At 48.2% G+C, this 144,179-nt stretch overlaps 5 protein-coding genes across 9 annotated transcripts; 3 read left to right on the top strand and 2 right to left on the bottom strand.

Annotated features, from left to right (window-relative positions):
* Window positions 1-21,085: 21,085 nt before the first annotated feature.
* On the top strand, window positions 21,086-28,935 carry CAV2 (caveolin 2). The gene is made up of 3 exons (XM_078609603.1): window positions 21,086-21,535; window positions 26,424-26,611; window positions 28,719-28,935. The coding sequence occupies exons 1-3, from the start codon at window positions 21,380-21,382 to the stop codon at window positions 28,867-28,869; spliced, it is 495 nt and encodes a 164-aa protein (XP_078465729.1). The 5' UTR covers window positions 21,086-21,379; the 3' UTR covers window positions 28,870-28,935.
* Window positions 28,936-39,907: 10,972 nt separating this feature from the next.
* LOC144729375 (caveolin-3-like) lies at window positions 39,908-64,129 on the top strand. Its single transcript, XM_078609602.1, has 3 exons — window positions 39,908-40,055; window positions 43,376-43,582; window positions 62,331-64,129. The coding sequence occupies exons 1-3, from the start codon at window positions 40,011-40,013 to the stop codon at window positions 62,670-62,672; spliced, it is 594 nt and encodes a 197-aa protein (XP_078465728.1). The 5' UTR covers window positions 39,908-40,010; the 3' UTR covers window positions 62,673-64,129.
* Window positions 64,130-69,708: 5,579 nt separating this feature from the next.
* On the bottom strand, window positions 69,709-76,416 carry LOC144729500 (protein FAM72A-like). The gene is made up of 4 exons (XM_078609836.1): window positions 76,318-76,416; window positions 72,160-72,237; window positions 70,625-70,749; window positions 69,709-69,815 (listed from the first exon to the last, which is right to left on the bottom strand). The coding sequence occupies exons 1-4, from the start codon at window positions 76,380-76,382 to the stop codon at window positions 69,709-69,711; spliced, it is 375 nt and encodes a 124-aa protein (XP_078465962.1). The 5' UTR covers window positions 76,383-76,416.
* A 7,517-nt stretch (window positions 76,417-83,933) lies between these two features.
* On the top strand, window positions 83,934-121,176 carry HCFC1 (host cell factor C1). Of its 5 annotated transcripts, none has more exons than XM_078609596.1 (27): window positions 83,934-84,164; window positions 88,790-88,938; window positions 89,523-89,683; window positions 90,501-90,757; window positions 91,183-91,267; window positions 91,863-91,969; window positions 92,385-92,564; window positions 93,007-93,378; window positions 96,979-97,094; window positions 99,705-99,875; window positions 100,777-100,998; window positions 103,167-103,265; window positions 106,548-106,782; window positions 107,331-107,467; window positions 108,637-108,793; window positions 109,348-109,565; window positions 109,929-110,112; window positions 110,760-110,923; window positions 112,012-112,245; window positions 113,071-113,389; window positions 113,813-113,923; window positions 114,317-114,570; window positions 115,896-116,033; window positions 116,431-116,622; window positions 117,458-117,782; window positions 118,485-118,548; window positions 119,209-121,176. In XM_078609596.1, exons 1-27 carry the CDS (start codon window positions 84,005-84,007, stop codon window positions 119,252-119,254), a joined length of 4,857 nt encoding a protein of 1,618 aa, XP_078465722.1. In that variant the 5' UTR covers window positions 83,934-84,004; the 3' UTR covers window positions 119,255-121,176. The 5 variants fall into 5 exon arrangements, with proteins under 5 accessions (XP_078465722.1, XP_078465723.1, XP_078465721.1 ...); XM_078609597.1 differs by having other exon boundaries at window positions 100,762-100,998; window positions 112,036-112,245; XM_078609595.1 differs by having other exon boundaries at window positions 100,762-100,998.
* A 651-nt stretch (window positions 121,177-121,827) lies between these two features.
* On the bottom strand, window positions 121,828-139,022 carry LOC144729374 (WD repeat domain phosphoinositide-interacting protein 4-like). The gene is made up of 11 exons (XM_078609601.1): window positions 138,831-139,022; window positions 136,441-136,515; window positions 135,155-135,259; window positions 134,537-134,642; window positions 133,274-133,368; window positions 132,390-132,469; window positions 131,281-131,424; window positions 130,045-130,130; window positions 128,832-128,933; window positions 128,412-128,545; window positions 121,828-125,821 (listed from the first exon to the last, which is right to left on the bottom strand). Exons 1-11 carry the CDS (start codon window positions 138,907-138,909, stop codon window positions 125,715-125,717), a joined length of 1,113 nt encoding a protein of 370 aa, XP_078465727.1. The 5' UTR covers window positions 138,910-139,022; the 3' UTR covers window positions 121,828-125,714.
* Window positions 139,023-144,179: the final 5,157 nt, after the last annotated feature.

Here is a 144,179-nt window from a genome sequence, read left to right as displayed (position 1 = left end):
TCTAAATATAGATCCGTCACGCATTTTTGAACAAACAGATTGCCGGCGTCTATTTCTGGACCAAGAAGCATTGAAGGGGAGGATTTTTTTGTTTAAAAAGTGAATTGATTCTTAAATTAATAAATAATAACGCGTTTGTCTTTTTCTTTCCTCTCTCCAGTTTTTTTGTTCCGATGTCTCACAGCTCTGCCCTGAAGCCCTCTTATTACCCCGAATGACATTTCCACTCGTAAAATGCGTTCCGCTGCGCTCGTTCCAACCGTGAGAATTCGTCCCTATGCCTCCTGATCAATGTCCGCGCCTCTTGCTTGAGTTGGCACGCTCGGCGCAAGCCAGCGTCACGCTTTTCACGGAAAGAAATCAGCCAAAATGAGCAAAAGTCGTTCACTAAAGTGAAGTGGCGTTAACTTGTTCACGTCTCAAAGCGAGCGTTCGCGTGATATCATGTTTCACGATGCGATGTCCGTTTCGACGGCGCGACGAATTATATAATCCTGATATAATTTGCCCACAACTTAATCATTGCATTGCGTGCCTTTTGTTGCCCGCTGCAAGCCCGAATAAAGATTCGCTCGAATGTTCTCAAACGGCTGCTCACGCAGCGCGAGGTGGCATATGGTTGAAGTGTGGTCAAACAACCCCCATGATCTACTCGATGTAGGGCGGAGGCCTTCATCCAGCAGTGACAGACCATGGCTGACGACGATTTAGAGGAACGCATCTGTTGTAACGCGTCGCAGACAACCGGGCAAAACCACCGGAGCCAAACTCGGCATTCCCAGATTTGCCGTATTGTCGGGCCGCACTGAGACAATTTAATCCAATTAATTAGGAGCGCCGTGCTAATGTGGAGAAATAGGATTAAGGGCTCCACAGCTCACCGTCGCCAGCGCCGATTTTAGTCGCTCCATACCCGGGCACCGCACCCGATGGATGGATGCGATCGGCCATCGCGACGTCAGACAATTCCAGAGCTGCGCACCTTCATCAGAACAGGAGCTCGTGTCGCCCTCGCTGCGAACAGTGCACCACCTTGCGCTGGAGAAAGTTGATGTCGCAGAACTACTTCTGAGGTTCCTCAGTTGCCTATTATTCACACGAGAATGGCACCGCGCCGTATTGCATGCCCGGCTATAGAAACGTTTGCTGCCTGGATATCGGAAATCTTTTTTTTAACAGTCCACCCAGAAAAATATATGAGTTTGCCACCAGTTAGCCGATCGGCAGTTCGGGTGCGGTGGGATAAAGTTAGGCCAGCGTGGAAGAGTAGGCCAAATACCCTCCAGGGTGGCTCTCTATGAAGAGTGCGGACAGCTCTGCGTCAAGTGAACATGTCACGTCGCAACAAGTAGGTCACGTGTGTGTGTGGGGGTATCATGAATCAGAATTTGCCAAACGCGGGAAATGATTCGCAAATACCGTCCGTTCTCCTGTGGTGCGGCAGTCGCGTTCCTGAAGAACACTGTGGTCTGGGAAAATTGCGTTATAAATAATGTATAATTTAGGGTAAAAACACAGTCCGCGATAACACACGTTATGCGTCCGCAGGCTGAACAAAGACCGAAGTGCGTGGGTAGCATCGAGAAGCATCCAGCAGCATCCCGCACTTGCGTAATGCTACCCCGAGGCACCCGTACAACAACCGCGTATTACTACGCGCGCGACGTGTTCTGTTCCCTCGATCGCATTGTATCCAATCCGCGTCATTAGAAAAATGTGTTCCCGAATACATTCATCGCGTTCTATCCAATTCGCGCAATGAAAACACGCGCTATAGCAGAACAGACAAACATTATTGGAAGAACGATTGTCAACATCGCCCACCCTTACAGAGAAACGCTCACTTGCAGACCGGCGCTGTGTTTCACCGGGGCAATTTGCCAATAGAAGGGTCCCCTAGGTGAATAGAAAACAAAACTGCGCTGAGGCGTTTTGTGATGGCGCAACATCAAGCACGAGTGTTGCTGTCCGTCACGAGCAATCTGGGATGTCAAGTCAGAATGGAGCGTCGTCATCACCATGCCTCTCGCCACAAATTTCCCGTCGCTTCCGCCCGTACTCCAGCTTGCCGAAACATTGGAAGCGGAGGAAAAGAATTAACAAAAAAATCACGTACGTGAAGCCCCTCTCAAAATACCCTGCCCAAAACGGACCCCAAACAGAAAGGAGTTTGCTGCAATTGTTCCAACGTTTGGCCGGGATGTGCGGGCGACGCGGGGCTGGTGAACGGCCGCTGCCGCTGCTGCTGCATGATGAGCCAGTTGTCGATGCCCTTATTGGGGGGAGTGGGGAGGTCGTGCTTTGTTTTTTGGTCGATTTAAAACAAAACTTGAGTGCGTTCCAAACGCTAGACATTGCGGATTGTTTTTTTTTTGCCCGGCGGTTTGGTTGCCTCTACGACTACGCCTTCCATTTTCACGCTCGCGGCTCAGATGTAAATAATCCGCCAGCAGTACCCCCCTCCCCACTCCAAACACAACACGAAACAAGTTTTAAAAGGCTAACTGCGGTGTCACAATGCTGGTTGGAGGTGTTGGCAGCAGTAGTGGCGACAGTGGTTGTTCTGCTTTGATCAATGCATCGCTCCGTACTGGTCAACCTTACGTTATATATGCTGTATGTTGTTGAACTTATTTTGCACTATATGTAGCCAACCATGCTAATCGGAGGTACGGGAGAAGGACAACAAGCTAAGCAGAAAGAGCTGTTCGAAAATAAATTAGTTTCAATCTAGATTTAAAATTGCATAGCTCATCATCATGATCATTCTGATGATTTGGTAATTGCTGCTCACTCCTAGCAGGAGTTGGCAGAGTGCACCTAGCCTGGCACAAGTACCGTGGTCACGTCACTGCCACTTAGTGGCGAATGGCGGGTGTTGTTATCATTATTGTTGTTGGTGGTTGTGGTGGTGGCAGTGGTGGTGTTGGTCTAGTGGTGGCGGTGGTGGCTTTGTATGTGCCGCTTTGGGTTCACGCACATTGGAAAAGAAAGTTCAAATCTTAAAAAGACACAAAGAAGCTAACCAATTAGGCCATGCATACTAAAAAGTACACCGCGGATTATGGACGCATTTAACAGGAGTTTAAACCATCCTTTGAATTCGTGCAGAAGGCAGTCTTAAGCTGCAACAGAGAATGAGCATGGATGTGAAAGGGGACAAACGTGCGGTGTGCGGTGGTTATGGGAGCCAACGCAACTACTTACTGCTATGCGAAGGCAATATTATTCCCGTTCCTTCATCTGCAGGTCCATCCATTGTCGATATGTCTGTAAGTGCCGGGACATTGCAAGTTTTCACCGAAATTTAATAAACCCCAGGGCCAATTGGTACGAAACTCACAACACAGCTTTTCAACCAAGGTGCCCAGGTCTGTCGTTGCTTTTTCTAAGAGAGGTTTGCTGCGTCCCAGGTCACAGTTTTGTAGTTGGGACGAGGGTTCTCTTGTCACACCTCGGTCATTGCCAGATACTGGTGAGTTGACGATTTCCTGACATCTTTAGGTATCAGCAAACTCAGACAAGGTATTGTCCAAGGTGCTTGATGATGTGGCACCTGAGGCCAGAATCCGAATATTTATTTATACTGGGGGAATCCGATGAGCTACAAAGCTCTATTTCACAGATGTCCAGGAGGTACTTGGTGCGGTAGCAACCAACATACTTGAGCTGAGGCATCTGCGATGTTTAATGAGATAGCGCCAAAGGCACTTGACAAGATAGCGCCCGAGGTGCAAACAAGGTCACACTCCGAAGTGACTTTCACCATCGCGGCTCGCCAGGCAGTAGTTCCAGTCAAGAGCAAGGGCTGAACAACACAAGTCGCAGGCCTCAAAGGCGTCACGGGTCAAAGTTGACAGCAGAGTTTGCCAAGCTGTCCGCAGGTGGCCAGAATCAGTCAGGGTGTCTCCAGGTGGGTGACCTCTGGCGGTCTCCGGGTACATTTCGCCAAAGCCGAGTGTGGTGCAGCTCCAGGCTCGTTCAAGTTTCGTGCCCCACTCTCTGTCAAAATGGCGTCTCCACAAGATGGACGCCAACCTCCGCGGGGTTGAAAGTTGCGAATCCTCTGTTGTTCTTTCGGTAAAGTAACGTAGAAAGAAAATAAATTAAATAATAGAATACGACATTTCGATTGCAACGCAAGCAAATGATGACGGTTGCTTGTGTTGCAATCGAAACGTCGCAATCGAAACGTCGTATTTTATTATTTAATTTATTTTCTTTCTACGTGACTTTACCGAAAGAACCAAAGAGTAATTTCTGCAGTCACGAAAACTTCAAATAAAGTTTGCGAATCCTCGTTTAAATTTGCTTGGAAGACTGTACCGTTTGCCTGAAAGATTTCTCATGAAAATTATTCCTACGTCTGATAACTTTACACCCCCCCCCCCCCCCCCCTTCATTAAGTCCAAACTTTATATTTTCGAAAATTACACCGCAAATTACTCGAGGATTATGCACAGCCGCAATCATTGCCCCCTTACTGGCAGACTAATGCCCCAGGTCACTCTTGCAAATTTGACTATTTCCTGTTCTCTTGAGTTGTTACTAATGGGCAAACTTAAGACTTTGAACGTGTCCATGGAAGATGTCTTCCAGAAGCTAGGGGGATCGTTTAAATAAATTAAACTTTTACCAGAAGCATCTTTCCCGGTAAACATGGAACCTTGGGCCAACGATTACCCAATATTGGCATGTTTACTAGGTTATGCCGTGGTGGCGAGATGTTAAGTGTCTCGCTTGGTATACAGAAGGTTGTGGGATCGATCCCAACCTTGAAGCTTGTATATGTGTAGTTTGTATGTTCTCCCTGTGGTCGTGTGGATTTTACTCCAGGTCCTCTGGTTTTCCCCTCCCCATTTAGAAACATGCGTTTAGAGTATTTGGCTGTGATACACATTTCCACATAATAAGCCACTTCGTTAGGCTATCATTTGTTGCTTCCTTATAAAGATTTGCGCAGCTCAGTGGGCCGTAGTTTCTTAGGATTCCGCCTGAACTATGGGGAGGAGGAGAGTTTAGGTTGATAGACCTTCACAAACGATCACGCGATCAGAATTACGCTGACACAGATATTTGCAGGGAGAAAGCCGCACAATCCAATGCAGAATAAAGGCCTCCCCACACCGTGTTGATCATGGGGATTGTTCAGCAATACTTCACCATGATGGTCAGCGAGGAGTATATATTCTTAGGTTTTTTTCGGTAAAGTCACGTAGTTAAAAATTTAAAATAAAATTAATAAAAGTAAAATAAAAAATAAAATAAAAATCACGACGTTTCGGAGACAACCGTCACAGCACGCTTGCTGTATCAAGTAAATGGGAAATTCCAAGAGATCCGACCTTGTATATATACTGGTTGAGGGGGGAGGAGCCAGGGTAGGCCCCTGGATAGGAGTTTTTTATTATTATGATAAGGTTGGTGCGGCTGACCAGTAGCTCAGGATCAGATTCAGATGATATTCCCTGCTGGAGTGAGCCGTGAGTGAGAATCTAACGGAGGTCGCCGAGTTTGTAACGCGACGTGTGAAAACAACACACAAATCTTCCGGCTGTCTCCTTGACTCAGGCTGCCTCTAACACCCCCCCCCCACCCCGCTACGTCCACGCTTAAAAAAATTAAAATTGAAAAGATTCTTTCACACAAAAAAAACTTATCTGATGTGAAAAACTAAACCTGGGATTCACAGACACAAGCTTCTTAAATCCGTACCAGACACTAATCTCGTTAATTAGCACAGCCAGGCAGATCCCTCCCCACCCACGCCCCTATGACCCCCCCCCCACCCCAATTTTTACCCATTCCCACCCCCCCCTCCTCTAACCCTTAAAAACACTGCCCTTCGTCACATGTTTAGATGAAAAAAAATCCCATGGGGAGAGATGGCCGGGTGGCTCAGGAATCAGAGACTGAGCGGACACCACTGAGATTCTGGGTGAAAATGATGGGTGTCAGCCATTGCCGTGGTTAAACCTCGCCTGGTATGCAGGAGTGCATGGGTTTGACCCCGACGCCTGCTGTATATTTGGAGTTTACATGTTCTCCCCGTGGTTGCGTGGATTTTTTTTCTCCGGGTCTTCCAGATTTTCCCTCCACATCTAGAAACATTTGGCTGCTATAAATTTTCAAGTGATCAGTCACTTCGTTGAGCTATCGTTTGTGGCCAGGCTGCTTCTGAAAAAGAGCTATATAGCTCAGTGGGCCTTACCTGGTAAAATAGATATGTTTGTTTAGTTTTAGTAGAGGGCTTCTCGAATGTCAGTTGCGTGGGGGCAATTGGAGTAATTCTCCCATCACCACCACCCCCTTGAGATCCAAAAAATTGGTATCGGATTGATATTAACCAGAGATAATACAGTACATTGTTTGTTTTATTAATCTAGGGCCCAATTCTTATCAATGTAGGGCATTGTTGGTTTATTAATGCAGGGCCCTGTTTTGAAACCTTAAATTTCAGAGTTGTCCGCCCCCCTCCACCACAGCCCCTCCCCCCCAACCCGCGCCCCAACCCCCCTATCTTGGGAAGTTTCAATATCTGCCGAATTGATGGCCGAAGCTCAGATTACCAATGACTTCACACCAACAAAGAACCCCGCCGTATTACACGTTATTCCTTTTTGTTTCAGTTTATTCCAGCTCTGAGAATTAAACATTGTGGTTTGACTAACAAGTAACGAAAATATATTAATTATACACTTTAGCAGCCTGCCCCTGGTCTACGAAACGATGCAATTGAAGCTCCTTTAGAATAAAAAAAAAATCCACAAGTTCGTTAAAAACACTGCGGCCTGAAAAAGAAAAAATAAATAATAGCGGACGTTCCAGGCAATGACCCTTCTTCATAGCATAAGGGTTAGACTAAAAGTTAACCATAATTGGCATGTGCTATATAAAGGGTTATTGCCTGAAACGTCGCCTGTTAGATTTTTCTTTTTAAGGCCATGGTGTTATTGGCGAATGTGTTGAGTTATTACGTTTATTTTCCGTGTGCTTGTGCACCACTGCCAATGCAGCATCACCAAATGGTTTGTTTAACGTGGGAAAGAGGTCAGATGAAGAGATTCATAATAAAAGTTTTTGGGTTAGATCGCGTAAGTATAAATATGTCGTAACCCTCCACCACCCGACACAGCCAATTAGTAAGGGATTTGTCACGTACACAAAACGACAAATAGTTACCACTTCACCCCACCGGTGTGTTGGAGAGTAAATCCACAACAATTTACAATTTCAGTGGATTAAGCTAGTGCGGGGCCTGTAGCATGTGTTATAAAGGGGCCCTAAATAAAAAAACACACACAAATGTTAAACACAATTGTATTACTTGCATAGTAAAGTAATTGTATTTTTTCATTTGCTATACAGCCAGATAATACGACAAATCGCCAACCTTAAACACCCAGTCGTTCATAGAAGTTGAAGGCAGTATAGTACTATAGTAATAGAGCAAGTGCAGAATCACTGAATCGGAATTGATAGCTTGAAAGCATTTAGCGCGGGGCCCTTGAAAGTGCGGCACCCGTAGCATTTGCTACTTTTGCTACTAGGATAATCCGGCACTGTATAGCCACGGTGGTCAAACACCCATTGCCATCACGGGCACGGGAAGGAGGCCTTACCTAAGTCACGTGTGAGTGTTTTTTTGTTATTCATAAATCTGAGCTTATTAGAAGCTAACCTACATCTATGCTACCCAGAACAAGAGTCCTGTACTCAGAAGTGGTGGGGGGGGAGGGCACGTTCAGTGTGAGGGTCGCCGCACCGCCTGCAAGGCGTCTTTTCACATTCGGTTACTTTCGGGGGCCGCATTCAAGGCCACCCAGGGGCCGCCTTGCGAAGAAGAACACTGCACTAGAACTAGCAATGGAGCACACAGCACAAGCAGCAGCAGCAGCAACAATGACGAAACCGCTCGCTCCCTGCTCGACCACAAACTCACATCGAGCCTTCTCCACTGTTGACATTCGCCGAGCGGGAGGGACGGGGGAGGGGCATGACACGTTTTTTTTATATATCGTTCACTCGCAGGCATCAATAACGATTGTAGCAAAACTCATGTCATCTCATCTCTTGCCCTGTTGATTGTTCACTCGTGCTACTGCTTGTAAGCTCTAGCCCCTCCCCCCGCGCCTCCCGCTACGCTCTGACCGCCCCCCCCAACCCCCACCTCTCTTTGCCCCCCCCCCCCACACTTTTTATTTCATTCCAACTAAACGTCACGGCTTCGTAGGAATGTTGAAAGAAGAAAAAGAATCGAGAGAACTACTGCGTCTGACGATATTTTTTTGAGTTATTTAGTTGGGGAGGGAGTGCGGGGAGGAGGAGGGGGCGGGGGGGGGACTTCTGTTCCCCCGCGTTATTCCCTAATCCTCTTTAAGACGAAAGTACATTCTTAGCTTAGGCACTGTCAGCATTCTCCAGGGGGATATTAGGCACACTGGCTTGGATATATGTATTCCCATTTCATAACAGTAGTAACTTAACACTGTGTGTTTTATTACGATTAAATTTCTGTTCGTACGGCGTAAGCGAAGTTTCTCAGTTGTGCTCGCTGTGCGATTTTTTTTAAGCACGCCCCTGTCCACCCTTCTTTGCGCACTTCTCACCTCCAGCTTCCGTTGCTACCTCACCAGCAGAGGTGTGGACTCGAGTCATGTGACTTGGACTCGAGTCAGACTCGAGTCATGAATTTGATGACTTGCGACTCGACTTGGACTTGCATAACAATGACTTTGTCCCACCTATGAGATGTGGACTCGAGTCATGTGACTTGGACTCGAGTCAGACTCGAGTCATGAATTTGATGACTTGCGACTCGACTTGGACTTGCATAACAATGACTTTGTCCCACCTATGATATGTGGACTCGAGTCATGTGACTTGGACTCGAGTCAGACTCGAGTCATGAATTTGATGACTTGCGACTCGACTTGGACTTGCATAACAATGACTTTGTCCCACCTATGAGATGTGGACTCGAGTCATGTGACTTGGACTCGAGTCAGACTCGAGTCATGAATTTGATGACTTGCGACTCGACTTGGACTTGCATAACAATGACTTTGTCCCACCTATGAGATGTGGACTCGAGTCATGTGACTTGGACTCGAGTCAGACTCGAGTCATGAATTTGATGACTTGCGACTCGACTTGGACTTGCATAACAATGACTTTGTCCCACCTATAGAGATGTGGACTCGAGTCATGTGACTTGGACTCGAGTCAGACTCGAGTCATGAATTTGATGACTTGCGACTCGACTTGGACTTGCATAACAATGACTTTGTCCCACCTATGAGATGTGGACTCGAGTCATGTGACTTGGACTCGAGTCAGACTCGAGTCATGAATTTGATGACTTGCGACTCGACTTGGACTTGCATAACAATGACTTTGTCCCACCTATGAGATGTGGACTCGAGTCATGTGACTTGGACTCGAGTCAGACTCGAGTCATGAATTTGATGACTTGCGACTCGACTTGGACTTGCATAACAATGACTTTGTCCCACCTATGAGATGTGGACTCGAGTCATGTGACTTGGACTCGAGTCAGACTCGAGTCATGAATTTGATGACTTGCGACTCGACTTGGACTTGCATAACAATGACTTTGTCCCACCTATGAGATGTGGACTCGAGTCATGTGACTTGGACTCGAGTCAGACTCGAGTCATGAATTTGATGACTTGCGACTCGACTTGGACTTGCATAACAATGACTTTGTCCCACCTATGAGATGTGGACTCGAGTCATGTGACTTGGACTCGAGTCAGACTCGAGTCATGAATTTGATGACTTGCGACTCGACTTGGACTTGCATAACAATGACTTTGTCCCACCTATAGAGATGTAGACTCGAGTCATGTGACTTGGACTCGAGTCAGACTCGAGTCATGAATTTGATGACTTGCGACTCGACTTGGACTTGCATAACAATGACTTTGTCCCACCTATGAGATGTGGACTCGAGTCATGTGACTTGGACTCGAGTCAGACTCGAGTCATGAATTTGATGACTTGCGACTCGACTTGGACTTGCATAACAATGACTTTGTCCCACCTATGAGATGTGGACTCGAGTCATGTGACTTGGACTCGAGTCAGACTCGAGTCATGAATTTGATGACTTGCGACTCGACTTGGACTTGCATAACAATGACTTTGTCCCACCTCTGCTCACCAGTACCCCGTGGTTTTTTCCTGACCCGTGGAATAGATAAGCACGACATTACCCCCTCACAGCCGTGTTTGTCTCTCCTCGTCAAAAAGTTAAAACATTTTTTTTTGCGCACATCCCATCAAAACCGCACGCACGGCCTTCTGGGTCGTGATTCATCTTCAGCTGCATTTGTTTAATCATAATAATTATTATAACGTAAGCAAACCCTGAAGCGGGGTTTTGACATGCAGTGTCTCATCAGCCGGTCAGGCTTGCTCAATCCAATTGCCGGTGAATTGGCAAACTTTTCTTTTATCAGGAGGGTCCTGCCAAGTTTTCAGAGAGAGAGGAGGGGGGGGCGATGTGGAATCCCAATTCAGTAATTTGCCGGTAAATTTTTCATCATTTTCGGATGTTTGGCCAATTCCAGTTACAATGTGTTGGTCGGTTTTTTGCGATGGAAGGAAACTGGAAAAATCCATTGTAAACCCATACAGAACAAGGAGAGAACATCTAAACGTCACGCACTCACACAATCACACTCTGCAGAACAGGGGGAGAACATACAAACTCCACTCACTCACTCTTTATAGAATAGGGTGAACACATAAAAAAAAAACTCCACTCACTCACTGTAGAACAGGGGGAGAACATACAAACGCCATACATGACTTGGCACTACACAACAGGGGAACCACATACGAATTCCACAAACTTACACACACTCTGCAGAACAGGGTGAACATATTTCAACGCCACTCACTCACTGACACTGCAGAACAAGGTGAGAACATACACAACCTTAAAACAAAATAAAAGACAAAGATCCCCCGTATAGCCTAAACAGACTGTTGGGGCAAGTGCTGTTAGCGAGCACCTATGAAGGCCGGCACGGCACACGATAGGGTGGGTGGCCACCAACCACGCCCGACCGCCTTTGTCTCCCGAGTGGTAATATTTACATACCGCACCAGGTACTAATTTGAGGCTGAGTCGACCTAGGGGAGGCCCAAGACGGGTACAGATAATTGTCACTGGTTTTAGCCGTGAGCGGGAATCGAACTCGGGTCGTAGCGTAGCGCGCTAACCACTACACTACCGCTCCCCACTACACAACCCCATACACTCATTGACCCTGCACAACAGGGGGAGAGAGAGAGCGGGGTGGGGGTGGGGACATGCAAACTCCACGCGGAAAGGCGCCCGAGTCTGGAGTCGAACCCAGACGGCCGCCAATCAACGCGCCACGTCCAGACGCCGCGTCTGGACGTTCGCCGGGCGTCGAGAAGGAGGAAGAACACACGACACGCAGAAGGGACCTCTCGCGGCGAGTTGTGTGTCTCGGCCGTCCGGGAGCCATGATCGCCACGCTGCTGTTGTTGTTGTTGATGGTGATGATGACGATAACGACGGTGGTGGTGTTGATGATGATGGATATGATGATGATGGACATGATATACAGTATGTTTTTTTCGAGTGGATTTGAGGTCGGCTTAGCTCTCTCATTAGCCGTGACTGAGCCACTTTGCACGCAGGGGTCGAGAGTTCATTGCCTACGGCTGCCCGGTTCGCCCGTGTGGGTTTTTGTTGTTGCTTTTTTTTCGCTGGGAATTACAAGAACACAGCGGACCCTGTGCGGCATACGCGTTAAATAATAATAATAATGAATGAATAATTCATTATCATAATGCCAATTACGTAACCACAGAGATGCTGCTGTGGATAATGAAAATACTGGCAATCGAGTGGTTGCCGGTTCTATCTCCCGACGTGGCATATTTCCCTTGGAGAAGCCCCGCCGCACGCGCGTGTTGTATGTGTGGAGACATTGAATGAGTCACTGGAGCACGTGGAATTAGAGGTAGCGGCCCGTTCTACCAGTTGGACCCGTGGGCCAAGCCCGGAGCCTTCTGGGGGATCCAGAAGGGGGCGTGGTCGAGGGCGGAGCCTGGCCACGCTGGGGAGAATAAAAGGCAACTCCGACTCCCAGTCGGGGCTGCTGTAATCGGGTGTGGAACTCGTCGTCCTGCTGTCGTCGTGGTCTTCGCCTCTTCGCCTCTTCAAGCTGTGGGTCTGAAAGCATGTTGGCTGTGCCGACCCGGGATGGAGTTATCCCCTACGGCTGTGAGAGCCGGAATGAACAAGAGGGATAACGCCTCCTACTCGTGTCTCTGAATTAGTACACTTCACATGGAATAGGTTCACGGAGATCTTGCAGCCACTAGGGACAGCAGCTTTCACCACAATGTATACACAAAACGAACCTTGTCACTCTACTCCCCCTCCACGCACTCCCCTCCACGCACTCTCCTACCTCTCCCCTCTCGTCTCACTCTACTCCCCTCCACGCACTCTCCTGCCTCTCCCCTCTCATCTCACTCCACTCCCCTCCACGCACTCTCCTACCTCTCCCCTCTCATCTCCACTCCCCTCCACGCACTCTCCTACCTCTCCCCTCTCGTCTCACTCTACTCCCCTCCACGCACTCTCCTACCTCTCCCCTCTCGTCTCACTCTACTCCCCTCCACGCACTCTCCTACCTCTCCCCTCTCATCTCCACTCCCCTCCACGCACTCTCCTACCTCTCCCCTCTCATCTCCACTCCCCTCCACGCACTCTCCTACCTCTCCCCTCTCGTCTCACTCTACTCCCCTCCACGCACTCTCCTGCCTCTCCCCTCTCATCTCCACTCCCCTCCACGCTCTCTCCTACCTCTCCCCTCTCATCTCACTCTACTCCCCTCCACGCACTCTCCTACCTCTCCCCTCTCATCTCCCCTCCACGCACTCTCCTACCTCTCCCCTCTCATCTCCACTCCCCTCCACGCACTCTCCTACCTCTCCCCTCTCGTCTCACTCTACTCCCCTCCACGCACTCTCCTGCCTCTCCCCTCTCATCTCCACTCCCCTCCACGCTCTCTCCTACCTCTCCCCTCTCATCTCACTCTACTCCCCTCCACGCACTCTCCTACCTCTCCCCTCTCATCTCCACTCCCCTCCACGCTCTCTCCTACCTCTCCCCTCTCGTCTCACTCTACTCCCCTCCACGCTCTCTCCTACCTCTCCCCTCTCGTCTCACTCTACTCCCCTCCACGCACTCTCCTACCTCTCCCCTCTCATCTCCACTCCCCTCCACGCACTCTCCTACCTCTCCCCTCTCGTCTCACTCTACTCCCCTCCACGCACTCTCCTACCTCTCCCCTCTCGTCTCACTCTACTCCCCTCCACGCACTCTCCTACCTCTCCCCTCTCATCTCCACTCCCCTCCACGCACTCTCCTACCTCTCCCCTCTCATCTCCACTCCCCTCCACGCACTCTCCTACCTCTCCCCTCTCGTCTCACTCTACTCCCCTCCACGCACTCTCCTGCCTCTCCCCTCTCATCTCCACTCCCCTCCACGCACTCTCCTACCTCTCCCCTCTCGTCTCACTCTACTCCCCTCCACGCACTCTCCTACCTCTCCCCTCTCATCTCCACTCCCCTCCACGCACTCTCCTACCTCTCCCCTCTCGTCTCACTCTACTCCCCCTCCACACACTCTCCACTCTCGCAACCAGGGCTTTCTGTCGAAGCCTCCAGTCAATTTGGGACCAGTGGGAATTCGCTCATTGTCCCTCCGCTGCCCCCACTGCCCTCTAAATCCACGTTGTGTTGCACTGCAGGGCAGAATCTGAATATTTGAGAATCAGAATCTGTATTTATCTGGCAGAAATCCGGTGAGCTGTGAGTCTCTTTTTCAAAGGCGCATCACTGGAGAGGAGGGAGGGTATCGTTCTAATCGTCACGTCTCACGTGGCAAGTTCCGTTTGCGAGCGCCTATGAAGGCTGGCGCGGAACATTTGGGGGTTGTTGTCCGGCGCAACGCCCGCCCACCTTTGTCTCCCTAGTGACGATGTTTGCACACGGCACCAGGCACTCGTTTGAGGCCGAGTCGACCTAGGAGAGGCCCAGCACCGGTTTACATTAATCGTCGCTGGTGGTGGTCGTGAGCGGGAATCGGGTTCGAAGTGCAGCGCGCCACTCGCCACTGCACCAGCCTGTGTAGGTGCGCTTTTTAAAATGTCTGGCACCATTTAGAGAACATTCCTTTAAACTATGAATCAGGCTTAAAAGCATATCCCAGCCTCGTAAGTCCAATATGAATGTAATAAATCTGAGCGCATGCCACATTCCTAACCGATCGAGAGTGGGCGGATTCTGATTTTCCAATTTCTGAATGCAGAGGGAGACATCGCCATCTACTGGAGAGTGTCTTTGAAGGAAAACTATTTTTTTTTTACTATTTCACCAGTGAATGCACCGATTATGATTAAGGCTATGCCATTGGCATGCGATGTTTACAGTTTAGTTGTATACTGTATGTCGCGTTGTCGTCGTTCGTAAAACATTGTATCTCTCCCATTAACACATTCCTGCGGAGAGAGCTGGTGGGAACGTTGGGTTGCTCGGTCAATGGCCAGGGTCAACGGCGGCGTGGTGTATTCCGCAAATATGTCCGACTGTGAGGGCGGGCACAAGCCGGCGTGAGTAGGTTAAACGTTGAGTTTTATAAGGGCACCACGGGGTGACCAGCCCCTCCCCACCCAGCCCCACCCCTCACACCCCCCACCCAGCCCCACCCTCCCCACCCAGCCCCTCCCCACCCTCCCCTCTCCACCCAGCCCCACCCCTCCCATTTTTGGATGCACGACGGACGGACACAATCATCTCCTGTGGGCTGGTGGAACCAGGAGGTTCCTACCAGTATAATATCTTGCATCTCTCAGGATCGCATTGCGTCTCTCACAATCGCATTGCATCTCTCACGATCGCATTGCGTCTCTCACAATCGCATTGCGTCTCTCACAATCGCATTGCATCTCTCACAATCACTGAGGAATCACAGACGAGCTGTAATGCAGCAGCAGTCAGGCGTTGAGCCGGTGCTACCAACAATTTTCCACGCTCTGCGGTCCTATACATATCAAGATGCATTCAGCCAATTAATGAGGTTTTTTTTAAATTACAACACACGTGGGAGCAAACCACAGTACCCGGAGGAAACCCACGCGTGCGAAGGGACAAGCAACACCGTATCCTCCCTTCTCAAATAAAAAAAATTGTGTAAGTTTCGTATCCCATACAGACGCGGCAGGATGATATTCGTCTGCACTTTGCTGTGCCGCCTTCTCCCAGCGAACCATGCACGGGTTCGAGGCTCATCCTCAACGTCCACGGGAACGCAGCGAGTCTCGCAACATTGTGCGCGGCGATCCGCCAACCATCGCCGCTGCCTCCACGCAGCCCCTGGATTACTGACCACGTGCATTGTAGGTCACAGTTGCCATGGGAATTGTGAATTTGAATAATGTTTAACTCAACATCATGGAGATGGCTGTGGAAAACACATCGGATTACGCGCTTCCTCGATTTCTTTCCGTAAAAACCCCCATGCATATGGGCGCCGCGGGGCTTTTTTAAGAGAAATGTGCCGTGCCAAAATTGTAGCGTAAGTGATTATGATGATTGGCAGGGCAATTAGCAAATACACAGGGACATCAACAGCAGGCCGATGCACGGAGCACATCTCCCTCGTGAATGGAAATTTGAAGACGAGCCACAGGAGTGCGATTGTGCCCATGCAACCCAAACTTTGGAACCATATAGTCAACTGATAGAGACACATATTAGACACGTAGAGACTCGTAGAGACGCATAAAGACGCATAGAGACGCATAGAGACCCACAGAGATTCGTTAAAGACAATCCACGGTAGTGTGATTGCAGCTATGCAATCCAAACTATGGACCTATATAGGAGACACATATTAGACTCGTAGAGACTCGTAGAGATGCATAGAGACCCACAGAGATTCGTTAAAGACAATCCACGGTAGTGTGATTGCGGCTATGCAATCCAAACTATGGACCCATCTAGTAAACCCCATAGAGACACATATTAGACACGTAGAGATTCATCGAGATGCATAGAGACCCACAGAGATTTGTTAAAGACAATCCACAGTAGTGTGATTGCGGCTATGCAATCCAAACTTTGGACCCATCTAGTAAAGTCACGTAGGTAAAAATTTAAAATTAATAAAAGTAAAATAAAAAAATAAAATAAAAATCACGACGTTTCGGAGGCAACACAAGCTTAGAAAAAACCTAAGAATATGAATCCTTGCAGTCACGAAAGCTTCAAATCTAGAACCATCTAGTAAATCCATAGGAACACACATATACAGATACTCATACCGATACATTGAGACCCATAGACGACAAGCCACAGTGCAAATTGTGACCTTGCCACAAAAAACTATGGATCCATATAGTTAAATCACTGGAGCCTGCACTCCTTCAACGGAGGAGGAATTGCAAAATTAAGTAAAATTCTCATTTCCCGAAGGCCCTCTCATCGTGGCCAGCAGCAAACGTCGACGGTGGCATTGAGCGCCTGGACCAGATTGCTGCCATACGCAAGCATAGGACAGCAAACACACGATGTGCAAACATTTATTATTCGGGTGAACGGATTCAAACTCGGAGTCTGTGCTGGTTGCGGTTGGTTTTGACATGACTCCAGGAGCTTCCTCGGCCATCCGTACATCTTGTGCCTGGATATATATTTTTTTCTCTCAAACGCAAGGTGGCACTGTGGCCTAACACTGCACTGTAGTCGCTTTGTACAGGGTGGTCCAGATACCATGTGACCCCCCACCCAATGATTTGACCCGCAACATTGTTTTCCTTTACATATTAACTTCTGTTTTTAATTAACCCTTTCTTTGACAAAGAAAAATAACTTTTCCAGAATTAAATTCGGGTCACAAGACATCCGGACCATCCTGTACAAAAATGTCAAACTCAGTGTAGCCCATAACAACAGAGACCGAACCCTGAGTTCAAACTCTGCTCCTCCGAAGCAAGTTACGCCACTCAAAATACCCTGTGGATAAAGAAACGTTTGCGAGTGTATGTGCGTATGTCTACGAGTGTATGTATGACTCGTAGCGGTGAGCGCGCTGCGCTACTAACTCGGCGGCCCGAATTCGATTCCGGGCCACGGCCAACACAAGTGAAGATCATCTGAACCGGTCGTGGGTCTCCACTAGCTTGACTCAGCCTTAAACGAGGGACCTGGTGCGGCGTATTAACATCACCACTGGGGAGACAAAGGCGGCCGGGTGTGGTGTTGGCCACTAACCCGTGCCGACCCTTCACAGGTACTGCTCGCGAACAGCACTTGCCCCATCATGTGTTAAAGGCTATACGGGAGATATGTGTCTGTGAGTATGTGTATCATTTGCAAATTGAACTCCGATACCATCTGTAGTAAACTAAAAATATATTATAGAATAATTGCTCCAACAGCCCATATCGGCTACAACAGGGAGAGGGGGAGGGGGTGAATATTTGTCCGCAAGCAGTGAATTGCTTGGGAGGTGTTTAAGGACCATCGGGCGCGTTTGTAAACGCGGACTTCTCTTCCTCCTCTTTAATTTAAGTTTTCATTTATCAGGTATATAACCATGTGAGCCATGCGGCTCTTGACTCTGGTGCGACCGCAACAAACAAAAACATGAACAAGAAACATCTTAAAGTGACTACACGCAACAGAAAAATCCAGGAAAAAACAGCAAGTCTTCCAGAAAAAGCACCGTATATCAACGCTGTGTGCAAACATCCCAGTGGGATGCAAGTCAAACAATAACAACCATAAGACAATTTAGATTAAAGCCATCAGTCTAACTCTGTACTACAACAAACAAACATGGCTAAACCAAAACTTTTCAAAATCACCAAAATGAAGCTATAAAAACAATGTAACAGTGATCGACCTCGGCGAGGCCATAACCGATTCAGACAATCTTCGCTCCCTGTGGAGGATAAGGCCGCAACAAGCCCACGCCATGCCGCACAGCCTTTAGCAGCTTTCTCTGCTTCACCCCGAGACAGGGCCCAAGGATCTTTAGTTGGCCTTGAAGCGCGGACTGGAGTTTGGGAAACCCTGCAGGGTTTAAGGGAAGCCACCTCGCGCTCTACCCAATACAGCTACAGGGCCCTGGAGTGCCAAAATAGTGAGTTTGTTGGAACCCAAAGCAATCATTCGATGTCATTGTGGAGCGCGTAGATTATTGCTTCAACACCCAGACAACGTCTCCGTCCCATGTCCGCCTCTCCACGTGTAAAATAAAAATATTTCTCAGCACGTGAAGTGTGATATGAAGAAGGACTATTTCCCGAAACGTCGCCTATTATTTATGTTCACAACTGTTATTGTTTTTTGTTTTCATCTTCAGCCCTGAGTGTTCTTGACGAATGTGTTGAGGGTAGTCATCCTTCAGTGGCGTCTCTATTAGACTTGCCCCGCCCCCCCCGTGACATCGCTATTAAAGTGTGTAGGCGGTGCAACTGCGCCCGGACTCAGTGAACTCGGAGGGGCCAGGCTCGGTGCTCCGAAGCGTGTGGTGGGGGTGGCGGGGGGGGAGTGCGGTAGGAAACATCGATTGTGACAGGAGGGTTCCACCATAGCATTCATCTCACGAGAGGTCATCATGCCAACACCAACAAAACGCCCAGTCCGCTGCTGGGTGAGGGCAGCGTCTCCTCTGCAATTGTGTGGCTAAGCCTTGCCCCCGCCCCCCGTCACCCCCCCCCCCCCCCGCTTTGTGGAATGCGTTTGTCAGCAGCGGGACACGAGAAGGACCGTGTGGGTGGGTGGCTCCATACAGCAAGTCGGGCCACTCAGCATTGGCAACACGTGTGTGATGTGCGAGACAACTGCATACATGGGCAGGGACACCCATTTGACAAGTCATCATCATCATGGATTTTCAGCGGTAGTGGCAGCTTTGGTTAGACCACTGCTGGATGAAGGGTCTCACCGTGTCGCCTGCATCTGCCAATGCACCCCCACGTCTGTGCACACGAACCCATTGGGCGATTGGTGGTGATGGGGGGGGGGGGTGTAAATGACATCACGCTGATCACGGCTAGGGTTTGCCCCGGTGTCATTTGTCACGATACGATGTCAGTTTTCACAATGTGACGATTATCGCGATATCAAGGTTGGCGGTGGGCACGCGCCCGCCTAAAGCTGCGTGGCCGGGAGTCACAGCCATTTCGCCCCCCCCCCCCTGTTCACGTTGGGAGTGCGACAGGGATGTCCTACGCCACCTGCATTCATTCAATATCCGCTTTGACCACGTAGTTCGAGAAACTTTCCGCCTTTGTCTCCCCAGTGGCGATGTTTTTACGCACCGCACCGGGTGCTCAGTGAGGCTCCCCCAGATACCCACACGCGCGGACACTTTAATACCCAGGCCCACACGCGCGGACACTTTAATACCCAGGCCCACACGCGCGGACACTTTAATACCCAGGCCCACGCGCGCGGACACTTTAATACCCAGGCCCACACGCGCGGACACTTTAATACCCAGGCCCACGCGCGCGGACACTTTTAATACCCAGGCCCACACGCGCGGACACTTTAATACCCAGGCCCACACGCGCGGACACTTTAATACCCAGGCCCACACGCGCGGACACTTTAATACCCAGGCCCACACGCGCGGACACTTTAATACCCAGGCCCACGCGCGTGGACACTTTAATACCCAGGCCCACGCGCGCGGACACTTTAATACCCAGGCCCACACGCGCGGACACTTTAATACCCAGGCCCACGCGCGCGGACACTTTAATACCCAGGCCCACGCGCGCGGACACTTTAATACCCAGGCCCACGCGCGCGGACACTTTAATACCCAGGCCCACGCGCGCGGACACTTTAATACCCAGGCCCACGCGCGCGGACACTTTAATACCCAGGCCCACGCGCGCGGACACTTTAATACCCAGGCCCACGCGCGCGGACACTTTAATACCCAGGCCCACACGCGCGGACACTTTAATACCCAGGCCCACGCGCGCGGACACTTTAATACCCAGGCCCACACGCGCGGACACTTTAATACCCAGGCCCACACGCGCGGACACTTTAATACCCAGGCCCACGCGCGCGGACACTTTAATACCCAGGCCCACACGCGCGGACACTTTAATACCCAGGCCCACACGCGCGGACACTTTAATACCCAGGCCCACACGCGCGGACACTTTAATACCCAGGCCCACGCGCGCGGACACTTTAATACCCAGGCCCACACGCGCGGACACTTTAATACCCAGGCCCACGCGCGCGGACACTTTAATACCCAGGCCCACACGCCCGGACACTTTAATACCCAGGCCCACACGCCCGGACACTTTAATACCCAGGCCCACGCGCGCGGACACTTTAATACCCAGGCCCACACGCGCGGACACTTTAATACCCAGGCCCACACGCGCGGACACTTTAATACCCAGGCCCACACGCGCGGACACTTTAATACCCAGGCCCACACGCGCGGACACTTTAATACCCAGGCCCACACGCGCGGACACTTTAATACCCAGGCCCACACGCGCGGACACTTTAATACCCAGGCCCACACGCGCAGACACTTTAATACCCAGGCCCACGCGCGCGGACACTTTAATACCCAGGCCCACACGCCCGGACACTTTAATACCCAGGCCCACACGCCCGGACACTTTAATACCCAGGCCCACACGCGCGGACACTTTAATACCCAGGCCCACACGCGCGGACACTTTAATACCCAGGCCCACACGCCCGGACACTTTAATACCCAGGCCCACGCGCGCACGCACGCGGGAGGGATGTAAATTTAGCCTCCCTCGGTGGGAATTCATCTCGGCTCCTGGAGAAGCCGGCATGCGGCTGATGCTGGCTCCCAAAAATACCAGCAGCATCGCAGAAGGCAGGGTGCCCGTTTGGGGGGGGGGGGGCACTAGGGGTGGGCGGTGGGGGGGGGGGCATGGGGGGGGGGGTGGTAAGTAGGAGGGAAGAAGGGGGAGGGAAAGGAGATGGGGGGCGACCGAGGCAGTCAGGAGCTGTGATCCCACAGCCCAGACACACACAGACACAGCCCGTGTCATTCTCTCTTGCCTAACACAACGGGGAGCAGCCGCAGCAGTCAAGGGCCAACATCTCTCGATAATCTCTCACACAGTCGCTCGAGGGCGCAGACACGGCGTTGGAGAGCGCACGTTCGCGTCCTATTCTGCGTTGTCTGTGGCTTTGTTGCTGTTGTTGTTTTGTGAACACCCGAGAAGCGCTCGCTTGCACGCCCTGCGAGTGAGCGTTGCGCGCGAGACTCACATGCCGTTTGCGCTCGCCGCGATGATGGACGAGGCGGGAGCCAAGGAGACTGAGATTGGAGTCGAGTCGAGCGAAGACCTCCAGTCCAGCGGCGACGGGTCCCTCGAGGAAACCGTCAAGACGAGGGACCCCAAGAACGTCAACGAACACCTGAAGGTGCGTCTACGTCGTACAAGAAAAATCACCCTCACCCCCTCGTATGGCCTTAACAGACTGTTGGGGAAAGTGCTGTTAGCGAGCACATGCGAAGGCCCGCACGGTATGCTCAGGGGTGGACAGCACCGCGCATGACCAGCAGCGATGTTTACACACCGCACCAGGTACTCATCAGAGGCTGTCGACCTAAGGGGTGCCGTAGAGACGCATGCATGCGCACATATAAAATACATGCAAATGCACACATACCAATGCATACGTACAGATACATATATACACAAGTGGCCTGTGAAAAGTGTCACGTGCACACGTATACGTATAGTCTTTTCAACACATTGTTTTGGGGCAAATGCTGCTAGTAGGCCGGCACGGCACACACGAGGGGGTGGGTGGACAACAGTGGTGATGTTTTTAAAACTGCACCAGGTACTCCAACGGGAGGCCCAGGACTGATTCAGATAATCGCCACTGGTGATGACAGTGAGCGGTAAAGTGAACTTGGGTCGTCAGGTTGGCAGCACAGCGCGCTGTCCGCTCCGCTACCGCTCCAGATACACACGTGACTTCACACGCATATCGATACATACAGACGCATAACACACGCACATACTGGAATTCGTCACGTAGAGCTTTGGGTGTCGTCACCTCCAATGCGTGGGTTTTTCTTTTTGGTTCTCCAGTTTTTAAAAAACATGCCAAAAACATGTTAGTGACTGCAAGGATTCATCTTCTTGGTTCTTTCGGTAAAGTCACGTAGAAGGAAAATAATAAAAATAAAACATAATAAAATAATTATCACGACGTTTCGGCCACAACGCAAGCAGCCGTCTTCAGGTGGAGGCTTGGAGCCTGGGACGTGCCATTCAGACTCTGCCTTCTCGACAGACCTGTTCTCCACCTGAAGACGGCTGCTTGCGTTGTGGCCGAAACGTCGTGAGAATTATTTTATTATGTTTTATTTTTATTATTTTCCTTCTACGTGACTTTACCGAAAGAACCAAGAAGATGCCAAAAACGCTCATGAGTTAAATTGGTCAACCAGCGGTAAAGACACGTGCCTCACAGCAAGAAAGGCCCAGGTTCGATTCCAAGCGACACGGGCGACTACGTGTGGAGTTGGTATGTTTTCCCCGTGCTCTGCATGGGTTTCCTCGGGGTTTGCCAGTTTCCTCCCATCGCAAAAAAAACTTAAACCCCACCACATACATCCACAATGCTGAAAACGTACCTGCAAACTACTCAATTGGGATTAAACAGAGCAACATCGGCCCCTACTGCGCATACTTGGTAGGACCCTCCTAAACAAAGAGTCCTGAGACCCAGTGAGGCTTTAATAATGAATATAATTATTATCTAGAATCATTATTATTATATGGAGGTGACCTGTAATTGACGAGAAAAAAAAAGTGCAGGCCGGAAAACGAATATATTTAACAACACTCAAGGATGTGCATTGGATCTAAAAAAAAACTCAGTCATCATTACTTATTCCGCAACACCACTAGTGCAGAGGAACTGCATTGTGGTCGTTTTATCTGAGCCAACCAATCAATAGGTCGAGAAAAATGTCGACAACCGAGAGAGGGTACTTTGATTGAAACCACTCTACAGACATCAGATGTTTTCAGGTGTTTGCAGTGACCACTAAAAAAAGAAATAAACGAACAAAAATTATGCGGCCTTTGAGCGGGACGCGTCTCCGCAAGGGGTGATTGCAGGCGGTCGAGACCGACGATGGAGAGGCAGTCAAAGGAGAGAGCACACTCGAGGGAAGGGTACGACCACCCAGGGAAATGGAGCCGTGAGACCAGTTTCCACGTGCACGTGCATCTTTGTGGGCCGCACGCAAATGTTGCGAAACTCCTTTGTACATGTGTACTGCGTTGAACTTCTTTCGCACCGTATGTAGCCAACCACGCTCATCGGAGGTGCTGGGTGGGGGGGGGTAACAAACTAAACGCAAAAAGCAATTCTAAAGATTTGTTTTTCAATCTAGATTTAAAAGTGCATTGCTCCAGTGGTTTCGATAAGGTGCCGTACCCTGGCTCGCCAGGGTGCGGCAGTACAGCAAATGTGGACTCCACCCGTTAAGCTTGTATGGGATAGGGTGTTGCCCCTTCGCACGCGCGTGTTTATTTTTTTTTATGGGTGCTCCAGTTTCCTCCCACATGTAAGCACTCGTTAATTAACACCTTAATATATAGAGGACCAACAGAGCTTGGCCAATTGTTGAGGCCGATTCGCGGCGTCGCTGCTGCTTTGGCAGTGGTGCACAAGCACAATTAACAACAATAACAACGACACATTCGTTAATAACACTGTGGCCTAAAAAGAAGATTGATTATAATAATTGATTATAATCAATCTTCGTGTAATTATACGCAACGTTTCTGGAAATGCCACTTCTTCATACCACATATATAGAGATGGCCAGGAGAGAGAGAGTCGATGATAACAGCTGGCGACTGCATTTTTGTTACACCATGGGGCCTGATGAAAATTCAGTTTCGGAAATGGGTTTAATGGAATTGGCCAAACATTGCGGTACAGGACGCTCCCGAGTACAGACTCTTCAGACTTAGTGAGGCTTTCCTGGAAAATCTCACTTCGAGATATTTAACGCAAGGGACCATCGAAGCAACTCAATTCCGATGCATCACGCGAAGTGCAGAGCCGTTCACCGAACTCTGTCCTGCAGCAGTAATTTAAACAGCCGCCGTTCTCCTCGGTGGGGTTGGAGGGACGGCAGGAGATGGAGGATTCGATATAGGAGGCCGGGAGAGGGTTGGAGCGTTGCCCACAGAACGGGTGACGGCTCAGGGACAGGCAGCGCAGGGCGAGAACCTGACACCCGGGATGAATACATCTCGCACACAAGCACGTGTATTTTTAGGGTTTACAGTCTCCCGCCACCGATCAGACAGATGCGCTTTCCTCTTAGTCTTTTATCTTTCCTATGACGCGTGATCACGGGCTGCCCCCCATTAAGGAGCTTCCATAGCATCAATGCATCATCCGCATCAACAACAGCGGCAGCAGCAGCAACAGCAGCAGCAGCAGCATCGGCAGCCGTGGACTTTCCCCTCGCTGGGTGAAAGCTTCCCCAAGCCGTCGACGTCGCTCGCACGGTCTGGCAAACGACGCGCTCGAAGATAATTCGGCAGAGTGGAGGTCAAGGGATGATTTCATCTACTCCGTCTCCGCTGTGTACGTCCTTCTGCCGGGGGGAGGCTGGGGACGGGGGGAGGTTGTTCCTTACTTTCATTGCCACTCCCTCCACCACTGGGCCACGATCCCTTCTCGCGACGTGTTCCTGTCCAAGTAAACATTTGATTCATCTTGAACATAAAAAAACATATCTCTTAACATGCCTGCGTTCTGTATTCTACGCGGCCCTCCCTCCCTGCCTCCAAGTTTAATGACACGCGTGCTCCCCACCGATCACTGAGGTGGATGATGAGCCGGATTATTGAGTCAAGAGGAGCAGGCGTGGTGCATAATCGCTGTAACGATGCCTCCTCCTTCGTATTTGTGAATCGGGGCACATTGAGTCTGCATTACGAGGTCCATGGTGCTGTTCTGGGTTGTATAGTGTGTGTATCTATGTGTGTTGAACTTCTATCGCACCCTACGTAGCCAACCGTGCTAATCGGAGGTGCGAGGGGAGATCAACAAACTAAACACAAAAAGTAATTATAAAAAACTGGGGACCGCCTGCATTTCACACACTGCCTAAATATGTTTAACTTTCCATTTGTGGATTATCATCATCATCAAGATCTGCATCTTCCGAGGCCATGGTTCGTACTCTTAGGTTTTTTCGGTAAAGTCACGTAGGTAAAAATATATAATAAAAATAACAGAAATAATAATATAAATAAAATCATGAATCACGACGTTTCGGAGGCAACAGTCTCCGTCATCAGGTGTGACCGTCACAGCTAAATTTACGGTCCCACCTGATGACGGAGACTTGTGCTGCCTCCGAAAAGTCGTGATTTATTATTTTATTTATATTATTAATATTATTTGTATTATTTATTTTTACCTATGTGACTTTACCGAAAAAACCTAAGAGTATGAATCCTTGGAGTCACGAAAGCTTCAAATCTAGAAGCCATGGTTCGCGTGCGGGTGATGTGGTTCAGGGGCTGTGGTCCATGAGCATTCACGGAAAATCTCGGCCGGGGGATCTCCTGCCTCCAGTCGTTTCACGAGGAGTTCGTTCGTGGCTCTCCAAGCTTCACCATCAGGGTTGTTGCTTGGAAAGTAGCGGCATTAATTGCCAATTAATGGTCGACGTTTCGGGCAATGGCCCTTCTTCTGCACGTGCTATGAAAAAATGCCCATAGCTGCCCGTAACGTCGCCTGATTTTATGTACGAGGGTCGCCAAGGTAATGCCCCACTGGCAAGGAATACATGTTGTGGTTTCTCGATGGCATAAAGACATTTGGGGGTGAAAGGGCACATGTGACCAATACATCTGTCTGATTCTATGGGCACGTTTCACTTTTTTCCCATACCTTTTGGCCGAGAAAAATAAAGTGTGGGACATTACTTTCTGGGCGACCCTCGTGTGTACATATATATATACTGTGTGTATACATATACTGTACATACATGCGGCCTCTGATATACAGCGATACGATTTACGACGGGCCATCCAGGAACGCATTGCGTCGTAAAAGTGGGGACCGCCTGTATTTCGTTTGCAGGCCACAAGCAGCGTCGTTGACGTGTGCATACGTGTGCGTGTTCGTTGAACTTCTTTCGCGCCCTACGTAGCCAACCGTGCCAATCGGAGCTGTTGAGTGGTTGTTTGTTGTTGTTTTGTTGTTGTTGTTGTTGTTGGCATCGCACGATCCGGTCACGTGCGGGCGTTGTTAGATCAGCTTCGAGGACGTCATCGCCGAGCCCCGGGACCTGCACAGCTTCGACAAGGTGTGGGTGTGGAGCGACGCACTCTTCGAGGTGGCGCGCATCTGGTCGTACCGTGTCGTCTCGCTCGTCTTCGCCGTGCCCCTCGCCGTCATCTCGGCCCTCGTGTTCGCCGTGCTCAGCTGCGTGCACATCTGGTGAGCGAGGGCGCGCGCGTTCTACTTCATTAAATCGACTTTTTCATCAATGTTTTCTCCTGCAACGGCAGAGTGCAGCGCCACGTTAAATACGCACTACAATGACAATAGTTTAAAGCAGAGCTTTGTGACTTTTTGTGACGCCGTGTGACGAAGCGGGGAGGGGGGGGGGGTAAAAAATCGTACAAAATCGCGTGACGTCATATATGGACGGCCCTTACGTTGAAATGCTTTAGCACCATACGTAACCAACCGTTGCGGGGAAGGACAACAAACTAAACACAAAAGGAAGCTCTAAAGAAATGCGTTTACCAATCTACATTTAAACGTGCATAGCTCCCAGAGGCTTCCCAATATCGAAAGGAGGAGAGCGTTCCAGACGGCCGCGGAAGCGCATTTGAAAGCAGCACCTTGCGGCGACCGTCTTTGTTCGATGGCGAGCCAAAAGGGGTATGGATCGGAGGGCGTGGGACGGATTGGAGTCCCTGTGACTCGCACCCACAACGAAGGTGAATCTCGCGAGCGATCGCTGGGCATTCCCTCCCGTGGCGCCCACACTGCCGGGACTCTCTGCTTACTCGGGGAGACCGGTTCGGTTCGCAACTTCGAGTCCTTCCGCCGAAAATTATTTTTGTTTCTGAAAGACGTTTTCTGTTATAACTCAGCCACTTCTTACCATCCCCTCCCCCCCCAGACCCCGCAATATCATTGATATACCTGCAGACCTTGACTTACGAACACAATTCGTTCCTGGGCCCGTTCGTAAGTCGTGCGGTTCGAAAGTCGGTACGATCACTGCTATGCAATGTTACAGCTTAACAAAAAGCATTGTTAAACTCACAAATAAGAATAAATATTGCAATTTGCATGTAACACTTTAGGAAAATACTGTATTGTAAATAAAACTAAATAAAGTAACATACATAGAACATTTTCCGTGTTATCTTCCACTTATCTTGAGTCCTGATGCTGGCTTGTTGTTTGTAAGGGGCGCAATGAGTCTTCACAAATGCACAGCCACACGGGGCACACGCGTACAAAGACAAAAATCCCCCGTATAGCCTTAACAGACTGTAGGGGCAAGTGCTGTTAGCGAGCACCTATGAAGGCCGGAACGGTACACGAGGGGGTGGATGGCCAACGCCACGCCCGACCGCCTTTGTCTCCCCAGTGGCGTTGTTTACACACCGCACCAGGTACTCATTTGAGGCTGAGTCGACCAAGGAAAGGCCCATGACAAAGACAGACAAACACACACACACAGACACACACACACATAGGACACGGCTCGCATTGTATCAACGCGTAGCTTGCGTTTTCCCTCGGGCAATTCACCTGAGTTGCCTCGTCGCTATGCACGCAGCTGCCTGCACTCCAGCACTGTGGGGGCAGCAGCGAGGGGTTGGTGGACCACCACCACACTCGTCGCGTGAAACTCCCCTTCCCGTGGCCGTCGAGGAGTTGCCGCATTCCCTGCTCCGTGCTTATGGGATTGTGTTTCGGCCCCTATTCACACGTGCGGGGTTTTTCTCCCGGTGTCCCGGTGTCCTCCGACACATATACACACTCACGAATCGGCTGAAAACATCGTAATATGTAGAGGACCCCGGAGCTTGGGGGAATTGTTGGTGGCGCCGGCCGCTTGGCTGCTGCCTATGCCGCTCGCCTGTGGTTCCTACTCGCGCACCTGAGTCGTTCCCTCTCTCTCTCTCACGTCGAGAGAGCGAGTGCCACATTGTGCAAGCTGAACTTGTTATATTATTATTATTCACTACAAACCAGTGTTCTTCATTTGAAAGGCCCGCGGGCCACTGGAGGTCCCTGGTGGCCTTTAGTGCGGCCCCTGACGTGTGCCCCCCTTCCCCCCGACATTACACAAAGAGTGAAAACACCCCCCTCCCATCATCATCATTGTGCTGTCAAAAAAAAACCTCCAATGGTTTCAAATGTGTAGCAGCTCTCACACACCCATGATGTCTTCTCGGCGAAAGTGCTCCCCCCCCCTCCTCCCCCCCCGTGAAAACACGTGAAGCGCGCTGCTCTAAGCCGTGTTGGCCCCACGTGGCTGTGTGACGCGTGCGTTGTTACCTGGCGTGTCCCCCCGCAGGTGCGTGATGCCGTGCGTGCGGACCTGTCTCATCTGCATGCCCAACGTGAGAACCCTTTGGGCGTCGGTGGTGAACACGCTGGTGATGCCGCTGTGCGACAGCGCGGGCCGCTGCTTCAGCTCCGTCTACGTGCACGTGGCTCGTGAATGACACCACCACGACAACAACAACAACAACGACAGCAACCACCACAGCGAGCAACAACCAACGACGAAATTTCTACGTTGTGTCCCGACTTGTAGTGTAATAGTGTTGCTGAACAGTCAGACCCCCCCAACCCACCTCGCCCCTCCCCCCCCCCCCTCTTATACAACAAAGGTTATTATTATGATTATTATTATTTCCAAACTTCTTATAGAGTCAAGTCAAGAAAATGTTGGTGACGATTTGTCACATTTCTATCTCAATCAGTTGAAGCATCCCGTACATCACGTGACTTATGCGTGGCCACCCCCACCCTGCATCCCTCCCCTCCCCATCTATAGGTATCTCTGCCTCTATATCCAAATCAGCTCAAGCCTCCCGTACACCACGTGACTTCTGTGTGGCCACCTCCATTCTGAATCCCTTTTTACTCTCATCTATATACAGTTTCTCTACCTCTATATGTCTAAATAAATCAGCTCAAGCCTCACGAAAATTACGTGGCCTCTGTGTGACCACCCCCACTCTGAAACCTTCCCCTCGCCACCCATAGGCATATCTACCTCTGGATCTGTATCTAAATCAGCTCAAGCCTTCCGTACATCACGTGGCTTCCGCGTGGCCACGCCCACTTTGAACCCCTCCGCACTCCCAGTCGCCAGCTGTGAAAACAGACGCCGCTCCTCCTCCTCCTCCTCCATGCAGCAGCAGCAGCAGCGTCGAGGCCCTGATGCAGCCTCCCCCTCCTGCCTCTCCTCATCTCTCCTCACTCTCTGCTCCCCTTTCTCCGTTCCTTTCCCATCCTCTTTCTCTCGCGTCCCATTCCTTCTTCTCTCCTCTCTCTCTTCCGTTCCTTTCTCCTTTTTCCCCACGCATTGCATCCCCGACTCTGCTCCCCTTCCCGCGGTGTGGCCACGGGCTACAAATGCCGCTTTTTCGTAGCAATCACGCGACAGGCGTGTTCCCTCGCATGCACAGGTGGCGAGAGGTACAGCTGAACGCATCGTGAGTGACACGTTGTCGGTATGCAGACAACATGCATCTCACCATGTATCTGTCTCTCTCCACGACATTTTTTTTTCCGCAACCGAACTTTCCCACGGCTTTCTAAGGAGAGCATCACTTCAGCAGCATTGATTCAACTCAAGCAAAACCTCATGCACCGCTTTAGACCCGCAGGGTCTCAACGGCAGAATGAGGCTTTGCTCGAATCAAGTCCTTCCCCCCGGCACCTCCAATTAGCACGGTTGGCTACGTACGGTGCGAAAAAAGTTATTCAACATACACACGGACAATTCTCTTCCATAACGACTCTAGTGGTTATTGTGTAGCATGCATGACAGGCTGTTTATCGTTTATCAGTTTTTGAAAGTTGGTTTAACATTGACCGTGTCGTAACCCTCCCCCCCCGCCGCCCTCTAAGTTTAATATCGCCTCTGCCCCCCACCCCTCGCACCCCCACCTTGAACCAAGGCCACGCTGCACTGCGGTGTTCTTCATTGCAAGCCCCGCGGGCGACTGGCGGCCCCTGATGGCCTTTAGTGCGGCCCCTGTCGCAACCCCATCTCGCGGTCAAACCCCAATGGCTTCAAATGTGTGGCGGCCCTCACACTGATGATGTCTTATCGGCCAAAGACTCCCCCCCCCGCTCCACACCATCTGTGAAAATTATTGTAGAACACCGGTGTATCTAACACACGTGACGTATCACGGGAGGGAGACGGAGGATATCTCGCAGTGGCAGAAAATATGGAGAATTTCAGTGCTGTACTGTGCATGTAAACGCATCGTCGTCTCGAGTTTGTATGTTCGTTGAACTTATTTCGCACCGTACGTAGCCAATCGTGTTCATCGGAGCTACGGTGGAAGGACAGCAACACTAAGCACAAACATCAGTTCTGAACAAATGCGTTTGCAATCGAGATGTACTATTTACGCAGCTGACACATCAGGTAGGGCTTTATTGGAGACCCGGGGACGACTTAACAGATTTCCCAGGACGGCAGCTATCTCTACACCTCCCTTGTGGGTAGTGAATTAATGAATAATGATGAAAGAACAAGGGGATGTTCTGGGGGAAAAAACGGGGCAGGTGGCAGCCAGAAGCGTGTCATGTAGGTGTCCCTTGAAACAATAAATGAAGACAGGCGACTACTACTACTTGTACTTAAACACTCGGGGTTGGAATAAAAGATGCATCGTTGTAGCGATTCAGATACATTTTTAAGTATCACGTTATATGCACAGAGTGGCCCAACAGTCAGGACACATAGGGTTATTAGATTCATTTTAACAAACCACGTGGGGTTATTTAACTTTTATTAACAAATGTACAAACTGACTGCCATTCACATTAATGCAAACATGAAATTATCTTTTTCAATTAATTTAGGACTTTTTAAAAGAGTAAAGCTGCCTTCTTTAGCATACATAAAAAAAAATAATTTAAACTCGTTCGTCTCTCGTCAATTTACTTTCCACTTTTAAAAGTGCCATCTGAAAAACATCATGAGAAATAGATATTAATAATTATCATCATATATAAAAGGTGAACTTAAAAAATAAACATTTTTTTTAAATGTATGCCAGTGCTTTGAATAAATGAAATAACCCTATGTGTCCTGACTGTTTGGCAACCCTGTACATATCCATCGAGTATTGTGTGTGCGTGTGAGATGAGCATTGCCGGTTCATACAAGCTATGCGCGAAGGGCAAGCTCACGTTATCATGTGTGGGCTATTGGAGGGAATGGAAAGTGTACAAATGAGACAGAGAAGAAGGATGACAGTTCCGGACTATGGAAAGATGCACGGGGGAATTGGCGAACTCCGCCACGTGGTAGGGTCATAGGTCAGTTGTCTACAGGTAAGAGTGCAGGCTGTGTGTGTACGGGTGAACGAAGAGCGTCGTTGTGAAGGGTGCAGGTACGTTGCACGTGAATCTAAAGTTGAGTTGATGGCCTCATGCCGCTAACCCGAACAACTCGTGGCGTGAATGTAGTTTGCGTCGCTTCAATTTAACACGCCCAGGCTTTCGCGACCGATATTGTAATTGTATGACTGGCCTTTGTGTCAGGTCGCGGCGTAGGTAAAATGTGTGTCATACACCCTCCTCCACCCGACACGGCTAATCAATGAAGTTGGATTGCTCTCCCAACACACACACACCCAGTGGTGGTGGTGCTGCTGAAGCAGTAACAATACTGGCACGTTTGTTCATCACGTGACAACGTTGTTAAACTTGCTGCGGTCGGGTGGAGGAGAGTGTACGACATATTTTAATTACGCGGTGACCTGTCCCAAAAAAACACAAATCAACGGTGAATTTTTTTTTAACACTTACTTTGGCGAACTTCCAGGTCTGATAATTTAGAAAATAGCGGTTTTACTGCCGCGTGATTGAACACTTCTTCTTCTCTATTGCAGGGAATGTGTGCAGAAAGTGGCAGAGCCAGAAGGAAAAAAAAGTCACGCCAATCTATCTCAGACGTAGTTCTGCGATGCCTCATTCCACGAGGCAGTTCTCTAACACACGGGGTAATGCACTGCTCTCTCTCTCTCTGACGATTCCGAACGGACATTTTTTCGTCTCACACAGACAACGGCCTCTAGGACACGCGGAATAAAAAATATGGGAAGATAAAATAAAAAATATTCAATCTGATTTAAAACGAAGTAACGAATTACAGTTCACAAATGTCATTTCAACTGCATCATGGGGATGCCGACTTTGTCACTGAGTGGCCACGCTGCGCCCAATGTGATTAAACGTGTTTGGCGACCGGGGCAATGGCACAATTATAATTCCCACTGTTAGCGTCGCATAATTAAAAAAAACGTCTAAATTGTATTTACCCCCTGGTGTGACAACTCGATTTGATTTGCTCTGTCGGGTGGCGGAGGGCACAGCTGACAATTGGCATTGTACTCATCATCATTAAGTACGACGACGCCTGTCCCAGCTTAAGTGTCGTCGCGCCTACAACGCCACCCCCCACCCACCACAGAAACAAATATTCGCACGAAACCACTGGGCCACCCATGCCCATATGACACAAGTTTACGAGTAATCGCGTCTGTATGTATAATGTAAGGCCAGACGGTGGGAGTCTGTGAGAGGTAACCTTGGCGAGGGATAGGGTGGGATTCTGGATTCTGTGAGAGCGTACCTTTTTGGGGAGGCGGGGGAAGGGATGTGGGGGGTGGATCTGGTGTCATCTTTACAAAATGCAACGGGATCTGGCAGAAGAAAGGAAGCGATGAAAGAGGGTGTGGTGGCACCGACAACATTGGCCACGATGACCCCTTGGTCCTCTTCCACCAGCAGAATGAATATTCGTTTGTCCCCATTGAACATTGGATGCCACTTATTTTATATATGACCCCCCAAGTTGGGAGCTCGAGGTTAAGGGTTAGGTGGTATCGAGTGTGCAGGCAGTGCAACTGCAACAGGGCCCACGGGACGGAGGTGTCCAGGTGCCAGGCCAAGTGGATATGAAGAGGGTTGGGGACATTAGAGAAAGTGGCCACACTTCATTTATTGCACGTGGCATATGTCACACTTATACCACTGGGAGAGGATTATGACCCGACATTTGGTAAAGACAAAATAGGACCAAACAGATCATACGAAGAGGTCAAAAGATGAAGGCTTTAGTTGAAATACACTGATAAAGACTGGCTTATATTCTAGATTTGAAGCTTTCGTGACTGCAAGGATTCATATTCTTAGGTTTTTTCGGTAAATTCACGTAGGTAAAAAATTAAAATTAATAAAAGTAAAATAAAAATAAAATAAAAATCACGACGTTTCGTTGCCTCCGAAAAAAATCACGACGTGTCGTTGCCTCCGAAACGTGATTTTTATTTTATTTTTATTTTACTTTCATTAATTTTAATTTTTTACCTACGTGACTTTACCGAAAAAAACTAAGAACTGGCTTATATGTTGATTTAAAAAATAGACTGTCTAAATTTCCATAATGGGTTCCTAGGAGGAGCGAATATTCGTTGCTGGTGGAACATTTACGGTAAGTCCTCACTTAACGCGCGGTGTTCATGCAGCGCATCTTCGCTACGACGTGGTTCTTCCATTGGGGAACACTTTTCGCACAACACGGAATGCGCCCGTTATAACGCAGAACGCGCACCATTACAACACGGAACGCGCCCGTTATAATGCAGAACGCGCACCATTATAACGCGGAACGCGCCCGTTATAATGCAGAACGCGCACCATTACAACACGGAACGCGCCCGTTATAATGCAGAACGCGCACCATTATAACGCGGAACGCGCCCGTTATAACGCAGAACGTGCACCGTTATAACGCGGAACGTGCCCGTTATAACGCGGTTTACAAGCGATCAACAACGAACTACTTTATTGAGCTGCGTGGCTCAGCGGTACAGTGATACAGTACGCGGAGTGATACAGTCGTTTGTCCGGCCATCTCACTGTGCGTGCGTAGTAATAGTACATCGTATCTCGCCAAAATGTATCTTTACATTATTTATGGGAGAAGTTATTTTCGCTCAACGCATTTTTTGCTCAACGTCACACATTTCAGGAACGCATCTACCACGTTAAACGAGGACTGACTGTGTACATGGTGGGGGTGGACATGTACTCTCTGCTGCCACCAGCAGCATTGTTGCGTTCACGCGTAGAATTGCCGAGGCGCGTCGCGTGAATGTGACCTCGTTTCTTAATTAACAGCAATAAACGTTTTGTGACGACGATTGGTGTGTGGTCCGTGATACTTTAGGCGCAGTTCCCTTAGGAATCCATTCTGGGTTTGACATCTTCACCTCCGTTAAAGTATCGTCGTCATCATCATCATTGTCCGAGTGTGGTGGCGCACGCGTGTGATGCAGCCAGCACTTTGGAGGAGGGGGGGGTTGGTGGACCACGGTGAGATTCAACACCTTCCGATCTCCACTCGGCTGTGACTCGGTCAGGAGAAGGCCGGACAGAAATTTACTCTTTGAATTCCATACGGAGCTATTCAGTGCAACCACCCCTCGAATGCAAGCCAAATAGTTATTAATAGAATTGTCCACAGATCTCATTGCCACATCTTCTCAAAAGACGCCCTAAAGACAAAGATCCCCCGTATAGTCTTAACGGACTGTTGTGGCAAGAGTTATTAGCGAGCACCTGCTCAGGTGAGCATGGCACACACAAGGTGGGTGGTGTGGCCAGCCCCTCGCCCGGCTGCCAGTGCTCACGTTCTATCTACACCGCGCCAGGTACTCAATAAAGGATGGGTCGACAAAGGGAGGCCCGGAACTGCTTCAGATATTCGTCACCTTTGTTGAGCCGTGAAGGGGCATCGAACTGGGGAGGCTGGGGTCGCAAACATCGCCAGGTGTGTCTTTCAACTACGATGCAAAGTGCCCCAAGCCACCCAGGTGTATAGAGTGGTATATTAAAAAAAATAAACACATCAGTAATAATAATGATTCATTATTGATAATTATTCATGTAAGTAATACTAATAATGACTATTCTTATTATTGAATATAACCAGTCATTAGGAGGCTAACTAGCTTAACTCGAACAAGCCAGCTAAGCAGCTGCTTAACCCCAACGCCTACGCCCGCACTGCACCAGGATTAAACATCGTCTTTGGCTATGCTTCTGCTGCTACTGCTGCTGCGTTGGCAGTGGTGCACAAATACAGCCAGCAAGAGCAACGGAACGCACGATAAGGCGACGTTTCGTGCAGCGGCCCTTCTCCATTGCGCGCGCACATGCGCACACGCACACACAAACAAAAACGTCACCACGAGGAGGTCTTTTCACGTTTTGTCCGCTTTTCAATGTTGGTGTTGCCAACGGCAGTGAGCTAATTAAAGCGAACCACCGCACACCACACACGCACGCGTTACACGCGCACACACACACACACGCGCGCGCGCGCGCACCAACAAATGCACACGGACAAATATAGCCGGCTCTGGTCAGAGCCTTGTCTGTGGGGCCCGGCCACAAGAATGTGCCGAGCTCAGCGAGCATCCATCACAGCGCCACACGTGGGGGCCGAGTGATCGGTCCGCTCGTCCACCGAGCCGGCCCCTGAGTGAAAGGGGCCCAACGGTTCGACTCAAAGGCGAGTCCAGGAGTCGGCAACTTTAATAACAACAAGATTTTTTTAAAAAAATCGAATTCGGTATGGAAAAACACAAATCTAGATCTTCTTGGTTCTTTCGGTAAAGTCACGTAGAAGGGAGATAATAAAATAATAAAAATAAAACATAATAAAATAATACAATTCTCACGACGTTTCGGCCACAACGCAAGCAGCCGTCCTCAGGTGAAGACAGACCTGAGCACCTGCTAATGGTATTATTATTTTATTATTTATTATATCCCTTCTACGTGACTTTACCGAAAGAACCAAGAAGATGAATCCCTGCAGTCACGAAAGCTTTAAATCGAAATTTAACAAATCTATACTTCAAGAGGCGCAATGCACTTTGGTGAATACGGGACGGTGGGTCCTGAATGTTTCACGTCACGAAGCGGTCCTTAAAGAGCCGCACGCGGCTCCGGTGCTGCAGGTTGCCGACCCCTGGACTCGAGTCGTTTACCTTAGAGATGAGTTTCTGAATTTCCAAGTTCCCACATTGGTTTTTCCGAATTTTTTTATGGACTATTTTGCGTCTCTTTTTTTTGCCAGATTTTTTTTTATGCTTTCGACTTCCTACTTCTGTGCACTCGTTTTAGCAGGAGTGACGTCACTAGATGTAACTTTAACGCCACTTTTGATGAGAGAAGTACGAACGTGACGTCATGTTTGTGATATCACCAGCAATGCAACTTTAACATTGGTGCAACTTCAACAATGCCACTTCAACCCTGGTGCAATTTCAACAATGCAACATCAACCCCTTATCGACCGTCACCGATGCAACTTAAACCCTGATGCAACTTCAACAACAATTCAGCGCCAACGCTCACGAAGCTTGGCAAGCCGAATGGAGTTGACAAGGAGTCACAACCAAACACCTCGTGAGAGACCCGACGCAGAAAATCCCATGGCTCCGATCTTCCGCCCTGAAATCTCCTGGGACCACAACCCCAAACGCAAACCGCTTCCGCACACAAAACGTGGCAGCAGCGAGATGCGGCTACCTGATGCACAGAATGATGAATTTTAAAAACCAAACTAACTCTCCGGCAGTCTGTGCTGACCGTAGTCACGCGGAACAACACCATGCAACTCGTAGCGTCGACTCGACGCCACATTCACACAGACGAAGGTGGAAGGTGGCGTCGTCACCGTCACGGCGATGCTTGCACCGCTCCGCTACTTCTGATCCGATCACCCGGCTCAACAACTACCTCGATATAAAAATCACAACTGCTGCTCGACAACAACATCAGTGATTGGAAGAAGCGATACAAACGGTTGGGATTTCGGAAACAAACACGAAATCAGGCTCGTCCGAAAATATTAAACATCGAGGATTGATTTTCAGATTTTAATTTTTTTGGGGATCATTCAGAAAATGGGGGAAGCCATTCCCCAGTCTACGTTACGCAACAAAGAATTGGGATGCTGCCACTGTGGGATGATCATCCCGCTGATCTTGCAATCCAGAGGGCGCCGGTTCGATGCGATCTTCCGGCGCGGCAGTCAAAGCGACGGTGCACATTTCATGAAGTCCCCCTCGCCACCCCGCCCTCGCATCTCTCCACCCAGCAATCTGAACGGGTAGACCACAGCCAATCGGCTGTGTGGTGGGGTAAAGCGTGGGTACTCTCCCCTGACGTAGCAAAACCATCGTTTTTTCTCTCCCCCTGCCGCTCTCATTGACATTCTAATTTATCTGCCCCCCCCCCCCTTCTCTCTATGTAATACCTCGTCACAGAGGCGTTGTTTATCTGTGTGTCTCTGTGTGTCTCTCTCTGCTTGTATGTCTCTCTATGTCTCTCCTCTATGTGTCTCTCTCTGTGTGTGTCTCTCTCTGTGTTTGTCTCTCTCTCTCTCTCTGTTTGTCTCTCCGTGTCTCTCCGTGTCTGTGTTTGTCTCTCTCTCTCTGTTTGTCTCTCCGTGTCTCTCCGTGTCTGTGTTTGTCTCTGTCTCTCTGTGTATGTGCCTCTCTCCGAGCTTGCATTCACACCTGATGACGACTGCTTGTATTGCAACCGAAACGTCGTATTCTATCATTTATTTTATTTCCACGTGACTTTACCGAAAGAACCAAAGAGTAATTCCTGCAGTCACGAAAGCTTCAAATCAAGTTCAAAACCGTCGTCCACAGAGGCTCCCCGGAGCTCCCTCTATTTGGAGGACGTCGCGCCCGGAGAAAGAAGAGTCGTTTACAGACCCTTTGTCAATGTATTTATGGATGAAGGTCTCCCCACGAATGCCTCCAACTCCTCAGTGTTCACGTGCCTCCTCCACAGAGGCCGATCTTGACATGGGTGGTATCAATCATCCGCAAAACCAATAATATTCATATATTTCTGTACTGCGTCAGTCCATCTCTTCTCTAGCACGTGCCGCGCCCGTTTAGCTCCCTCTGTACCAGCGTGGACGGCACCCTCGTGTTCACCTTCTGAAGCGCTCGCTCGTCACCGTGGCGTGCGCGATGACCACCACAACCACGTGACTTTTCTTTCGTGTTGTGCGCGGTGCTTTTAGCGCCACAGCGCGTGGATTTGTAGCGTTAATTTTCATTTGTTTGCTGGTAACTTTGTGTATTTCATATCGAAATCGCCTCCAGTGCTGTTGCTGCTGACGGCAATAAAAATTGTTTAAAAGTCAAAGTCTATCCAGCCAATAAGAAGCTGCTTGGGCGTGTGGTGGCTGGGCATGCGGGCTACGTGACCCTCAGCCAACGCAGCCTCACCTGCCGGAGTAGCTTCGCTGATGGAACTGGGTCTAAATCAGTCAACTCCTCACAGAGCCTCGATCGTAGGCAGGCCAGTTTCAACGTTGAAAGTCAGTCCAGGCGTCAGTCCAGGCGTGGAAACGAGAGGGCAAAACTGTGTATGAGAAGATCCAGAGTTTCATGTGGGTCGATACGCAGTTTCCACACAGGAGTTACGCAACTGATTAAAATATATCGCCGCTCGACTAATTCTGAGTGACGCCTCTGCATCACATTTCTGCATGATTTTCCAGGTATGGGAACTACTCCACTCTCTGCACAGCTGCCCGCCCCAATGGCTCAATGAGAGTTGAGGAGGTGAAGTGTTTGATGACATGAAATACCCAGGCAGGTGCTTCGTTTTGTAGGGGTAAAAGGCAAGTCCCCACCATCTTAGTATCATCCTGCAGGTTCAGCAACAGAGTATCCAACTCCTTTTCAGAGGGAGGAGAAATGTCCAGGTCATCACCATATTACATAACATCGGTGAAAGCAAATGTAAGCAGAGCTGCATTCTCTCTACATAGAGATGACAAAAAAATAAAAATAAACTTTTATTTTATTTTACCAGGTAAGGCCCACTGAGCTGTATAAGGATTTTTTTTCAAATTCGACCAAGCCCCAAATGATGGCTCGACGAAGTGGTTTATGGTGTGGACATTCATCGCAGCCAAATACTCTAAAGGCATATTCCTAAATGCGGAGGGGAAAAACGGGAGGACCCGGAGAAAAATCCACGCGACCATGATGAGAACAAGCATACTCCAGACGTACAGGCAAAATGAGTCAATCAGCCTCGACAATATTGGCCTTCCAGACCAATACGAATATTAATCGGTATTCGTTTCTGCAAGCAAACGCTGGACAGGTTTCGAACATCTTTGGTCTCATCAGCAGAATCGACCTTGTTCCACAACCACTGCTGGATTGCCAGATACATAATAATGCCAACATGGTTGACCGGTATAAAAAGCCATCCCATTTGTATCCGCATCAGACGGAACTTCCTCCGGTGCATCCGTGGAAAGTTGGCACCCACGCGCACAGCTTCAATCCACGCTCAGCCACCGCTCCCTTACTCCTCCTTGTGGCCTCTGACCCTTTTGGGCAAGAGAACGGGGAGGATGAGGGGTGGGGGGTGAAACGTGCGGTTCGCTGGAAGCCCGGCACAATTTTTAGACCTCGTCGCAGAGGGCGCTTCCCCTTGGCTCATTCATCCTGCGGTCAGCTCACCCTCTGCTCATCGTCGGCCAACTATCGTCATGTCCAAGGAGCGGGTATCGGAAGACGACGTGTTCGACACAGAGGTGTGACCGCGTTGGTGTTCATCGCCGCAACGATTGTGTTGAACGTAGCGGCAGGTTGTGTGTGAGAACGCGCGTGCACAGTGGAGGAACAAAAGTGTGTCCGACCATTCTTGGATGGGGGCCTTCTTCGTGGCACGCGGGCCATCGTGAGTTTGGATCGGTGATGGTTAGCACGGTAGTGGCATTCTTGATCTGTGTTTGTCTGTGTTACATGTACTCCAAGAAAGCATGCTTGCCACCTAACGTGGCAGCGTTGCTGAGCTGCGCATTTTTATTTCGAGCAGCGGAACATTTCACATTCCTACGGCGGAGCAACGTGTTTAAAGGATAGCCACAACTTAATTCTACAAAAGTGATGACAGAATAAATAAGAATCATTAAAGTTTAAAAGTACATTTTTGCACTGTTCATTTATATTCATGTAGATGCTTGGAGTTTCATGGAAGGGCAGGGTAAGCAACTTGGAGGTTGGGGAATAGCACGTGGAAAGAAAGTGCTGCTGATGTAATCAGGAAAGGTTGTGATGGGTGGGACGCGTGTGCAGGATGGTGGAGGAGGGCAGGTCAGTGAGACAGCCATGGGGAGTGGCACCCAGAGGTGAGCAGCCCAAGGGGAGGAGAATACCAAGACACTGATGGTGGGAGACTGTCTGGGAAGACGTTGAAGGTTATTCATCTGTACAACGACGACTGGATCTAGCGCATTTAAAGCAGCGTTGAAGTCCGGTGGCAATAGCGGCATTGGCCATCATTGCGTCTTGCCGACTGTGATATCGCATGTTGATGAAATCGAACAGCCTGTGGCCAAATCCACTCGGAATGCGTCCGACCTCGTCAGATGTCGGAAGCTAAGCATGTCGTAGCCTGGGTAGCGCTTGCATGCGTGACCCCCCCACACACACACACAAAGCATAACAGGTGCTATAGGCTGCTAATGCGCTACTACGTTGCCAGCAGAGGGCAGCGCCTTCATCAACCAGCACTGACCAGAGTGGTGAAGTATGGTTAAATAACACCCCCCCCCCACGAACCTGCACGGCGTGGGAAGAAAGTCATCATGCAGCAGTGAATAGATACAATGAGCTTGTACGTGTGCATGGACAAAAAAGGATGGAGCACACTTATTCGAGCACAGAGTTGCACGTTCGACTCCACGTGAACGATCGGAGTTGTGAACGCTTACAACAAAATAAGTATCGTTACATCAGCCGCAAATATTTCACAGCGTGTGGGGCGGTTGGTCGGTCAAGACGCACATGTGACGGTCAGATATGCGACGTTATACTCTACATACAGATACGCGTTCATACGTAAGCATGTGTGTTTGTGGACATGTCTTTGACAGAGACGCATACACGCACGCGGAAGACAACACCGCGCACACACACAGACAAAGATCCCCCGTGTAGCCTTAACAGACTGTTGGGGCAAGTGCTGTTAGCGAGCACACATGAAGGCCGACACGGCGCACGAGGGGTTGGGTGGCCAACACCACACAACACAGACACGTGTACACGCGCGCACACACACACACGTGCACACACAGAGCCGGAGCCTCAGGGACGCGCACAGTGGCGTGCCGGATGACATGAGACTAAGTTTGGCCCGAGAAGCAAAGCCAAGGGGAGGGTGGGGGGTGTGGTCGAGGCGAAGCGGCGTGCGAGCGCGCGTCTGTTTGGGGAGCGGTGGCGCAGTAGTTAGCGCACTCTCCTTCGTCAATGCGCACCACAGAGGCACGGACGACACACCGGCCCGACGAGCAAGTGAAGCTCATTTATTCCGCTCAATCGACCGTGCCGCTGGATGCTTGAAGACACAGAGAGAGAGAGAGGGGGGGTGTTCGAAGGATCCCTCTGCAGAAGTGGGTTGCTTGTGTTGTGTAGGAAAGAGACACGGGGAGAGCGAAACTCGCTCTCTCTCTCTCCTGTTTTTCTCTCGCTCACTCGATCTTCGACTATGCGTACGGTGCGACACAAGTTTAACATACATACTCTTAGGTTTGTTTCGGTAGAGTCACGTAAGTAAAAAATAAAATTAAAATTAATAAAAGTAAAATAAAAAATCACGACGTTTCGGAGGCAACACAAGCTTCCGTCTTCAGGTGGAACCGTCACAGCACGATTGCTGTATCAAGTAAAGAGGTATCTTTACTGAAGACGGAAGCATGTGTTGCCTCCGAAACGTCGAGATTTTTTATTTTACTTTTATTAATTTTAATTTTATTTTTTACCTACGTGACTTTACCGAAAAAACCTAAGAGTATGAATCCTGGCAGTCACGAAAGCTTCAAATCTAGAATTTACTATACATACATCTCTCCCGCTCTCGTCGCTCCTTACGCGACGCTCCCATGACCTCCGTGCATTTATCTCTGCAGTGCTCGTCTGCGCTCGCAAATTCTCTCGCTCTCGTTCACTCGCTCCCCCATTGCTTTTACCATCTCACTCTCTCTCTCTCTCTTTTGTTTTTTACGATCAGAGGAAACAAGAAGATGCTTGGTGTAGTCGGCACTTTGCTTCGTTCATCATTTCGGTTTTTTTAATGCTTTGCTTCATGTGCCCCCCCCCCCCTTTTTTAAATGAAAGATTTCACGCTCTCTCACTCCCTCCGCCCTGCCTCTCCCTCCCTCCTTCGCACAATCTCTCTCACTCTCACCGTCTCGTTCACTCGCACCGCCGATTAGCATGGTTGGGTACGCACGGTGCGAAATGAGTTCAATAACCATACATACACCCCCATCGATTTACCAATCCCTCTCTCCCTCTCCGCATCTCGCTCACTCGCTCCTGCTCCCTCCCTCTCTATCAACGCCGTTCAATCCCTCCACATTGCTCGTCCTCTCTCTCTCATGTTCACCTTCTGAAGCGCTCGCTCGTCGCCGTGGGGTGCGCGATGACCACCACAACCACCACCACGTGACTTTTCTTTCGTGTTGTGCGCGGTGCTTTTAGCGCCACAGCGCGTGGATTTGTAGCGTTTATTTTCATTAGGTTTGCTGGTGACTATGTATATCATATCGAAATCGCCTCCCGTGCTTTTGCTGCTGGCGGCAATAAAAGTTGTTTAAAAGTCAAAAGTCTCTCTCTCACTCTCTCCCCTGCTTTCCCTCCCTCCCTCCGACTCTCTCACCCTCCCTCCCTCCCACTCTCTCTTATCGTTCACTCACTCCCCATTGCCCCCCCACCCCTCCCCACATACGCACACCTCTCCCTCTCTCCCCCTCCCCCTCTCTCTCCCTCTAAGCGTCCCGCTTCAACCCTCTAAACCCCTCTCACTCGCACGCTACGTTTTGCTCGCCCCGTCAACTCCCGGCGTGCGCAGATCCTTCTCGACTCGGCGGCGAGGATCAACGATCGAAGGCGGAGCGCCGACGACGACTTCTACGGCAGCAAGCTCCGAGCCGACTCGCCCATGGAGCCCCTGACCCGGGAGGACGAGATGATGAAGAAGGGACCGCCGGACTTTCGTACCAAGGAGATCGACCTGGTCGACCGAGACCCCAAGCACATCAACGACGACGTGGTCAAGGTGAGGGCTCGAGGATGAGAGAGGTGGGGATGGGGGGGCCGGGTCTATATGGCGGGTGGAGGTGTGGGCAGGATGTGAACTTGAACTTTACAGGGGGTGCAGCGCTGGATTAACAGCACGGGTTTTTTTTTTCGGGAGGGGGGAGGGACCGTCAGATGTTTACCCCCCCCCCTCCCCCAGCAAAAAAAATATACTCAATAGTTAAATCGTGAAATTACTTAAAATAAATATATAGTTGGCACACAGCACCCATCTCGTCTTGATTGGTCCTGACGAGCAACTCGTGGCCGCACCGCGGAAAGGGGAGCAGAGTCATGGATGCAATGCGTGGGGGGGGGGAGAGAGAAGAGAAGGAATGGGACATATAGGAAGAGGATGGGAAAGGAGCGGAGATAGGGGAGCAGGGGGGTTGGAGAGATGAGGAGAGGGAGGAGAGGGAGGCTGCATCAGGCCCTCGACGCTGCTGCTGCTGCTGCCGCATGGAGGAGGAGGAGGAGGAGCGGCGTCTGTTTTCACAGCGGGCGGCGAGGAGAGCGGAGGGGTTCAGAGTGGGCGTGGCCACGCGGAAGCCACGTGGTGTACGGGAGGCTTGAGCTGATTTAGATGTATAGGTAGGATTATAGCAATGCAGGATACAATAATACAGTGTGTAATCGCTATGGATATGCGTACGCTAGTGGTAGTGCCTTGTGCCGATAATCCCTCCTACTCTAAGCCAGCCTAGCGAGCAGCGTTCCAAAAAATTTCGAGTGACAATTTAAGCCCTCTGTGTATACAGCATGGTAATGTTATGGCGCACAGTGCTGTAGCAGAGCTGCGAGATATCCCGTGGGTTAATTTGGCAATTAAAGCTGTAGCTTCGCTGTCTATTACCATCAGTTGTGTGTCGTAATTAAACTAGTTTTTCTGTCCGTTTAAATGTTTTCAATCGTATTCGGCTTCTTTATAATTCGTGCATCACGATTTAAACACTGGGAGTGAAATAACCCACGGTAAATAAGAACAATGTAAAAGTATAAATGACTAAGCTGTAAGAACACGTAGCATTCTCCCCCCCACCCCACCCCCCGGCACCTCTCCCCCCTTCTGCAAAAAAAAAATCTTGGCAGGACCCTCCTGAACGAAAGAGTCATGAGACTCAGTGAGGCTTACCTGGGCAAAGGAGCGCAATCGTCGCAATAGCAGTGGAGTGTTGAGCATCATCGGGCATGGGTGGTGGTCAAAACAATCAAGGGATGGAACTTAATATAATATAATCTATATATATGAAATGGAAATTTGTGAAGGTGTCTGGTCGAAATGTTTAGCATACTTCCCGACATGCAACAAACTTGAAATTTGGCATGTGGGTAGCTTCCAGACTGTACACAATGCAAAAAGTATAAAAATATACTTTTGTATTTTGGGGAGCGGGGGGGGGCGCAATAATGGATATATTTTGCACGGCAAGTCAGCGTTGACGTCGCATCTGTGATGTCACCCGCATGCGGCAGCGTGACGCAGTGTGCCTACTGACGTCACGCATACCCCCCCCCCCACCCTCCGCGTAGACCGTGTATTAATCCAAGACAAGAATCCAAGTCCCGGGCGAAGCCGGGTAGTAAAGCTAGTACCGTATATAGATGGTCCAGGGCAGGAAGAAGTGGTGGGAACTCGTGTCCCATGAGCAATTAAGAGGATTAACGAACTAACCGAATAGATAGAGGGACCCCCTCAAACTAAAACAGGCATCGACCTCCCCACCAGCACCAGCACCCCCTCCCCCACCACCAACCTTAACGACTGCTGCCCTGCCGCTGTGTACTGCAGAATGCTGCTGGTGCCCACCAAGAGTTGGGGCGTTCGCCGCGTCTCGCACGGCAGAACGTTCCAACCTGCGGTGTGCACCGATTTTGAAAAGTGCCCGCATCCGGTGCACAGCTCCCTTCGCTCTGCTCGTGGCCAGGCTCTGCTTTGTTCACCTTTGCTTTGACACCCGTCCCAAACGACCGGCCCTTAGACACATTATAATTGCCCCCAGGCGATGTAAACCCATGGATGTACTCGCAAGTTGCATCGATTGGTGCCGTACGGCGAACCCCGCCGACCCGAGTTGGATTCCCGCTCTCACGGCCACCAAGGCCAGTGGCAATTGTCTCTAACGAGTCCTGGGCCTCCCCTAGATTGACTCGGCCTCAAATGAGTCGCTGTTACGCACGGTGTGCACACATCAGCTGGTGAGAATAACTAATGGATTTTAGTTGCGTTATATTTTTGGAGAAAAAAATTATGACTGGCGGCAGAATGCACTTATTTTTTTAAATGTGCATTGACGAAAGTTGCGTTATATTTTTTGAGAAAAATATTATGACTGTCAGAATGCACTCATTTTTGAAAATGTGCATTGACAAAAGGCCATGTTCCGAAACGTCGCCTATTTGATATTGCTTTTCCCTTGAAGGGCCAGCGTGTTATTGACGGATATGCTGAGCTTGTTTGTTATTTGACTGATTATGTGCTACATTGTGCGTGGTAATTTTGATTTGATCTCCATATTTTCGGGTTAAATCAAAGGGATTTTCGGTTTATTGTCTTTCTTTAAATAAAAAAAGTACTGCAATCGAGCAGTGACAGTGTGAACCCGTCAAACCTGAGTTCAATTACAAGCGATGGCTAATATTAGTGGTGAGTGATCTGTGAACCAGTCCTGTATCCACACCTCACTAACCCGCACTGGCCAGGGTGATGAAGTATGGTCAACCAATGACCGACACAGTGTGGGGGAGGCCTTCATCCAGCAGTGGAGTTGATTGACAAAGGCCTGTTAAAAAGTATGAATATTCTTCTCAACGTCTTTATGCCGTCCCTACGTATTTCCAAACATTATTGATTGCCTTTTAATTCACATTATTAATAGGGACACAGTATTGGCCTACTTTAATTTTCACATGAGTTGTGTAATTAGTTAAGAGACTAGATATTCTGCTTTACATTTATTTACCTATGTTAGGGGCTACTCAACCAATCATCACTGCTTTAGGGTAGATAAAATCAACACCGGCCAGTGAGACCTCAACCACTTTATGCTAGCATTTTCAACACTGGCCATGTTGATGATAGACTGGGCACTACCATAGGAATGTGGAATTTCCACAACGGGCCTTAGGGCTAACGCTAGGAATGAGAGCCACCCAATTCAGAATCTTGATTTACACCGGAGGAATCCGATGAGCTATAAAGCTCTTTCTCACAGATGTCCAGTCGGGGTCGGGTCGTAAAGTTACAACAACAAACAGTACGAAAACACCATCGGTGTGCAAAGTATAGGAAAGGTATGCAAATCACTAAGAACAACTAAAAAAATGATCGATATATGCCTTAGATTCCATGAAGCTAGGCGGGGTTGGTGGCTCATATGAAAATGGAGCCCGTGGTAAACACCCCGAGACAAGCAGTGCACTGAAGTAGACACAGAAGATGGCACCGCAAGGAGGTTGCTGACAGGCTGTCTGTGCAGAAGATTTCAAAATGTCATCTCCTGGTCCACGTGGCTCTTCTCCGGGCACTCCAGTTTCCTCCGATGGGCAAGAGGAAAAACATGCATGGACATGTCTTTTTTAAACATACATGTACATCTTTTTTAAATGCCTAAATGCTTGGCATTAACTACTTCGGAAGTCAGTGAAATTGTCATCATCTATGGGCCACGATGTGACTTGAGAATCTATTATTTGTGCCTCATTGTGACGATTTTCTATCGTTCCTCGTTATTTTCTGCCTCGTTTGTACAGTTGTGTTCGCTCAATTTGACTAAATGTAACAATCGCACAACATCATCATCATGATCACCATCAGCCATGATCTATCCACTGCTGGACGAAGGGCTCACCAAGCTCCCGCTATCTACCTAGCAGCTCCTACAAACACGAGATGCAACAATCCACCTGCCAGCTCCTGGACACACGAGATTATTTCATTGCTCCATCTCCACGGTGGAAGTGCTCTCAGGTGCATTCCGTCCTTTGACTTCCGATCTGTCAATCGTCTCAACCTCCGGCCCCAACCTCCCTTTGGCACAATATCTACAAACCTTGAATAAAAGTTTACACAATCACCATCAACAACATCATCATCGTCATCACGAGGCGCGAACCGCTCGGGGCGTAGCTGTCTCCACGAGAGACCACCAGGAGGTCCCTACCATGCACTCGTTGCCACGCTGGGTGCAGGCCATAAGCCACAGTGGTGGTGATCAGCCAAGATCGCCCGTGGTTCATGCCAAACGTGGCCTACCCCGGAGTCGTCTCCAATCCCGTGGTGGGCCGTTGATAACCGCACAATTTGAATGCTTGCACAGCGACAGCCCCGAGTCGAGTTCAATCGACGAACCGATGCATCGTCAGGTACCTCTGCTAAACATCTCACAGCAGCAGCGGCAGCAGTAGCGGAGTCCTCGGTGCTTAATTTGTTTCGGGACGTCGCTGAAAAAAAACCAAATCATTTGCGCGTTTCACGTCGGCGCCATCCTTGTACGGCGCAAAAGCGCTCGCAAAACACCGCCACGTTCCACAGACGCCTCGAGTCGGCGGTAGTTTCGCAGCAGTGGCGGGAGGGGGCGATTTGCAGGTTAAATGTGTTTGTACAGTACAGTATTTTTGTTCGTGACGCCGCGGTGCACGCGTGGGCCGACTCTTTGCCGAATCCACGCCACGGCACAACTTCGACGTCGGGCCGCGCGCCCGTGCATTTTACGGGCGGTCGATCCTCCCCGCAGTATTAACCGGGGCGGCCGCCAGGCACCAACCTCGAGCGGCGAAGCTTCCGCGTCGAGCGGGGGCCTCACGCGCTCACTGCCGAACCCCCCCCCACCCCGTCTCGTACCCCCCCTCCCACCCCACGCACGGCGCGTGTGTATCCAGCCATCATCGGCTCCAAAAGCGGAGTCTAAAATAGGAAAATATGTGGGGGACGTGGGTGGTGGGGGGGGGGGGCGCGCGCGGGGGGGGGGGTGCGAGGGGGGTGTGGACGGGGGGGTCGGGGGGGTGTGGGCGGGGGGGAGGGGCAGGGGGGGGTGTGGGGGAGGGGGGGGGGCGCGGGGGGTGTGGGCGGGCGGGGTGAGTTATACAGGCACTCGTACATGCGGCCGGATCGGGTTACCGGGTCCGGCCGCGTGCACGCGTGGGGTGCCTGGCTGTGTCCCATGGTGGCCTTCACTGTCGAGGCAGCCTCGCCGAGATTGGCCCCCTCGCCTGCCCAGGGCGCCTGCGGCCCGTTGCCTGCGTGGCTGGATCGGTGGATTTGAAAAGGATAGATATATTATATATAATATATGATATATGCATTTGAGGTGTGTTCCCAATTCCCAGGTTAATTCACGATATCCTTAAAATTTGGCATGGATATACCTATATAAAATAAATTTCATTTAGAGTATTAAAAATGTAATTTATTACATTTGTATATATACGTGCTCAGTATCAATTGAATCTCTGCCCAGAAGCACATGTGTTTTTTTATTATGAGATATACTGTATATATATCCAATATGTATGCATATAGGGATGTGTCCTCAATTCCCAGGTTAATTCACGATATCCTGAAAATCTGGCCTGGATAATATCCGGAATTTAGGATGATCACTAATTTTTGTTTGGCTCATCTGAAATCGCGACATCAGAGGAAATTATGTTGTTGACATTGCGTCGCTGCTGCACTTTTCCCGCCAAAAGTATTGACACATTGCATCGGGTAATGTCACTTTTATTAAATTGTTACATAATATAAATTATCCGAAATAATATTAAAAAAATTCATCCGAAGCACATCTTTCGTATGGATGAAATAGAGTTGTGTTTCTTAAACTCAGCTGCTGAGCACAGGGTCCAAAAGGCCGACAACGTCAAACAGTCAGCAACAAACAGCACTATCGAAGCTGTGATAGATACGAGTGCACCGCGTTTCTTTAATCGAGCAACGTTTGACGAATAGAGCTATTGAAAATTTAAGAACATTAACCGTTTAATTGTGTGGGTGGCTCTGCTGCTTCATAATGGCCATGTTGCAGAGGTCGCAACCGGGTACCCGATACCCGTACCCTACCCGATACCCGGCTACCCGTACCCGGCCGGGTACGGGTATGGGTAGCCGTTTGCGACCCTGGTGCGGCCAGGTACGGGTAGGCCGTGAGTCACTGGTGAGTAACCGTTTGTCACTCATTTCGGGTAGGGTACGGGTACGGGTAGGATACGGCTACCTGTACCCGGCCGGGTACGGGTACGGGTACCCATTTGCGACCCTGGTGCGGCCGGGTACAGGTACGGGTAAGGAATCAAAACCCGTTTGCGACCTCTGCCATGTTGGAGACCTGAACCGGCAACTGCTGAGAGCCTAGGTTTGACTCCAGGGATAAGCAGGAGGTGATTACACGGGTTTCCCAATGACTGCGCAAACAACAACAACAACAACAACAACAAATCATCATATTAAATGTAGCTGTCACTTAAAACAGCATAATTACTGCAAACCCTGAAAGGCCCGAAACAAATAGGTCCGTGAGACAATTCTCCACGTGCACACTTGACAAGAAAGCGATCGCTTTGCAGCGTTGCTTTGGCGCGGCTTAATCGAAGTGGCCTTTAAGATGTGCACGTCATCGTCGGGAGCGCGTCAGCCGTATGCTATAGGCTCGGGACTGCTGGCGACGGCGCCGCGTGTTTTGTTATGTATAGGCAGTAACCACGGATCGGTTTCCACACGGACCACGACTTATTTTTTCTTTAGCGGTCCTCGTCCTCCGCGCCCTGTATAAGTATGGGCAGCATCGGGAGAGCTTCCTGCCAGCCACGCAAAACCCTAAAATACAACTGCGCAAAACGGGGTGGTGGGAGGTAGGCACAGACGTGCCCCCCCCACCGCCCCTCCCCGGCCCCCCCGCCCCCACCACCAGCCCCCCCCCAAGCCCCTCCCCCCGGCGCCCCCATGCCCCCCCCGATTCTTAAGATCCGGCCGCGTGGCTCGGCAACAGAGCGAGCGGCTCGCCATCGGAAGGGTGGAGGTTCGATTCCCTCCGCTGGCTCGGAGCTGTGAAGATGAGACGAGGTGATGTGAGCACCTCCTTCGATGCTCGGTTTGACCTTTGACCTGACGGTGTTGCCGTCTGTTGAGGTCCGCGGGTCGGCTCCGCTACGAAACGAAAGCCTCGAAGCCACCGGTGCAGCATCAGTTACACCACTAACAATCGTGCATACAGCGCCTTGTCCATCCAGTGCTAGGTGAATTGAGTGGGTAGGTGAGCAGATGTTTAGGTGAGTCCGTGAATGAGTGGGTAGGTGAGTGGTTATAGAGGAGTCGGTGAGTGAGTAGGTGAATTGAGTGGGTATGTGAGTAGGTGAGTGAGAAGATGAACGAGTGGGTAGATGAGTAGGTGATTGAGTAGATAGGTGAGTGACTGGGGAGGTGAGTGGGTCGGTGATTTACTGGGTAGGTCAGCAGGTAGGTGAGTGAAGTGGGTGAGTAGGTAAACTAAAGCCACGGCCAGTTTACAGAGAATCCCTCAATATTTACCGCTTGCTCAACGGAGTTGAACAACGTGTGACAGTCACTCCTTTTCCTTCACCCGCACCTCCGATCTCCTTCCCCGGCACCGTCGATTAGCACGGCTGGCTACGTACGGTGCGAAAAAAAAATCAACATTCATACACAGAGACATAGCGTAGAGGCATAGATAAACAGAGTTGAGTGAGTTTCTCAGCTGGTGGCTTTAACACTTCGAGTAACAAATTGGGAGGAGGGAGTGGTCCCGAAAAACTGAAATTTCGCCAAACCAGTTGCATACTGAGTGGCCCTCCTAATCACCACCACGCTGGCCACTAAGCTGTCCAGGGCAAAGCTCCGTCGAAATCCGCTGGGCTGGGAGGTGGTCAGTAGATGGCAGTACAGCAAGTGGGTTTGTGATCCTATCCGCGCTCATCCTCACGTGTTATCTCCCTCTTATCTGTGAGTTTTTCTCTGGGTAAGCCGCAGTCCTCCAATGAAGCGATACCCCTCTATGTAGCTTCACCCTCTTGGGAAAATAGAAAATATTGAGACTCGGTGAGGCTTTTAGGGATAAATGCGAATTCAAGCCCGACGGAGCCTGGAGAGCTGGATGGAGCTCAACATAACTCGCAAACAAACACCTTGAGAAAGTTCTAGATTTGAACCTTGAGAAAGGCCAAACGCAGAAGACCCCTGGGTTTGATCTTCCACGAAGATCATGGTCCACCCTAAAGCGCATCCACTGCACAAACCATGACAGATGCAGATACCTGATGCACAAATAGAAAACTAAAAACTCTCCAGGGTGCGACTGTGGGTCGTCCAGAAGAGACCGTACCGCATATAATGACGCAATTCCCGATCCACAAACTCGAAGGAGACATCGCAGCGATATACTCTGCTGCTCCTGACGCGGTTATCTGGCTTGACCACCTGAATGTGAAATTGTAGTCGTTACTCTGCATCTACATGAGCCATACGAAATAAGAGTTGGGCGAAGTAAGTTACGTCATTATCATTACCACCATAACACTTCTCATCAGCAGCGGCATTATCATTACCGTCATCATTAGGTCACCCTTGACATCAATATAATTCTCATTATTACATCTTTTCACTGTAATCATCATCACAACTCATATAAACTTTCCCAATTCATGAAAGGCATTTACGTTTTTCCACTGTGCTGCTTGTTGCTGGACGCTTGGAATGTTGGGCCTTCTGGGTTTGTGCTGAGCCACTGTGATTGAATAACATCATCATCAATCCATGTGTCTCTTGGTCCTGCAAGAATAGGGTGCCGCAGTGGCGAGATGTTAACTACCTCACTTGGTATGCAGGAGGTCGTGGGTTCGATCCCGACCCTATAGCCTGTATACTTGGAGTTCGCATGTTCTCCCCGTGGTCGCGTGGATTGTTCTCCGGGTCCTCCGGTGTATTCCTCCACATTTTAGAAACATGCGTTTAGAGCATCTGCCAGCTGTAAATGGCCACGCGATAAGCCACTTAGTTGAGCTATCATTTGGTGGTCCAGATGGCTTCTGAAAAAGAGATAAACATCTCATTGGGCCTTACCTGGGAAAAATATAATAAAAATATAATAGAATGCGTCGTGAGATTTGTACGTACGGTCAGATTCTCCCGTCAGCTAAACGGCCGAAATCCAATCCGTGGCTGCACGTTGAAAGCATCTCTCTGTCATAGGCCAGCGTTCAAGCGATCATTGCCAGCCCCAAAATATGTAACAGCCAGTGTCACGGCAAAGCAGTCCCTGGGGCCACGGCGTGAAGCCGTGAATAGAGCGAGTAGAATAGATTCCGGGCCACCTGTCAGCGTGGCCTCCTGTGTTGAGATGGAACGCACCACGGTTCATCATCGTCGTTATCATCATCGTCATCGTCGTTATCATCATCATCGTCATCATGATCGTCATCATCATGATCGTCATTATCGTCATCCTCATCATCATTGTCATCATAATCATGATCGTCATCATCATCATCCTCATCATCATTGTCATCATCGTCATGATCGTCATCATCATGATCGTCATGATCATCGTCATCTTCATCATCATCGTCATCATCATCGTCATCATCATCATCATCGCCATCATCATTGTCAGCCTCATCATCATCGCCATCTTCATCATCATCGTCATCATCATCATCGTCGTTGTCCTCGTCCACTCATCCATGCTGTGTTCCACCACCACCATCACATTGCAGGTCACAATGCTGCTCTGGCTGCTTCTTCTTTCGCACTGCTTCCACTTTTGAATTCCCTCCTCGCGTCCTCGTCTCTATTTCCCAAGTTCTCACCATTTTATAACAATTATCTCGCTCAAATTAAGTACGCGTTAACTCTCGTCTATTACAAGTGTAACAGTGCTGTTCTTGGCTGGCTATTGACGTTTTGGGACTCATGACCCTGTGCTCAATAACTATCATACTTCATACTGTAAATATATAAAACTCATTATTGTTAGCTGTCATCACGATCATCACCTTAATGATTGTGAACATCATCGTCATCATTAGTTTCATGATCATGGAGGTTTTTTTTTAAAATCATAGTTATTGTCAACAACATCATCACGACCATTGTCAATCATCATCAAGAGCCATGATGTATCCACTGCTGGATGAAGGCCTCTCCAAGCCGTCACCAACTCTCACGGCCATGCGATGCAATGATCCACATGGCTCCTGCACACGAGCCGATTTCATCGCTCCATCTCCACGGTGGAAGTACAATGGGGTCATCCCTCCTTTGCTGCCACTCAGTCACTAGTCTTAACCACTGGCCATCATCAGCGTAACAATGAAGCCGGTGTACGTAGAATTTAATTAAAGCTGTCTCTTTGTTCCTTTGAGGATTGGACAGGAATTCAGTCCGTCGTTATTTTGTCCCGAAGCCAGCAGTGGAAATTCCACATTGCTATGGCGAGACACAATTCATCCTGGTCATACCCCCCCCCCCCCAACTACCCTGCCCCCCTACCGCGTCACAAGCTACAGCTGTGTGCCCGAAGCGCTTTATTTAGCCCTGGCAAAGTTTACATAATGTTTAAATAATGGAAGAGGTGACAGGGTGGCTCAGGGGTCAGAGAGCCTGGGTTCGTATCCGGGTTTCAGCTTCTGCCTGTGTGAAGTTAATCATAGCTCAGAGCTGGCTCGAGGAAAGCACGTCTCGGAGCCAGCTCGAGATAGACATGGCTTGGATCCAGCTCGAGTTAGACATGGCTTGGAGCCAGCTCCAGTTAGACATGGCTTGGAGCCAGCTCCAGTTAGACATGGCTTGGAGCCAGCTCGAGTTAGACATGGCTTGGAGCCAGCTCCAGTTAGACATGGCTTGGAGCCAGCTCCAGTTAGACATGGCTTGGAGCCAGCTCGAGGTAGACATGGCTCGGAGCCAGCTCGAGTTAGTCATGGCTTGGAGCCAGCTCGAGTTAGACATGGCTTGGAGCCAGCTCGAGGTAGACATGGCTCGGAGCCAGCTCGAGTTAGTCATGGCTTGGAGCCAGCTCCAGTTAGACATGGCTTGGAGCCAGCTCCAGTTAGACATGGCTTGGAGCCAGCTCCAGTTAGACATGGCTTGGAGCCAGCTCGAGGTAGACATGGCTCGGAGCCAGCTCGAGTTAGTCATGGCTTGGAGCCAGCTCGAGTTAGACATGGCTTGGAGCCAGCTCGAGGTAGACATGGCTCGGAGCCAGCTCGAGTTAGTCATGGCTTGGAGCCAGCTCCAGTTAGACATGGCTTGGAGCCAGCTCGAGGTAGACATGGCTCGGAGCCAGCTCGAGTTAGACATGGCTCGGAGCCAGCTCGAGTTAGACATGGCTTGGAGCCAGCTCGAGGTAGACATGGCTCGGAGCCAGCTCGAGTTAGTCATGGCTTGGAGCCAGCTCGAGTTAGACATGGCTTGGAGCCAGCTCGAGTTAGACATGGCTTGGAGCCAGCTCGAGGTAGACATGGCTTGGAGCCAGCTCGAGGTAGACATGGCTCGGAGCCAGCTCGAGTTAGACATGGCTTGGAGCCAGCTCGAGTTAGACATGGCTTGGAGCCAGCTCGAGTTAGTCATGGCTTGGAGCCAGCTCGAGTTAGACATGGCTTGGAGCCAGCTCCAGTTAGACATGGCTTGGAGCCAGCTCCAGTTAGACATGGCTTGGAGCCAGCTCGAGGTAGACATGGCTCGGAGCCAGCTCCAGTTAGACATGGCTTGGATCCAGCTCGAGTTAGACATGGCTTGGAGCCAGCTCGAGTTAGACATGGCTTGGAGCCAGCTCGAGTTAGACATGGCATGGAGCCAGCTCCAGTTAGACATGGCTTGGATCCAGCTCGAGTTAGACATGGCTTGGAGCCAGCTCGAGCTAGTCATGGCTTGGAGCCAGCTCGAGTTAGACATGGCTCGGAGCCAGCTCGAGTTAGACATGGCTTGGAGCCAGCTCGAGGTAGACATGGCTCGGAGCCAGCTCGAGTTAGACATGGCTCAGAGCCAGCTCAAGTTAGACATGGCTCGGAGCCAGCTCGAGTTAGACATGGCTTGGAGCCAGCTCGAGTTAGACATGGCTCGGAGCCAGCTCGAGTTAGACATGGCTTGGAGCCAGCTCGAGTTAGACATGGCTCAGAGCCAGCTCGAGTTAGACATGGCTTGGAGCCAGCTCGAGTTAGTCATGGCTTGGAGCCAGCTCGAGTTAGACATGGCTCGGAGCCAGCTCAAGTTAGACATGGCTCGGAGCCAGCTCGAGTTAGACATGGCTTGGAGCCAGCTCGAGTTAGACATGGCTCAGAGCCAGCTCGAGTTAGACATGGCTTGGAGCCAGCTCGAGTTAGACATGGCTTGGAGCCAGCTCGAGTTAGACATGGCTTGGAGCCAGCTCGAGTTAGACATGGCTCGGAGCCAGCTCGAGTTAGACATGGCTTGGGGCCAGCTCGAGTTAGACATGGCTCGGAGCCAGCTCGAGTTAGACATGGCTTGGAGCCAGCTCGAGTTAGACATGGCTCGGAGCCAGCTCGAGTTAGACATGGCTTGGAGCCAGCTCGAGTTAGACATGGCTCGGAGCCAGCTCGAGTTAGACATGGCTTGGAGCCAGCTCGAGTTAGTCATGGCTTGGAGCCAGCTCGAGTTAGACATGGCTTGGAGCCAGCTCGAGTTAGACATGGCTTGGAGCCAGCTCGAGGTAGACATGGCTTGGAGCCAGCTCGAGGTAGACATGGCTTGGAGCCAGCTCGAGTTAGACATGGCTTGGAGCCAGCTCGAGTTAGACATGGCTCGGAGCCAGCTCGAGTTAGACATGGCTTGGAGCCAGCTCGAGGTAGACATGGCTCGGAGCCAGCTCGAGTTAGACATGGCTTGGAGCCAGCTCGAGTTAGACATGGCTCGGAGCCAGCTCGAGTTAGACATGGCTCGGAGCCAGCTCGAGGTAGACATGGCTCGGAGCCAGCTCGAGTTAGTCATGGCTTGGAGCCAGCTCGAGTTAGACATGGCTTGGAGCCAGCTCGAGTTAGACATGGCTTGGAGCCAGCTCGAGTTAGACATGGCTTGGAGCCAGCTCGAGGTAGACATGGCTCGGAGCCAGCTCGAGTTAGACATGGCTTGGAGCCAGCTCGAGGTAGACATGGCTTGGAGCCAGCTCGAGTTAGTCATGGCTTGGAGCCAGCTCGAGGTAGACATGGCTTGGAGCCAGCTCGAGTTAGACATGGCTTGGAGCCAGCTCGAGTTAGACATGGCTTGGAGCCAGCTCGAGTTAGACATGGCTTGGAGCCAGCTCGAGGTAGACATGGCTCGGAGCCAGCTCGAGTTAGACATGGCTTGGAGCCAGCTCGAGGTAAACATGGCTTGGAGCCAGCTCGAGTTAAACATGGCTTGGAGCCAGCTCGAGTTAGACATGGCTCGGAGCCAGCTCGAGTTAGACATGGCTTGGAGCCAGCTCGAGGTAGACATGGCTTGGAGCCAGCTCGAGTTAGACATGGCTCAGAGCCAGCTCGAGTTAGACATGGCTCGGAGCCAGCTCGAGTTAGACATGGCTCGGAGCCAGCTCGAGTTAGACATGGCTCAGAGCCAGCTCGAGTTAGACATGGCTCAGAGCCAGCTCGAGTTAGACATGGCTCAGAGCCAGCTCCAGTTAGACATGGCTCGGAGCCAGCTCCAGTTAGACATGGCTTGGAGCCAGCTCGAGTTAGACATGGCTCAGAGCCAGCTCCAGTTAGACATGGCTTGGAGCCAGCTCGAGTTAGACATGGCTCGGAGCCAGCTCCAGTTAGACATGGCTCGGAGCCAGCTCCAGTTAGACATGGCTTGGAGCCAGCTCGAGTTAGACATGGCTCAGAGCCAGCTCCAGTTAGACATGGCTTGGAGCCAGCTCGAGTTAGACATGGCTCGGAGCCAGCTCCAGTTAGACATGGCTCAGAGCCAGCTCCAGTTAGACATGGCTCGGAGCCAGCTCCAGTTAGACATGGCTTGGAGCCAGCTCGAGTTAGACATGGCTCAGAGCCAACTAACTTGAGCCAGGACCAAGCCTGAGCCGAGCTGTAACTGAGGATAACGGTGGGGGGGGGGGGCGGCGGCGTGGGGGGCTTCACGTTGTAACAATGAGAGATGAGGGTGGTGAGGTGGGGGCGTGGGGGTGCAGCGGGGCGGGTGGATTAAGTTTTACAACCGCGGGGTCGGGGCAGGGCGAGGCTGCGGTCCGCGCGTGCGTGAGCGCCGAGCCCATGGCCCGCTGGGGGTCGTGGCACTGTGCATGATCATCATCGTCCACAGTCACAGGAACATGCGTTACCCTTTCTGGCAATAAAACAGGCGCTGAGAATGCTCGAACGCCAAATGGGCACACACTTGCGAGGCATTCACCGCACGTGCCCGTGGCAAAAACGTGCGAACAAACATGCGCCGATAATATCTGCGTTGTATTTTAAAACTGATGCCTTGCAAGTAGTTATCTATTTTGTGCTTGATCATCTTAAACGCCTGTTATGGTGACGCCGATTCTTATCCTATCATCGTTTTGATGCTGGCAAAAAGGCCCCGTAGATACAGTATAACTCTTCAATCCGAGCTATTCATACTTTGATACTTGCATTGCGTTTGCAGTGTTCGCCTTTGGCATTTTCTGTTGTAACACTGGTCAGGCAATGCCATAAAGAAGGCTGTCTCTGGTGTAGGCAAATCAGTTTCAAAGACAATGCCCATATATTATATCAGAGCATGTTTTGTTTACATGTTTTGTCACAAGCATGTATGATTAATGCAGGCGTGATGCCTTGCGATCAGTGTCTGTTTGATGTTTGAACATCTTAACATCTCCTGCTTAATTGCCAGAGAGGGTGAAGCCTATTCTTATTGTTTCCTCGTTTTGATACTGGGAAAAACGTCCCCTAGATATCCAGGCATCCATGTACTACAGCACCCATCATGTATAAATATTTGTAGCTGTGGACATATATATATACAACTATATGTGTAACAATAGCAACAACAAAAACTCAACACGTTCATTAATAACACATTGTAGCCTTAAAAGAAGAAAATATATTTGGCGACGTTTCAGACAATGTACCTTCTTCAAAGTTCATTTTTTTATATAAATCACGTGCGATGGACAGTGTTGTTTGTGCTCTGAAGAAGGGCCATTGCCCGAAACGTCGATGATTATATATGTTCCCTTTGAAGGAAACGCGCTGTGTTGTTATTGACGAATGTGTTGGGTTGTTCATTGTGCTTGTGCACCACTGCCAATGCAGCAGCATCATCACATTATTCATATCAAGTGTGTGGTGGTGCTGAATATCATCATCATCCCTCCAGGATTGATAAAATATCGTACCGCTTTGACGATAATAAAATCAGCCTCTAAACTGCGCCAGATCTCCTCGGGTTCCAGAAGCTCAGCAGCGTTGAGCCTGGTTAGTGTTTGCATGGGAGACTGCCAAGGAACGCAAGATGTTTCATAGACTTGGGCTGAGAGGTGGCCAGGTAATAGCAGCACAGCAATGGATTATTGAATCTATCTGTGCAGAGCTCAAAGAGCTGTCCGTGAGCGTTGGCCACACCACCTCCATCGTTCGTCGTTCCGGCCTTCATAAGTTCTCGCCAACAGCACTTGCCCCAAAAGTCTGTGAAGGCTGGACGGGGGTTGGCAGCGGTAATGCGCTACAAACCCGGTGATCCGTGCTCGATTCCCGCTCAGAGGCACCAACACCAGTGACGATTATCTGAACCGGTTCTGGGCCTCATCTAGGTGAACTCAGCCTCAAATGCGTACCTAGTGCGGTGTGTAAACATTGCCACTGGGTAGGCAAAGTCGGTGGGGGCGTGGTGTTGGCCGTGCCGCCCTCTCGTTTGCCGTGCTGGATTTTATACGGTAAACCCCTCTCTGTCCGCGAGGGTTACATTCTTGGAAACACTCACGAATGCCGAATTCGCGAATGCGGAAACCTTGCTCCAATGGGGCAACAAATTGGCGTGGCGCTGGCCACCCACCCCCTCGTGTAATGTGTCCCCGACCTTCATAGGTTGCTACTCGCTAACAGCACTTGCCCCAAAACTCTGCCGAGCCTATAGTGGGGGGATCTTTGTCTTTGTGGGCGGCAGCACGGGTGCAGAAATAGGCGCAGGGTGTGTGGGAGGCAGTCTGCATTCTGGCACACGCGCATGTGCGCGCGCGTGCGTGCGCGTGTGTGCGAATCGGGTGTGGGTAGTTCCTCCTCTGCTCGCTTGCTATCATTAGACAAGCGACTTTTTTTAAGAATGCTGTCCGTTCATACCTCACAGCCCTTAAACGGGCCCTCTTCGATTAATTACATCGACCCAGCCACCTCCTCGCGTGATTTACCGCGGCAACGGTCAAGCGGTTCTCAGCCGGGCGCCTGGATGGTGCGGTGGTCAAAAAAAAAAAACGACTCGTGCCTCACAGTGAGAAAGTCCCGGGTTCGGTTCCCGACTCGGGTGCCTCCTTTCCGCGTACGTTTTTGTATGTTCCTGGAAGGGGTGGGGGTGGGGGTGGGGGGGTCCTCCGTGTTCTCTGGTTCATATAAATGGTATCGGCCAAAAACATATCCCGATGCTGAAACAAACGGCATGCCAATTACTCAATTGGGATCACGCACAGCAACGTTGCTCCCTGCTGTGTACATTTGGCAGGTCCCTCCTGACAAAGAGACATGAGATCATCCAGCGACGCTTTCCTGAGTAAACAAGCATAGTAGTTTACACTATGAAATCTCTTTTACCAGTGGCAAAATATAATAGTAGGTTTTTACCCTTTTAACTGGTACAAAACTGACACCTACTTTGACTACTTGTGTTGTGGTCATTGCAAACATGATGCCTTGAATAAAGGTGTCAGTTTTGTACCAGTTAAAAGGGTAAAAACCTACTATTATTACTATTAAGCATAGTAGTATCTTCTTGGTTCTTTCGGTAAAGTCACGTAGAATGGAAATAATAAAATAATACAAATTAAACATAATAAAATAATTCTCACGACGTTTCGGCCACAACGCAAGCAGCCGTCCTCAGGTCTGTCGAGAAGACAGAGAGTCATTCAGACTCTGTCTTCTCGACAGACCTGTTCTTCACCTGAGGACGGCTGCTTGCGTTGTGGCCGAAACGTCGTGAGAATTATTTTATGTTTTATTTTTATTATTTTATTATTTCCATTCTACGTGACTTTACCGAAAGAACCAAGAAGATGAATCCCTGCAGTCACGAAAGCTTTAAATCGAAGCATAGTAGTAGTAGTAATAATTAATACAAACCACGCTTGCACCAGTGGCGTAGCGTGCTTGGCATCGGCACTGGTACAGCTGCACTGCCTGTACGCTCGACAGCTGCACCACCAGCTCCTCTGTTAGCCTACGGGCCCTATGTTAGCCTACCGGCTCTATTGGGCTTTAATGCGAGTTCATGGGTTCATGAAATGATATGCGTCTATACGTTACGTGAGTCTATGGCCCTCCGATTAAATCTGTCTATATGTGAGTCTATGGGCCTCCGTGTGAATCTGTGGGTCTATGCATGAGTCTATGGGCCTCCGTGTAATTTTGAAGGTCTATATGTAAGTCTATGGGCCTCCGTGTAAATATGTGGGTCTATGGGCCTCCGTGTAAATCTGTGGGTTTATATGTAAGTCTATGGGCCTCCGTGTAAATCTGTGGGTCTATATCTGAGTCTATGGGCCTGCGTTGATGTGGGTCTATATGCGTGTCTATGGGCCCCCGTGTAAATATGTGGGTCTATATGTAAGTCTATGGGCCTGCGCTGATGTGGGTCTATATGCGAGTCTATGGGCCCCCGTGTAAATCTGTGGGTCTATATGTAAGTCTATGGGCCTCCGTGTAAATCTGTGGGTCTATGGGCCTCCGTGTAAATCTGGGGGTCTATATGTGAGTCTATGGGCCTGCGTTGATGTGGGTCTATATGCGAGTCTATGGGCTTCTGTGTAAGAATGTGGGTTTATACGTGAGTCTATGGGCCTCTATGGAAGTACGCAAGTCTTTGGGTCACAGTGGCGTAGCGTGGTTGGCATCGGCCCTGTTGCAAGAGTTTCAATGCCCCCCCCCACCCCTGTTCAACTTCTTCGTAGCACGGTCCCAGTGCACGTCTCCAGTGCAGTTACACCGGTAGCTATGACATTGGCTTGCAGCGTCAATCCTTGCCTCATTGGTCGTGTTTTATCAGCACAAGTGTTGCAATGTTTCTCCTTGCACCACATGTATTTTTTCCCACCCCAAGTTAATTTTATTTGTGCTATTAGCGCCTCGTCAATGTGTCCGTACATGCATCTACTCTACACCCATTAATTCGTCTTCCTGTCAATCTGATGGTCCATCTTTCTATTCACCTCTCTGTTCATTTGTCAACCCGTACGTTAATTGTCCTCTTTGTACATGTGTTTCATTCATCTATTAAACGAGCTCTCTGTCCATCAATTCATTCATTTGTCCGACTGTTCACATATCTATGAATCTGTCCGTTTGTCCATTCATCGTTCTATCTGCTCCTTCCTCTGTCTATCCCTCTATACACCCATCCGTTCAGCTCTTCATCTGCTTCTCCATCCATCCATATGCATAATTTAACCCACCCAGTCGTCCACACCTCCAGTCATCTGCCTGCCTGCACGTTTGTCCATCTGTCCATACGTGACGCACACCGACCTACCCACCCACCCGCGTATCCATTCACACCGACCCGGGCTCCTCCCGTCGTGTCTGCCCCGTCCACCCCACAGGTGGAGTTCGAGGACGTGATCGCCGAGCCCGAGGGCGCCTACAGCTTCGACGGCGTGTGGAAGACCAGCTTCACCACCTTCACCGTCACCAAGTACTGGTGCTACCGCCTGCTGTCGGGGCTGTGCGGCGTCCCACTGGCACTCATCTGGGGCTTCTACTTCGCGTGCCTCACCTTCTGCCACATCTGGGCCGTGGTGCCGTGCGTCAAGAGCTACCTGATCGAGATCCAGTGCGCGTCGCGCATCTACGCGCTCTGCGTGCACACCTTCTGCGACCCGCTCTTCGAGGCCATGGGAAAGGCGTTCGCCACCGTCAAGGTGGCGCTGCGCAAAGAAGTGTGACGGGCCCGTGGCGGCGTCGGCAGTGGTGGCGGCGGTGGTGGCACGATGGGGGCCTCGGCCGCCGGTTTTCACGAAACGCCGAGAGGCTTCATTTCGTGTGGGGTTGCCACCCGTGAGTAAATTAGTATCTTCCTCCTCACTTCAATCTCCCCGTGGTCCGTGCGACCGTCCGTGTACATCCTCTGTTCGTGCTCTTCCTTCATCCGATTCCACGATTCATATCATCATCATCAGCCATGCTCTATCCCCTTCTGGATGAAGCACGCCCCCCCCCCGCCCCGCCCTTTCCCCCACCCGAGACCTCACCATCTTTCGCTATTCATAAAAACACGCGTGGCTCCCGCACACGAGCTCCTTTAATCGCTCCGTCTCTCTCTCTGCGGTGGATGTCCTGTGAGATGCGTTCCGTTCCTCAACCGCCACCCCCGTCACTATTCTCGACCGTCGGCCACCGTCACCTTCTAGCGACGTGCGCTGCCAAAGCCATGCTCGCTTTTTATGAGCGGTTGCAGAGGCCCACGCCGCAGCGTAACCGTTAGGGCCCTGTACGTATTATGAAGCCGACGACCCGGGTTTGTTTGCCAGCCACTGGTAACATTGGTGGCGAGCGATGTATCTGACCCTGGTTCTCGCCACCTGCCAACTTCAGGAACCCACACTGACCCAGCGTGCTGAAGTATGGTCAACCAATCCTAATGACTGACACACCGTGGTTAGGCCTCTATGCAGCAGTCGATTAACAAAGGGCTGTAAATTATGACTCAATTATTAATAAATTTTTGCGAACATTTAGACGAAAATGTATACTTGCAAACATTAAGTCTGGCTCCACGTATATTTTTTTGAAGAAATTAAAATTTACGCGTGATTACAAACTATGGGCCATCTCTGTTCATAAAATTCAAAACGATGGCCGAATTACAGCATATTTATACAGAACATATACATATATGCGCTTGTAGGCAGAAGATCACGGAGTAAAAAATGGACCGCGATGATTTACTCATTAACTTATTGCATTGTCGTGTTCTTTTACTCTCTCAAACATTATCGCATCGATCGTGTAACCCTTTTACGGTCTCTCACGAAATGTTTTAATTGACGTAAAGTCCTCCGAGGTTGTTTCTCTCTCTCTCTCTCTTCGTGTTGCAGCAGAGTTTATGAACCAAGTTCTCTTCTTTGTTGATGACAGTTCCCATTGGTGCTCTTGCCGGGGTCTGTAAACGTGCCGACTGCTCGTCAGCTGATAGCGCTCCCCAGCAAACATGGAACCACATGCGAACGTTGGCACAACGTTGGTTCCAACCAGGTGCCAACGTAAGCGCAACTGGCATGTAGTTTGAACCATTGGACCAACATTGACCCACGTTGGCCCGACGTTGCTATGTTTTCTGGGTCCTCGCTGCAGACAGCATTCAGCGGTGCTTTTACGAAATAAACTATCCGATTAAAAGTTTTACGAAACTCCGCGTGACTTTGTGGTCAGTGCTGACCGGTGGATAGCCGTAGAAGTTCGACGTGCATACAAACTGTAGGGAAAAGTAAGTCGGCTTGGGCCAAATGCGCCGCTGATAAAGAGAAGACGGCCGATGGTCAAGAATAAAAAAAAACGGAGTTGCAGCCAAAGGAACGGAACGCGTTCGATACGACATCGTTCGAGGAGATGGAGCAATGAAATCAGTTCGCGCGTCGGTGCTGGGTGGATGATTACATCGCAGGATTGTGAGAGGTTACGGCGGCCTTGGAGAGGCCAGAATTTATTCACCGGAATCAATCGTTCAAAAGCTGGTGGCGGTAGATAATGTATTCTCATATCACGTGATTTATACATTTATTCATAATATAGGTTTTTGGGTCAGATCGCGTTATTTATAAATGTGTCGTAACCCTCCACCACCCGACACGGCCAAACAGTAAAAAATGTGTCACGTTTTTCAAAGGACAAAATAATTCACTTCTTTAGCCCACCGGTGTGTTGAAGAGAGAATCAACAGCATTATAAAATTGTTGTGCAACGTTTCGCTGGTAATTACAATCAGCTTCATCGGGCAAGAATGGTGATGAAGCTGATTGTAATTACCAGTGAAACGTCGTACTCAAATTTTAAAATGCTGTTGATTCTCTCTTCAACACACCGGTGGGCTAAAGAAGTGAATTATTTTGTCCTTTGAAAAACGTGACACATTTTTTACTGTTTGGCCGTGTCGGGTGGTGGATGGTTACGACACATTTATAAATAACGCGATCTGACCCAAAAACCTATATTATGAATAATATTGGTCGCGAAAGCCTACGTGTTAAACTGTATACATTTATATTGGAACCTTTGCAGCCAGCTGTGCGATCGTCACCACCAATGCTGGCGGCAACATGTTGTTCTATCTGTGAAAAAGTTCGATGCCCAGATCTCGACCAATCTGACCACCGCCCCTACCTCGTTCGCGACTTTGTACAGCAACTTCAGATGAGCTTGCAGACAAGACGTCACGTGACCACCCCAATGTTGCGTGTGCTCTGGAGATCGATCGTTCACCGTCGAGCACACGTTGCAACGAACTCAGTGTCCCAACTCCGTTGCTCTATAGAACTCGACTGCTCCAGTAAACATGGGGACGTTGGGCACATCGACGGGCCAACGGTTACAACCACACGTCAATGTTGCATGTTTACTCGGGCTGCACCGAATTGCCAGAGTTGCTCATTGTAAACACGTTGCAGGTAGCACTTGTAGGCAACAACTGCCCTAAAGTACATATAACGTAAAATGGATTTCAGGTTTTCGACACAGGATGGGTTGGCATCGACTCTTGCAAGACACATTCCTGGCAGCACCTTCTCTCGGATGGGGGGTGTGGGGGTGTGGCAGAAGAGCTGTCACGTAGGGAGGGACACCGTAAGAGCGATTCACCGCGAACGAGAATTGACCTTGGGATGGGAGAGGGCGAAGGGACATCTGGTGGTGTCGTCAGGGCCAACCCCAGCGCCCCCTGGCGCCGGAACTGGTTGCATGCGTAAGCTATCAACAAATATATATTTTTTGACTTTACCAGGTAAGGCCCACTGAGCTATTCAGCTCTTTTTCAGAAGCGATCTGGCCGCAAATGGTAGCTCAGCGAAGTGGCTTACCATCACGCGGACATTTATAGCAAACAAATAGTCTAAACGCGTGACGTTGATTCTAAATTGCGGAGGAAAAAAGCGGAGGACCCGGAGAAAAAACAATGCGACCAAGGGTGAGAGAAACATGCAAACTCCAAATGAGCCTCCCTAATGGTGCCATGGCAGCATACAGTGTAGTTTCCAATTAAAACAAAAATCTAAATATTCGTCGAAACATTGTGGCCTTAAAACGAAAACAAATATTATATAATAGGCAACTTTTCAGGTGGCGTTCCTTCTTCGTAGCACGTAAATAGAAAGTTCAGAGAGTGGATAATAAGAGTTATTGGGTCCTATATTGTAAAAAGTCCAGTCCAAACTACAGCCTCCAAAACACATTTTGCAGATAAATACGTTACGAACGAGTGACGTGATTCAGAGCGAGGAAATTTAGTTTAAAATCGCTAAAAAGTGCAATCTCCAAACCCTTGTGTGCTATAAAGAAGGCCCAATGCCCGAAACTTCGCCATTTATTTTTACTTTTAAGGCAACAGTGCTTTGAGAAACACGCTAAGTTTGTTTATGTTATTTGTGCACCGCTGCCAATGCAGCAGCAGCATCACCTAAATGTTTGTACCTATATCATTGTGCACATTAGGCATATCAGTCTGAGCACCTGGAATTCACAACACAAGATCCAAACGACAGCCTCCAATACACATTTTGCACATGAACACGTTACGAACCAGTGATGCGATTCAGAGAGAGGAAATTGATTGAGTTTAAAATCGCAAAAAGTCCCGTATTGTTCACGGAACATTGTACGAAAAAATGCAAATTATACGGATAATTTAACGCAAAATGTATCAAGTATAGTTCAATCTAAAATACACGCTATAAACAATATTTATAAACCCACCAAGCATAGACGGAGATAACGCCACTCAAAATGTCCAACTTGCTGTACTGCCATCTCCTGGCCACATTGTAAGCCCGCAAGTTAAATCATAGTAATAGGTTTTTACCCATTCAACTGGTACAAAAACTGACACCTTTATACAAGGCATCATGTTTGCAATAACCACAACACAAGCAGTCAAAATGCAAACGAAAAGAAACAACTCTGATGATGATAATGATATGCACTGTCCTTAAAGTTGATGTGACCACGCGTGGCAATCTATCGCAGCAGCAGCAGCCGAATCATCGAAACCAAGGCCGTAATTAAAAACATATTGGGGGGGGGGGACACTTCCCCCCCAATATATATTCAAATATGCTCAAAATGTCCCCCCCAATATATTGCTATAAAATAGATTTGTTTATATGAGTGTGGTTATGGTTGTACTTTATGAATCCCTAATCTTTGTCATTACATACAATGAAACAAGAAAAGGTAAAAAAAAGTAAAAACAGAGCAATGAAATACAATACACTCTTAGACATTATTGTAAAAAATAAAAAATAAAGTCCATCATATGTGTATGTGAATTTTTTTTTTATTTTAGGCAGGAAATTCGTTTTCAAATTTAGATATATTTTTTCTGGGGGGGGACCCCCACACCCCCTGGAAGATTTGGTCCCCCACAATATTGACTCCATGGCTACGGCTTTGATCTAAACGCACGTTCATTCAAAGTCTGGAGTGAGAGGGGGGTGAAGGCACAACCGGAGGACACCCCACAGAAAAGACAAATCCACGCGACCACTACGAGGAGAGAGAGAGAGAGAACACGCTGACTACAAATATACAACAACAACAACAGGCATCGTCAGGGTACCGGGATCGAACAGGCGAGAGAGATTCCATCGAACAGGCGAGGGAGATTCCATCGACCGCACGCGACCGCGGCTCGCGCGCTTCGTGAGCCCCGGACCGCAGAGGCGTGCCCGGCCGTCGCTCCTGATGCGCCACGTGGTGGGTGGGTGAGGGAAGGTAGCTCGATGTTTCACGTGAATCCGAAAGTCGCGCCCAGGTGGTATACGAATTTTTGGGCGATTGTAAGGGAGCCAAGAAAATAAATGTTTGTTTTGGATTGCTGTGCTTCGAAAATGTCAGTCGCTTTGCTCGTATGGGGCCGTCCATAAATGACGTCACGCGATTTTAGATGATTTTTGACACCCCCCCCCCACCCTCGTCACACGGCGTCACAAAAAGTCAGACCCCCCCCCTCAAATATGACGTCACAAAGTTCTGCCCCCCCCCCCCAAAACAAAATTTAAACATGCTTCAAAACTATTGTCATTGTAGTGCGTATTTAATGTGGCGCTGCACTCTGATGTTGCAGTAAAAAACATTTATCAAAAAGTATACTTAATTAAGTAGAACGTGTTGTCTATATTTATTGAAAGTTGCGCATTTTGATGTGACGTCACATTTATCACCCCCCCCCCCCTCGTCACACATCGTCACAAATGTCTGACCCCCCCCCCCCAGGTGCGTGACGTCATTTATGGACGGCCCCTATGCCGTCAAATTCTGCTGTTTTTTCGCCAAAAAATGGTGTCGCGTGAATGGAAACGTAACTAACGTCTTGTTAATAATACAAAACAAACGTATGGAAATTCTTTCGCCTTAAACACAGCCAAGACTTCAGCACACGTGACATTGTGGTTGCAGGTTGAGAAAGCTGAAGATTTCCACCTCTGGTTTCTCATTCTCAGTTGATGATGCATGCAGGTGGGCTAATTCATATATTTTGGGTCTTTCGGTAAAGTCACGTAGATAGGTACAAAGAAAATCACAAAAAACTACGACGTTTCGATCACAACACAAGCGGTCGTCTTCAGGAAAAGGATCTTTTTTTTTCTTTTCCCGAAGACTCTTTTTTTCCGAAAGACGACCGCTTGTGTTGCGATCGAAACGTCGTAGTTTTTTGTCATTTTCTTTGAACCTATCTACGTGACTTTACCAAAAGACCCAAAGAATATGAATTCCTGCAGTCACGAAAGCTTTACGTCAAGATTTCATCCATAGCTGTCAACCCGTACGGTTTACCCTTATTCTTGTGCAGGGTAATTGAGTTTTCAGGTCCAAACGACGTACAGCCGTTTCAATGAGGGCAAAAAACTGTTTTTTTTGTCTATTTCTTGGTGTTTCTCTCTTGTGATGGGACTTTGTAGCATGAACGTTAAGATTTATAAAGGTTGCGGATTGACCGATAAGGTCTGAATTGGTCTGTAATAAGATAGGTACTGATAAGGGATTAACAGGAATGCTAATTGATAATTGGAACACAAAAGGACACATGTGGCGATGATGATGGTGATGATGATGGTGATGATGATGGTGATGTACCCGTGCTGAGCTCTATCAGACCGGTCCTCCTGGGAAGCTACGTCGGCTGTGTGCGCTCGTCTCGTGGAGAATGCATGAATGACGCTTTGCAAACCATAGGTGTCTATGAGAGTCCGTGGGTCTCGGTGTGAGTCTATGGGTCTGTGTGTGACATTATGGGTTTGTGTATGAGTCAATGGAACTCTATGCAAGTCCATGGGTCTGTATGTTTATGTGAATCTAGACGTCTCCGTGTGAATATATGAGTTTCTGCGTGAATCTGCAGGTGTCTGTGAGCCTATGGTCGTTGAGGACATCTGTGAAAAGATCTTTATAGCTCATCGGATTCCTCCAGTATGAAACCTATTCTGATTCGCATAGGCGAGTCTATGGGCCTCTGTGTGAGTCTGGGTTTCTGTGTTTGTCTATGGGCTTATTTGTGAATCGATGGGTCTCTGCATGAGTCTCTGGATCTATGTCTGGGTCTTATGCGTGGAAGAAAAAAAAACCCCTCTGATGATGAAGCGCACGTCATCGCCAGAGACTTGGAAAACCCGAGGCAGAATGTGTTGGAATCCTTAACGTGGAAGCCGCAAGCCACCAACTGCTCAGCTCTGCACGCCACCGTGCGTCCGTTACGCCACGTGCCTCCGCTCCGGCTCATCTCGCCACGGGCTGAGGTCCACGCGGATGCCCTGGAGATCCTCCAGACCTGTCATCGGCGTCATCCGTCTCGGCGAGGACGCCCCACAGGAGCACGGCGACTCCTGCAAGAGACGCGGCGACGATGCGCGAGACGGACGAACTTGCTGCAGGTTTCCCTCGCTCGACGCGCGTTCGGTTTGTGCCGTTTCGCGCATATGTGCGGATAAACCTATTTCCACCAAAAAATCGCAACCTATGCGGTTTGAATTCACTTGTGGGCTGCTATGCGGTCGGACGTGGAACAACATTGTGTGTACTGTGTGCGCTACTCGGCAGGGAGCTGTCTCCTCGTGCGGTGCATTGTGAGTTGGCTGGCTGTGCGGTCCATGCTACGCCGATTTTGCTTTGCGCGCCTCTATTTTGAGAACGCATCTACCGCATAAAGCGAGGGGAGCCTGGAATAATAATTTAAACTTGTAACGCACCGCACAGAGAACAACGCAGGCCCAAAGAGGAACCACAGACCAGCGGGAAGGCAGCAGCCACACGGTGTGAGCCTGTACCAACAATTGCCCAAGCTCTGCTGACCTCTATATATTCAAGTGTTATCGGCCAGTTGAAATGCGCTTACATGTGGGAAGAAATCGGAGCACCTGGAGAACATTTATGGTGCCGGAAGCATGTGTGTATGCCACATCCCCTCTTTGAAACTAGATCATTTTCCAGCAGTGTTCTTCACTTTCGCTGATAAGACATGAACAGTGTGAAGGCGGCCATGTCGTCTGCAAGGGGTCTTTCACATTTGTGTATTGTCGGGGGCCGCACTAAACACCACCAGGGGCCGCCAGTAACCTTGCGATGAATAACACTGCTTTACAGGGTTGCAAATCGCGCGTCGTCGGAAGAAGTCGCCAGGCAACGTTGGACTCACCGGAGGAGTCGAGGCGCTCGGTGGCACGGCACGTGTGGCTGTGGAACATCCACAAGTGGCCGTTGTGGCAGGAGAGGAGGCAGGGGCGGCACGGCACCGCCACGTGGTATCCCAGCGCGTTCCCACTGCGGGGGTCCAGTTCATTTTGTCGAACAGCCATTTACTCTTGACACTTTGTTTGTCTCACAGCCGTTCACTCTCGGAACTTTGTCGGGGGGCGTGGGGGGGTAGTGGATTCAGCGTTCACATTTCGCATCCCCCTTCAATACCCGCACCCCTGGGTATTGATGGGGGGTGCCTTGGAAGATAATTATCTGGCCGACAGAGTGAATTCTGTGAGCTCCATCTGTATGACCCCCCCCCCACCCCGTGTGAAATGCACGTGCCAAATAATTAAATAAATCGCTTTTCCGTGCCCGTTGCATTCTGGCTGAATGTGTGATACACTGGGTTCGCTGATGTGATTTGAGGTTGTACCAGGTGGTTCTCGCCATGGTGTCCGACGTTTCGCATCCACGTGCTGTGAGAGCTTCCGCAGCTTCAGGGAATTGAATTCAGGCGCTGAATGTCTAAATCATTCACTCCCCCAGCAAAATACACACACATTCAGAAATCGAATTTAGTGTTCCACCAACATGCGGATCAGAGAAGGAGCTCCCAACACATGTAGCGAAACGTCTGACATCGTGCCAAACTACACGGTATACAACCTGGAAACACATCGGGAAACTGCACAGCAGTGACATCGGGTACATGTCCGTCCATGTACAGCAATTTTGCCAGTCTGCTGGTGGATGAGGTCCTCCCCACGCCATGAGGATTTGTGGTGACTATTTGACCATACTTCACCACACTGGTCAGTGCGGGTTGGTGAAAGTACAGAGCATTGGTGATATATTTTTTGAGTTTGGTGTTAATCTTCTTCTTTGATATGGCGTTTAAAAAAAAAAGCAGCGGCAGACGACAATTGGGATGGGTTCCCTCCCGATGTATATTGATCGTATCTGGATTCAAATTAACGACGTCCGTTTCACTAAGATGACGGCGTTAGTTGCGTTTGAGGTGACATTAAAACCCGATGGCATAACAGGTTGGCCACCGTCAGAGGGCTACTGCCTTCCACCCCTACCGTTGAGGCCAGGCAACTCAAACTATCGACCACATCGTGAGCTACTGTAGTCTGCGCTCCATCAACGGAGGAGGAACAGCAAAACTTCATCAACTCTCTCCTGAAGCCCTCTTGACGTTGCCATCGAGCTCCTGAATATATTTCCACGCGCAAGCATAGAATAGTGAAATGCCTAATGGTCCGCAGTTTCGTGAGCCATATTGATCTTCCACTTACTGCGGAAGAAACGTGCGTGCGTTAATGCACGAAGCTTGGAGAGACGCGCCAAGGCACCTTTGGGGATTCGTAGGAACCCGGTGCTAATGCACGTGGCCGACAGAGTCTGTGTCCAGTCGCGGCAATGCTTTTGGGAACCACCTATCACGGTTCTATCGTCAAGGTGAGTGCAGGGAGGAACGTGCCCTACCAGGTGAGGCAGGCGGCATCTTGAACCCGGCAGGCGCAGCTCTCGGGAGAGTAGAGAGGGCCCACCAGCCCTACCGCACTGCACGCCGCACACACTGCGCTCACCACCCCAACTCGCACACTCACTCACTTACCCACACTTACTCACACACAGTCATACATACACTTACACACTCACTCGCCCACTCAATCATACACTCACACACTCACTCAATCATGCACTCACTCATACACTCAATCATACACTCAGCTTGTGCACACACTCATTCGTGTTTTCAAAGAAGACAACGATCTCCCGTGTAGATTTTAACAGACTGTTGGGGACAAGTGCTGTTAGCGAGCACTTTTGAAGCACAGCACGGCGCCCGGGGGAAGCGGGGGACGGGGGCGTGGCCAGTACCACACCTGGCCGCCTTTGTCTCCCCAGTGCTGAGTCGACGTCGGGAAGGCTCAGTACCAGTTCTGATATTTGTCATTTGGTTGTGGGTGCAAATCGAACTGGGGTCGCTGGGTTCATAGGGCAGTGCGCATTCCACTGCGCCCCACATTCATGTATTCCACACTTGCCCACTCACTCAAGTACTCATACATGCATATTCAGTAATTCACTCAGTATTTTCCAACTGACAATCATACCAACCAATAACCAAAATACTCACACACCCACTCAAAAACTCACCCACCTACAAAAATAACACTTACCCATGCACACACCTACACACTTTCTTGCCCAACCAATAACCCACTCGTTGTCTCACTCACCCACAGACTCACTCAAAAACTCACCCACCCGAAAACCAAAACACTCACCCACAGACTCGGCCACCCACCCATTATCAAACTCGCTGCATGCGTCTCGTGTTGTGTTGTTTTTTTTTGGTTGGTGCTGCCTTGGAAAATACAACTCGCCTCAAAAACCGTTCCGAGCCAGATAAGGTCAGCGCTGGGGTAGATGAGGTCACGATTAGGATCTCACATCTACAACTGCCTGCCTGATACTTTTTCCACAGCCACTCGCTCACACCTTGCACTGCAAGTGGGGGTCTTTCAACTGCAGCTGTAAATCCCCCCCCCCCCAAATGCCCTCCAAAATTAAATTGAATTGTTCTTTTTTTACAAAACTTCAATTGTATTCTTGATTTACTAACCTGGGGTAGGACAGTGGTAAGTTAATTGTCCTACGCACCCAGCAACATGAGTTAATCTCGAGATGCACGTCACTTCTATATGCTATTCGATACAAACTGTATTGTTTGTTTATGCTTGGTTCCTGGCACACAGCTGACATCGGTGGCGTGAGGTATCCGAACAGGGTCCTGGGACCCTATTTCACCAATCCGCACTGACTAGACTGGTGAAATATGATTTAAAAAAAAACCTCAATGACCAGCACGGCATCGGGGAGTCCTTTGTCCTGCAGTGGAATGGCAAAGGATTGGAACATACGTTTATTGTCACTGTTATTATAAGTCATTAATAAATTATGGAATTCACTCCCGACGATTGCATTTCCTGGATACTGACAGTTTTTACTAAAACTACATTCTGCATCTAATCACAAATGCATTTTTGCAAAGATGGGAGTCTTATTGATCTGAAATTGTGCCATTTTTTTTTACTTTTTAAAGATGTAACAGCCCAAATTTACCTTCAAATTTTAAACATTCCGTGACCCAATATTTCCACGTGTTTTGTTTCGTTGTTCCTTATAAATCTGAAATTTTAATTGTTACACACTACGCTCATTTGTTAATTAATTATATTTGAATATCAATCGTGATCTCAGCTGTGGGTTAAAACGTATATATTATGAAACCCTCTCTTGTGATGAATGAATGTTCATCTGTTCCATACTGTATATTCAATACTATACGGTTAAGTAATCCAGGCATAGTATATCTCATACAAATAGACGATCTGTGTGATGGAAGTAAATTATAATGATGGTCCAGAAGGTTTGGAAATCTTACATTTGGCACAAATATAGTTGATGTTTACAACCAGAAAAATGCGAAACACGTACTTGTATGAAAATCAAAGAATGTGTCCCCCTGAACATTACAGTCCAGAGGGCAAACCGGCCATTATTTTTCAGCGGCTGAGAAAGCGGGCTCGCAATCGAAAGTGCTGGCGTTAACTCCTGCATTTGGGGGTTGATTCATCCCGTCATCTCAGTGGGATCGATCAAATGAGTACCATTTTTTGAGTAAGTCAACTGTGGATAAACTTACCACGACCATAACAATGTGGACTTTCCACAACTGGCTCAGAAGATGAGCACCGCCTGAATGTTAATTTGATCTGGAAAATACTGTGACCTTTTGACACTGGGGCAAGATCAGCCTGACATTTAACATTGCTTCAAGTTTCCCACTTAACATTTACAAATATACGAACCCCATCACAGATAAGAGGGAAGGCAGCAGCCACACCGTCAGCCGGCTCTCCCAACAATTATCCATGCTCTGCTGTCCTCTATACATTAAGATATTTTCAGCCAATTAATGAGCGTTTATACATGTGGGTTAAAAACCGGAGCACCTGAAAAAAACACGCGTGCGATGGTACAACACTCTATCCTGTACAGATAGAACGGATGGAGTCCACACTCTACTTTCCTGCCTTCTGGAGCTGATAGACAGCTAATTCTAGATTTGAAGCTTTCGTGACTGCAAGGATTCATACTCTTAGTTTTTCGGTAAAGTCACGTAGGTAAAAAATGAAATTAAAATTAATAAAAATAGTAATAAAATCACGACGTTTCGGAGGCAACACAAGTCTCCGTCTGATAGACAGCTGCCAATAAATCTTGATGCCAGTTACTCGTACAGTAGAATATAGCATGCAGTTAGCAATATATACGAGGGGGGTAATTGAAAAGTGCGCGGCTTCACGAGGAGCAATGAGTGGCCTTGATGAAGCTGTGTCGCTATCAGTCTCCTTGAAGTGCAGAGCAATTGGTTCAGACCATATCACTCCCTCGTGAGCTGAGCTCACTCACAGCGTCTCTTAAAAGCTACATAGGGTGGGTGAGGGGGGGGGGAGATCTTTGTCAACGTAGGGCCAGCGTTGGCATATATCGTTAGAACCCATGGACAAACATTGGCTCAACGCTGTCCCAACGTTCCCATGTTCACTGGGATGTCTATGTGTCTGTATGTCGAAGTGTGTGTCAAGTGGGGGACACAGGACTGGTGTTCAGATATCATCACTCGCCACTTGTGATAGCCGTGGTCGACAATCGAACTCAGGTCGCCAGGTTCAAATGGCAGTGCGCTGGCCACTACGCCACCACTCCACTCGATCTCTATGTCTGTCTATCTGCAGGTTTATGTCCATGCCTACAGCCTCCATCTCTTTGTGTGTCTGTGTGTGTGTGACTGACGGCCTTCATAGGTGCTCGCTAACAGCACTTGCCCCTACAGTCTGTTAAGGCTGTTTGGGGGATATTTGTCTTTGACTGACAGCATGGATTGCACGTCCTTGGAGTAGAGCTGAGTACTGGGATCATACAGGAGCTCTGCCTGCATACCACCTGTCTATGTGTCTGTATTTCTGTATGTATATGTGTCTGTGTGTCTGTCTGTGTGTCTGTGTGTCTGTCTGTGTGTCTGTATGTCTGTCTGTCTATGTGTCTGTATGTCTGTCTGTGTGTCTGCCGATGTGTGTAGAGGTGAGCGCCCCGAGCTATGAAACCAGCGACCCGAGTTCGATTCCCGCTCATGAAAAAAGACCAGTAACGATTATCTGAACCGGTCCTGAGCCTTCCCTACGTCGACTCAGCCTCAAATCAGTACCTGGTGCGGTGTGTAAACATCACCACTGGAGACACAAAGGCGGCAGGGAGTGGTTCTGACCACACCACCCCCTCGTTTTCCAAGCTGGTCTTTATAACATGCGTGTTGGCTATAATATAAATCTTTCCCTTGTCTTGTCTGATCGGTTACAATGTTTGATAATACATCACGATGGTGATTTGTGATAATGAGTAATGTATGATGTAGTGTGATGATGTACGGATATTGAGCCATGACGTCAGTGTCTGATGATTATGAATTATTATTATTATTATGACGATGATGCTATATGTTATGGTGTCCAATAGTCTACGATTGTGCGTGGTCGTTGACGATAAAAGAGCGTGCGGTGGGTCACTGACCACGTGGGTGGCGCGTCTGTAGAGTAGAGATGAGTGCTGGGGTCAGACAGCAGCACGGCCCGCATGCCCCGCGGAGACACGCGCCTGCCACAGAAGCCGCATCTCAGATCTAGCACTGCCCGATCCGTGAACTCTCCGGGCTTCGACATGTCTCGATGATGACTGCCTAATCGCTGACTTTTTCTTCTTTCGTATGGCCGACTACGATTACTGCCTCAATGACTGGCTAATGTCTGGCAAATTATTCGCTAATGTCTGTCCAATGTCTGGCTAACGAGTGCATGAATAGCTGGCTTAATGACTGCCAAAATAGCTGCCTAATTGCTTTTCCGAATAGCTGGTTAAATAACTGTCTGAATATGGTTAATGGCGTTGTGAATATCTGACAAATGACTGTCTGAATATCTGGCAAATGACTGTCATTCTGGCTAATGATTGTCTAAATAGCTAGATAATGACTCTGCACATCTGGCTTATGACTGAATAATTAGCTACTTACTGTGTGAATACAGTATATCGCAATTGACTTTTAGTGACTGAACAGCTGATCAATACTGCTTGAAAAGTTGGCGAAAGGACTCCCTGATTAACTTGGTGAATTGCTTCATGAACATCTAACCAATGTCAGACATCTGACTAATGACTAAATGTCTTAAAATAACTGACTATCTAAAATCTGACTAATGACTGAATTTCTTGCAAATGTCTGCCTTATTAACTTGTTAATGACTGGCGAAGAACTGTTGGGATGTACGACTGATAATGCCCGAATTGTTGTCCACTTTCTTGAATCGCTACCGGTGACTGCTGATAACTGACTCAATAGCTATCTAATGGCTGCTCCAATGTCCGGATAACGACTGACTGACTAGTTCACAGGAATTTCCGGAATAGTTGGCTAACGACTGTCAGCAATAGCCACTGCCTGCCTGAATCGATAACAAAATACTGGCTATTAGCTTTTCTGATATTGGATTAATTTCTCACTGAAAGAATGCTTATTTGATCACTGGACTGAACACTTCACTTCCTGTCTCATCCACCTATTTGTATCAATGACTAGGATATGCGGCTTTCCTCTGCTGCCTTCCAAAGCAATTTAATGCCTGGCCACAGCGATCCGTTAACCGACCCGCTGAAGTGAACAGCAAGTTGCCGCTTCATGCCAAGCAATTAAATGCACCGGCCTATAAACAACCTCGAAATCTTGCAATAACTCGTGTCACTCGCAGTCTTACAAGCTCGTAGGAGAAAGCTGAGTGAAAATTGATGTTGGCTATTGCACAGTCGATATAGAAGCTCAGCTGTATCTCTTGGCCGTCTGTCTTGTAGCCCTGCACGCGTGCCACCTGCTATGCGCTATGCTTGAACCTCACATTGCATGTGGTGGCTGCGACCGCTACACGTGTGGCGAGTGGACTCAACCGCCGCGTGGGCGGGACTTGGACTGACGAGGTCGTATTCAGGGTAGATGGTGTGAGATTGCTCTGAGTGAGGGTTTTGCCTAGATTTGTCGACGACGTGTTTCTTGCGAAATCCAATTAGAATAAACTACAGGAAATGTCAAAATAACTCAATGAAGAAGGCTGCAAAGCTGGACTCAGAATAAAGATGAGAAAAACAGGTATTAACTTATTTTGCTAGTTGGAGGTGAGAACTCAAGACACCAGGGTGATTCTCGGGTGCAAGAGTGACCTGGGGCATTAGTCTGCCAATAGGGGGAAACAATTGCTGCTGTGTATAATCCCAATTGAGTAATTAATCAGGGCGGCCTTTGGGTTTGAACCGCGAACCTCTGCAACAACAAGCGGCGAACGCGCCACCGCTGGGCCCTATCACCGCCACCAAAGGTCACGTGCACGAAGTTCACTCAACAATTAGAGTTGTCTGTTAGTGGTGGCGCAACTGGAATACGCATCAGAGCAGGTGTTGACTTTGAGCAGTTATTTGATGCAGAACAAGGGTGGTCAATGTGATGAGATACAGAGATGCGTGGACGGGCGCAGGTCGGAATGTTTATTTTTTTGAAGATGAACTTGATCATGTAAATTGCAACTTACCAATGTGCCTGAATGACAACGTTTCTAATCTGTGCACAAGTTACTTGGTGATTCTGCTGCGTTGGCAGTGGTGCACAAGCATAATTAATAAAACTAAAAAACTGAACGCATTCATCAAACAATTCTGCCATGAAAGAATACGATTAATAGTAGGCGACGTTTTGAGCAATGTGGTATAAACAAGGGCTATTGTCCGAAACGTCACCGATTGTAATTGTCTTTCAAGGCCACAGTGTTGTTGATGAGTGTGTTCAATTTACCTAAAGAGGCATGGGTATATGCATGCTTAGAATTACCCTCAGAGTCAATTTGATGTTTTACTTTTGGAGACAGCCACATAAACACAGCCCAATAGTGAAAACTGCACAGTTTACAGCAATAATAATATAAATTACGTAATCAGGGAGATGCTGATGTGATGTGCTGGTGAACACACTAGACAATCCAGAGGTTGCCGATCTTCCGGCGTGGCAGTCAAAAACAATGGTCACGTTTCTCAGATCCTTCTGCCTCGGTCCACCAGCAGTATAAGTGGGCTGTCCAGTGCTGTATTTTCTTCCCCCGTTCCCTGTGTTCATTTAAATGGGCGCTAGGTGGCGATGTTTTGGGACTTCAATAGTGGTGGCCGAGGCCAGTCTTATCCACAAGGGTTACCACCAATGTTGAATTCCCACAAAGTAGTGCCTGCTTTGTTTATCGACCCTCGGTTTATTATGCTTTTCAAGCCTCACCTTATTTTAAAACAATGGAATTGTAATATTGCTTTGGCGGTGGTGCATAAGCATTGCTATGAATAAGGCCCAACACCTGAAACGTCACCTATGATATGTATTTTTTTGATTTTTACGGCAGTGTTATTGACGGATATGTTGAATTCTTATGATTTGGAACAGTTGTACAACAAACAGATTTTATTGATAACTGTTCTACGGTATTTTGTAATGATGCGTTTTAGCTAGAATTTGCAATAATTACAATGGAAATTATGTTTTAAAATGTTCTCTCTTGGCTGTTGGTCTGAAGGAATGAAACAACAGCATACCAGAAAATACCGACGTGCAAAATGTCCGAAAACGATGGTAGCACAGACAAAACGGACAGTTCAGATCACACAAACATGACAAAAGATAAGAGCAGTGCAGATGAGAGAATTTACGCGATTATTTCAAGTTCATTTTGTTCAACCAGGTGGCAACTCCAAGATGCCGGAGATGGTCAAACTTTCCACGGTTGACCAGTGTCACCAAAATGACAAAAGCGAAACACCATCAAATAAAGTGTGCCAATGAAGCAAATGGAAATCAGAGCAAAAAACAACAAGGATGACGTGCAAAAATCGAAAAATATTGCAGAAACATAAATCAACGTCAAATAGTAAATTCCATGTACAGTCGAGTCAGGAAAATGTATTTGTAGACTGACCAGCAGTCCGCATGTCCTTTGGAAGTGACCGGCCCTCCATGCCTCCCCTCCAGCTGTCACGTCCTGCCAGGCAGCCAGCCAGCAACACTTATTTTTCCTAATATAGCATTACAAAATAGCACAAATACATTAAATTAAAGAAACCTTAAAATTATATAGGGTGACTGTATCATTAGTGTGTAAAGATATTCGAGTTACATGCAGACGATATAGGCAGATCAACGGTTTTAGCCGCGTTTCCTTGCCCTGACCCACTCCCCACCTCATATTAAACTTGAATATAGCTTTGCTATTTTTGTAAAACGTCTTAAGATGCTGAATCGACATCAATCGGACGCTGTACACATTGTAATTCCAGAAATGTGCTGTATTCATTATTGCTTAATCTAATCTAGATAAATTAATCGAGTCTCGTGAGAAAACAATAGGGAAAGTGACTCGTTATGCAAATCTATACGGTATACGATATTGTCAGACGCTGTTGCTGCTGCATTGGTAATGGTGCACACGCACAAATAAAAGCAACAAAACCCAACACGCGTATCAATAACACTGTGGCCTTAACATTTAAAAAAATGCATACTATATGTAACAGGGCCACGTTTTGGGCAATGTCCCATACATCATTATAGCACATAATTCAAGTCCGTAAATGTAGTTTATGTGCAAATGAACAGATGGCGTGGGGTAATTGCAATGGGATATTCAGCCACTGGGTGGGGGGAGGGTTGAATTTGCATTTAAGCAGGCGTTAAGAGTCATCTGTGATGTAATGTGATGGCAGCCCCACTACGCATTGCAGCAGTCAGGGCCAGAGTTCAAGTATTTGGTGATGCCGCTGTTGCGTTGGCAGTGGTGCAAAAGTACAACCCAACAAAACACCTCAACACGTTGGTCATTAATAGCATCGTGGCTTTCAAATAAACAGAAAATATGCAAAAGGTGACGTTTCGAGCAATGACTCTTCTTCATAGCACATAGGCCAGGGAATTAAAATGGATAAGGGTAGGAGAATGCCCTTGACACCGTGGTGTCCTGATGAGAATTCAATTGCAACATATTTTCTGATTACCGGTTGTTTTATTGGCATATGAATAGTTTCTTATTACATTCCAGAGTTTGCTTGTGTCAACCACATTTAGCTTTTTTTTCAGCTAAAATTTTCTTGCAGTAGTTTTCACACCTGATGACAATTGATTGTGTTGCAATCGAAACGTCGTGAGAATTTTTATTATGTTTTAATTTTTTTTATTTCCCTTCTACGTGACTTTATCGAAAAAACCAAGAACAACATTTTGCTTGATATTTCAGTAAACGTGCAAACGTCGGTTGACCTCGGGCCAACCTCAATGTTTGCATGTTTACTGAAGAAATATCAAGCAAAATGTTGATACAAACTCTGGACTACATTACGTTTGATAATTGGTTTACCCTTTTATCTGGCAACAAAACTTGACACCTTTTATTACAAAGAGTCATGTTTGCATCGACCACAATACCTGCAGTCAGAATGCAAAAAAACATAACTCTGATAATGTATGCACTGTCCTTGCATACATTATCATAGTTGTTTTTGTTTGCATTCAAAACATAACTATGATAATGTATGCACTGTCCTTGCATACATTATCAAAACACATAACTCTGATCATGTATGCACTGTCCTTGCATACATTATCAGTTGGTTTTTTTGCATTCCGACTGCAGGTATCGTGGTCTATGCAAACATGACTCCTTGTAAAAAAAAAAGATGTCAGTTTTGTTGCCAGATAAAAGGGTAAAAACCAATGATCATATTTTGCTACTGGCAAATGAGGTTCCAATGGTACATTACGTTTGTCCCACGTCAACCAACGTTGTTCCAACGTTAACCGACGTTGCCCGAATATTGCACGTTCATTGGGATTGGTCTGGAATTAAGCTGATGGACTAATTGAACCATAGAACCATAGCTCTCGCACAATGTCCGTGATGCAGTCATTTTTAGTCTGTTGATGGTCGGCGATGCGGCTATCGACTCATCTCGACGAGCTGTGCACGATGCACCACGATTGTTAAGTAAACCCTGGAAAAAATAGTGTCCCAGAAGTAAAATATTTAATTGCCTCGGCCCATTTTGTATTTTTATTTGGTACCCCGGGATATCGCCATGGGGATCAATGGACGAAGCATTAAGTTTTTTTTATGTGTGAAGAGACCGTATTGAGTTATGCTTATATCCGAATATGTAATGCAGTATTATATTGGAGAGGAAACGTATGTGGCTACACCACTGGCGCATGTACTCATTATTATTTAGAGGCCAGATAGTGTATAAAGCACTTAATTATTAACTAGTTTTTATGTATACAGCACATCAATTCGAGTACGTGCAACGCTGCGTCGTGGATATAACAAGACCGGTGTGTTAAATGTATCAACTTATTTGGCTGCTGCGTTGACAATGGTGCATACATGTAGATGTAAAAAAAAAACATAATTTACGTGCAATTAAAAAGGGCCATTGCCCGAAACGTCAGCTGTTATATATTTATGTCTTCCTTCTAAAGCCACGATGTTATCCACGAATGTGTTGTATTTGTTTTTGTTTGTTTGTTAAATTAGCTGTGCGGTTCAAGCATTACCCCCGGGGGGGGGGGGTCGTTCTTGAAACAAAGGATGTAACCGTCTAGAAAGTGCCATGAATTAATAACAGCAGCAGCTGCGCGGCGCGTTGCGAGGCGTGGACCCTCCATCTTGGTAAGGGCGAGGCGCCGCGTGCACACCCCCAATGGTAATCGAGCTCCGTTAAGTCGACGACGCGTTGTTGCAAAATATTTTAAAAAATGTACAAAGTGGAATATCGTTTATCCACGTAACGAAGCAATATGCAATAACGATTGTGGAAGTTTTTTTTGCTGCATTTCATGGAAAGGGCAGAAACAAAAAAACAAGTCGGTAATTATTTTAATGAAAAGTGCCCTAATAAAAAATAATAGGCTTTACCCTTGTTGGCAATTATTACCAGAAAGGGTAAACCCTATTATTATTATTAGTATTGCCAGAAAGGGTAAAACCTAATATTATGTTCATGCTTTGATACTGGCAAAGAAAGGTCCCATTTTAAAAGGCCCCTTTGTAAGATGGCCGTCAATTACTTTGATTGCCCTTTTGTTATGACGTCACGCGCCCGTTGTCCGTGACGTAATGGTTCACCCCTCCCCACCGTATGCGCACGATTCGATTCATGCGTCCAACTTCGCACATCGATTCCCTTAATCGATTCCTCGTGAATGATTCCTCTGCAACTTGCAAGATGGCTTAAGGGTCACGAGTGGCCGGAGAGTTTACAAGAACATTTCACTAAGAAATTAACTTAACAGATTAAAATGCAACACGTACGTTTTCTAGAAACCAATCAACGAGTTAAAATTCTGTCAATCGCCTGATGATGCTGGATGTAATTGAACTTGTAACTGTACATACAGTACCTGCTAAGTGTGTGGAATTTTTTATAACATAACCGATGGTGCTGAAGCAATACAAAATCACGAGATCGTACTACAGTGTTCCTGCCTATGGAGGAAATGTTCAGTTGCTAAATGCCAATATCGACATTTGCTGTTGGCCACAACGAGAGAGTAGTTCGTGTAGTGTTGCTGTTCCTCCGTTAAATAAGCGCAGACTGCAGTGGTTTTACTACGTGGTCGATGGTTTGTGTTGCATGCCCATTAATCGCACCGTTGCTTGTGTATAATGTACATCTTAAGGGCTTACTATATGGCCCACAATCGCAGGACTGTATGCTTGTCTTTAATGTATCCCTTACCCGCCCCTACTGAACGTCTGTAAAAAAAAATAGATTCATAACTCATCGGGATTCCTCCAGGATCAAGATTCTCATTTCTATGGGGGTGGCTACAGGGGGGGGTGAGGGGTCTCAGTGGGTCACGTGGTGCGTGATGATGGGGGGGGGGGTCTCAGTGGGTCACGTGGTGCGTGATGATGGGGGGGGGGTCCGTGACGCAAGAGTCTCACGCGAGAGAGTGGGATAGAGGGAGAGTGGGGGGGGGCCCCGCTCGTCACCGGAAGCCGGTGCGGGGGATGTGGCGGAAGAGGCGGGAGGGACGGAGGGAGGGGGGTCAGCACCCCGCCCATCCATCCCCCACGGCCGCTTCCGGCTGTCTCGCGCGCGCGCTCGGCATTGTGGGAAGGCGAGGCCCAAGATGGCGGCTCCCACGCTCAAGTGGAAGCGGATCACTGGCTCGACGGGACCTGTGCCGCGGCCGCGCCACGGCCACCGCGCCGTCACCATCAAGGAGCTCATGGTGGTGTTCGGCGGCGGCAACGAAGGCATCGTGGACGAGCTGCACGTCTACAACACGGGTGCGTGCGTAGAGCGCGGCGAGCGAAGCGGGTGACGCTGTGCGCGACTCGGCGGGTGGCGTAGGGGGTGGGGGAGGCGCGCGCGGGGGTTGGCGGCGTCAAGATGGCGGCCGTGTTTGTGCTGCTCCGCTTTGGCGCCAAAGCGGCTCGCGGCGCCTGTTTTGTCGCGATTTGTTCGCGATCCGTCGACGTTTTCGCGCCTTTCGACAGCGCGGGGTGCGCGCGGCGGGCGGAGCTCGCTTCGCCGGCGGTCGAGCGCGCGAGTCGCAGCTGTGGTTTTGTTGTTTTATTTGTGTTGTGTTTGTGGATAAGCGCTGAGGCGGCTGGGGCCTTGCGGGCCGCGCTTTTTTTATCACCACCGCCGCCGAGTTAAATAAATAATTAAATGCGGCTTATTTTTTCTTTCTGCGGGAACGCCGCGGGATTTTTTTGTATTTTGCTCCTTCGAACAATTGCGCGATTCAAATTGGTGACGTTTTTATTGTTTGTATTCGGCATTCAGTGCGCCGTTTTTGCAAGTATTGCGGTGCTGTTTTACTCTTGGGCGATTCTTTTATGCGGGTGGTGGTGATGGTTGTCATTGTTTGAATTGCTGAGCGGGAGATGCTGTGTTGACAGCAGACACCGCAGCGCCTGCTTCCCCTTGCTCTTTCTCAGCATACAGTGTCTTGTGTTTTTTTTCTCTCGTTATTTTAAGTAGCGGGGTGACTGGAACTACTTTTGTCTCACTCCGCTCCCCCATCTTTCCGGTCCTTCGAACCCGGCTTCTCCAGAGCCGCTTCACCGCCACCCCCCTTTCTCCGCGGTCGTTGTCGTCTCCCTCCGCCACTCAGCGGCGGTAATAACATGGCGCCGGTCAGTGGAGGCGCTTGTGTTGTTAGTTTTGCCATGCGCCCTCCATTGCCTCAGGGCAGCTCCCGCGTTGCCTTCTTCGCTGTCCTGGCGGCGTCGTTCTGTCGGCCAATGAGGTGGCACACAGGGGAACGGTGCTCCGGTCCTACTCCAGCGAGATATTTTCTTGCCCCTGTGGGTGGAACAGAGGTGTTAAGTCAATAAACCGACGCTTCTCGGCTGACACCGTGTGTTTGTGTGTTTTACACGAAGGACATTTTTTTTATATTTGTTTAATTGCGTTGGCTTAAACTGAAACTTTGCATAAATTAAACTGCCTGCTTTAGGCGGGTAACAATTTTCATTTTTTCAGAAAGATATCTCAGAAGAAATAGAGGCCAAGTCAAGAGAGACATGGGTTGTAACGTCATCCAACCATTGGGTGAAAGACAATAAAGATGCAATGATAACAAATGTCATGCTCGTTCATTCAGTCAACACAATCTACTGTAGTACAGCAGTGAACATGTGAAACAAATTCACGAAATTTGAGTAATCGGTTTCACTAAGTTTTCTTCATGAGAGGAATGGTACTGGCTCTGGGTAGTTTAATCTAGGAACTCGCAACATTGAGGTGGGTTTAATTTAAAATGTTTTGGGAAATCTTAATATTTAGCCTGGATTTACACGATCGATGGTGGCTATTTTTTTCACATTCGTCTACTGTGGCTTCAAACAAAGGGCACATTTCTTATATTGTTTTAATCAGGGTTCTCATGGTGTGTAAATGTGGTCAAGTTATAATGGGATATTCATCTGGGAGGTGTAATTTTAGCAACTCTTTAATACGAATCCTTGCGAGACTTTTTTAATTCGAATAGACTTTTGGACTTAAACTCAATCCTTTGGTTTTAACTGAAGTCCACACGCATGTCTGCTTGCGGAGTACACTCACTCGGCACTGTCTGCACGCGTTGGTTTCCAGCTACTGTAGCTTGTAGTTAAATGAGTGGCGATTATTCGGTTACAAAACACCTTTACACCAATGTAAATATTTATTCATCATTCTTTTTTAGAATACATAAACTTAGGTCGTGGTGAATGGGATAAAAAAAATCAAGTGTTTCTCTTTTTTCGCACCATACTTAATGCCGTGATTGTGGCTACTTTCAAGGGAAACCCTTGAATGAATGCAATAAAATGACGTAAATTTGCCCTGGTTTAGAATTTCTTTACTTTGTATGTGTATTATTTTTCATACTGTACAAAGTCTAGTACTGTATTTTGCAAACAGTTCTGTTTTTATCGTGTTTAAAGCAATTGGAACGAATTGCGCATTATTTTGCTGCCTTTGTTTTACGTGACAGCCTCCATTCACTTGACACAAGAAAAGAAACAAAGCATTGACGTTGTACAAATATTACTAATTATATAAAAATGACAACTGAATGCAAATGAGGTCACAGCTTTCTAGGAGGGAGGGAGGGAGCGTGTTCAGTGGAGATGGGAGGGTCGGGATGCCCAATTAGGCTGCTCGGTTTTGTTTTCTCAGCCTTTCCAATATTTACGCAGCCTGATGCTTATTAAGGGGTTTATTTTTTAATGCACCAGGACTTAATGCGTCACATGCTCTTGATTCGTTTATTGTCCATTAAATGATTCCCACCATATGCTTAAGCAGTGCCCTTCTGTGTGTTAATTACGAATTCACCTTGGTATGTAAGCGATCCAGTTCAATGTTTTGGTCCTAAGAGGAGAACATTTTACTCCTGGATAATTTCTGGGAAATCCTGTCCACTTTTTGTTGCGCCGAAAGGCGTGTTTGGCACGCATACATGAAAAGTCACAACAATGTATTCAATTAGTTTACCCATAGCAATAATATCCACTTAACATCCTTTGCAGGCTCGTTTAATTTGATTCGTGAACGATTTGATGCAACGTGCTAACAAAAAAATGGCACGACGTTTTACTGAACAGGACAATATAACGTCCGATTACGAAATACTGGCACAGAAAAGGTTTTGCAAAACACCCTTAAAATGCCTACCGTTTCCTAATGAGGCATGATATTGCGCATATTCCCGTGTGATATCATGCACCACAATGAGCTGACTCAAATGTTTTTTGACCCCTATTTTTTTTGTACGACTGTTACGTTACGTGGAATTTCACTTACGCAATTAACAGTATCCATGCCATTTAAGTTGGTGCATGAGCAGACCTGTGGTCGCTATTGGAAGATGCCCCACCACCCCCCACAGCTGTGCTTTTACACTCTAAAAATAATAATGTTCTACTATAATAATAGCTTAATTCATGTGATTTGCATTTCAAAACGGTGCTAATCGCGAATCACATTCACATGAAGACACAAAGTCGAAAGAGATCAAGGGTATGGAGGTGAAACAACACAAACCAGGTCCGGCGACAGTAAACACGTAAGCTCCTAACATCGGCTAATTCTAGGGAATAATAGTTTGATCTTGTACACCGTCATTCATGTCAACAGCCCCCAAAAAACCCTGAACATCAAGCTATAGCACATATCGACGGTAGGCAGCAACAAAGTTTTAATGCCTGACATTGTTAAGCCGCTCGTGAGTTAATGTACAGGGTGGTCCAAAAATTAGGACACAGGGTTATATTTTAAGGAATCATAGCGTTATTTCAGTGGATTTAATGTTTGAAACTAAATCTTTTAATGCCAGTGTTAAAATAAATGAAATAACCCCGTGTGTCCTGACGTGGGCCACCCTGTCTATGCATTCATTACATTGTGCACTAAATTGGGTGCCCACTTGAAGTGAAAAGTAAACCTGGCTCTACTCTTTGGTCAATTGGCAATGTTATTTGTTGGCCTCGGTTACCATTTGAAGTTAAAGATGGTAGCTCTTCCGTATATTAGTACCAATGTGTGTAACTTTGCATCAATTAATCATTCAAAATGTATTCTTATGCCCACTAAACGTATGTCGACTTGCTTATTTTAGTCGTTTAGGTTTTATGTACTACAGTATTTGGTTGACATACTACCCTATAGCCAGTAGAAGGCACTACATTCACTACAAGTGCAAAAAAGGAACTGATTCTTGAATCGTGATTAATACATAGAAACGCAAGGAGGTCAATCGGTACAGTCCTTGTACAAACTTTGAATGTCGAAGGGAATCGTGAATATGTTTTATATAAGTGTGCATCCAGGAACACACATTTTTACACATTTGCCTTAACTGATTAGCCTTACAAATAATAGTATGAAGTAAATAAAGCATGTGAGTATTGTGAAATATGAATTTGACACGTTAATTTCAGTTTAACAAATTACCAATTGGTGTGCATGTGCAGCCCTTTTGGCAGTCCATTGCTGGAAGAGGGCTTCCCCATATTGTGCTGGTTATGGGGGTTTATTTTCGATTCTTATCACAATGGCCAGTGTGGGTTGGTGAAGGCGTGGACAATAGACATCAGAGCATTGAAGTACTGCACAGTACAATTGATCTTGCTGCAGTTCCCTCTTGTTACTGACAATGTAGCTGCTCAGCAGCCAAAGACACTGGTTTCATCTTGAGTCAACTCTGCTTAGCTTCTGATATTTTGGTGAATTTCGACAGATTTTTTCATAATGCTGTGGTTGGTATAAACATGTAAAAGTTTATTTTTAAATGTGACATTTATGGAATTAGAAGGTTGTTGAGTGAGCGTTGGTCATCTTGCATATGGCTATGTGAATCGCAACCCTATAAGTCCACGTCGCTTGCGTCAAATTCACACCCGCGGTGTGTCATTTGCAGCAACAAACCAATGGTTCATCCCGGCGGTGCGTGGCGAGATCCCACCGGGCTGCGCAGCGTACGGCTTCGTGTGCGATGGCACACGGCTGCTTGTGTTCGGCGGCATGGTGGAGTATGGGAAGTACAGCAACGACCTGTACGAGCTGCAGGTAAGCCACCCAGCAGTCGCACGGTTTATCCTCAAGTCCCGCATTTTGTATAAAACCCCGCGATGACATTTGCAAGAATGGGCTATTGTAAATGTCACACAACACATGTATTAGAGGACAATGCAACACAAAAGAAAGCTGTTATCTTGTAAATCCGCTGTGTGCCTTGGGCTGTCCAATTTAGGTTTGAAGGATTCTTAATGATGAAGACTTTTAAATTGCGGACACGTGTGATATCGCAGTGACATCACCAGAGTGCTATAATTACATGCTTAGCTAACTTTAAAGGCTGTTAGCTAATTCATGGAGCTGCATATTTGTTATAGCACCAATCTGTCTTGAACATTGCTCCTTATTTAAAAGTTCAAACATCAAACACATTGAAAATGTTTCATTTTAACTCCTGCCCTTGCTGACTTAAGAAGCGTTGTGTTTGAATTGGAAAGGTTCCCCCTTCCAGCCTCATGCAGTGCACCAGGACCCTGAGTGAACTAAGGTCAGAATTAAAGAGAATGACGCCGATTCCCATGTTATGGCCGGCATCTTGCTCTCATTCTAACCGGCATCTTTGTTGCTCCCCACAGGCGAGCCGTTGGGAATGGAAGCGCCTAAAACCGAAACCCCCGAAGCACGGGCCGCCCCCGTGTCCCCGACTGGGCCACAGCTTCTCGCTCATCGGCAACAAGTGTTACCTTTTTGGGGGTCTTGCCAACGATAGCGAGGACCCCAAGAACAACATTCCCAGGTGCGGGGCCCAAGCCGAGTGGATTCTTGTTTGACTGTTGAGATTGTATTTTTGTGAAAATGTATACATTATAATAATGTACTGTGCTTTGATAATCCAATGCTGGATGAAGTCCTCCTCCCCATGTCATGTTAGTCGTGGGGGTTGTTTGAGTGTACTTTGCTTGTGAGTGCAAGTTTGTGAAGGGGTTTGGAAAGGGGAGGGGGGTTTAGCGCCGTGGTTAGCACTGCGTTGTGTACCAATACAGATATCGTTCACCGCTGATGTTTTCCATGGCCAGGAATTGAAGTCGGGTGTTAGTGCTCATTGTGCAGTGTAAAAATCACAATGTGGCCGTTTCTGCACACGACATAATTTCGTCTTTAGAGTTGTGCATGGTGGCGTATGCCTGTAGCCAGGCTTTTTGTAAACAAGGTTTTGGTGTATCGTGCAGATGTTTGAAACTCCCAAACCTGCTGTGCCGTAAATTGGCCAAGAGATGGCAGCACAGCCAATGGGTTTGTGGTCTTCTCCACAGACTGTTCGTGTTATTCCTGCATATGGGTGGCGGGGTTTATCCACGAAACCAGTTTCATCCCACATTCAGAACACTTCTTTACGTTGAATTGGCCAAACATTGAGAATCCGTGAAGCTTTCTGGTCTAAATAAATAACATTACATATGAAACAATCCTCTTACACATGATTGAATGTTTTCGTATCTTGAGTCGAAGAATATATGGAACCTGAGGATATTATGCTTTAACTCATAGTCGATCCTTCTGGTTATGTCAACGCGTCGCTCAAACTTAAACCGACGTTGACCTCTTGTCACCAGGTATCTAAACGACTTGTACGTGCTGGAGCTGAAGCCGGGCTCGGGGGTGATGGGCTGGGACATCCCCGTGACACAGGGTGCCCCGCCGCCTCCCCGCGAGTCCCACACGGCCGTCGTCTACCCCCAGCCCCCTGAGACCTCCCCTGGAACCCCGACACAGCCGGCACTCACCCAGCCGCTGGGACGTCGGCCCATGCTCGTCATCTACGGAGGCATGAGCGGGTGCCGCCTCGGAGATCTGTGGACGCTCGATGTTGGTGAGTGTGGCGCATGCGGCGTGGAGAACGGGGGTGGCGTTCTGAGGTCTGACAGCAAATTTTACCTCCAATTCTTTCATTTGTATATTAATTGTTCAGTTCTGTAGTCAATGTATTGTAATGGTTATGACATTATTTCACCTACAGCTGTGTACTTTTTTGATTTGTGAACCCTCTCGAGCTCTCTAGTGGAGGCCCCTCCATCAGAAGCTGTGTCGGGAGGCTATTGGAGGGCTGCATCTTTTCCTTTTATTTTGACCTTTTTGACTACAAACGCCATGCAGTATAGCAAAATCTATTGCGGTACTTATTTGTCAAACGCTTCCACGTCTATGGCCCCCATCTTCATCACTCTGCACTGACCAGCTTGGTAAAATATGGTCAATTTTTTTAATTGCATTAAACTCCATCCATCTCACTTGCAGACACAATGACCTGGAGCCAGCCAATGATGTCGGGCATTGCTCCTCTCCCTCGCAGTCTTCACTCTGCCACAGTCATCGGACCCAAGTAAGACTCGCGCACGCCCAACGCGGTGAACTCGCAGATATGTTCACTTGAAACACGTGAACAAAATACAAATCCTCAACATTGACGATCCATGCTGTCACGGTGGCAGTTGAATGTGAGATGACATCCACATAATGCCTTCTTTGCAGTCAAGGTCTCATAATAGATGGGTTTCAATCTAAATTATCACCTTGAAAAAAGGGATCGGATACGCTTGCTGAGAAGGAGTAACGGTGGAGCATCTTGCGTAATTTATAGCTGCGAAATGTGTCAGAATAAAAATCTTTAAAACTTTATTTAGACTGGAGGAATCTGAGGTATGAAGCTATTTTTTTTAGCAGAAGTCCAGTAGGACATTGTAAGCTATGGAACTATTGCATTTAATTTTGTTTGTGATATCGAGGTCTAAATTGAAAAAAGCATAACTATGCTTCCTGTTTTATTTCAATCTTGTTCACATTTCACTCAATTAAATTTTGTTTTGGTGAAGTGTGGTTTTCAAGAGGGCCCAATGACTTTACAAAGCTCGACAGAAGTAAGAAGCACCCAGATTTGTGTGCGAGTTAATAATGTTATTTTTTTGCTGCTATTCCAGAATGTTCGTATTTGGAGGATGGGTGCCCCTTGTGTTGGAAGACGCAAAAGTAGCGACACATGAGAAGGAATGGAAATGCACCAGCAACCTCGCCTGCTTAAACCTGGGTGAGTGGGGAAATTATGCTTGATTTTGTGTGCTATGATTTACAATAATGATCGTAAGCTTTACTTGCTGTTGGCAGCCAACAAAGCTGCAGTGCTTAAGCCAGACCTATTCATGAATTGATATGAATGTGCATTAGTCTCTTAAATGCCAAAGAATCTCAAAGCGACTTAACTATATACTTTCAACAATTTACAATATCATATCACCATTGCATAGGAAAATGCACATGTTATTAGTAAAGATGTGAGCTTGAGTTTTCATTTGGTGTTATGAGAAATCGTATAATCACAAACATGAGTTATAGCACGCACATATTTCACAAATTAGACGCATTCTCCACTGGTCAACTGCACACACAAGAAATTACCTCGTATTACGCGTCCTTTAAATATATTTTTCCTCCGCCGCGCACAGAAACGATGACCTGGCAGTCAGTGCCGACTGACACGTCTGAGGATAACAACCCTCGCCCGCGCGCTGGCCACTGTGCCGTATCCATCAACTCACGCCTGTTTGTCTGGAGCGGCCGAGATGGCTACCGCAAGGCCTGGAACAACCAGGTGTGCTGCAAGGACTTGTGGTACCTCGAGACAGGTACGTGCTTGCGCATCTTTTCCCTGCTCACAGCCAGTCACTGCCATCCTCGTCCGCGCGCGTTATTTATTCCGGTCAAAGGCGTCGGTATATTTTTTACAGTCATTTGCATCTGTGACAGGGGTGCATTATTTCTGGTCCTTAATTGCAGCAGGTCCTGCAAGTTGCGTGGATAACTTGAAAGCTCCAACTGCTTCGTAGCTAATGTTTTCCGGTCCCATTACTTAATTGAGAGCTCAGTTTGCACGAAGACCATTGTCCCTCCATGGGCACTGGAGTTATACACCCTGAAACTCTTTTCATCTGTTATAATTATTTTGGGGTCTTGTCAGTTGTTTTGTTTACACATTGGCGACGGCTTGTGGAGGCCTTCATCTACCACGAGTGGATGGACCATGGCTGATGATGATGACGCTCTGTCCGTTCCACCTTCCTAACGTAGAGAGGCCGCCGGCGCCGGGTCGTGTGCAGCTGGTGCGCGCCAGCACGGACTCGCTCGAGGTGAGCTGGGGTGCCGTCAGCACGGCTGACGCCTACCTCCTACAGCTGCAGAAGTATGACATCCCCCCGCCAGCCGGCGCCACCCCAGTGCAGGCCCCTGCAGGCGTCAGCGCCATGGACCAAGCCTCTGCCTCTGCAGCCGCCGCTGCTGCTGCCGCCATGGCCGGCGACAAGAGCCCCTCGCACGCTGCCACGGCGCCACTGATGGCTGCTGGCATCCCCACTAGCCCCATGCCACAGATGACTACGACCGGAGGCATCCGTCTGCTGGGCGCATCGGCGGCCGGAGGAATTGGGGCAGCCAACGCTCAAGGTGAGCATAGTTGTGTCGCTTAAATGTGCCAGTGTGTGCAGATGTGGTAACGGTACCATGTGAGTTGCTTAGGATGCATGCCTCGTTTCTGTGTGCGTGTGAGAATTGTTTATGGTTTGTGCACATCTACCCATTTGTATAGTTTTGTCATCGTATCTGAGGATTGATGTCCGGGACAGATCCTCTCCTCTTTTAGCAACTGTCAGAGGTTCTCAGATTAAATGCATATATCTAGGTTAATGGAGCAAACAAAATTTAGCAAATGACACTAACAAAGTATTGATCTTTTTATGGATTTGTGACCATGAATTGCAACATTTTATTGAATTTCTGGGAGGGGACGATGTATTGTTACATGCATTATGTCTTCACCATTGGTCTGCATTGCTGTAGTATGTTAAATATGAATAGTGCACTGAGTTGACAATGCTGAGAACTCATTCAAATCCAGAGTTCAGCGATGTGTAATCAAATCGTGTTTCCAAGTTAGCCAATTGGTGGTCTCAGCCTCGTCGCTATTGATTTTCACATTTTGGCTTATTTCAGCTCTCGAGAATAACAAATATCAGATTGATTTAATATAAGCGCTCTTGTTAGAGTATATACATATTTTATCACACGTGGATAAAGACCCATCAGAGGGACTTCGGTAGTTCTGACATTTCCTGGGGCTGTGTTGGCACTGATAGCTATGAGAGTTTTGAATTAAACTTGTGTCTCATGGCATGATGCCAATCGCACAATTACAATATAATTGACAGAAATTTCCTTCCAAATTGTTGGGAAAGTCATGCAGAAATTTGCTTGTGTGCCATGTAACTGAAACTATTACTGTCGTTCCTAGAATGTCCAGTGGGAGGCGGACTAGCTACTCTCAGAGGGGGGATTGAAGGGAGCCTGGAGAGGGGGGGGGGATGTTTGTGGTCTACTGTTGACCACAGTTAGTGGTTGACGAGGGAGTGGTTAAGCAAGCAGTGATTTCTTGTCACATACATAAATTTAAGTACGTGAGAGGCACGGGGAATATCAGTAGCATGTGAGATGCTGATTAAATTCAGTTGCAAATGTAATACTGCACCAAATGCTGGCTCTAACACTTTTTTCAATGTATATGGTCAAATTCTCCAAACTGTTACAAATCAAAACCATTCTACTCTAATAAGCTCAGCTCTAAATATGAATTTGCCCAGGAAAGCCTGAAGGCTTATTTTCAGGAGGCAGCTTGTTGCATTGGGATTTCTGGTCGATTGGCATTTATAAATTAGTGCTTGTGCGAGGATGAAACGGGAATTACCCAGAAAAAACGCACACATATGAAAGGATAATACTCAACATCAAACAGGTTAATGAACCCACTTGCAGTAATCCCATCTGGAAACCTACACCATCACCCCGCACAGAAATCTGCTCTTATCAAGATGCTCATTCATCGAGTGAAGAAAGTGTCAGATGGTGAGTCTGAGAAATGAAATTCAACATGTTAAAGAAGCGCTGCAAATGAACAGTTACAATGATGCACAAATCAACAGGGCATTGAATGCCAAATCAAATAACACGAGCATTGAAACTGCCCAAGTAATTAAAACGATCAAAATACCGTACATTGCGGGAGTAACTGATAAACTAGCCAGATGTTTGGAAAAAGAAAACATCCGAGTCAGATTTGGCACGGTACATAAAATACAGAAATTAATATCTGGTACAAAAGATGTATTACCGAAGCTATCAACAGAAGGTGTGTACAGGAGTAACGGCACGTGTGGCAAATTCAATATTGGGCAAACAGGATGAATGATCAGCACAAGACTAAAAGAACATCAGAGAAATATTAAATACTCCCAAATACAGCAGTAGCAGAACACGCGTGCCAACAAGGACACTCAATTGATTTTGATTATGTTGAAGTCATGTGCAAAACTAGCTACTCCTGGTCCAAGACTAATTAGACAATCTATCGAAATTGAAAGAAATAAAAATTATTTTAACCGTTCGGATAGCTACCCGCCTTAGTGCTGCGTGGAAGTGAATCCTCAAATAATACATTGTTTAAATGCATTCTTACAAAGGGCACCATACTTCAAAAGGGATTACCCTTGGTCTGGCTATTTTCATACACAATGGACATTAAGGGCAAGGTCAAAGGGCTTGCATAATGCACATGCATAATGTACGTTGACTCATTAACCCCCCCCCCCCCACTTTGCGCAAGAGCGCAGAAGTGTGGTCACCACATCTACGCCTCTGTATAAGGAACGAAAACAGGTGGACTTCTCCAAAAATCTGGCTGTCGCCTGATGAAGCTAGTTGTAATTACTGGCGGAACGTCTTTCTCAGATTGTAAATGTTGTGGCTTGGCTCTCCAACACACCGGTGTGCTGTACTCGTGACGAATTGGCATGTTCTGTTTACGTGACAACCCTTACTAGTTGGCCATGTCATGTGGTGGCAGATTTTGACGACATATTTTCGCGATCTAACCCCAAAAAAACCTCATGGATGATATTGGTCACGAAAGTCTACGTGTTAAACTACTCACTCCCGTTGGATAGGCAGCTTCACAAATTTGTTGTCAACCGTTATGAATGTTGAACTTCTTTCGCACCATACGTAGCCAACCGTGAAAATTGGCAGCGTACATTTCCACACTCGACCAATTGGTTAATGTAAATGTTTGATATCTGTCTCGGTAGGGATGCCAGATTTATCTTGTATTGGGTGTGGTGGTGTGATACTGTAAGCCAGTGCTTCAGGTGTGGGGTTTGTGGATCATACATAGATGCTCAGATTGTAAATGTTGTGGTTTTGCTTTACAACACACTGGTGTGCTGTACTAATAATGAATTGGCATGTTCTGTTTACGTGACAAACCTTACTAATTGGCTGTGTCGGGTGGTGGCTGCTTAACGACACATATTTACACGATCTAACCCAAAAAATACCTGTATTATGGAGAGATGCTTGTGTTGGACACTGCCACCTGCAGAGCTGCAAAGTGTGATGGTCAGTAGGTGATGGCAGAGCAAGCTGATTTCCCATCCTCACTATAGATTTTTGTAATCTTAAAACCACATGTTCTGCATCTTTTCCAATTTAGAAATGATTACTTATTAACGAATTGGCCAAGTATCTTAAGCACCCTAATAGTTTTGCGACTTGGAGGCCTAAAACCAAATCCAAATGCGCCAGCTCTCATCAGATCTCAGAAACTAAGGAGATTTAATCCTGGATAGTGCATGGTGTAGCAGGTTGTTTTAAACTTACCTGGGCAGTGCAGCAAAGTATATAGTTGTACTGTACCGCACCTTTGACTAGCGCGGTTAGCCATGTCCAATGTAAAAACGTTCAACATACTGTATAGGCATTTGCCCCCAAAGTCTGTGCTTCTTTCATTCACCAATCCATACTGACCAGTTTGAAGAATGGACGAATAGTCCCCATGAACCTCACGATGTGGGGGGGGGGGGACTGACAAATAGCTGTACATGCACGTGTATTGTATATGTGCTGATAACGACATTCTCGGTGTTTCAAGCACACCACGTGAGCAGTTCTAACACCGTTGTTATCGTGTGCTCCGTGTACGCCTTTTGCTGCCATCAGGAACGACCGTGGTGCGGGTGCAGACCACGCAGGGAGCCGGTGCATCCTCTTCTCCGATCTTCACCGTCACACGCAAACCCACCAACCCGGGCATCACCGTTTCCGCCCTACCCACGGTGCGTGTCACTTGATGCTCCATGTGCCACTGCTGCAGAAAATTACAAACTCCAAACTTAATCCGTAACTTTTTGTTATTCTATTGTCAAGTCGCGCCCATTACCTTGCCGTTTACCAGGAACAACAAATTGCGTGGGTAGGGAATTTTTTATTTATTTATCTCGCTTTGTACTAGAATGCAGTGGTGTTTTTCTTTACGTTATTGCTTGAAGGTATAACCAGCATATGAACTGAATCCATACATCATAAATGAAAATTATACTCGTGTGATGTGGTGGGGGAATTAATTGTTATAAATAGTCATGAAGTTTGTGCAGCCTTAACGCAGTGGTTTGACCCCAGCGACTCAAGTTGTGACTGAACTGCTTCTGGCCCCCCTTCATAACCCACACTGAAAGGCACGGTGAAGTACTATCTAATAACCCCTATGGCTGACGTAACATGGGGTGGCCCATGTCACCACTCCAAATATGGTACAGGGTTGAGGATTTGTGAGTATAAAAGGAAAAAATGACTTTGTTTATTGACATGTTCTATGCCCTGGATGGAGAGAGCGGGATAGGTGTTTTATATCAGCGCCAGCATACATTCGTTTCAGTAATTGCAGTTAGTGTGAGGTCTGCTGTACGTTAGCAGTTTATTTCCCCCTAAGCCACTAGAGGGCGATAGTTCACTGAATTACGAGCACTTACAGAGGTATCTTGCTCTGGTGAGAGTGGGGCAGCACGCTTCTCTTTTTCACAGCCCCGACTCAGTGTTGGAAAGGCTATTCCTACGGTGGGGGTGAGTTCATCTTCGGAACAATCGCGAGTCATTTCTCATAAATTAGTGCAAATTTTTGTGGACCCCTTTTCTCCAGTTGTGCTAAAGGCGTAAAGTCATGAGACGAAGCGTCCTCTGTTTAGAAACCTCAGAGCGGCGACAACTGGCTACAGCTCTGCTGTAGGCTTGTTACATGCCTGTAAAAAAGTATTCTAATAAATTATCGACAATTTAGCCAAATTAAATGCAAAACCAAATATCTCAAGACCAATAATACAGTAGTAACATATAGTACAGTACTTGAGATTTACCCTATTGACATCGCCAAACAAATAAAATTGTCACATGTGCAAGCATTGAACGAGCCAATAACTTGTTCAACTCAACCACTAAGTTGAAGAACATTCGCACACCCAAATTAAGCAATCGGATACGATGTTCTGCTTGAAACTGCCAAGCATCTCCAGAAAAAGCCATAAACACATTACAGGAACAACCAATCACATTTTAATTAAATATTAAAAATTATATCTGATTTTTCTTTACACATTTTTCATTTATCTTTGCCAGTCATTCATATATTTTTTATTCGTAATTACTGATAAAATAAATGAGCCTGTAGAGGGAAAGGTTTGTTAAATTGAACATTAAATAAAGTGTTAAAAATGTTATAATAGTTTATTATGAATAAATCATCTACTTTGTAATGTTTGCACACTGCAATTAATTCATGACAGCTAGATTAAAGTTATTTTCATCAATAAATAATACTTGCATTGGCGTGTTAAGTGCTTATGTATGCGATAATTATATTTGTTTGGCTATGTTGGGTGGTGGAGGCCTTAGGACAGATATTTGGCCAGATTATTACGTAGCCTAACCCAAAAAGTCCCGCATCTCGAATTAGCACGGCTGGCTACGTACGATGCAAAATAAGTTAAACAAAATACATATTACATGCAAATATTCATTATCAACAAAATAGAATGGATTTTTTGTGCCGTCATTGGAGACAAACTCATACCGTATGCTCGTTTACACTTACGATCTGGTTTAACAACGAACAGCTGAAACTTGGATTTTATCTTGATCTTTGAGATACAAATATAGTGGGTCCAACTGCATCGCAGACATTGTTCCTTTTAGAGGCAACACTTTTATTTGTAGCACCATAACACAAAGGGGTTACTGCCCCTTTGCCAGACTACAGCAAGTTACTGCTACGAAGGGTCGAGCTTCCAGCTTGTAGAATGCAGCGACCCCGGTCACTCTCAGGGACCCGTCTTATATCCCTCTCCGGTCGGGGCCACTCCGTCCTCGGCCCCGCCCACCTTCCTGAACATTCTTGATCCCTCTGGAACCTTCTCAAGAGCTCTCTCCGGACACGTGATCCGGAATGTCCACACAGGGGGCACCAGGTGGGGGAACTGGGGTCAACCAGAGTGCCACGGCCCGGGGCAACCCTGCCCCTGGGCTGACACTCACTCCCTCCCCCTCGAGGGAGCCCCCACCACACGCTGTGCGTGGTGCCCGCACTATCCCAGTGCTCGCCGAGCCCCGCTAGGGCTGGTACTACACACAGCCACCCACGGTGCTGTCCACGATGTAGGAACATCGAGCGGCACGACCCTTCCGGGCCGGCACCATACAGTGACATCCCTGATGTCACTACACAAATACAAATTTACCAACTTTATTAACAATGCCTTTATAACATGAAATATAGCAGGCTAACGTCTCAACACGAAAGCACAAACTGTCAACAGCTCAACCTTGCGCATGATCAAAGCTGCCTCTTACCGTTGGTAATTTATTTTATTTTAGTTTTCACTGTGGTCTTGTTTCAGACCGTTTCTGGCACGCCACAGATGAGTGGCATGGCAGCGCTTGCTGCTGCGGCTGCCGCCACCCAAAAGATCCCTGCAGGGGCCTCTTCATTGGCAGCCACCACAACCACACTCGCAGCTGGATCCACAGGCATCCCAGGCACCATTAAAGTTCCTCCCGGCACTGTTGTGGTAAGGGACCGTGTCTCACATCTCAATGCGGTGGTGAGTGACGTCGGTCGTTCCCGACTCTTGGCAAATCCTGGGGGTGTATATTACATCGCGTTGGAAGAAGCAGTTATTATTGGACATGTTGATTGATGATAACTTTTAGTAATGTGTTTTTTTATGTTTAATTATCACTAGCGCTAAACAAACGCGATTAACAATCCAATTTTCAACTCTTTACACTGTCCCCTATAGAAATAAAACTTCAGTCGCTTAATTACTTCATTTAGTATATTGCCACGACCTTTGGCATGGGAAGCGAGGGCGCTACCAACTGCGCTACTCCGCCACGGCCTGTGGAGGGGTTACGCTCTGGGCTCTTATACTGTGACGTTCTGCCAAAGCCAAGAATGCGTTCTATTTGAATATATGTCAAATAATTTTTTTTTGCCTAAAAAGTGTAAAATTTTGGGACTTTTTTTTCACGAACATTAATTGTCTGTCACAACGAGTCTGTGTGGAAAATGTCAGCTCGATTGGATCACGGGAAGTGGGTTAAAAAACGACCGAAAGATTTGCACGGTCATAAGCAAGCAAGCACGCAAGCAAGCAAGCATGCGAACTTAATATAAAGGATTTAAAAACATTTTGTTGTACTAGTTTTTGTCTTAAGTGAAGATGATGATCCACCTCATTTGGTCGTCGTCATTAACGGCGCTTTAGTACAAAAAAGATGCCGCTCTGCAAAAGAATGGCGCGATCAATCGGTAGCTCCTAACCATTTCAACATCCTTTTTTTCTTCATTTACGCACGACTATGGGCCCATTAACACGTTAATAGAGCCACGACCCTCTGATGGCGGTAACAGCGGCAGGATTTCTTTAAGAGCAGTATTATTTTTGAGTATAGCGCCATTCCCTTCAGGTGAACGCTCCTGCGACCTCCATGCTGAAGTCGGCCATGGCCCAGGTGTCTTCACCCGGAACAGTGTCGGGGACCTCGGGCAGGCCCATCATCACCGTGCACAAGTCCGGCACCATCTCGGTAATGCCGCAGGCGCAGGTGGTCACCACCATGATCGGAGGCGTCACCAAGACCATCACCCTCGTCAAGAGCCCCCTGTCCGTGGCTGGGGGCGGCACACTGGTACGCCGTCGCCCGTGACGGGAGAGCGTCGCGTTGTTGCACCATCTACTCCGGCTGAAAAGTTATTGGCCGAGAACATTTGTCCATACCACCTGAGGAGACAAACCTTACCCATTGTGGCTTGTGGCTGATTTCTTTGTAAAAAAATTACCCAAATGTTAATGCAAGTGGAAGTTGACAGGCAGAGGACAATGATGGTAGTAGGTTGCTGTATCCTCCGTTTAACCTGGAGATTAAATAAACCAATTGATACATCTGTAACGGTGTTTGCCTCTCTTGCGAGGGCGACCTCGGTGCCAGCCTCCACCTGCTTTGTGTTTACATATATTTTAGTTTAACTGGCCAGCTGCATTATGCTTCTTGGCAGCATTAACCAGTGTATATTGGCTAAATTTTAAATAATTATTACTTTTCATCATGATGTAAATATTACTAGTGCCCACCGATTGGTCTGTGAACCCACACTTGTGGCCGAGCGAGTACCAAGTGGCGATAAAATTATAGCATGCTTGGGTTTAGTGCTAATACATATGCTGAGTAAACACAGGATTTTATTGCAATAAATGTAGCAATATGTCTTCCTGAAAAGTAAGTTATTAAATAGCATTCTAAAACACCATAACGTGTTTTTTTTCTTGAATACGATTGTAATGTTTTTCGAGTGCCGCATGGTCCAGAGTGCTGTGCTTGGCACCCCAGAGACCCTGGGTTCGAATTCAGGTTTCAACTACCTGTGGTTAAACCAGGTTATCAAATGTAGTTACGTGATGGCATCAGCCCGGTCAACAGTGATCCATCATATTGTTTGGTTTTGCACTTGATGTGCCTAAATTCCAGCTGTTAATAATTATAATTGTATTTATTTCACTGTCTAATGAAACATGCCTTTTTGGGAAAGTGCAACACCCTATTGTCTAAACTTCTAAAGGGTAAAAATTACATTTTGAAGGATTTTTGGTCATTCTGAAAAATCTCGCCCATGGGCAAATGTCGACCACACACAGAGTAAACGTTTCTGTGAGAATAAAAAATGCCTTATTTGTCACGTGGCAAGAAGGCAATTAGAATACATTTAGAAAAAATACAAACGTATTAAAATAACATAGTGTAACTGTTTTTTTATTGTGTTTGGTCGATGGTTGAATCTTTTTTCTGGGCTATTTTGTGGGGCAGTGGGGTGATTAATTGTATTTTTCACACTTTGTGCTATGTTGTGTTTCCTACAGTTGACAACTTTTCTATCCATAGTTTTTGTGAGCTTTTCTTTTTTTGTCTTTTATGTTAGCCAATTTGCCTGCCCACCTAAACTAATATCATGTTTCCTTAAAATGTTTATATTTCTATATCTGCAAAGATTTGTTTTATTTCATGTGCATTTATTTTTACAAAACGACTTGCATATGGCTTTAAATCTGAGATCAGCTTAACATATGCTGTTAACTGATAGATGATGGAACCCACCAGAGTATATTTTAGTTCACTTTCAAAATGCAGTCGATCCATGGTACATTCTGGAAATATAAAACTAACAATTTACCTCTCGAACCCTGGTTATTTTTCCCCTGTGCCGAGCAATGGCTTTTATCTTTCTAAAATAAATTTTTGACATGCTTCACATGTCCAACGCCAAAAATGTGCTGCATATTGTTAGAAAGATGTTATTAAAGCACACTACTGTGGGGGTGCTTCTGAAGTGACGTTTAATTCTTTATTTCAGTTAATTGTAAGACGTGATGGACAGTTCAGGATATATAGCTGAAGCTAGTTAATCTTTAAGATAAGAGCTATTTGTTTATTGGGTCACATCACCCTTCACCGATGTGGCAAAAATATTCTGGAGTTCAAATAACAGTGACGTCCTTGACTTAAAGCTATTCAATTACGTGGGACTTCTTTTTAATTAAATGAGGAACTACTTTATTTGGTTGACCCAGCCTGGTTGCTCAGTGGTAGAGCGAGTGGCCTGCGCTTACAAGGTTCACACAGCTTTAATGCTCAGATTGAGCAGGGAATCTCTATTATTTTTATTGCTGTGGTTTGGGTGATTTTTTTCTGCCTGGGCCTTGTTGTTTGTGCGCATAGTGACACTGCCTTTGTATCCTCCCCCCCTTGCTGTCCCCTCCGGCTGTGTTGTGTATGTATCCTCTCCCGCCTGCCTGTCCGTGTAGCTCTCCAATCTGGGCTCTCTGGTGACGCTGATGCAGACTAAGCCTGTGCAGTCTGGGGTTGTCACTTCGCAGGCGAGCTCTCTCGCCCACTTCATTCAGGTTAGCCTCCTTCGCTTTGTCCTGTGGCGGCGAGTGGTTTGCCGGTTTGTGTGTGCTGCTTGATTTTTATTTTGTCGGTCCCGCAAGCTCTTGACGGCAGCTTGTAGGATCGTTTGAAAAGCCATCTGCCTCCTTTTATATTAACCCTCTTGTACATTAATTATGAGTATCAAAACCAAAAACAAATTTTATTTGGATAAACCCTTTCACAGCCCACCCATCTATTCTCCAGACCCGGCGATGCCTTCCTGTGGCCGGTCCCGATATTTCAGATGACTGAATGTAGGTTTTGTTTGCGGGTCACACAAACATGATATGTCTGCTGCTATCCACAAGCATTAATGCTGATATTTTTCACCAAAAAGCAAACGAACCAAGTTTACAGGATTAATAACAAAAACGAATACAAAGTGACCCGCTGCAGGGTGACGTACAGTTGATAATGTATGGCTCGAGCATAATTGTTGTCGTTTTAGAGTTCGTGTGCAACTAATGCTTCCAATCCCTGTAGCAGCCTGCGTACGCTCGTGAAGATAATTGTAATGCTTGGATCCACACTAACGCAATAAATAAGCCCAAACTGGAGCCAGTAAACAAGCTTTTGTGTGCCCAACGTTGGCATCATCTGCGGGGAAATGTGTTGCCAGTTGGCCGGTGAATTTCTCAACAGCAGGAGGTTGTTTATCAAGTTGGTGTGGAACTGAGCAGGGGTGTGCCTCCTGTTGTGCTTGATGGGAAGGGCTGCGACTCATCCTCAGTGCTTGCAGATGGCCTGGTGCACATGATGATGGGTTCACCTTTACTGCGTGTAAAGTTTAATTTCCAGAGCAAGCATTGTTTTGCAACAGTGTTTGTGCATTGATTACCGTTGCGCAAGTACACTGATGGGGATCATAGCCTTTCCCGAGTGGATAGTCTCGTGCGTGCTTCTGAGAACATCCCTAACACTGGTTCAACCTTTTTTATTGACAGTTGTCCTCCCAATCTCATTCATACTGCTGTTCTTGTAATGTCTTAATATTAAGACATTCTGAATTCTCAAAGTTACCAGTGTAAAAAAATCTACTTGTGTGAGAAAATGGTCCCAGAAGATGGCATCACAGAACCGTTTATAAAGTCGCAACAATTGCCTTTTAGCCACACAAAGGGTGGTGCACATTTCATTTTCAAATAGTAATTTCACCATGGCAATCAAACCATTTTGTTTTTGTGCATTATTTTGTGACCAAGCTGAGACCATCATCTCACTATACTTGTGAATCCAGTTTAATTTTATGTAGGTGCCACGATTCAAACCCAGTCTAACAGAAGTGCTGGCTCATTGCCTTGATAACACTTATTAGTCCCTTAAATTGCCTGGCCACCTGAGTACATTAGCAATGCATATTTAATTTTCATTGCAACAACGCATGTCCACCACTGAGATGTGGGATGGCCCCAGCGAGTCATCGCTCCCTTATTTCTCGCACCAATGTACTTCATTTAATTTTGTGCCCCCAGGCTTTGGCATCTGGGGTGTTGTTTTCATTTGGGGGGATTGTAAGGAAAGAAGAAAAAGATACACGCAGAATTTGGCAGTTGTCCTACCAGTGGGGGAAAATAAACATGTTTTGTTCAGTGGCTGCCAGCGTCACCTCCGGGTAGAGCCATGGTGCAATCGTTGTGGTGATTGGTGCTCGAAATGTGCAATGAACTGCACAAGGCACACACCCCCCCACCACCGGGGAGCCATTGCAACATCCATGATGGTTACAGTGAGGGAAACGCAGCATTTTAAATGTGTGCACAACTCAAGGCTATTGTATGTCCAGTCCGTAATTATACAATGCATCAGCTTACAAAACAATCCTCGAGATGTTAGGGAAGCTGGTTTTTAAATGCCGGTTCATAATATTAGCATATTAATTCGTACATCGGGGGCCAGCCAGTGTTGCCATCCACTATTGGCTGCTGGAGCTTCATGTTTCCACCGTGTCGAGTAAAGTTAATCCTTTATAGAAAGTCGAGTGCTAAACATATCCAAGTAAATCCCAGCAGCATATCTGTTAATGTCGGCAATGATTTGTATTACTTTGGCTGAAAGCTAAGATAAACGGTTTGTTCCAATAAGGTGTCTTGGATAATTGGGAGTGCTCAGTGTGTGTATGCACAAATGTGAACAGAACAACTGCATAGAATAGCAATAATCTATGGTAGCTTTTGCACAACTCCTTGTTTATTAATAACATTTCCCATTAATTGATGTGATCCTATCACCACTCGTCTTATATTCACCACAGTGTAAAAGTAAGGTTGTTGAATTGTAACCCTTAATCATGGTAATGCACTAGGATAATAGTTTCATACCTAGCTAGATTCTACATATGCTAAACTGGGCAAAACAAATCACATTTATTTCAGACTAATAAACTCAATTTTATTTATTTATTTCATTACGCTTGTTTACCCAGGAAGGCTTCAACGAGTTTGAGGACAAGTTTTTGCAGTCGGGGGGCCATAATTGCTACGTACTTTTAAATTGATAATTTGCTAATCATTTTTATCATTTGCCAAATTTGGACCATGATGCAGGCACACAATGGTTTACTCTTGTGAATGACGTCGCAGGATCGTTAATTTACACTGTGAAGCAGACGCCACTTATCTTGGGAGATTCTGCTATGCTACGATGGTTAGTACACTGGACTTGCAGTCCAGAGGTCACCAGATAAGATTCGAGCTCCCGGCAGTGCGGTTGGGCAGACTTCTTATATTCCTTTGCCCCTGTCCACCCAGCAATTACCCAGCAGTTAGGTGATTGGCTGGTCGGGGTGAGGGGGTGGGGGGAGGTAAAATCTGGGTATTTCCTCTTCTGGACAGTGGAAAGGTAGGCCAAATACTGGACATGACACACCCATACTTGGACATCTTTGGAAAATAGCTTCATAGCTCATCAGATTCCTCCATTATAAAAAAAGATTCCGATTCTGACCCTCTTTATGGAGCGCCCTCTATCATTTGAGTGAGAAAGCAATTGCAGAGTTGCAGTTTCACCTTTTTATTGTGTTGCGGAGTGGGAGACCGAGGACGGGTCTTACGGTTTTTCCCTCCACATATAGAAACATGCGTTAGAGTATTTTGGCTGCTATTAACTTAAACGTGATAAGCCGCTTTATTGAGCTGTCATTTGTGGCCAGGTTGCTTCTGAAAAAGAGCTATCTCGCTCAGTGGGCCACACCTGGTAAAAAAAATTGTAATCGAGTAATTTACATCCCTATCATCTCTCCACCATTTGCACCACAGACCAAGGGCACCTTGCCTCCGGGCGCTACCATCGTGAAGCTGGTGACATCGGCGGACGGCAAGCCTGCCACGCTCATCACCACCTCGCAGGCGGGTGGCATGACTGGCACGGCACAGATCCTCAACATCGGTGCCATGGCCGGCCACACGGGCACCGTCATGGGCAAGCCCGGCGGTGCCACCATCATCAAGACCATCCCAATGTCGGCGCTCATGGGCCAGGCTGGGGCTACAGGTGACCGATCACACAGTGCTTGACTGGATACAAAAATCTCATCGGATTATGGTATTGCTTTGTTTCCACTCATGCGGGGAACCAGGCTCTGCTGGCACAGGAATGGCCTAGTTTGGTTTCCATTTATCGTGGAGGATCCATGGGTTGTTTGTGTGCCCACGCTCCATAAGCTTGTTTTTGTGGCCTTGGGCTTCTCTGACCCCTGCCCTGCTCCCTTCTCTCCACAGATAGGGGATGGAGGTTGGTAATCAAAAACAAACAAATACAGTATAGGCATGGGATCGTCATCATCGGCCTTGTTAAAATCCACTGCTGGATGAAAGCCATTTTTCACAGTCTTGCGACGTAACAATCCCATCTGGCTCAAGCACGCGAACTGCTTTCATCGCTCCAATCCTCTACGTTGGATGTCCACTCCCTTCATAAGTCTCGACCACCGTGTCCAGTCCATGCCCAGTTCTTTTCAAGTCATTGAGATCTCTCTTGGGCATGTGTCTTGTAATGCATATAATGTTTTGTATTTATGTTTACCTGGTGATGTACTGTAGGTGGAAATCAAGCAGGTGGAATGAAGTCCCCCATCACTTACATCACCACTAAGGTCATGACCTCTGGAACCGGAGCTCCAGGAAAGATTATCACAGCCATGCCTAAGCTAGGCAGCACCCAGTCCGGAGTCACACAGGTGAGCACTAAAGTTCAAGTTGATTTATTTAACCAGGTGGCAACTTCAGGGACGAATACAGTAAACCCTTGTTAATTGGACACATTTCCGAATTATCCAATATTCTGAATTATGTACAATGGTACTTCGCAGTGTCTCCTGCCCCAATTATTTTTTTCCAAAAATGTTCTCCCGGCCTATCTTGATGTCATTAAATGTGCTTTATTTTGTGTCAAACTCTTCACAAACCGTACGCATTGACACACCTGCATCAATTATATCCAGACCAAGGGTTTTATACTTCAGTCCCTTTCTATTACTTAATGTAGGTGTAGACGACAGATCTGAGAGGGTTGGCTTGCAGAGTGCTTTAACAATGTAAAGTCCAAAGCAACAGGTCTGCACTAACGCTCGCCACGCGCGCCGCCACTAAACTGAGTCGTTGTTTTGGTCGTGGCGAGCGGTGTCGCGCCACGTGTTTGCCGAAATTAGACCATTCGGTACGGAAATTCGGCTCGTGGCGAATTACTAATTCTGTACATATGCCGAAAGCGCAGCCGTGCCGAATTATTCCCATTTACGAATGATCAAATACCGAAATAACGAGGCTTTACTGTAGTCTCATTTTCATGACTTACCTAAGTCAAAGTGGATCTTACGGATTTGAGGACAAACAGGGAACCATTCTTTGGCTCGGTTAAAATTACAATTTTAGGCCTTTAAATTCCACTTAAAAAAACCTGTTACACCATTGGAGCATAGTAGTGCAGTATAACGATGGATGTTGCATTGCCCTCCGCAGGCTGAAAGCCCAGCAGTAGTAGCCTACAGCACCTGTTCTATAATAAATAATAATCTCGTTTTTTTTATCACGCAACGCATGATAATTGTCCATCCAAGCAATGTCGTGGTGCAATCCTGCTTGCTATGGTCCTACTAGGTGTGTAATGTTTCAATCGATCATTCTACTGAAGTTCTAATTGCATTTTTAATGTATGTGGGCTGACTTTCCCATCCGATCACTGTTCAGTCTGAACCCCATTTATCTGCCGAGGTGTGACTCGATCCGGCACATTCCGGGCGATTGGGTCACGGGCCTTAAGTGTACCAATTGACAAATGCACTTTCTGTATTGTGTGTATGTAGATGCTTTTGCATTAACGTGTACAATTCACATCCGTCCGTCCCAGGTGCTGCTGCGTGGGACAGGCCCTGCCGGTACCATCCTGCGCGCCGTCACTCCCATGTCGGCCGCCACCATGATGGGAGGGGTGCGTCTGGTTTCCCCTGCAACTGTCACTGCAGGGAAGCCTGCCCTTACCACACTGGTCGTCAAGGGCACCACAGGTTTGTGCGTGTGCGCGATTACATGTGGGGAATGGTAGTGTATTGCGTTACGACTGATAATAGTGGCAAATATTTAAACTGCAATTTGGTCCTGGGGCTCTCCTAGGTTGACTGGGCCCTAAATGAGTACCCTGTTTGGTGTGTAAACATCAGCATCGGCTGTGAATAGTGTTGGCCGCCCACCCCCTTGTGTGCTGTGCCAGCCTCCATAGGTGCTAGCTTAACATCACTTGCCCCAACAGTCTTTTAACAGATATACAAGGGATCATTGTGTTATCTGTGTATATTTCGGTATATTGTGTGCGTGGAGGGAGATGTGTAAAAGCCACTTAATTGGAAAGACACTTTAGAATTGGGAAATGTGATGTTTTGTGAGTCAAGCGGGTATCTCGGAGATTCTCAGTGGGCCTGGTAGCCTATTCGCGACGAGAAGCCCACCGAGTACTTTACGTCCACGTACTCCTGGTGTTCACAGGCCAGGTAAAAAAACACAAGAGCCGTAAGTTGTATATCTATGGTCTAAACCCGTGTGTGTGTGTGCGCATGTGACGTAGGCATGACGACACTGGGCACAGTTACCGGTGCCCTCAGCACACAGACTGCGGCTGGCGTGACGTGCGTCCCGGCCGCACTGGCGACGCCTGTCACGACGCTGGCCACCATCGCCGCCCTCTCATCTCAGGTGGCTGGCGTGGCGGGGCCGTCGGCGCCCAACGTAACCCTCACCCATGTCACCAGCACCACGGCCGTGCCTGCCACATCCATCAACCAGGTATGCATTAACCGCATGCTGCGATATTGCGACGTGCTCTCGATACACAGTGCTCTTGATTCATAGTATTGCATTGGGGATGTTGGTAGTTGATTGTTGGAAATGTGCAGTACTGATCTCTAAGAAAAACGTCTCACCTTGTAGGTCAGGGGTGTGTAATCTCCCAACCTACAGGCCGTAAACGGCTGTCATTGCAAGGGCTTCTTGCAGTGATGTTTTGATCTTTTATTTACTGTAACACATTAAAGTATGTACCAAGTGTAACATTTATACTTAACGCAACCTGCCACTTTTTTATTGCTTTTCTTAAATCGACTAACAATTGCCTTCCTAATGTAGTCACCATCGTCGCTCTCTCCACAGCCGGTGATGTTGGCACAGCAGCTTGTCAAGCCACAGACCGTGGCTGTGTCAGTTGTCCCCGTTGCCCAGCCCCCAGCAGAGGTGGTTGCACCGCCCGAGTGCAAAAGCCCGCCGCACGAGACGTCGGAGACCAACACCACCAACACGTCAACCACAACCACAGCCAGCATGGACCCCAACCAGGGTAACAGTCTGCACCTTGCACCGCTTTGCCGGAAGTAATAACAGATACGGAAAAAGTGGCTGGATGTCACAGAAGGTCAGAGGGCTGAGCTAGTATGACCTGGGATGCTGAGTTTGAATTTTGGTAGCCGCCTGTGACTAAATTGGGTTCTCAAGTGTAGACAGTTGATGGTCTCAGCCTGGTCACCAATGACGACTGCACACAAAAAAAGTTAATCACGTAAACTTACATTTTTACACACTGTCTAATATCCAGCTCTTAGAAATGTAAAATGTTGCTTTGACTGTTATGTGACAAACTTGATTGTAGAGCGAGTGGCAGAAAGTGTCACCACCTTCTGTGATGCACCATCGGTGCAGAGCTAGCTTTTGGTATCAACGATGGGACTGCAGATGAGCAGAGGAGTTGCACTGCTTTGCTAGACATTTGAATAGATAGATAGATAGCACAATCGGAATAAAAATGGGGGGGGTGGGGGGGGGTATAGACAACGAATTAGAATTGATACATAATTATTTATACCAGGATTTTGGTGGTACTGGCTCGTTGCTCAAATTCCTTTGCCACTCGGCCATATCTCAAATTAGTTACTCTTAAAAATAAATGTTCTTGAACTTCCACCGTTCACGCTTTTTTTGTACCAACAGTTCAGCCTCCCCCTACGGGCGAGGGTGGTATTCCGGAGAGCGTGCACGGGGAGACCGCCACAGCCGGCACCACCAACACGGCCACCAACACCGTGTCAGCCGCCCAGCCCCGCGCCGTCACCAACGTCACGCAGTCAACGCCCGCCCCGGGGCCCGCCATCTCGGTAATGGCCATGTGATTTTGCATTTGTCCTTTGTCTTTGTGTTTTGTGGTGTAGCGATTAGCGCACTGCACTACGAATCCGACGAACCCAGTTCGATTCCCGCTCATGGCCACCACCAGTGACTTGTTATCTGAATCGGTCCTGAGCCTCGCCTAGGTTGGCTCAGCCTGAAATGTGTACCTGGTGCAGTGTGCAAACATCGCCACTGGGGAGATAAAGGCAGTCGGGCGTGGTTCTGGCCACCCACCCCTTTGTGTACCGAGTCGGCCTTCATAGGTGATCGCTCACAGCACTTGCCCCAACTGACTGTTTAGGCTATTTGGGGATCTTTGTCTTTTTTGTTTTGTGGTTGGGAGCAATAGTGCAGTGCTTAGCATTGCACTTCGCCATGAGCCTGGTGACCCGTGTTCGAACCAGTTCTAGGCCTCCCCCTAGGTCCACTCAGCCTCGACAGCAGCACTTGCCCCCAAAATTATATCATAGTATATCTTTGTTTTGTTAGTTTGATTTCCAGCTACATCTAACAACAAATATCTGTAAGTGCATCATATGCATTAATGTTTATTATTTATTATAGTGATCGTTACATGTTGCTTATTTTCTCAAAGTGCTCGTGTATTAGTTTTAATGGATTAGCAATACTTAAAATAGAATGCAACAAAAGATATATATATAACAACGTGATACAATTTCGATTGTGACTTGTCTCATGCGACGGTACACAGAGGGAAACATTGGATAATCATCATCAGCCATAACCAATCCACAACTGGTTGAAAGCCTCCCCCATTCGCCACCATTCTTCAACATCCCCTTATGTAACTGGGGGAACCTATACAGTGCGGTAATTTGAAATAATTGTTGATTAGGGTACTTTTTCTCGAAAGAGGATGGGGTAAGAAATGTTAAGGGAAGATGGTGAAAGCAGATGATGGTATCGTTGCATCATATCATTATTGTAGCATATTTACCATTGTTTGCATTCACGATGAATGTGTCGCTGAGTCTCAAGACTCTTAATCAAGGTCTATAATGCTGGGTAAGTAAAAAACCCGACTCTCTCTAAGAAAGACACTTGTGTTACACAGAGCGTTGCATCGTTACACCTGCAGACGATCGCATCCACTTCGGACCAAGCGGCCAGTTCAGAGACTGCAGCCACCACCTCCAACAGCGGTGGTGGTGGGGCGGCAGCAGTAGCAGCCACAGTTTCGGCGACAACAACAATAGCGACAGCAGCGACGGCAACGGTGACAGTAGCAGCAGCAATCGCGATCCCACCAGCACCAAAAGCAAGCGAGGCCGCCCCCCAACCTGCACAGGTGAGAGGTCACAGACGGTCAACAGTGGAACCAGGTTAACCATAATTTACCCGAATTTTACCTAAATAGAGGTTTTTCTTTGAATCATATTGACCAAGTTAATTGTATTTGCTGACCTCATGGCACTCCTATGAGAGAGTGCTAATTGTCAACCTATTGTCACACGAGGTTAAGTTGGGTACATTTTATTCCAGCAAGAGGTAGGAAACCTATCATGACCGCACATTCATTTCTTATGGCCAAGTGGACACATCAAGCCTGCCCCACCAAAATTTCCCATTTGTAAAGCAGTTTAGCCCCATTATTCGGGTAATAGAGGGGAATTATTTTAGGTGGTGGCTTAGCGGTAAAGCGTTTGCCGCTTGTTACAGAGGTTCACGGTTCGAATTCAGCGGCCGCCGTGAATATTTACTGCAAATGTAATAACTGCAACTGGCGATAAAGATTCCTTGATGACATTTACCGGTGTCAGGGGTCCAAAGTTGCCAAATTCAAAAGTTGCACTGCAAATTGCTCAATTGGGGTTATGCCCAGCAGCAGTCATCACCCTATACTGGCAGACGAATGCCCCAGGTCATTATTGCAAATTACTCTCTCTTTTTCTCTTTCACCTGGTTAAACAAAATAAGCTTAACTTGAAACTTAGATTTTGACTTTGAAACACTGTTTATAGGTTTAGTGTGTGCAAAAAATGTTACATCATGCCTAAAAGCCCCCTATTAATGAAGACGGAAAGTTTTTGAAATGTACACTTGTTACATGATATGAGAGGCATCGAAAAAATGTAGGGGCATTGACTGAGTTTGGTCTTGATTTCCCCGACAGACGGTGAACACTGCCGTGAATCCACCGGCAAGCACTAATGTGGCCCCGGCGCCAGCAACAGTAGCAGCAGTAGTAGTAGCTCCACCACAGCCCCCTTCATCCTCGGCACCATCAGCCCCTGCTGCTGCTGCCACCACCGCCATCACCATGACTGCAACCACTGCCACTGTGGCCATCAAGGTGGCCGTCCCGGCACCGCTCCCCACGACCACCATAATCCTGCCCCCGACAAACGCGGCACCAGCGTCGGTCAGCACCCCCGCGTGCCTGTCCAGCGCCGAGACGGCAACCGTCGTCCTTCAGCCAGCGCCGCACGCAGGTGGGCGCATGCATGTGTCGGACGCACCATTACTGCACCACCTCACTAAAGATGGGTCATTGCCCGAAACGTCAGTTTCCTGTATATACTTTCCTGTTATAAGAGAAATATGGTGGTAGATTGATTTGGCCTTAAATGAGTACCTGCTGTGGTATGTAAAATCAGCACTGGAGAGATAAAGATGGCCTGGTATGGTGCCTGGTCTCATCACCCCGTGTTGGCATTCACATGTGCTCACTAACAGCACTTGTGTGCACAGTCTGTCAAAGTATTTATAGGGGTTATTTGTCTTTGCATGAATCCGAGTGTATATGTGTGCATGTTAGTGCGAGTGTGGACTTGTGTGTGTGTCTGTGAGTCAAATAATGTGTGCGTTTGCATGTTTCCACACTAATTTGCCCGTGCGTGTTGCATGGAGAGCAGGTTCGCTACTGCCCTCCAAGATCGAACCTCTAGCGCCATCAGATGCGCTGGCCCCAGCTGACAGCCTCAACGACCCCGCTCCGGAGTCGAACCACTTCCCAGTGCTTGCAGGTGTGCGCTCATGCATTCGTGAAGTTTCAGACATGTTGTAGCTCGGGTTGCACATGACGTCTACTGAATTTGACATAACCAGGGGTGCAATGATACATCGATTCATTGAATAATATATATTATGCTAGCTCGCAATATGTGCATGGATTTGTGTAAGAATCATTTTTTTGAGTATATGTTGTATGCAATGAATGGGTTCGTTGTGGCCCCCTCCAGCAGCAAAAACCCACCAAAGTCACCACAATAACGACTCGGTATCACAACAGTTAATTGAGTCAAGCTTGGCTAGATACATGTGTGAATACAAATAATCATATTTTGAGAACCTTACGAGATGAGAGCGCGTGTGTGTCGTGTGTGGCATTAACCTCAGCCGATTCCTCCCTCTTGCAGGCCTTGCTCCGTCCAGCACACTTCTCACCGCTCCGGTGCCCACCGTCGTGCCCATCCTGCCCACCGTGCCCATCCTACCCACCGTCGTGCCCATCCTACCCACCGTCGTGCCCATCCTACCCACCGTGCCGATCTTACCCACCATACCCATCGTGTCCACCGTGCCCGCGAGCCCCGCCAAGCTGCAGGCGGCCACCGTGCTGGCCCAGGTGGCAAACAACGTCCCGCCAAGTCCTACTATTATCACTATAGCGGTGCGTTCCACTGGGCCGCCCTGGCCCCCCCTACTTGATCGCATTATTTTGTTGCCATGGGACATGCGCATATTCGTCTATTTAATGTACATTTTTAAGCTCACGGCACGTGTCAAATCGTGCACGTTGTGCCCAAGTTAAATATATGTGCCAATTATATGATATTCTCAAGAAAACTGTTAAAACTATATAAACAATATACTCTAAGAAACAAATGAGACGAATCATAATTGGTTCTGGAATCAAAGCATTAATCTTGGGAGCTCCTGAGAGAAGGCCACGGGGGTGGAGAGGTGGTAAGTGTTTAATTGCTAAACTTTAAATCTTGACTTAAGGCTTTCGTGACTGCAGTAATTAATATTCTTTGGGTCTTTCGGTAAAGTCGCGTAGATAGGTTCAAAGAAAATGACAAAAAACTACTACGTTTCGATCGCAACACAAGCGGTCGTCATCAGGAAAAGGGGGTTAACTTCTAAAGGCAAACTAGAAAGGTTTGAAATGGTCGTAGCTCAAATGTCAGCAGCATGGACTTGGCAGCGAATGTTAATGTAAGTGGTGGGGCAGCAGCCGCGACCGTGGATCGGTTTTCCACCAATTAAAGGGCTGCCAGGTAAAAATTAGCATGTTAATGTAAGATCGGTGCGAGGCCTCTACGGTGAGCTCGAATGGAAAAGGATGGCAAGCTACTATTCTTGGATGTTTTAATCGAAAAGAGACCAGATGGTGAAATGGGACACTGGCTATAGGAAAGCCACCCATACGGATGCCTTGTGTTGCGATCGAAACTTCATTGTTTTTTGTAATTTTCTTTCAACCTATCTACATGACTTTACCAAAAGACCCAAAGAATATGCTCAATTTTACTCGCGCACCTCTCGTAAAATTATAAATTTGAATGTTCCCCAATTTCGTTGAAGAAATATTCACTCTTCAAGTATTGATTAGTTAGTAGAAATTGTTTCAGGCTAGTCCAGTATGACTTTTAAGTTTTGTTAATGTTAAAATAGACATAAAAATTATAGACTCGCTGCCATACTAACAGTAACAACTCCAATACATGTTGTCATGTGTAGGAGTTGTCAAAGTGACGTCACTGGTGCTCGCATGAGAGCAACTTTGAAGTCCATTTTCTTACTGACGAAACTTAAATCTCTTGTTGCACAGCCCAAGAATCAACATTATTTACCTGCCACAAGATGAAAGCATTTTTTTCCATCTTTAACATTGAGTTGTACAAGCATTAAGTTGGGAGACTTGTCCGGTGAATGGCCAATTCTAACCATTAATTTCCGCGCGTGCATGTTGTCTGCGGACTCGTGGAACAGAAACCGGAGGTGGTTGAGGCTGCGCCTAAACCGCTCGCCAAGAAGGAGTCTGCGCCCTGGTTTGACGTGGGCATCTTCAAAGTGACCAACACCGTAGTGACTCGCTACCACCTGCCTCCTGATGACAGCAGCATGGAGGTTTGTGATGAGCCATTGCATTATTACTCATTATTGGTGCAGTAATAGGAGAAGGTGCTGCCCTGAAATTACTCCTCGCTCGCACCACTGCTGGCTGAAGGGCCTCCAGCAGCGTAAATGACAACACCACTGTCAATCGGCGGAGTGCGTGTGGTGGTGAAGTGTGGGTAACTCCATTATCTTCCAAGATGGTATGGCCAGTGTGTGGATGAGCCGGCCTAAATACCCACTAAAGGACCTCTCCGGAGCTCCCTTTCAGTTGAGGCTCTTAACCCAGACGTGTTGTGAGCAAACAGTTGCAGGGCCCCGCACCTTGTCGACTTTTTAGTTTGTACGGTGATGACTGACCGAGTGCTATTTCCACCTTTCGCACACTGCTCGCCACGCACACGGTTAGGACGGTGACGCTTCGAGTGGCATCCTTGACCACAGCTCTCTCAAGCTGCAGTCACTGCAGCCCGGCACGGCCTACAAGTTCCGCGTGGCCGGCGTCAACGCCCTCGGCCGCGGTTCCTTCAGCGAGATTTCCGCCTTCAAGACCTGCCTGCCGGGCTTCCCCGGGGCGCCCTCCGCTATCAAAATCAGCAAGGTACGTGGATTATTATTCTTGTTTTCTTTCATCACGGTAGTGCGCAAACCCAAAATGCATTGTATAGGGTAAGGCCTTGACATTCATAAGGGTTAGGTTCTTGAAAATCTGCACAAAAGTAGAATTTGCTAATGTAGAGACTATGTTTATATGGGAAAAAGGTGTATAGGTTTCTGTGTCCGACTGAACATACGGGAGAAAGTGAGAACGTTTCATAACATTAATCCTATACTGTATAGTATTAATGTACAATAATGCACATATAACACGAATAATACAATAAAACATGTAAATCTGGAAGTTTTATTGGATGATGATGGGAGTATTGCTCGAGAGGAAGTCAAAGCGACTCCTTGAGGGCCATCCACTGACGGTGCAGGGCACCCCGCAGTTGTCGATAGTGTTGGAGAGGGAAGACGGAGGATGGGTTGAACAGCAGTCGAGGTGGAGGGGGCTGGCGAGGTGGATGCAGGTGAAGCGGTGGTTGCGAGAAACTGAAGGCTTTGGTTGCGTTTGGTTTATACGGTTGTGCAGCAGCCTCGACCGCTGTTCTAAATGTAATGCTTCGCTCCATCACTGGGTCCAAGGAAAACTTTTTTCAGTTACTGGCTTTCCCGCACCTCCAATTAGTACGGTTGGCTACGTACGGTTACGAAAACATCAATTGACTAAGCTTAACCAGCCAGTTTGATCGCGGCTTGCTTTTTGGATTTCAACCCAGGATCTCGGCCACCTCCACGCACTCGCTTTCTTTTAACCAACAAAATCCGTCAGCCGCTTGTTCGCCGGGATCCACTAACGTTCGCGACCGTCGCCTTTTCCCCCGGCCCGCCAGACCCCCGAGGGAGCGCACCTGACGTGGGAGCCGCCGGCCCTGAAGTTCGGCCGCATCCTCGAATACGCTGTCTACCTGGCGGTGAAACGGCCCAACCAGCCCCCCGCGCAAGCGGCCAGCGACGGCAAGACCGGCGCCCCGGCCGCCGCCGCCCAGCTGGCGTTTGCGCGCGTGTACTGCGGCGCTGAGCCGTCGTGCCTCGTGGCAAACGCCAGCCTGGCCGGCGCTCACCTCGACACTGGAGCCAAGCCCGCCATCATCTTCCGCATCTCGGCACGCAACCAGAAAGGCTATGGCCCCGCCACACAAGTGCGGTGGCTGCAAGGTTCGTAGGGCTGCGCGCGCACCGCCAACGTTGTTAGTCATTTCACCTTCCCCACGTGAATGTGTATGCGGACTTGTAGAGTTGCATGTTTTTGTTGGGTCGACAAAGCCAATCGGGTGGCGAGATGTTAACTACCTCGCCTGGTATGCTGGATCTCATGGGCTTGATGCTGACCCTGACGCCTGTATATGTGGAGTTTGCATGTTCTCCCCCTTGGTCGCGTGGATATTTCTCCGGGTCCTCTGGTTTTTTACTCCACATTTAGAAACATGTGTTTCGAGTATTTGGCTGCTATAAATTTCCACAAGCCACTTCGTTGAGCGATCATTTGTTGCCACGTCACTTCAGAAAAAGACCTATATAGCTCAGTGGGCTTTACCTGGTCAAATAAAAAAATATTTTTGATCACGTGGGCATTCAGTCACTGACTCGGCGATTGAGGAGCAGCTGTTATATCAGTGCGCATGTAAAAATAAATGCTTTTTTTCCATTCATGTATGGTTATGGAAGGTTGTAAATTTCAGGTGGAAATAGAAAGAAAACCTATTGCAGTAAAAATGAGACACCGGAATAGAGAACTCATGGTTGGCGTGTCACATTGGCATTATTTTTCATGGCGAGTAGGATGCTTGTACTATAAGAAAGCTGTTGTGTATTTGTTTCTTCCACCACTGCCCCCCCACACATCCATCTCATTGTTAGATGCTGGCAAAGATGCCCCAGGAAGCAAGCCGATGGCAAAGCGACCCATCACATCGCCAGAAACGTGAGTTCTCCCCACAGTCACGGACGTCTGCAGCAGAGGTGGGACAAAGTCATTGTTATGCAAGTCCAAGTCGAGTCGCAAGTCATCAAATTCATGACTCGAGTCTGACTCGAGTCCAAGTCACATGACTCGAGTCCACATCTCATAGGTGGGACAAAGTCATTGTTATGCAAGTCCAAGTCGAGTCGCAAGTCATCAAATTCATGACTCAAGTCTGACTCGAGTCCAAGTCACATGACTCGAGTCCACATCTCATAGGTGGGACAAAGTCATTGTTATGCAAGTCCAAGTCGAGTCGCAAGTCATCAAATTCATGACTCGAGTCTGACTCGAGTCCAAGTCACATGACTCGAGTCCACACCTCTGGTCTGCAGTACTCATCCGCTGAATACTGTAATTTCTCGCAGCATGCGTTATTTACTCCACGGCTTCTCAAATTAGGCTTTGAATTTAAGTGTGTTGAGATTAACGGCTGAAAATGTAACACATGGCCTATTGCATATGTTGGATGTCATTTCCAGATAAATCTAAATGCTTGAATAATACTATGGCAACTCTCAACAACAAAGTACATGTGCACACACGTGCAAGCGGCAACGATATCTACTACGTTCAATTAACATAATCGCACTTTACTGCCCTGCCCTTGTTCTTTTGCAGCAAAACCCCGATGGGCTTGAAGAAACCCAAACAGGAAGCTGTGTAATTGGGAACAGACTACCACAACGGAAACGGCGTCTTTTTTTTTCTCTCCGAAAGCAAAGCGGTGATTGTAAAACCAGCGCCCTGGGTGTTGCGCCCCCGAGGAAAAGGGGGGGGTGGGAGCGGGGGGGAAAGAGGTTGTGGCGGTGGGGAGAAGCGAGTGGAGGTGAGGTGGTGGCAGCAGCAGCAGGCAAGCATGGGGCAAGTGGTCGCGCGGGGGGTCAAGTGCCCAGGCGAGCGAGAAAGGTCTTGTTTGGTCTCCCTTTGGCGGCGAAGGTGGCGTCTGTGCGGCGGTGTCACGCCCGTATGGTGCCATCGCGAATGGCGCCGGGATCTTGGCCGCCAGCCGTACCCGTTCTGTACCCTATCACATCATGCATTGCGTTTTACAGAATTGGCTTGTACTTACCAAAATTGAAGTTTTTAAAAACGTCGGCGTAGTTTTTTAAAAGCATATGAGTTTATTTTATCAATAAAAAAGTGTTCTATTGCCAAGCTTTAGCCGTTATGTTACCCTTTTGCTTATTATTAATTGTTTATTTTTTATTTCGTCCCAAGAACTTACATTGTTTTTTTCTTTTTTGGCTTTTTTATACATTCACTGTATATTTCCCCGCCCCCCCCCCCCCCCCCCCCCAATGTACTCTGTGATTTTGATTAGTGTAATGTATAGTCATGGATTTCGGGTCTTTATTAACGCATCGAAAGGACCGTCGTAATTTACGCCTGTTAGATCCTAATGGTTTGGACTACTCACAGGAGACTGTATATATAGGGTAGGTGTTGTTGTATACTTAGTGATCGTACCGAGAAACAAAAAAAATAAAAACTGTTTAAAAAAACCTTAAAAAGAAACGAAACAAAAAAGGAAAAAAAAAGCACTTGGCATCCATGCGTCTGACTTTCAAAATATAACTTTGTATCGTCTCGAGGGACACGACAAGATCATTACTTTTAAGTGGAAGTTTTGAGTCGGGTTTTGAATTTAGATGCGCCTTAACCAGTCTCATTTTTATATTCCAATCACCTGTAATGGAATTACACATTAGATTTTTAATTCCAGAGTTTAGGGTTTAAAATTTAATTAAACACAACACAACAGGGTTGATAATAAAAATGCAGCCGCTAATCAAATTGGAACTGGTGATGCCTCCCGCACTTATCGATTTGCCGATTTCTTCAGCGCCCGGCACGTTTGTTAAGTTGCAGCCTGTTCCTTTTGTCAGTAAAAGTGTTCATCCGTGAGTGTTCGGCCAGGTGAGTTGTAGTTGTAATGTTACTGAGCATATGTTCTTTCTTCCTTCCTTTTTTCGTTTTTGTAAAACTTTCCTTCGCTTTGTTTCTGCAGCTCCCCCCACCCACCCCCCACGTTTACAGCTGTTGTTGTGTAGGCACCAGAGGTGCAATAACGCATGTGTTTAAGAACCTGCTGTAATCATTTGTGTTTTTAATGTGAAAGAGAGCGAAAGGTTGAGGAAATCATTAAAGAGAGACAGAGAAATGACAAGTGAATTTCTGGAATGCTGGGCAAGTAGAGCTGTCAAAAGTTTGCGACGGATCAGTGAGGACAGGTGGTAACCAAATGGGGGCTGATTTTGTAAGATATTCAGTGTGTACATTTACCTTTTAAAAAGTTTAATATAAACGTGTGATAACTGCCCGTCGATTCACTCTGGCAGGATGGCATGTTACCAGTAGCTCGTGGCGTTTTTGTTATTTTTTTTCAATTCTGAAATGGTAGGTACCCTTTAGCTGAGAGACCAGTTCATTTGAATGTAACGGATATTGGCCGTTAGTTGCATCCCTGCGACCCCTAACCTCTAGTTCTCCGGTTGTTGCTGCATTGTAAAAAGGCTATACTGCATCGTAAGTTTCTGCCAAAACACAGTGCTGTTTGTGCTATTTTGAATAAAAACACTTTTGAGAGTTCAGTCTCCAGTTGCGTGAAGCTGCCAACCTGGAGCACTTGTTAAAAAGAGTACAATCGCAGGGGGGGGGGGGTCAGGAACCGAGGACCCACGGGGGCCGTATCTGCCAACATTACTTAACTTCATACGGTCCACAGCCACTTGGGGCTTACCACTTCCCAACGGCCCGCTAGGAATATTTTACCCCGTGGCTGCATGCGGTCTTGGCTGCTTGAATCATGCACCAGAAGTGAATACTTTTGACTTAGGCAGGGTCTTGTTTCAGATTTTTTTAGCGCGTTCGCTCGCTTGCGTCCATTCGCGCAAAACAAGAGTCTCTAAGTGAGGAAAGTGGGCTGAGATGAGTGGTTGCTCATCACCACAGATTTGAAAAGTTCTCTTCCAGCTGTCGCTTTTAAGAGGTTTTCTGCCACACCTCTTCTATGCCATTGTGCGTTTCTCATTCTTGATTCCGTGCACCCAACCCCAGAGCTGCTAAGTCTCCCACGAGTCTTATTCACATGACCCAGTTTACGAAACCACTGTTTATATCGTCACTGATGGGACATGCAGACTTAAACGTTTAGTTGTCAACCCTCCCAGTCAGCCCGGGTGGCGTTGCTGTGCCTCTTCCTTGGCAGGCTGCCGGCAGAATTGAACAAAGGCTCACTCAAGATACAGCACATTTTTTATTATTTATACAGTCATACACGTAACAGAAATAGATATAATTAATATTTTCAGTGCACTCATTGGAATGTTCCATTTCAAAATTATTACACGCATTAAAAATGTAGTACAATGTTTTGGCACTTGGGTAAATATACAGTAAATTGTGTGCTTATGTTTGTGTGAGTGAAAGCATGCATTTATAGATGTGATTGGGAAAAAAGGTAATTGTATTGACGGGGGTATAAGCACACAACTTAACAGCCATGACCTATCCACTGCTAGATAGCATCCCAAGCCACTATCTCTTGTGGCCATACAGCAATCTCGTGATGGAACTCCATTACCATACAACAAATCGGTACTAAAGTCCTAGCCAAACATATCGGCGTATGATCCTTTTACGGTATCAGATGTCAGCGATGACGAGAGTTTAAAAAAATTGCTACAACACGGTCCTTCGTATTCAGAAATACAAGCCGATGCTCCGAGTACAACAATGAAAGGCCTTTCATCCGTTCCGTTACGAATGGCAAAAACAACCCACTCATGCACCCAACTGTTGATGGCGAAGCTACAATGTGCCTTGATCTGCATAGTGATGTTGTGTGGCCCGATGGCGTGCGATGAGATCGTGGCACGAGGAACACCATCCGGCACTCGACTCGCCCGCAGGGGTGGGACTGACGCTCGCTGTATAAGCCGAGTCACGGGGTGCCCTCCGTGTCCCGAGTCTCCCAACCCCTTTTGCACAATTGTCGTTTTGTTTTCAAATCAAGAACAGCGGCCGCCCAGTGGCTTGGCTGTTAAGTGCATGGGCGGTGTAACTGCTCCTGGGCTGGCAGGCACCAGGCTACAAGGCGGTGGTGGGTGGTAAATTACACGGCTCATGGCAACCATGCTGTATATATGAATATGCATGTGCGGTGTGTATTAAGGTGTAAAAATTATGAACTATTTAAAACCAAACTTTTTTTTTTTTACTAGGTAAGGCCCACAGCTATTTTTCCATAAGTGACCTGGCTCCTAATGATAGCTCAAAGTGGCTTGTGGAAATTTAAAGCAGCCAGTTACTCTAAACGCACGTTGATTCTAAATGTGGAGGGAAAAACCAGAGAAATCCACGCGAGCACAGGGAGAACATGCAAACTCCAAATATACAGGCAGGGTTGGGATCAAACCCACAACCTATATACCAAGTGAGGTAGTTAACATCTCACCACCGTGGTGCTACCCCTGCCGTAATTCCAATTAATCCTGGGGAGATTTATCGGAGATGAATTCACCTTTAATCGGCCTGATCTCATTGCATCTCAGAAGCTTCGCTGGTGGAAGCCGGGTTGGTGGTAGAATGATTTCCGGCATCCGATGACTTGTTGAGATTCAGGGTAAGGATTCGATTACAAGAATACATTTTCATCGCCAGTGAATGTCGCAGCCACCAGAGGCTGTTCGAATCGCCCTAATGCATTATGTACAACGTAAAAATAGGGGAGGGGGGGGGGACATTGTTCTAAAACGTGCAGTTCGATGCATGTATCGTGAGCGTAAGAATCGATATTTTATTCATGCATTGTTACACCTCGAGTGCTGTGCTAACATTTGTGTGTCGTGTCCTGCCAGCAGAGCATTTGCCACTTCACATGGCTCAAAGTGCAAACTCGTCTGGCACAAGCATTCTGTGGCAAGGTCACCACAACTTGGTGGCGAATGGCAACCCTTGTTGTCGGCATGTGATTTCCACCAAAATATAATTTGAGCGAATCTACAACTTAAATACAACCGAGGAATAAGGAATTATTTTTTTAATCTAATGCAAATATATACAAAGAAAACATATCTTAACGATAGTGCACAATCTCATGCTCTCGCATTGTGGGAACCGAGTCTGCTGGTCGGTTTTAAATTATTGCAAGACTGCGGAGGCATTCATTGCGTACTCATATTCTTAGTTTTTTCGGTAAAGTCACGTAGGTAAAAAATGAAATAAAAAAATATAATAAAAATCACGACGTTTCGGAGGCAACACAAGTCTCCATCATCAGGTGGGACCGTCACAGCTAAATTTGCTGCATCAAGTGACGGTCCCACCTGATGACGGAGACTTGTGTTGCCTCCGAAACGTCGTGATTTTTATTATTTTACTTTTTATTAATTTTAATTTTTTACCTACGTGACTTTTTCTGAAAAAACTAAGAGTATGATCCTTGCAGTCACGAAAGCTTCAAATCTAGCATTAATTGCGCTCAATTATTGGGCTGTAACCGGCAATGCCCCTCTTGACGATCCGTTTCCTGCAAGGCCAGTGTCGTAAGCGAGGTGTCATGGGCAGCCAAGCCCCTGCTGAAGGAAGCTGCCCCCTGTGCAGCACAATGTGAACACCAGCACCAACCTAACAGGGGAGGTGGGCGATGTTGCTATTGGCTATTCCCATTCCATAAATTGAGTTACGTTTCGTATCCGGACAGTGACGCCGCCAGCCACAGATGGCCAAAGATTGTTTTCAAATGACGTCGCGGGATATTTAACGTCCACTTGGAAGCAAACGGGGACAGCACCTCGTGTTTTTGGCTCGGGCACTCGCAGTATTTAACCAGGGTGGCTGCCAGGCTCAAACATCGACCAGTTACAAACATGCTACCACTCCATTAAATATGCATTTGCGTAGCGTTCGTAACCTATATCTAAATTACACACCTCAAAAGTAGTTGCTAATTCGTATCGACATTACATAACTCCAGTAGCTTGTCTTTACCCATGGTGATGAGAACACCCGTCGCTACGAACATCGACAAAACGCACCAGCCCTGACTTAAGCCTGCCTAGATCAGCAGACGAACCAGAACAACCATCTCCTTGGCATTGCAAGTGTAATGTTTTTTTTGTTTTTATAAAATACATCCACATATTTCAGCAGAAATCAATGTCCCGACTGCTGGAAACGATCCATCTTGAAATAATGCATAATTGAGTGCTTCTAATTTCCTACTACTCGTGATTAAAAAAATTGAGCCAACGTTTGTCCGAGTTGAATAAAATTGTCCCATTCTTCGCCCGAGGCCCCCCCCACCCAGGCCACACGTTATAATCGGGGCTCGATTCTCACTGCTTTCTGGAACGCTGCTAGGCCGGGCTTGGGAGTTAAAGGGTTTATCGCCATAACAGCACTACCACTAGAGCAGCATATGCCTAACTATTATAAACGTATACATTTGTACCCGATATTCACGTAACTTCTGCATAGGCTGGATGTGCCATGTCAAAATAAGTATTGGAACTGTTGCTGCTGGAATTAAGCGCTGGTTACAATATTTTATTTTTAATGTAATTTAATCAACCACAGGAGAGTCCACTTATTTTGCAAATTCACCTACAAGTAAGGCGAGAGCATTTGTTTATCTTTAACAATTCAATTACATTCCAAAACTTAGACTTGCGGAACATCTAAATGCAACTTGCAATCTCAAGACGTTGAGAAATGCAGACAACTTTAAAATTCTGGCCGTGAGAACTGGCAAACAGCTGCCCCACTCTTGTAAATTAAGTCACAGCCTCGTCATCACACTGCAGTAGGTCATTCCTTGCAGCAATTTTACTTGGAGGCTCCAAACGAGGTTCTACCCGTCCATGCAAACCAACCCCCACCCCGGGCATGCCGGCAACATAAGCAGTACGCAGCCGCCTAACGAAAGGCTTCCGTTTACAAACCGCTTGCTCGGATTTCTTAGAAAAATTCATTTCGCCGTGTGCAGTGCTTGAATTCCGTCGTCGTTTCTCCCCAGCAAGTTCAGCCTGTGAAGGCGTTTCAAAGGCTCGGTTCAGGGAAGCCAGGCGGGTGGGTGGGTGGGCAGGCGGGCGGGCGGGCAGGGGGAGCGGCAACGTCAGAAGTTAGAAATCATCATTCTCCAGGTCCAGGTAGACATCAAAGGCTTCCCTCTTGCAGCTGCCCTCGAGCGTGAAGACGTATTTGTGAAATGTCCCGTCCAGGCACACAGCTGCACAGCGCAAGACGTACAGATTACTCCTTCCCGTTTTAAACAACATTATTATTGATGCTCTCCCAAACTACTACGGTCGAAATCTTTAAACATTAATGAAACTTGACTATAGAGTTGCATCACTATCAGAGACTCGCCCTAGAGAGAAAACCGGCTAGAGCAATCAAAAGCGTTGCCCGCACACTTCCCCGGCAGAGCCGTGCACCTGGTGCAAGAGCTACCGTGACTTAATTCCAAATACTACCGAGGATAAATGTCTGTTGGGCCAGGTCGCTGGCAAAAACTCCCTCCATCTTCACCTAGCCGCATCCCGCTCCCCGCTCGGGTTCACGTGCTGCGACTCGGATAGAGGGAGCCAAGGTGGCTTTCCCATGGCACCCTCAGCGGTGTTTTTTAGATGGCACATCACTTCATGCAGTTCAGCATTCCAGCCACGGAGGTTTATTTATCGAGTTCCAAAATCTGTAACGGGTAGTTGGTGGCGGAAAAAATATTTTACCGGTCCAGTTAAACTATAATAGTCCCTTAACCACATCATGCAATGTGGTAGTTTAACCGATGTAATTTGTTTCCGCCCGAGGACGACCGCTTGTGTTGTGATCGAAACGTCGTGATTTATTTTGTTTTATACCTACGTGACTTTACCGAAAGAACCAAAGAGTATGGATTCCTGCAGTCACGAAAGCTTCAAATCAAGATTCAACGTAAATGGACCAAACGTGATTTCATCATCGGTCAAAACAAATCCAGCTAAGGAAAGAACGGGGTTGGGAGTGGTGGCACAGTGATTAGCGCGCGGCTATGAACCCGCACAACCTGAACGTTGAGAGTCGCCCCCTCGTACGCGCGGTGGGATTTCTCCAGTTTCCTGCTACACTGCAAATGCTCGTGAGACTGACCAAACCTCCTACTGCAGGAGCCTGCTGAGAAAATAAACAGTCTTGAGACTACTCAAGCGAGGCTCTCATGGGTAATTAATTAGTTGTATTGTCATGTAATTTAGAGTAAATTTTATTCAACTTTAGTCAGAAAGGATACAACTGCTCCGACGATGCAATTCACTTGGGCTACCATGGCCAACCAAAATCACTTAATTATTTAGCACGGTCTTAGAAGTATTTGTTTCACATCAAATATTAATGTGACATTTCAGAAATGACATGTTTTATTCATCCGCTCCTCGGGGGGACAAAGCCACGGTCACTGGGTTAACCGTCCAGTGTCGTGTGCACGAACATTGCTACCATGCCCTTCGCCTTATCAACTCGGACCACCGCCCCCCCATCGCCCTACCCAGTGCCAGATTAAGCTAGTGCGGGGCCTGTAGCATATGTTATAAAGGGGCCCTAAATTAAAAAAAAAACACGTAAATATTAAAAAACATTTTTTACTTGCATAGTAAAGTAATTGTATTTTTTCATTTGCTATACAGCCAGATAATACGACAAATCGCTAACCTTAAACACCCAGTCGTTCATAAAAGTTTTGAAAGCATTTAGTGTGGGGCCCGTAGCATATGCTACTCGGATAATCCGGCACTGGTCCGACCCCTCTGGGGCCTCCCACACCGGAGCCTGCCGAGTCCCTTTTGTACATATCCCCCTCTGCACGAGTCCCTCGAGTTGAATCGCGAGCCCGAACCGTGACGATTAATAAAATCGCCGACAAATGGGCGAATCGCTCTATGCATCATGCTGGAGTCATGGTCGTGACTTTAAAAGTATTGTTGTCGGATTCGGGAAGTTGCAAACTTTAGTTGATGGACAGTTTGAGACAAACGGCAGTTCTGCAAATAAAATCCAAGACCGAACAGCTGTAAATAGGGCTAATGAGGTGTGCACTTTGCACACGAGTGATCACCTAGTTTATAAGAGTCGTGCGTTTAGTAATGTCCTGACACAGCCTCGTTTGGTTTCTGCAAGGCAACTTTAAGGTGAAACCTGTTGCTATTGTTCCGGATAATTGTGAAAAGCCAGATTGACGATGACATTTTTTATGTAATTGGTAACGTCAACATCTTAGTAACAACATTTCTAAGTGACGTCAGAGCTGCACAAAGCAGTCTGGGTATTTCCGAGGCGGTGTCAAACATGCGTCACATGCAGCATGGACACCGTTGCATAACGAAAGCTCTCGGGGGGAGGGGGTGGGAATGAAAGCGTGAGGTCAGCATGCATTTGTAGGAGGTTTGCTCTAATGATTTAGCATTCCGGGTCTCGTTTACGTAGAGTTTGACTCGCGCAAAAGAAGGGGTAAAAAATTTGTACGCGAGTCGGTAAAGGGTTTATGATGCCAAAGCAAGATATCCTGCAATGGCTGTGCACTTGTTACCCGAATGGCCTTACAACAAATTATATTCAATTGTCTTCACAAATAAAATTGCAGCTTATTCGTAAAAACCTCTCTCGGGGTAGATATGAACGCCTATTTGCCTTTTGGGATTGCGTCCACCTTTACTGTGCACCCCGTGCCCATGGGCTGGCTTACCGGTCACCGAGTCTGCTCATCGGCCACCGGGTCAGATTATTGACGACCAAGTCAACGTACCTATCACCGAATTAGCTTTCCGATGACCGAGTCCGCTTACCGATGATGGAGTTGCCCTTGCCGAAAGCGCAGGCGCACGCCGTCTCGGCAGGCACGGTGAAGCTCGCGAGGCTCCACTGCGACTCGGCGTACTCTCCCAGCGCCGGGCTCACCTTGCGGCCCACGCGTGCTAGCCTGCGGCACACGGCAAGACCAGGGGTGGACCGGCGGGGTGGGGGGAGCGGGAGAGGTTAGTCGGTTAGTAATATTTAAGAAACTCGCCCCCGTTGCTTCGACCGCCGCGCCGGGAGACGGAATCGAAGCGGTGATTTCTGGATCCGCAGATCCAGAGGCCTTTCCTCACATCGTGGTGACCTCGGACAAAGTCTCTGCGAGAGACGCTGAAGATGGCCAACGCCGCCGGAAAGAGTCTGTGACGGGGCACCAACCCCAACTCCAAGTTCGAAGGAGAGTCACTCACGCGGAGCGACGGTTCAGTTTGGTCTGCTTCAGCGCGAAGATGTGCACCGTGCCCTTGTCGCTGGACGCGCAGAGGAACGACGCATCCTGGCTGAAGTTGATGCTGCAAAAGAAGCCACGGATCAGACAGAATTCTCATTTCAAACCCCACCAGCAAGCTTCCTCATTCGGTTTACGTAAAACAACAACAAAACTCGACACATTCATCAATAACACTGTGGGGCCTTGACGAGTTTACAAAAGGTGACTGTTTGGCGCATAGGCCCTTCTTCCCAGCGCATAGAGAGGTCTACTACAGCAGAGATGTTGGGAGATTCAACAGGACATATCTCTGCTTTATCAACCCGGTCAATGCCTATGATACCATGAATATACCAGCGATCTATTCTGCATGCTTTTGGAGTCCCTCACCCTCTGCTCACATTCATTAAGGACCTTCATGATGATGGGCAGGCCCCGGTAAACCTGCGACGACAGGAGTCGGAGCCATTACCTGTACACCGTGGGGTGTGACAGGGATGTCCTCCGGCTCCGGCATTATCTTACGTCTTGTTTACCTATGCGTAGAATAATTTCCATCTTTGCAAGTATCATCAGTGAGCTCCTCCGACAAGTGAGGCTGCATTGGTCAGGTCATGTAGCCCACATGCCCAAGCAGCTTCTGCTTGGCCAGATAGAGGGTGCTAAACGGGCATGGCATAGGCTACAAAAGAGATCGGCTGATGTGGTACAGGAGGATGTGAAGCCGAATGGACTTGCAGATGACTGGTACCAGCGGTGTCAAGATCGGCCTCTGTGGAGGAATCTCGTGAAGGACGCTGCTGGGCAGTTGGAGGCAGTCGCCCTCTAACAACAAAGAGCAGAGGGAGCGACGTTCACAACAACGAGCGGGGCCCTGGGCGAATAAAGTGTAGCGAGGTGGCACAGTGGGGAGCACAGCTGGTGCACCCTGCCTTCAACTCTTCACATGGCGATTTAAAGCTTTCGTGACTGCAGGGATTCATCTTCTTGGTTCTTTCGGTAAAGTCATTCTATGTGACTTTACCGAAAGAACCAAGATCTTCACATGGCCTCAAAGTGCACCTAGCCAGGCACAAGCACCGTGGTGACGTCGCCAGAACTTACGGGCGAATTGCGCCCGTTTTTGTCGAGTGTACGTGCACACGTGTAGGCGTGCACGACGGTAAACGCGCGCGAAGCCGTCAGCCACTTGCCAGTAGAGTTGAGCCGAGTCGGCGCCTCTCCTGAGCTCCATGGTTCTGTCGCCGTTTGTCGTGTCGTAGATACGGATCAGCGTTCCCTGCCAGAGTATCGCACACATCTCTACATGAAAATCAGCTCGAGCCTCCCGTACATCACGTGACTTCTGCGTGGGCACCCCCACTCCGAATCCCTCCCCTCTCCCCGCCTCCCGCTGTGAAAACAGACGCCGCTCCTCCGTGCAGCTCACTTCTTCTCGCTCCTTCCTTCTATCTTCTCCCTCTCTTCCCACACCTCTCATCATCATCACCCTTTCTTCCCCAACATCTTGGACAGTTCTTATTGAAAACGAATTTCTTTAGAAACTGCTTTGTGTGTTTAGTTTGTCTCTTTCACACCGTACATAGCATGGTTGGCTATGTACGGTGTGAAAGAAGTTCAGCATACATACACGATGACGATGATTGTGATAATCATTATGATGGTGATGATAGTGATTAGCATGTAACAGTGGTTGTGGTGGTGGGAGGGAGTGGTGGCGCAGTAGTTAGCACACTGAACATGAATGCCAGCCATGGCTAACATCAGTGGCAAGCAATATCCAACCAGACTGGGCATTCCCTTCACCGTCCTGCTCTGACCAGTGTGGTGAAGTATGGTGATACAACCCCTACGACCAACATGAATTGATAAAGGGCTGTACAGTGCTTGTAGTAAATGGTAAAGGCACAGCCCTGCAATTGCTTGGTTACACCACTGCTGACAGAAGAAGTGCCTGCACTTGAAATCCTGTGGAGGATATTTTTGGCCAACTTTTCAACATTGGTCACATGTCCTGGAAGAGGTGGGAGTAACCCACATTTTACCCCACCGGACACAACCTGCCAATCAACAGAGGCCTACCCATTTATACTGCTGGATGGACAGAGGTGGTTGAAGATGCGGGGGGGGACGGGGGTAGATTTAAGAAACTCGCTCCAATGTTTCAACTGCCACGCCGGGAGATGGAATCGAACCGGCAGTGCACTGCTCACCGTTACACCGCGGCAAATCCCACTAGCGCAGAAGCAGTAGCGACATGTGACCATCAACGAGCGGCGAGTATGCACGTTGAGTACCCGGTGATCGGGGGAGCGGTGCGGCATGTATGTCGCACCGCTCCCCCGATCACGTAGCCAACCGTGTTACGGTTGCTGTGCTGTGCGGTGCGGTTGTGCGGTGCGGTTGTGCGGTGCAGTGCGGTGGGGCACCTTGTGAGAGGCGGTGGCCACTCTGCTGGCCGTGGAGTCGAGCGCGATGCACGCCAGGTCACTCTCGTGGGCTTTCACCGTCACACCGCTCTTGTTGGGCCCCAGGCCAGGCCGCTTTGGGGCTCCCTTCAGAGCAGAAATATCCTGGGACATTCAGAACACAGCATTGGTAACTGCACCGAGACCAAGAGCGACCGTATAGCCTTTAACAGAATTTTGGGGGCAAGTGGTGTTAACCGAGTAGCACCCATGAAGGTCGGCATGGCACACGAGGTTGTGGGGTGGTCAGAACCACGCCCAGCCGCTTCTATCTCCCAAGTGGCCATGTTTACACATTGTATCAGCTACTCATTTGAGGCTTAGTTGACCTAGGTGAGGACCAGGATCAGTCCAGATATTCGTTGCTGGTCTTGGCTGCGAGCGGGAATCAAACTCGGGTCACTGAGTTTGCAGTACAGAGCGCTAACAGCTGCACTACCGCTCTCACCGCCAACACACACACGCACACGAGTGCACAATAACACAACGACACAATGGACTGGCACAAACAGACCTCTATTATGGTTCCCCAGGTGCTCTGCTCGTTTCCTCCCACACAACAATGTCCAGGCAGGTTCAGGGGTTTAAAGCCAAGTTTTGTCCCCCAGAGGTTAAACCGGGTTCTGAAGTGCAGCGAGTTCATGGCCTCTGCATGGTCACCAATGACTGGATGTACAACAAACCCATGTTTCACCAAATTTGGCAAAAGTACCAGTTCTTAACGATTCAAAGGTTGTATGTATATCCATTCAAGAACTGATTTTTACTTTCTGTAGTGGCTGCAGGGGTCACGCAAACCTATTACAAACAACATAACTGCACAAATGTAAAAAAAACATCGAGACGCGCACGCAAACTGATACGCGTATTGCGAGCGCGACAATCAATATTAATCGGCGAGTCACCGTTGTTACTCCTCGTGCTTTCGAACTGCTGTTTGTGTTTAGTTTGTTGTCCTTCCCCCGCACCTCCGATTGACACGGTTGCCTATGTATGGTGCGAAAGAAGTTCAACATATATACACACATAGGCGTGCATGTGCGCGTGCGTGTGTGCGTGGCTCGCCGTACCACCATCTGCAGGAAGCCACTCTTGAGCCCGGGGAACACGAGCAGACTCCGCTCGAGTGACGTCGACAGCTCGCACAGGCCTGCGCACACAAAGACAAAGTTCCCCCGCATAGACTTTAACGGAGAGTTGGGGTAAGTGCCATTAGCGAGCACCTATGAAGGCCGGTACGGTACACGAGGAGGTGGGTGATCAACACCACGCCCGGCCGCCTTTGTCTCATTTAATGCCGAGTCGACCCAGGGGAGTCCCTGGACCCAGGTCAAATATTCGCCACTGTTATTGGTCGCGAGTGGGAACTGAACTTGAGTCGACCGGGTTCACACCGCAGTGTGCTAACCGCTACTCCGGCACTCCCTACCGCACACACAGAAGGTGGAGTAAGTATTCATGTAAACAAGAATCAAAACAAAGTAGTGAATTCGTTTACAACACGTATTAATAATTGTAATTTTATTTAAATCCCATTGTCAGTGACCCGCTGGATTTGTAAGCATCCCCATACCATGTCGGTTAAGGGGGAGCTGTTTGACGATACTTTACCGCAATGGTCAGTGCGGATTGGTGAAGGCAATGAACAGATGTGTTAGCATAGTGCAGTACAAGAGAGGAATTTGTTGCACTACCCTGTGCTGCCCACCACGTAGCCCTGTAGCAGCCTCTAGCACCTGCTGCTTTAGTACTTGCTGGCCAAGTACTATCGAGCCTCAATCCTGCTTAGCTTCCGAGATCTGTCGAACAGATCAGGCGCATTCAGGGTGATGGTATTGCGTCCGCGCGTGCGGCCTTCGCGTCAATCCACTCCTGGATGAAGTACACCCCGCGCCGTGCAGGTCTCGGGCGGGGGTGGGGTGGGGTTTCACCATACTTCACCACGTATCCTCACCCAGTGGATTGTCCCTTGTGTCAAATTGTGAGGTTTCCCGGGGATTGTCTGGGAAGGAGAAAACGTGGATCTTTCTCCGGAGCACAACCGATATTCTGCAAATGAAAAAAAAGAATAGATGTGAGTTTTTTCTAACTGTATAGATTTTGGTATTATTATTATTACAAACTTTGATGGTGTACGTATCGATGCGTAGCTTCAGATTTATGGCAACTGCGTGCTGATGATGCTGGTTGTAACTACCAGCGACGTCAAACCAAATCGTTAAATGTGTGTGGATCACTCTCCAGCACCGCCAGTGGTGCTGCTAAATAAGTAATTAGTGAACAAGTTTTTTTTTGATGACTTTATTACGGTAATTGGCTGTCGGGTGCAGGAGGGCTTTTCGAGACAAGTTTTACTTACGCAGCAATCTGACCCAAAAATCCACTTTGAACCTTATTGCTTCTTAACCTCACAATGCTGGCCGATTTAGGCTGCGCTTGGCAGATGACGAACCCTCAACAACGTCGAGTTGACGAACTCGCAGTGTCGGCTCCAATCGCTTAAAAGTCCAAGGGCTGGCGCACTCCACCAGGGTTATCGGTGTGGCAGGTGACCAAGATTCATTGAAGAGTGACGATCCGCTAGGCCTGATCGCTAGCTTCGCGGGACAGGCCCGGGTACTGACAGTAAGCGGACATCGCCTGGCTCATCAAGACGAGCGCACGATGAGAGATACCTCGCGAAACTGCGCGAGTGGTGCACGCCGTCCCGGACGCGTTCGCTACCTCGGCTGCCGCTCCATCACTATTCTCGGTCATCGGTCATCATCATTATTTCTTCAAGCAACGTGTCCTGCCCAAGGTCCCCATTACTTTGAATTCATGAAAAAAATCAACCGGCGACATCCTTTTCGTTGGCAACAGGACCAGCATCTCTTCTCGAGATGTCATTGACAATGTGTTCACCCTCCTCCTCCACCCCCCCCCACTTCCTCCCCCGCTCGCTATTTTCACACGTGAACCTTCCTGTGAAATCCCTCGCTCGGGAATAGCTCGACACCCAAGCGATTACGAGGGGCGAGCAGCTGACAGCGGTTAGCGGCGTGTCGCCAGCACAGACCGCACATCGTGCGACGTCCCGTGTTCTACCCGGGGTGCAACGAATCGCCCCGTCTCACCCCGGCGATGTGATTAATTACCACGATTTTCAAGTCGCAAATTGGTCGGGAGGGTTGGGGAAAGGGTGGGGTGGGGTGGGGTAGGGTGGGGGAGGCCTCACGCGTCGTGGCGCATGCGCACAGCCAGCACGGGCTGCGTGAAGGTGAAGTCCAGGACGAGTTTGTCCTGCTCGGGGGTCCCTCCACGCGCGTCGTCCCAGATCAGCACTGGCGGCACAAAAATCACACGGCCATGGACAAGTTGTGGGTAGCTGTATCGGTGGTGGCAGTGGTGGCCACCATGTTGGTGTCAATGGCATTGATGGTTATGGCAGTGGTTGCTGGCACACGTGTTAAAGCTCGTGTTGTCTTGTCAGTGGTACTTGATGGTGGCAGTCAGTGACGTTCACGATGGCGGCGTGTCAGTGGTGGTGGTGGCGGGGCCCATATTGGTCACGGTGTAGCAGTGGTTGTCTCAACGTTGGTGTCGGTGGCCACGTTGGCAAGCAGTGGCGGTGGTGGTAGCGACAGCAGCCTCTGTGACCACGTTGGTATCGGCGACGGTGATTGTGGTGGCAATGTCCAAATCGGTGTGAGAAATATCGATGGTGGGGGCTGTGGTGATGCCATGTTGGTATTCGCGGTGGTGGTGGTAAAGGCGGTAGGCCATGTTCGTGGTGTTGCTGGTGCTGGAGGCAGCGGTGTGGCCATGTCGGTAGTGGCGGTCGGGGTGTTCGCACCGGAGTTTTCGGCGAAGCGTGGCAGGCTGCCGCCCCCGACGATGGCGATGAGGTTGGAGCGCCGCAGCACCTCGGCGAGCCCCACGCTGCCCACCTGCTCCTGGTCTGCGACGGTGGAGCGACCGCCCGGCAAAGAGGCGCGCAACTCAAACATCGCGGCGCTCATTCTCTGAGCTCGTTCATTAAGGGATGCGAAATTCTTAGATCGTTTTTGTGGGGGCAGTGAAGCGAAGTCCTTTGATGTGCTGTACTTCAACCCTGATGAAGCTTGTAAAGCCGAACGGCGTTCATAAGAAGTCACAAACACCTCGAGAAAGACTCAACGCAGATCCCCGGCTTCGATCTTCCGCGAAGCTCATGGGGCCACAATGCCTAAACTGCGTTATCCGCACGAACCATGGGGGCAGCACTAGACAGCCACTCAAAGCCCTGATTCGCAAATACGAAGGAGGCATCATCACAGCCAGGATGCACCACTCCGCGACTTCTGATGCAATCCTCTTGTCTCAACCACTTCAGTGTAAAATTACAGCTGTGGCACGACATCAACATCAGCCATGCGAAGAAGAAGAAAAACACTTTCTGCTCCCTGCCTTCACTAACCTCGCACTGACCAGCGAGATCAAGTGGGGTCCCCAATAACCCCCACGAGCCGCACGGTGTGAAGGCCACTCATCCAGCAGTGGATTGGCCAAAAAGGCACTGTCCACGTTCATGTGCACTGCTGAGATCCGAGGTTCTAATCCAGGCCAGCCACCTGGTGATTAAACTGGATTCTCAAGTGCAGTGAATCGACCTTTTCAGCCTCGCCACCAATGTTTGCGCACAACACTCCACAATATACAGATTTGCTTCAGAACTTAATTCGGTTAAATTCCAGCTTTGGCGGTGTAAAATGATATCAAACTTATCGACTACGAATTGCTTTTTGTGGCCGACCGCTCGGGTCTGTTTAAAAATGAGGGCCGGTAACGACATCCTGCCTCCGGCGAAGGTTGGAAACCCCTTACAAGCCACGCCCAGCGCGACGCTGCTGATGATGCCGACGCTGCTAATGATTCCACCAAGCCCCGCCCTTCACCTCCAGTTCAGCGGCACACTTGAAAATGGAACGGGTTTGAGACGGGTTTTTTTCCCCGACAACTTTTTTCCAAGTTATTCGATTGGTCGAGCAATCAGACCGTTCATCGGTAGGACATATCGATTCCTCGAGTAATCACATATCCCAGAGATTTGCAAGACAAATCTCATCATTGGCTGGATCTCAAACAACTCTCCCCTCTCACCGATATGTGCTTTCTGTGCCAGTGGATCCACATTGAAGACCTTGACTCCGCTCTCCATTGCGCAGCAGAAGAGACCTGGTCAATAGAAAGACAACAACGACAGTCAGCTGTCAAGCCACAGTGTCCGATTGGGGAAGTTGCCCGGCATTGCAGAAAAAGGGAACCGGCGCTTTCGTGACGATGAGAGCGGAGGTCTTTGCTCGTTTACTCGGTTGACTACGGTACTCGGCGAAGCGTGCTACAGACCCATAACATCATGACACAGCAAGCATCACCACCATTACTGTACCATCATCACAGCCGTCAGCATAATCAGGACAACCAGCAATCATCACAAACGTCAGAATTCCCAACGCCGTCACAATCATGAATTACCATCGTCAACCTCACCACCATACCCACCATCATCGCGTATCCATGCTGTTGTAGTCTGTAGTGTGTGTGAGGATGGGTGAGAGGCATCCTCGACACACACACACACAACACACGCGACACACACCACACACTACACACCAGACACACGCCACACACACACACACAACACACACACCACACACGCGACAAACACACCGCACACACCCCCACACACGCCACACACACCACACACACGCGACACACACACACCACACACCACACACACCACACACGCCACACACGCCACACACACTACACACGCCACACACAAACCACATACACACACACACCACACGCACGACACACGCCACAAACACACACGCTGTGGTTAGCGCACTGCGCTACAAACCCCGTGTCCTGGGCCTCTCCCTTCGGCTTTGCCGCACAGACCCCCCCCCCCAGCGGGGGTCAAAACAACTCCCATGACAGACGCGGGACGGACAGGCCTTCATCCAGCAGTAGATTTGCAGTGCTCTGTATAAACTACTACATGTTAATTACCACTGCACCTAGAGGCTAGGGTCTATGTATGTGCGTTCTGGTACGCGTGTGTATACTACGGTATCGCATTGTGTTTTTTGTTATACTATAAGTGTACTGTATATTATGTGCATGTGAACACGAGGGGTATACACACGTGTACTGTTCACACACACACTCGTGTACTGTGTACACACACTCACTCGTGTACTGTGTACACACACTCACTCGTGTACTGTGTACACACACTCACTCGTGTACTGTACACACACTCACTCGTGTACTGTGTACACACACACACTCGTGTACTGTGTACACACACTCACTCGTGTACTGTGTACACACACTCACTCGTGTACTGTGTACACACACTCACTCGTGTACTGTTCACACACTCACTCGTGTACTGTACACACACTCACTCGTGTACTGTGTACACACACTCACTCGTGTACTGTGTACACACACTCACTCGTGTACTGTTCACACACTCACTCGTGTACTGTACACACACTCACTCGTGTACTGTGTACACACACTCACTCGTGTACTGTACACACACTCACTCGTGTACTGTACACACACTCACTCGTGTACTGTACACACACTCACTCGTGTACTGTGTACACACACTCACTCGTGTACTGTTCACACACTCACTCGTGTACTGTACACACACTCACTCGTGTACTGTACACACACTCACTCGTGTACTGTGTACACACACTCACTCGTGTACTGTTCACACACTCACTCGTGTACTGTTCACACACTCACTCGTGTACTGTACACACACTCACTCGTGTACTGTACACACACTCACTCGTGTACTGTGTACACACACTCACTCGTGTACTGTGTACACACACTCACTCGTGTACTGTTCACACACTCACTCGTGTACTGTACACACACTCACTCGTGTACTGTACACACACTCACTCGTGTACTGTGTACACACACTCACTCGTGTACTGTTCACACACTCACTCGTGTACTGTACACACACTCACTCGTGTACTGTACACACACTCACTCGTGTACTGTACACACACACTCGTGTACTGTGTACACACTCGTGTACTGTGTACACACACGTGTACACTGTACACACACCCACACGTGTACTGTACACACACACGTGTACTGTACACCCACCCACACGTGTACTGTACACACACACGTGTACTGTACACACACACTCGTGTACTGTACACACACACTCGTGTACTGTACACACACACGTGTACCGTACACACACACACGCGTGTACTGTGTACACACACACGTGTACCGTACACACCCACACGTGTACTGTGTACACACACGTACTGTGTACACACACACACACGTGTACTGTACACACCCACACGTGTACTGTACACACACACGTGTACTGTGTACACACACGTGTACTGTACACACACACACACGTGTACTGTACACACACGCACACGTGTACTGTACACACACGCACACGTGTACTGTGTACTCACTGTGATCCTGGTTGAATCTCACGCTGTTCACGCCTCGCTGCTGGAGGGCGGGGGAGCCGCCCCCTCCCCAGAGGAACATCCCCCCCAGATCGCTCTTAACACACAAAGCCACCGTCTCGCACCCCCCCACACCACCACCACCACCACGACTACCTCCTCAATCAACCACTACCCCCCCACCACCACGACTACCTCCTCAATCAACCACTACCCCCCCCCCACCACCACGACTACCTCCTCAATCAACCACTACCCCCCCACCACCACGACTACCTCCTCAATCAACCACTACCCCCCCCCCCACCACCACGACTACCTCCTCAATCAACCACTACCCCCCCCCCCCACCACCACGACTACCTCCTCAATCAACCACTACCCCCCCCCCCACCACCACGACTACCTCCTCAATCAACCACTACCCCCCCCCCCCCACCACCACCTCCTCAAACAACCACTGCTCCTCCCCACCACTCACACCTCCTGGCACAATCAGATACGACACACAGCCTCGGCCACTGCCTCTCACAAACAACCACTGCCCCCCACCGCTACGATCACCGACTGCTCATAGGGCCCCCCCCACCACCACACACTCAGCGACTCACAGCCCCCCACAAGCACTCTCCCCACCACTAACGACAAACTCCCAGTCACTACCCGCAGCCACCCAGCCTGCAGCAGCAATCAACTTACTCAGACACACACAGACACACACACAGAGACACACACACAGACACTGCTACCCCCCCTCCACCTAACACACCCCCCCACCGTGATCTCGCACCACGCCAACTACTCTCACACACAGCCACTGGGCCCCCCTCCCTCCGCTCCACCACCCCACAATCTACCACTACACATACACCACAACCACCACCACCACCAACCACCACCACCAACCACGACTTCTCCCCACTTGGCGTGCAGCTCAACCAAGGAAGTGGCTGTCCCGACTTCACACGCCCCACGCGTGACGCGCCCACGTGTGCAGCGTGGTGGTGGGGGTGGTGGGGGGTGGTGGGGGGTGGTGGGGGTGGTGGGGTGGTGGTGGTGGGGGTGGTGGGGTGGTGGGGGGTGGTGGGGGGTGGTGGGGGGGGTGGTGGGGGTGGTGGGGGGGTGGTGGGGGTGGTTGGGGGTGGTGGGAGGGTAGGGGTGGTGGTGGGGGTGGTGGGGGGTGGTGGGGGTGGTGGTGGGGGTGGTGGGGGGTGGTGGGGGTGGTGGTGGGGGTGGTGGGGGTGGTGGTGAGGGGGGTGGGGGTGGGTACCGTATTCTACCGAGTAGAGAGGGCACCGCGATAGGCAAATACCAGGAGGGTTCCCCCAGGGCAAGTTTTAGCAAATAGCCAAGGGGCCGTCCATAAATGACGTCACGCACATAGGGGGGTGGAGGGGGGTCAGACATTCGTGACGAGGGGGGGAGGGAGGTTTGGGAAATGTGAGGTCACATCAAAATGCGCAACTTTAAATAAATATTAAATGAATATAATTGTTATAACACTAATTTTGATTAATTTACATTACTAACTATTTGATTATTTAAATTTACTAAGGTCACCTTTTATTAATGCCATGAAGGAGCATTTTGCTTCTCCATGGGAGGATGGAGTACCATACATTTTGTAAAAATTTTGAATGATTGCGATTGAACGTTTTGATTCTAATGATTCTACCGGGGCTTTCATTCTGTGAAATAAATGTGTTTGTTATAATTGTACTCTCCATTTTGCTTCGTTCTACTACAAAGTTTCAAGTATTTTTGATAGTTATAATTACTTTAAATATTTTATAATTATAAGAGAATTTCAATATAATATTCTGAACATCTGCAGTTTTAGTTAGACGTTGAATATTTTCAAGTGAATGTTATGCTTAATTTCAGCTTTCCAACGCCCCCTTTTTAATACGTGTTTTCTCCTACAACATCAGAGTGCAGCGCCACATTAAGTACGCACTACAATGACAATAGTTTAAAGCGATTTGAAGCATGTTTTATTTTCAAAATGGAAATATGTTTTTTGGAGCGGGGGGGGGGGCAGAGCTTTGTGACGTCATATTTGAGGGGGGGGTCTGACTTTTTGTGACGCCGTGTGACGAGGGGGGAGGGGTCAAAAATCGGCCAAAATCGCGTGACGTCATTTATGGACGGCCCCCAAGGCATCGTCCCCATCGATGCACTCCGACGGCACCGCGTGTGTCCAACAGCAATTCGCCGTTATTCAGCGCGCGATTAAATAACAGCGACTTTGACATTCGTCATCGGCGAGTGACGTGGTCGTAGAATACCCAGTAAACGTGCCAACGTTGGGTCAACGTTGGATTAACGTAGGGCCCTCGTTGGGTCAACGTTATTTCCACGTTGGGTCAACGTTGGGTCAACGTTGGGCCCTTGTTGGGTCAACGTTGGGCCGTCGTTGGGTCAACGTTGGGTCATCGTTGGGTCAACGTTGAATTAACGTTGGGTCAACGTTGGCGTGTGGTTGGACTCGTTGCCCCAAAGTTGGTCCCACGTTCCATGTTTACTGGGTAGATATGCATCATCATCATCATCACACACTGCATCATCATCATCATCACACACTGCATCATCATCATCATCACACACTGCATCATCATCATCATCATCACACACTGCATCATCATCATCATCATCACACACTGCATCATCATCATCATCATCACACACTGCATCATCATCATCATCATCACACACTGCATCATCATCATCATCATCACACACTGCATCATCATCATCATCATCACACACTGCATCATCATCATCATCATCACACACTGCATCATCATCATCACACATGGCAGCACACATCGTCGCAAAGTACTCAATTGGAATCATACATCAGCTACCATGCCCCCCCACCCCAACCCCATACGCTCCTGTGAAAACTTGGCAGGACCCTCCTTAAAAGGAAGTCACGAGACTCAGTGAGGCATTGCTGGGTAAATCATGATGATGATGATAATCATGCATCGCCAGTGAGTGGTGTCATTTGCTCGATAGCGTCGTTTCATCACACGTTACACTACCGTATGTACAATGTGCTTTTACATTATCCAACATTATTTTATGCCGGATCACGTTTTTATCACACGGTGTTATCACACGTATCAGCATATACACCCTCACCTGTGATATAATTGCTCTTACACTAATTAAGTCTTACCTTGTCACACACTGCATCATTAGCAGTCATTGATAACACAAAACAACCATCATGAGATATGAAAAACAGCATAATTCATCATCGTTATTCATAATCATCAGTGACATCATCGCTCAATATCCATACATCGTTACACAGACACTACATCATACGATCATGCATCATTAGAAATCACAAATAATACAGGTACATCTTGATAGACCATCACACATCATCACACACCATCGTACGTTACCCCACATTGTAATGCATCGTGAACATCACTGTCACACATCACACGTATCATGTATACAAAGATAAAGATCCCCCGTGTAGCCCGAACAGACTCGGAGCAAGTGCTGTTAGCGAGCACCTATGAAGGCCGGCTCGGCACACAAGGGGGTGGGTGGCCACTGGCCAGCCACACGCCCGGCCGCCTTTGTCTTCCAAGTGGCGATGTTTACACGCACTCACCAGGTACTCATTTGAGGCTGAGTCGACCTACACGCATACACCATTACACACATACACACACCAATAGCTAACCTCTGTCGTGTCCTCTGTGTGTATCGGCAGTAACGACCTCTCACGCAGGCCACGTGCGTGAGACGTTGCTTGTACCTGCGTCACGTTTCCCCATCACTCAGGGCTCGCCATCCATCACAACCGGACTCATCCCGGCACTAGGCAAGCTCACGCCACCTGCTGGTCATTCTTACGCAGTGCAACTCCACAGTTAACACATTCCTTGCGGAGGGAGCTGGTAGGAACGTTGGGTTGCTCGGTCAATGGCCAGGGTCAACGACGGCGTGGTGTATTCCGCAAACTTGGCCGACTGTGAGGGCAGGCAGAAGCCGGCGTGAGTAGGTTAAACGTTGAGTTTTATAAGGGCACCACGGGGTGACCAGCCCCTCCCCACCCAGCCCCACCCCTCCCTACCCTCCCCTCTCCACCCAGCCCCACCCCTCCCATTTTTGGATGCACGACGGACGGACGGACACAATAATCCCCTGTGGGCTGGTGTAACCAGGAGGTTCCTACCAGTAATATATTTCATATTTCCTACGATTGTAAATCTTGTGGCTTGGCTCTCCAACACACCGGTGTTGCTGTGCTAGTGACGAATTGGCCACGTTCTGTTGACGTGACAACCCTTACTAGTTGGCTGTGTCGGGTGGTGGCGGGTTTTAACGACACATTTATATATTTACGCAATCTAACAATAAAAAACCCCTCTTATTTCCGACGTATGTTTGATTGTTCGCATGAATGCATCAAAATTACACTTTTTTTGGCCAAAAAGCTTCAGTGAGTGAGTCTCACGACCTTGTTTTTTCAAGAGGGTCCTGCCGCGTGTTCGCAGTAGAGGGCGATATTGCTGCTGCTGTTGTCTGTGTCGTCAAGTTGAGCCATTTGCAGGCTTATTGTCAGCATTGGGGTACTTGGCCAACACCCATTGCATGCTATTGCTTAGCTATGGGTGGAAACCGGAGAAACACGGAGAAAACCCATGCAGAACAGTGTGAGAACATAATACATACACAACAACAACTAAGTGGCGGTGATGTCACCACGACGCTTGTGCCAGGCTAGGTGCACGTCGAGGCTCGCTGGCAGGTTATGGGACAAACCTAGGGGTTATGGGTTGACTGACTGACATGACTGAGAGATGTACCACCTGTACTCCCCACTGAGCCAACTTGCTGCGTTTTATCCGACAAAGCTCCGCTCGTTGTTGTGAGCGTCACTCCGTTGTTGTTGGAGGGCGACTGCCGCCAACTGCCCAGTGGCGTCCTTCACGAGCCTCCTGCACAGACTCCGATCTTGACACCGCTGGTACCAGTCATCTGCTGAAAGTCCAATCAGCTCCACATCCTCCTGTACAACATCAGTCCATCTCTTCTCTAGCTCGTGCCGCGCCCGTTTAGCCCCCTTTATCCGGCCAAACAGAATCTGCCTGAGCATGCAGTGTCTGTGCATGCGGGCAACGTGACCCAGCCAACGTAGCCTCGCCTGCCGGAGGAGCTTACTGATGGGACCGTGTCCATTTCTTTCTAGGAAATTTGAGATCTTCACACAAACCAGGCTGGCTAAACCCTATGCAGGCCAGCCTGGATGTGTCAAACCTGTGCAGATGTTCCGACAAAGGGGTCCCCGTTTCGCAAGCACAGACAAGTGAGGGCATAACT

This window comes from Lampetra planeri, chromosome 32, assembly GCF_965212315.1.
Source record: "Lampetra planeri chromosome 32, kcLamPlan1.2.h2, whole genome shotgun sequence".
NCBI lineage: Eukaryota > Metazoa > Chordata > Hyperoartia > Petromyzontiformes > Petromyzontidae > Lampetra > Lampetra planeri.
The sequence above is the reverse complement of the archived record's forward strand: the minus strand, read 5'-3'. Positions and strand labels throughout refer to the sequence as shown.

Bases quoted from the DNA above. Each gene is read 5' to 3' on its own strand.
- LOC144729500 (XM_078609836.1), bottom strand. From the start codon at position 76,382: ATGCGGGCCGTGCTGCTGTCTGACCCCAGCACTCATCTCTACTCTACA. The intron at 72,238-76,317 runs GTCAGTGACCCA...TGCGGCGTGCAG, and splicing joins ACAGACGCGCCACCCACGTG to TGCGGTAGGGCTGGTGGGCC. The intron at 69,816-70,624 runs GTGAGTCCAACG...CGTCTCTTGCAG, and splicing joins CGAGCGCCTCGACTCCTCCG to GAGTCGCCGTGCTCCTGTGG.
- LOC144729374 (XM_078609601.1), bottom strand. From the start codon at position 138,909: ATGTTCCTCTGGGGAGGGGGCGGCTCCCCCGCCCTCCAGCAGCGAGGC. The intron at 134,643-135,154 runs GTGCGAACACCC...TTGTGCCGCCAG, and splicing joins ACGCTTCGCCGAAAACTCCG to TGCTGATCTGGGACGACGCG. The intron at 132,470-133,273 runs GTGAGGATACGT...TTGTGTGCGCAG, and splicing joins CACAAGGGACAATCCACTGG to GCCTGTGCGAGCTGTCGACG.
- CAV2 (XM_078609603.1), top strand. From the start codon at position 21,380: ATGCCGTTTGCGCTCGCCGCGATGATGGACGAGGCGGGAGCCAAGGAG. The intron at 21,536-26,423 runs GTGCGTCTACGT...GGGCGTTGTTAG, and splicing joins ACGTCAACGAACACCTGAAG to ATCAGCTTCGAGGACGTCAT. The intron at 26,612-28,718 runs GTGAGCGAGGGC...GTCCCCCCGCAG, and splicing joins CTCAGCTGCGTGCACATCTG to GTGCGTGATGCCGTGCGTGC.
- HCFC1 (XM_078609595.1), top strand. From the start codon at position 84,005: ATGGCGGCTCCCACGCTCAAGTGGAAGCGGATCACTGGCTCGACGGGA. The intron at 89,684-90,500 runs GTGCGGGGCCCA...TCTTGTCACCAG, and splicing joins CCCAAGAACAACATTCCCAG to GTATCTAAACGACTTGTACG. The intron at 91,268-91,862 runs GTAAGACTCGCG...CTGCTATTCCAG, and splicing joins GCCACAGTCATCGGACCCAA to AATGTTCGTATTTGGAGGAT.
- LOC144729375 (XM_078609602.1), top strand. From the start codon at position 40,011: ATGTCCAAGGAGCGGGTATCGGAAGACGACGTGTTCGACACAGAG. The intron at 40,056-43,375 runs GTGTGACCGCGT...CGGCGTGCGCAG, and splicing joins ACGACGTGTTCGACACAGAG to ATCCTTCTCGACTCGGCGGC. The intron at 43,583-62,330 runs GTGAGGGCTCGA...TCCACCCCACAG, and splicing joins TCAACGACGACGTGGTCAAG to GTGGAGTTCGAGGACGTGAT.